We start from the raw sequence: 140,904 nt of genomic DNA, 5'->3' as shown, positions 1-140,904 counted from the left end.
GTTGCTGAAGACAGTTTACTGTCTAAAGTCATACACCATGGCAAGACTGAGCACAGAAACAAGACACAAGGTAGTTATACTGCATCAGCAAGGTCTCTCCCAGGCAGAAATTTCAAGGCAGACAGGGGTTTCCAGATGTGCTGTTCAAGCTCTTTTGAAGAAGCACAAAGAAACGGGCAACGTTGAGGACCGTAGACGCAGTGGTCGGCCAAGAAAACTTACTGCAGCAGATGAAAGACACATCATGCTTACTTCCCTTCGCAATCGGAAGATGTCCAGCAGTGCCATCTGCTCAGAATTGGCAGAAAACAGTGGGACCCTGGTACACCCAACTACTGTCCGGAGAAGTCTGGTCAGAAGTGGCCTTCATGGAAGACTTGTGGCCAAAAAGCCATACCTCCGACGTGAAAACAAGGCCAAGCGACTCAACTATGCACGAAAACACAGGAACTGGGGTGCAGAGAAATGGCAGCAGGTGTTCTGGACTGATGAGTCAAAATTTGAAATATCTGGCTGTAGCAGAAGGCAGTTTGTTCGCCGAAGGGCTGGAGAGCGGTACACGAATGAGTGTCTGCAGGCAACAGTGAAGCATGGTGGAGGTTCCTTGCAAGTTTGGAGCTGCATTTCTGCAAATGGAGTTGGGGATTTGGTCAGAATTAATGGTCTCCTCAATGCTGAGAAGAACAGGCAGATACTATCCATCATGCAGTACCATCAGGGAGGCATCTGATTGGCCCCAAATTTATTCTGCAGCATGACAACGACCCCAAACTTACAGCGAAAGTCATTAAGAACTATCTTCAGCGTAAAGAAGAACAAGGAGTCCTGGAAGTGATGGTATGGCCCCCACAGAGCCCTGATTTCAACATCATCGAGTCTGTCTGGGATTACATGAAGAGAGAGAAGCAACTGAGTCTGCCTAAATCCACAGAAGAACTGTGGTTAGTTCTCCAAGATGTTTGGGCCAACCTACCTGCCGAGTTCCTTCAAAAACTGTGTGCAAGTGTACGTAGAAGAATTGATGCTGTTTTGAAGGCAAAGGGTGGTAACACCAAATATTGATTTGATGTACTTCTGTTCACTCACTTTGTGTGTGCGTATGTGTATTTGTATGTATATAAAATTCTTGCCTTTATAAATTAAGGCCAGGTGATTAACTTCAGAATAAAGGACTCTCATTTTTACCAAATACCTGAAGGTAATTACGGAAGAACGCAGTATTGTCCTCTTTACATGCCAATGAAGAAAAATAAAAAATTATATAAATCAGGGCTCGACACCAACGGTTGCCAGGGGCAACTTGAAAATGGAGCAAGAAGAAATTATTTGCACGAGCCGGGCAACCACAATTTCGTTCATTATCAGATCAAAACATGTCTAAATTCTGTTTTTATATTTAGACTGACTTCTACTGCTCTTCCATCGCTCCCCACGTGGATGACCGGATAATCTGAATCAATAGACGTGCACGACGCTACCGGAAACACAACATTCTCACCGCTATCTGTATAATCTGTCCGTTCGCCCCAGTATAACCGCGTACGTAAAAAAAAAAAAAAAAATTGAAAAGAAATATTCCCCTTCCAGAAAAAATGAAGGAAACAACAATCGATCAACAAGAGGACTGTATCCCCTCGACATCACCGGTCTCTGCTGCGCCACAGGCTCCAGATGAAAGTGATGCAGTGGAGAGGTCTCGTCGGCCAGACTATGAAAATCCAAACAGATGCAACGTATATCAGTGACTGGAAGTGATGCTGTATATCACAACGAAATGTTCAATGTATGTTGGCCTGGATACGAGTGTTTGCTTGGTAAATAAATAATGCATTAAGAAAATGGCGATGTTTATTTTATTTTTTCCGGCAACCTAAATTTCACTCCGTGCAACTTGAACTTTTTGTCAAATTTCAAATCCGTGCAACTTGGATTTTTTTAATATATATATAGATATATATTAAAATAAAAACTGTCCTTTCCTGTGCTTGAACCAAACCCATGCTTTAAGGAAGTGTAAATATAAACCACACCTAAAACATTATGGTTCAGAATAGCAAGCCATTTTTTTCAATAACTTTTACCAACAGAAAAATTGAGGTTTGATAAAGAAAAGTGTCACTACATGATGCAGTATTTTGCCACATTTCTATCTGTACCATGAAACTTGTCTGTAACTCGAATCAATCTCGTACAATATGAAACCGGGGCTGCAGTTGCAGACGTAACCAAAAAGCAGTCCTAATTTGAAACCATAATGAGCTCAGAATTCAAGAAGTGTTTCATGGTAAAGAAAACGTGGCATTAGCAAGCACTGTTCAAGAAAGAGTACCCTTCCGTACACTTAATAAAGAATTAGTACAGTACACTAGACAGAGACCCATGACGAGTTGGGAATATGCAGAGAACCAATGCCATGGGCTCAAAAAAACATCTTCACTGTTTTCCTAAACCCGTATCAGGCATGTATGAGTTAAGCACAAGAAAAATGTGGAATCATTGTATCATGTAAATCCAGTCATTTCTTAGAATACTGTACAGTATTTGTAATTCATTAAACGGATACGCGTGCCACATTCTGGCACTACATCGGCTTTAAATAACTTGTATTGTAAAGAAAGATTTTGACTAAACCGAACTCACAAATACTGTATTACAATCAGACAGCGCTGTGTTGATGTGGCTGAGTGTACTATCAGTATAGTAGCACAAAACGCATAGCACCGCTTTGATCATATTCGTCAGGGATTTTACAACAAGTGAACAACCACACTTCCTTAACATATTCCAGCCTCAGGAGAACATTGCTCCCCCTGTATGAGCTGTGACAAGGCCGAAAACATTCACACATTCCTCACACTTACAGAAGTCTTGCTTTACTGACACGTTCCTCAAACTTTATAATACTGTCAAAATAGTAATTTATTAACACAGCCACTGAACCAGACTAGGAAACCAAATTCCATGCATTCGGAAACGTGTTTATAAAAGTGTTATACTCATACCTACAGTTGAAGTTTTTAAACGCCTGCAAATGTGAAATTAATTAATTAATTTATGTAGCTCCAAATAGCAACACACCACAAATCGCTCGAACCCAGTCCAGCTGAGTTCTCGGTTCATTTTTGTTTTGTTTTGTTTTGACAGTTTTGTTTCTAAAATGAAACGTATTAAAGTTGTGTTACCAGAAACCTCTTCATCCTGCTGGATCTCTGCTTACGTGCCTCTGTGTTGTTTTCGCTATCGAGTCGGTTATATCACAGCTCTCTGTTTACACTTCCCCCAGTTTTGTTTTAAAAATACCTCTCACTGTTCTCTGCACAAGCAGCCATCTTGGATGTGGAAAGTTGACCGGAGGGGGCCTTGCCGTCACACCATTCTTAAAGAGACAGTACGTTATTTTTTTAATGTAGACTGTTGCTATCTGTTTTTTTTGTTTTTTTTGTAATTTGTTTTAAAATATATTAGGAACTTACATATATGAATACATTTTAAACTATTAAGGAGGCAGTGTGGTCCAGTGGTTAAAGTCCAGGGCTTGTATCCAGAAGGTCACTGATTCAAATCCCACCTCTGCTACTGACTGACTCACAGTGTGACCCTGAGCTAATCACTTCACGTTCTTGCCCTCCATCCTGGGGATGAGATGTTAAATCAATGTCCTGTTGTAAGTGACTCTGGATATAATGCACACTTCACAGCCTGCCTCTGTAAAGCACTTTGTGAAGGTGGTCCACTATGAAAAGCACTACATAAAAATAAGTATATTATTACAAAACATTACAATAATCTGTCAACCATTGATTGTATTCATTTTACTTGTATGAAGTACATTATAATAGCAGCACAACAGCTTGTTTAGGTACCCAAGTACTGCATCTAAAGTATTAGTAACTACCACACTTAGTTTGTCCAATTTCTGTGTATATTTGCACCTTTCCCACTTTTGAATTGTGACCATCCTGCTAACAACAACTTGCAGCTGTATAGAGCCCCAAACTTTGGAATGAGCTACCAGCTGATGTGAGAGAAGCCGAGATTCTGTCTGTTTTTAAAACAAGACTAAAAACATATTTGTTTGAGATGGTATTTTTATAATATGTATATATCAGTATTTTATCTGCATTATATATATATATATATATATATATATATATATATATATATATATATATATATATATATATATAGTTACTGTGCTTACATTTTATATTTCTTAAACTTTTTTCAGACGTTTGGTTTCTTTTATATAAATTTGACTATTTGTCATGTAAAATGCTTTGAGATACACTTGTATGAAGGGCGCTATATAAATTAACTTTGATTTGATTTGATTACAGTCATGTTGAAATCCAGACAGACCACAACACACAATGATACGGGAGGATGTGAGCGATGCCAGGTATGGAAAACAGCTGCTGCACCACTCCACATCTGATCAAACATAGAGTACTGTAGCGCCTGATGATCTTCTCTTGTATTTCTTACAACAGAACAGCAGGTTACCTGTTCCTTGTGTGAAAACCAGCTCTACTGGCTTCGTCAGAGGCTTCCCAGCCCCGGTCCTGAGCACCCCATGTCTCTTCAAAACCAGCTCTACTGGCTTTGTCAGAGCATTCCCAGCCCCGGTCCTGAGCACCCCATGTCTCTTCAAAACCAGCTCTACTGGTTTCGTCAGAGCCTTCCCAACCCCGGTCCTGAGCACCCCATGTCTCTTCAAAACCAGCTCTACTGGCTTCGTCAGAGGCTTCCCAGCCCCGGTCCTGAGCACCCCATGTCTCTTCAAAACAAGCTCTACTGGCTTCGTCAGAGGCTTCCCAGACCCGGTCCTGAGCACCCCATGTCTCTTCAAAACAAGCTCTACTGGCTTCGTCAGAGGCTTCCCAGCCCCGGTCCTGAGCACCCCATGTCTCTTCAAAATCAGCTCTACTGGCTTTGTCAGAGACGTCCCAGCCCTGGTCCTGGGGATCCCATGTGTCAGATTACAAATTAGCTGTAACATTTTATATGAAACTTAAAATCTGTAACTTTTTAGGAGCCAGAAACAATTAAAAAGGTCTAATTAAACAACTTATTAGTTCAATTATAAAGGTTTATCTGGTCATCAGCATTTCACACACACAAAGCACGTACATACACAAGGTTCTCATCATGGTTTAATAATTGCAAAGTACAGAAAAGAGTCAAAATATTTGAATAAAATCATGAGTTTATTACATTATATCCAGGTGCAATAATGTCTTTTTTACATGCCCTTTACAATTGTATTTACAGACTTCATTGAACATAGATTTATCGGCACGTGATTTGAACAGGAGGAGGGTGGGTGTTTCGACCTGGCTCGTAGGATTCTCCAGACAAGCTCAAAGCAGGTAAAGACATACTTCTGAGAACAACGATAGTAAAATGACATTTGAACCCACTTACTCTTTAAACTTTATTGAATGTGTTTCAGTAACACAGTCAGAAACAGGTTTGATCCTCCACAACCTTACAAACTAGGAGGTGTTATAAATATATTAATATATTATATTATATATATATGTATATATATATATATATATATAATATATATATATATATATATATATATATATATATATATATATATATATATATATATACACATATATATATATAAACACATAACAATTTACTCAGCAAAAACTGAGTGTAAAATGATGTAAAATGTTAGCCAAAAGTGGATCTAATTCAAATTGGAGAGTACCCAAGTATGTCCATTAAACACAGATTAGATGGTTCATGACAGCACGTGGGTTTCGTTGGGTTATGCACCCAGAGTAAGCCGATCACAATCTGTGAACAGCAGGCGAGTGCTGAACCTTGCTGTGCCCTGAGGAGGTGAAACATGCCAGGTAAACAGACACGAGTCACCAGGGTTACAATATATGCAGATAAGACGCCACTGTGGCTCCACCAGAGAATTAGCAACGTGTGCTAAACACAGAGGAGCTGGAGTCAACATGGCAAACACAGGGAAGCAGTTTCATACACTTCTATTCTGTGGCAAACACACTCTCTGGATTCAGATTAATCCACCATCTCTTAAAAGCACAACAAGAAACCTAAACACGTACAGGGAGATTACATTTCCTACATTCACTGTTTAAATTAGGAACAGTCCCATACTTGTTACATACCAATTGTACCATAATCATTCAATATTCCCCACACAGTCAAATTGATGTGTGTCCTATTAAAAATAATGCATTAAAAACTAACACAAAAAATAAAACCTAACTTAGGCATGGTAATAAAGTAACTACTGTTAAGAGTGCCGTTAACATTTGTGTTGATCCCTTTCTATAGAATGATCCTATTAAAATAAATATATTGTGCTTCTCATATACAGACCAGAGCAGCTATCTTTGTGGAAAAGGTAACCCCCCTCCCCTCCAACATCACGCCAAGCTACTGCAGATGCAGGTTAACCCTTACAACCCTCTCCTCTCAATTTATTTTTCCTTTGCAAGCCAGCCTCAAAAGCCATCATTTTCACACACGATTGAAATCTGTTGCCAGACTAATCTATAATATAATATTGTGTTTGGCACAAGGAATAGTGTTTCACATTAAGAGAGCTTTCCGCTATATTAAAATAGACAGAGATCATTAGTTACTATTGCTACTATAATTAACCCTTCCACTTGATTTGATTTGCACAGTACTGTTCATACCTGACCCATGCCTGACTCGTAGATCTCATGGGCAGTATGCAGTAAAACTGCTTGCTGGCTGATTAGAGGCTGAACAGCCTATCTGGCATCTTATTCAAATCAGACAGGTCATGGGAGAGGCCAAATGTTATGGCAGCTGGTCCCCCAACTGTATGGTAAACAGAAGGCATGTCTCAGTTACACACCATCAATGACGTATTCATTGATTAACAATAATAAATTCTACATACACATTTTCAATATGCTTTCGACCAGCTAACACGCACATTGAGTTAGCCACCCCAGTTAACAGCTCATTTTAAGATGAGTCCCAGACCTGTCGCCCAGTGCAATGTCAGAAATGATACTGAACATTGCTGATCACTCCTGATCGAGTCCTTGCCCAGCCTGAGATGTTCTTTTCTTGGAGGCACCTCACAGGCTCTGTCTCGCTGGCTTGGCAGCTCATTGCGCCTGTTGCTGCTTCTATCCTTGTCTTCGCTGATATCAGAAACGGTTGTGTTGTCTTGCGAAGGCAGCGCTTCCCCCGATAGACAGGGAGGCTGCGTGTCTTTCTTATTTCAGAGTTCTCCCCTGACGTTATGTAAGCCCTCGTCAGGTTTGTGACAACTCGTTCCAGGACAGTGCTGCTGGCTCTGGGGCTCGTGGCAGCATTGATTTGTGCCGCTCTCCACGGCTGAATCAGCATTTCCAAGAGTATTTGCGCCTTTCATCTGTTTGATGTGTCCTTCCAGCTTTTCAGCATTGTGAGCCAGCATGTAGCTGACCTTCCTCTGATGTGCCAAAGCCTCCTCCTTGTCATTGAGCTGGAACACAATGATCACAGCAGGCATTAGAGCGACATACTGAACAATTACACTTGAACAATAATCACTCCAACCCTGTGAACAAAGGGAAGCAGGTAATTATGCCAAGACCCCCGCTGAATGAGACACCTCTGCCTGCCATAAAACTGATTTTATCAGTTTTTAAATTAGGAACACTAGACTAAGCAACTTGTTCTAGTAATTAAAAACAATATCTTCATACTCCCCATAGATCGTAATGAAATGAGTTGTTACAGTTGCATCCGAGAATGAAAGGGATTTATAATATCAAGTTTCAGGGTTCTAATCTTCCATCTAGTCTTCCATCGCTGAAAGCTCAAGACTCTTCCATATAACTAGAAGATCAATGCAGAGACACTGCAAGCATCATCCAATTCAGCACAGTAAGAAGTACCTCTCTTTGCTTGTTATATATTTGCAGTCACTGAAAAGATTGTATTTTTTTACTGAAACAGGTTTGTGTTCAGTAAAGCACAGCGCTATTTAGTTAACAATTAACAGTAAATAATTGCCTGCTACACTAACATTAGAGGCCACCTCTTCGGCAGGGCACAGTGCCAAGAAGCTGACAGACATACAAACCAGATCCAACAGCATTCGCAGGATCTCCACGGGGTCATCCAGCGCCTCCAGCTTTCCACAGTCTGCACTGGAACCCAGTATCCCCTTCAGCTTCTGCCCCACGGTGAGAGTGCCCGCTGTCAAACAATAGAGTACTGTTACATTGACTCTTCTAACAGCACAGACCTGGACACAGGGCTAGGAAAGAGAACTCACTCCACCTGCAGAGCACTCCACTGGTATAAGAGAACTCCACTCAGCCCTGCAGAGTACTCCACTGGTATAAGAAAAGAGAACTCCACTCACACCTGCAGAGTGCTCCACTGCTATAAGAGAACTCCACTCACACCTGCAGAGCGCTCCACTGGTATAAAAGAACTCCACTCACACCTGCAGAGCACTCCACTGGTATAAGAGAACTCCACTCACACCTGCAGAGCGCTCCACTGGTATAAGAGAACTCCACTCACACCTGCAGAGCGCTCCACTGGTATAAGAGAACTCCACTCACACCTGCAGAGCGCTCCACTGGTATAAGAGAACTCCACTCACACCTGCAGAGCTCCACTGGTATAAGAGAACTCCACTGGTATAAGAGAACTCCACTCACACCTGCAGAGCGCTCCACTGGTATAAGAGAACTCCACTCACACCTGCAGAGCGCTCCACTGGTATAAGAGAACTCCACTCACACCTGCAGAGCGCTCCACTGGTATAAGAGAACTCCACTCACACCTGCAGAGCGCTCCACTGGTATAAGAGAACTCCACTCACCCCTGCAGAGCGCTCCACTGGTATAAGAGAACTCCACTCACACCTGCAGAGCACTCCACTGGTATAAGAAAAGAGATCTCCACTCACACCTGCAGAGCACTCCACTGGTATAAGAGAACTCCACTCAGCCCTGCAGAGCGCTCCACTGCTATAAGAGAAGAGAACTCCACTCACACCTGCAGAACGCTCCACTGGTATAAGAAAAGAGATCTCCACTCACACCTGCAGAGCGCTCCACTGGTATAAGAGAACTCCACTCACACCTGCAGAGCACTCCACTGGTATAAGAGAACTCCACTCACCCCTGCAGAGCGCTCCACTGCTATAAGAGAAGAGAACTCCACTCACACCTGCAGAGCGCTCCACTGGTATAAGAAAAGAGAACTCCACTCACACCTGCAGAGCACTCCACTGGTATAAGAAAAGAGAACTCCACTCACACCTGCAGAGCGCTCCACTGGTATAAGAAAAGAGAACTCCACTCACACCTGCAGAGCACTCCACTGGTATAAGAAAAGAGAACTCCACTCACACCTGCAGAGCGCTCCACTGGTATAAGAAAAGAGAACTCCACTCACACCTGCAGAGCGCTCCACTGGTATAAGAGAAGAGAACTCCACTCACACCTGCAGAGCGCTCCACTGCTATAAGAAAAGAGAACTCCACTCACACCTGCAGAGCACTCCACTGGTATAAGAGAAGAGAACTCCACTCACACCTGCAGAGCACTCCACTGGTATAAGAGAAGAGAACTCCACTCACACCTGCAGAGCGCTCCACTGGTATAAGAGAAGAGAACTCCACTCACACCTGCAGAGCACTCCACTGGTATAAGAGAACTCCACTCACACCTGCAGAACGCTCCACTGCTATAAGAGAAGAGAACTCCACTCACACCTACAAAGCGCTCCACTGGTGGTCAACTCTGTCTAAGAGAACACTTTGCTTGCTTCCCGAAGACTGTTCTCTTAGCCGGAGACTACTGTATACCTTTGATTAGGACAGACATGTCATTTTTAGAATACTGTATTTACATTTCCAGAACCTTCCAATACCAATCGCTTGACAAAGTACTAGGTATTTTACATTATAATTCAATAATACAGAGCATTAATAAAACATGTCGAATGTTCAAATAGCGATACATTTAAAAAACTATCCAATTCATTACATTGCTTCCAGTAAGATTCCTCAAGCTGATTGTGGGGAAGCAAAATTAAATATTATGGACATATTCAAAGTATCCTTTAATAACAAAGGCATGTGTCCATGCTTGGCCATCTCCCAGTCACTACATGAGAACACAACGGTCACTCCCATTGAGTGTTTACCTTCGCCATTGACCTTCTTTGCTCTTGAGGTTTCCTTCCTGAGGAAGGGGTCTGCCTCCATCAGTCGCAGAGTCTGGTCAGTGCGGCGCTTCAGCTGCTGCTCGAAAGCAATTCGGAATGCGTCCGCCATCACAAAGGCTTCCTCTTTCCACTTCCTCTGTGTGTCGAGCTGAGAGAGAGAGAGAGAGACAGACAGACAGACAGACACAGAGAGAGAGAGAGAGAGAGAGAGACACAGACAGACAGAGAGAGAGAGAGAAAGAGGGAGGACAACCATGTGGTAAACATGTTCTCCCCTTTAATGCTTAATTGGTTTGAGCAAACTGAGATTCTAAATAAACAGCTGATTATTGCTGGGCATTCACTTCAAAATGAGATCCTTTATGCTCTACACTTTTTTAAGATACCCCCCCCCCCCCCCCCCCCCCCCAGAGGCAATTTAATCATTGAAAAATAATCACATTATAAAGTCATTGTATATCCTTGTGCAATAAACAGTTCTTACTACTTTAATTAGGAATCCTAGTCTGCAACTAATTAAATCTTAAAGTGGTGGAGAAAATCAGAACAACCCCTGAAGACAACCGAGCTGCAGCTTCTTGTTTTTCTTATTTTCTGCATGCAGGATTTAAAGCTAGGTAGCCTCTGGTCATGCTGCTTTATCAGAGACTCACAGCTACACAGGTACGGCCTGGTCTGCACTTGGCTGACAGATCTGCAGGTACCTGAAGCTCTTAACAGCCCAGGCTCATGGCCTCCTGGAGGCTCAGTTGGACGTACCTCTTGTTTGAGCTGCAGGACCTGCGTGCGGCTGGCGGCTGCTGATTTGGCGCAAGGACAGGGCTCCCCTCCACTGACACTGCAGCTGCATGCTCCTAGCACAGCCAGCTAGGGAGGAAAGCAGACTTCATTTACAAAGCATGGAAACACAACAAAGGAAGCATGTCCATCTGCAGTCTACAACACAAACTGCAAACTGACATTATACAAAACTATTGCTTTTTGTTGCACAATTCCTGTTTATAAAGGAATTTACCAGCCTCTGACATTACAATATATGTATAGCCCTTGTGCTCAGCCTATTTATTATTTTTTTTTGTATGGTCAGAGATTACAAATCAGCGCAAGTTGGAGAGACTGGGTTCTCCCGGCCCTCAATCCTAACTGGGGCTGTCAGAGTTCCTGTTTAAATTGAATTGATATTGATCTGCTGCTGATGGAAATGAACGAGTCTGGTCTCGGATCGTTTGAGTCAGCCCCAGTGGCAGGTGCAGAAGTGGCTGGAGTCTCTAATGAGACACATGTTCCTGTTTCTTACTGACCTCTAAAGCTGTTCCCTCTCTAACACTGCTGCTGCTCGGAGGCAAGGACTCTTGAAATATCTTCTGCTCCTTCACACTGAGCATGGCAAGAAGCTCCCGGTGCTGCTGATTCAGATCTGCAATTCAAAGCAAAATAACCTCTGAGCATTCAGCTTTCATTTTATATACACAATTTACACTTACAATATATTAAAAACATCCTTCGGAATAAAATAATGAAGTCCGATGTTTCTGTTTTTACTCCCTGAGCTAAAAGAGCTTGAGAAAGTCATGCTGAATATCCAGTAAGTATCAGGAACTGGATTCAGCTAGGAGGTGTCAGAGTGTGTGTGTGTGTGCGTGCGTGTGTGTATGTATGTGTGTGGATTTACAGTGTGTAAGAACGTACTAAACAGAGATAGGAGTGTTCCAGTGTGTGTGTGTGTCTACAGTGTGTAAGAACATATTAAACAGAGACAAGAAAGTTTACAAACGAAATTCGGCCCATCTTGCTTGTTTGGTTGTTAGTAGCTTATTGATCCCAGAATCTCATCAAGCAGCTTCTTGAAGGATCCCAGGGTGTCAGCTTCAGTAACATTACTGGGAGTTGATTCCAGACCCTCACAATTCTCTGTGTAAAAAAGTGCCTCCTATTTTCTGTTCTGAACGCCCCTTTGTCTAAAATCCATTTGTGACCCCTTGTCCTTGTTTCTTTTTTCAGGTCAAAAAAAGTCCAGTGGGTCAACATTGTCAATACCTTTTAGAATTTGAATGCTTGAATCAGGTCGCCATGTAGTTCTTTGTTCAAGACTGAATAGATTCAATTATTTTACCATGTCTGCATATGACATACCTTTTAAACCCAGAATAATCCTGGTCACTCTTCTCTGCGCTCTTTCTAGAGCAGCAATATCCTTTTTGTAGTGAGGTGACCAGAACTTAACACAATATTCTAGATGAGGTCTTACTAATGCATTGTAAAGTTTTAACATTACTTCCCCTGATTTAAATTCAACACAATATATCCAAGCATCTTGTTGACCTTTTTTTTACAGCTTCCCCACATTGTCTAGACGAAGATATTTCTGAGTCAATATAAACTCCTAGGTCTTTTTCATAGATTCCTTCTTCAATTTCAGTATCTCCAATATGATATTTATAACAGGACAGGGGTGTTGAGAGGTACGGAGTAAAATGAACCAAACAAACAAGTCTAAACCTCAGCCATAAACGAAGAAACCCTGTTTTACACTCACAATGTTAACAGTGTCTACTGAGAAAGAAAGAGTAATAATAGAAAATTCTCCCCCACTGCACTAATCTTCTCCTGGCATTGCCAAAATACACACACACGACTTTTTCCCCTCAGTATTTAAGAAATAAGTAACTAAATGTGATGGAAAACTATACTTCAGACTCTTTACTTAATGTGCCCCCATGTGAGAGTGTATATTTCTGCTACCTATACAAGTACAGATCTGTCATACATAACCAACCCAACTAGCCAGATCTATTCATTCAGTTTCAATCAAAAGTCTGTTTTTCTGTATAAAATACAGCTTGATACTCCTGATAAGTAGCCAATGACTAAAAGGAATCTCAGCATCACAATGTAGCAACAACAGGAACGAAACAACCAATACAAGAAAGGTATGGAAAAGAAAGGTTCTCAGTGGAGCAGGTTGTCATCTTGTCTCCAGGACTGTTCGAGACTGGATCCTGTGAACTGGAACATTTCGATGCAGTTTACTTAAAGGAAATGTTGAGAGGTATAACTGAGTTTCTTCAGGGGATCCTTATTGGTGCACCAGCAATGACATCAGAGGACAAAACTGCAGGTCACTGCAAAGGGTATTATGCACAGTAAAGAAAACTGGTGTATTGAGATGCAAGAGAGATATATAACGATTTTAATATTCAAAATGGCAGGTAAGAGACTAAATATTACATCCCAGAAAAGGTGAAACGTGCGCAAAACAAAAGGTAGGCAAAAGTAAACTTCCATACCTCAGCATTTACTTGAAATAGGGTTTTCTGATTAACTTACAAGAATTTTCTAACTTCAGCTCCTGCAGCTGGCTTGCATTCACCTCCAGGGCCCCTCTTAGGGTCTCACTTTCACTGCACACCCTATCAAAAACAAACCCACACACAGGAATGCCATGACTACAGGACAACATGTTCTCTGAAGTTAGACAGAGATAACTATAGGGAAAAAATCTAAACTCAACAAAACACAGATTCACTTAGGATGATTGAAAAAAACAACCAAATGAAAGAGGAAGGGCAACAAACAATTCAAATATGACATGAAGCGACAGGTGCATGTCAATTCTAAATGCTACATGCTGGTGTTTTAAAACAGAAAGCTGTAATGTCATTATGTTAAGCGACTGCTACAGCTGTACCTGATTGCACAGCACTGGAACAACAACAAATGCATAATTTATCTGTTATAAATATTAACATGAAGGGCGGAAAAGAGTCACAGGAAGCTGTTGCTATGAAGTACAAATGCTTGTCTCGTGTGATCTGCTTACTGTAGCCTGGAACTGTTGAATCTGAAACGATTACATCCACATATACGAGTGTACAAAACTAATCAGTCATGGGAATGACTAAATGGGGCAAAGCCATGGGAATCTCCGTTATACAAACACAAATAAAAGAGTAGATTGTAAGGCTGAGCGTGAGTCTATAAGGAGGTCAGTACATCACAAACCTCTGGTATTTCTCCTTCCAGGACTGCTCGATGTTCTTGAACTGCACTTGGTTGAATGCAATTTCCCACTGCAGCGCATTTACTTCCTGCAAACAGAAGAAGGAAAATGTAAAACAGCAAATTAATATGTTGGAATCAAAGAGTGGCAGTGTTTAGGGTTTGCAGGGTGATCAGGATTACTAAGGAAAGATTGTACACTGTTGTTCATGCTGCCCTGGAAACGAGCAGTCAATGACTCAAATGCATTCTCAGATGCAAGGCCTAGTGGCGGCAGCAGCTTTGCAATAAAACTGGCAGGAAAGGGTTAATTTTTCTTTTATGGAGAGCGGGTGTCAGCGAGCTACTGGCCACTGGAGGACAAAGGCCAGCCCTGCAGGTGTCTGCCTAAGTTCACTAGGCGCCTGGCCGGTAGGGTCAGCTATAGCACGTTGAGCAGAAACAGTCCCTGCCAGTTTTGCCTCCCGAACCTGCTGGAGCCTGACAGCCGATATTGTATCCCTCCGGAATCACCAGCAGAGACTGGTGACTTCACACAGCCAGGATGCAAACCTGCACTCACCTGACTAAGACACCCTGCACACACACGCCCTGCTTTTACCAGGTTAGCCTCTCGGGGACCCCCCCCCCCCCCCCATGGTCGAACTTGACTTGAATCACAAAATACACAGGTGTAGCGAATAGGAAGCCGACATCCCAGAGTTTAATATGGCAAGTTAAATGAACAGAACCAAGCTTTTGTTCAATCTTCCTTAATTATATTGTTGGCTTGTTACAGAAGAGAAAAATAAATAAATCAGGGGCCAGTTCCTCAAGAATGCAAGCAGCAGGAAATGCGTTAGTCAGAGGAAAACCAAAAAAGTAACAAAAATAAGAGATACCTTTTCTAAGACCTTATTTCTTTCTTCGCTTTTCTGAATCAGGGTTTTAGTGTGTGTGGTAGCTTTGTCAAACACAGCCTATTGCAGGAGAATCAAAAATAAAAAGCAAATCACATATTTTTACAGAGTATAACACGAATCTGAATTAGGAAAATAAGAATCTATGTAATGCAATTAAGAGTATTCCTATATGTTTTCCGGAATTAGTTTTGCGTGACTGGAAATCGGAATGTCTTCTCAATTCCTGGGTGCATGTGTAACGGACAGTGTCGTGGGATCCTCTGCGGTTCTGGATTCTGATAAAAGCTCTACAGTCACATCTGCAGACGAGCCTGCCTCTTTAGCAAAGCGGGTAAGACGCTTGCTTTAGAAGTGTGGTCTCCGGTTGGTGCCCTGCCTCCATCGTTACTCTATTGAAAGTACTACTGAAATGACAAAGGCATGGACAGAGATCTGGATGCTGTACCCGGCTCTGCAGTATCTTCAAGGCTTCGTATTTTCCTTCAAGCTGCCGTTGGGTCACTTCAAGTTCACGCCTCAGGATCTCTGCCTCCTGCCAGAGACAACAGTCATTCATCTTTCATTAGCAACTGACCTAACTCGTACCAGGAGTCATGCAACAGGCAACACCTAAAGGGAAACTACAGAAGCACTACAGATCTACATTTTCATAATATTTCATTTCCTACCTGTTTAATACCCTATTGGTTGTATTGCTGTTTCTGTTTAGGTCGATAGTGCCTTCTGAAAGGTCACTTGCAAAATCTGAAAAAATGGAAAACTCAACAAAAAACTTGAACTCATGTAAGAGCGCTTCATGAAAATCTATTCAGCCAGGTTTTGTTTTGCATGCTTGTTAGCAGGTCCTAAGTAAAGTACAGTGCATTACAGTGCAGTGCGCAAACAGATAAACCATACATACAGATTTATGTATTATACTGCGATTGCAAATCTGAGCTGGGGGACATGTAGAAACTGTTTATTTACTTTCAACAAATCAAGAAAATCAATTGAAAGTGCATTCTTGTGCAAGAGTGATTGTTAAGAGCTCTAAACAGAACAGACCATTGTTCCAAGATTATCAAAACTAGCATCATTACTAGACTATGGGGCTGTCTTTACTTTGCTTCTGTCTGTAAAAAACATGCAGGGGTTATTCTGACCTTAAAATCCCTTACAAGCAGCGTCTTACTGTTCTTCAGATTAATGCATAGCACACAGCTTTTTATTCCTGTTTAATATAATGGCTGTAGTTTACACTCTCGGGATTCTGTTGATTCAGCTCTTCCAAGGGTTCGGCCATGTTTGGGAGAATTACAGAACTCCAGAAGATGTGGAATTGTTTCCATCATAGTAGAAGATGGAATTATCTTTCCTCCTCTGGTTTTAAAGATGGGATTGGGGAATTGTTTAGAAGCTCCTGCCAATGCTTCTCCTTCAGTCCACATTAACAAACACATACATGGATTATTTCTTCTGCTATTGTCCTTTTATTGTTTACCAGGACCACTCCATGGGTAAATGGTTAAATAAATAAAATAAATACATTTCTCTTAGTTTACAAAGACTATGTTTTTAAGATGTTATGTGAACGAGTTGAATTACCTCTGCAACCTCCTGGAGCCTCTGCTTCAGCTCTTCATTGGACAGATCACACATCACATCTGGGGAAACTAAACAAGCATGTCAGTCACACACACGGCTGTAAACCAGAGCTACCAATGTCATGATAATCAACGTGACCTTCATGAACAAGATGCAAGTCATTGTGACAAAAAGACAAGATTCTTGGTGGTAAACCTCCCTCCCGACTTGTGAGGGCGCTAAGTAACAAGAACAGAATACTCTGGACTACTTGACCTGACACTTCGTTCCGAGGGTTAAAAAGAAGTCGCCCATGTAGAAAAATGACGGAGCTTCGGTACACTAACTCATTGACCCGGAAGATAAATAATGTGTCAGCCGCGGCTGCAATCGTTTACCAAGGGGTCATGAGTGACGGTATAAATAGGGGTCGAAGCGATGTTTATCTGTTCCTTCGATTGGTTTAAAAGCATTTTGAACTGTAAGGACAGTGAGAGATCCCGTGTGTAATAAAAACGTTTGTGTGAGTGTTTTTGTTTGTAATTATCTTGTGTTACATATTACTAGACAGCTAAACACGATTCCAGAGCTGTGGCCAGAGACCCGCACAAACCCAGAACAGCACTGCACTCGTATCACAATAAACTGTGTTTGCACCACTAGCACTAATTCACGCACTAACGGACTTGTGTATGTGTTTGTGTTTTGTGTGGGTGTACAATAAAAACAGGACTATTACTTGCGGGACAAACCTGGGGATTATAATTTAAGTAACACACGCTGCTGTATTACTTACCTCCATTATTATTTACTGTTTGTTTCCCCGTCAGGCACTGAACAAAACAAATAAAACAAACCTTTGCACCTGGATTGCAATTGCCTGTTTGTTCCGAATCACCTGCACACTATTAACCACTTTTCCACAGTCATGCATACAAGAGACAGGCAGGTAGACAAGTTCCTCCAGATATTGCCAGATTCTTATCACAAACGTTGTAGCCAGATGCTATCACATTTGGATACATAAAAGTAACCCTTTAAACATACACTCAAAGACAGACCGACCGACAGACAGGCATCTCCTGATATCCCACAGATTTCGGTCAAAACTAAGTTTCATCACAATCTCTTGAGAAGGCTCTTCAAACACGCTTTTCTCTCCAGGCAATTCAGATGGCCAATATGTGAACAGATGTGCTTCAAGACAAATCTAGATACAGTATGCGAACCCTTTATAATTATTTTTTCACGAGATCTTCTGGCTGGGCATATGCAGGTAAACAAACTTAAAAGGCGTTAGTCCCAAGTTTATCCCAGCTATGCAAAATGAAGTCATTTGCATGGTGTTGCTGGATTTGTGTTCCCCCCGGGTGAATTGTGCTGGGTTTACTCATTTCAAGACCTGTCAAGGCAATTGCAAAAACACATTTTGTTCCAATGATTGTTGATTACCTGGTAACCAGGAAGCTGGACGTGGACCAGCAGCCATGGCCACCAGAAGCAAATGCCTTCACTGCTACACAGGCTCCTTTGCAGGAGTGTTTATTAACCTTGTAGCCTCAACAGAATCCATACCAGCATCACCCCACCCAATGCCCATTACATTAGCTTTCCACCAGCTTTGTCCTCTATTCACATTGATTTTAGCAATGTCAATTATTAGGAAAGACATATCTTAGGGTTTTGTTTTTTAAATAAAACAAAATGAAAGATGTTGCAGATGCTTTTCCATTAGACCCCACTACAAACAAATAGAAGAGGCGTCCTTACCCTCACTGTTCAGTCTCCAGCGTCCTGGACGCTTGTCCAGCGACAGACTCTTTTGAAACACAGTGTGCAGGGCGCTGTAAGCCGTCCACTTGAAAGAAACGCTGCTGTTGCTGGAGCCCCTCCTCAGGCGCGCAGCGGGAGCCAGGCCGAGGCCGTCAGGATTCTGGGGTTTCTCACCTTTCTCGTAAATCCCACCAGGCTTCCTGCCCAGCCCATACCCCAGGTCTCCACCAGTCATGTCATCCTCCCTGTCCTCCTCCTCCTGCCTCTGAGGGTCCTGCTGGCCGCTCTGCATCCTCGCCTGGACTCGCCAGCACTTTGAATGTATCGTCAGTGGCCTGAGTACAAGGGGAAATTATCTTGAATAGTTTAATTACAGACATGTCATTAAATTACATTACAGTACAATTACAGTACAGACATTTTATTTTTCAGCAGTTGTAGTATATTTTTACATACACTATATAATTTTATAGTATACTCTCAAATACTACAGTAATGATAAAATTACCATTCTTTATTGCATGTGTGAGAAACACTGAACTTCAAAAGTATTAATATGCTGCTCTCTAGTTTAACTTGTTTGGGTGTTATTTTTAGCACGCATACACTGTAATTATAATAATTAGAGCAAAGTTATAGATAAGGGGGTGCACTGCAAGATGCACCATTCTATTGTAATTCTTGATATGTATTTTTTGTATAAAACTGTAAGTTGCAGAGTAAGGGCATCTGCTAAGAAATAATTGAAGAAGAAGAAAGTTCAGTGGTACTGAATTGTGATACAGTATCTGTATTTGGTTTAATGGCACTAAACAGTTCCGTTTAAAACTGTCCTCCTGGCATTCTTTGCTGTATTTCAGTAAAGAGAAGGAAGAAGAGGGATCAGCACCAGGAGGGTATATTAAGGTCTTGTGTACGTGTTTGTCACGCTATTTAATCCAAAGCCCCTCTATACTCCCTTTACTATCAGTAGATACAGTCATTCACTCTTTCGGTTACTGACGGTTTAGAGTGGTTTTTAAATGTTTTAAAGCTTTATTAACAAAAAGGTATAATATACAACAACATGACTAATACAAAATACACATTTTATAACAAAACTACAGACTGTTCCATTTCATGTTCAATAATAATAATAATAAAGGTTTCTGGCCCATTGCTTTCATTTTATACGAAAATACGAAAGTATATGAGTCCTATCATAAGGAATACATTGCATTGTTCCTCCAAATATCAGCAAATAACGTTTCAATATCTTTCCAAAGAATGTGTGAGAAAACACAGCCATTGCTTGTTTAACAGATTTCTCTTTAGTTTTACGTTAATATGTAGAGTTGTATTACAGGAGTGGTCACCAAAATACAGAGAATTCCTCCTATAAAGAATACTACGAGAACCTTACAGCTGGTTTCACAAACACTGATAAGCAATTGCATTTCTTTAATCAAAGGAACGGTAATGCTTTACCCCATTCAGAGGTGTTCAAAGCTGGCCCTTCCAACGCTGCTCTACAGTGTTCAACTGAACTCATTAAAACTCCATCCAGACCCTAAAGTACTTCATTATATAATGTTGCCTGTTAAACATGGAGTGGAATCGCCCTCCGTGAACGTCAATGAACACCCTGTCCAAGAGTAATTGCTAATCCGGATCTTTGAAACCAGCTGGAAAGGTGCCATACTAATTGGAGATGTTATTTGTGGGTAAAGAGCGTTACGTATCTTTTTCATCTTGAGTTGTAATACGATTGTGAATATTTACAGTGTGTATTTATGTATTACTCTTGTACTTGTCCTCCGTATAAGGCTGTTTGCTCTCTGCGTGCCTCGATAAGCGTCTAACCCGCCAGTTCCAGGATATCCCATTCTCACGCACGGATGTTCCACCTCTTTTTCCTTTGTATTGTTGAAGAAGTTATAAAAGACGTACATGAACAACGAATTGAGGTTTTATGTTTACAGTACTTACCCTTATGCAAAAATAGCCACTATAGGCTACATTAATTTGGAAATTGCATTATGTGGAATCCATTATTACAGTATCAAACGCATTAAAATGCTAAAAACTAAAAGATAATGTAATGAGCAAAGAAGAGTTTACAATTGTTTCTATTGATCGTCATCCTACGAATGATGACTATTACTGTAATTACAGCACTTTCAAGATACAGAACAGAATCTGCGTGCCTTAACATTTCAGTGCCCATTCTTAAATTAAAAATACAGCGAAAGAACACATGTGTCTGACAACACAAATATGAAAGAAAAACAACACTAGCTTATTCACTGGTATCAGTTTAAAGTAAAACAAAGCAGACGCACATTTTAACTTCTACAATAAGCTTTAGATTTGAAAGCTGCTCTTCATTAAAGCCACTCGACGGCTTCACCTGCTGCTACCTGTCGAGCAGGTGTGTTCATCCACTTACCTAGCTGTTCTGTCACAGTGGCAAGTCACCAGTTTAGTAGCGTTCCAATTCTATATGCTTTTAAACTACTCAGTCTTGGGAGGCCTAATTAAAACAAACTACTTGATCACTATTAAAGCAATTTTCAGAAGCAGAGTAATTCGTTTGTACATTTCTGTTTTAAAACGATAGGCGTATCTTTTTTCAAGTAACCAGACGTGTTCTAGCCACTGCGCAAATGCGCACATAGAGCACGATGGGAAGTGTAGTCTTTAGTGTTGTGGCTTGTGCATTATTCCCTTTCTCTCAACAACATTCACCGCGACCCTAGGATTAAGCGGTTACATACCACATCTTAATTGATCATTTTCAATGTATTTTAAACTAATGTCAGCTTTCAAAATTTGATATATTTCTTAACAGTTCATAAATTAATGCAGTTTGTTGATATAACAATGTGTCAATGTCACTGGTGTTACTGCACGGAGGATTGATGTTCTGGTAACAAGAATGCCACAACCTAAATATTCATCATTTCAACATGCCTACTTGTAACATTATTTAAAGGACAACATGTTAAGGACATACTTATGCAAGTTTGATTAAACTATTCAATTACTGTTTATATTAGAGGAAAAATGGGCCAGCTCAAATCGATAAATAGCATGCAATGCAATTTTACACTTACTTTAAAAAAAAAAAAAAAGCAATAATTACAAAAATCTTCTTTTAGAACTGTTAGAAGACATTCCTTTCCTAAACATGCTGAGAAAAAAAATAACAAATAAGATCGCGGTTAACCCATATTTGCATTTTAGGTATGAGTAATACCACTGACAAAAGAGCAGCTTAACCACTATTTGATTAAAAATATTAAAATAACTTAAACTAAAATTAGTTGTATAAGAAAGATAAGATGTTCACAATTGCATTACACAAAACTTTTCATTAATGAATGGTGAGTTTCATTTCCAAGAAATTTTCAGATCCAAAAGCCACCGCATTTGTTGAATGACCCACTAGTGTTGTAAATCAAACCCTGACGCTGGCATCGTGCAAATTCTAATGACTATTATCGATCATTATCGAGTTAAAATGACAGTAACAGTTTAAAGAAACAATAAGTCCTTATGTATAGAAAAACAAAGTCAAATAAATACTGATGTTTTAAGACACGTTTGATAACTACATTGACATTTAAATATAGCACTCTCCAATTTCCAGAATTCCTGCTGTCACTTACCTTGTTTTGTGTAAAATCTGACAAATTTCCACTTTAAACATAACGGTAAATTAGGGGAAAAAAAGCTACATTAACATTATGGCCTATTCACATGGAAATAATTCAATCTCTGATTGTTTTAGTTTTTTTGAATTTGTTGCTAGTTACAATTTATGAATTACGTGGCCCAGTGTGTGCCACCGCTGCAGAGATGCATTTCAATTTTTATGTGGTCATATGTTAATCAAAATGTTACATTACTTTGCATAGCCACTTAGATTTGCATTATCTTCAGTGAATAACTACATAATTTTTCCAAACAGTACCGAGGTAGCCGACCCTTTACTGCAACGGAACTTTCGACAGCAACAACTCCGGTTGATCATTTTATTTTGCGTCTCCAAACTTGAATAGGTATAATCTCTCTTTCACACACGTAACAAGGGTCAACCAGCCTTGTGTTCCTCCACCGGGCTCTGTTTACATACACCCCTCTATAGAGTAGACCTCATCGGTGCGTAGGCCCACCCACCTCAGTGAGTTGGGCATCCACAACAAACAACAGTGTGTTCTCCCAGTGTGTTTCTACCGTGTTTTTAGCTGCCCCCCCACAGTGCTCAGTGCACTCAATATATGCGGTGTTCGGTGCACGGTGAAGACGCAGTCAGTGCAGAACGCTACACCGTAATGATGAGCAAGGCCAGGTTTCATGCCTGCACATCCTGCAGGGCCAAAATCCCTCAGGAGGACAGGCATACCCTGTGTGCCCGGTGCTTGGGCGTCCAGCACGCCACCTTGGCCCTCGAGAGAGAGGTGGCCTGTAGCATCTGTCCAGCTTTTCAGCCCTGGTTGAAGGAAAACCGGTTGAAAGGGCCACGAGGGTGAGTTCCGCGTCCCCTGCATCTGGACAGTAGGTGACTCTCAGAGCTCCAGAGCCCATCCTCCACGGACTGTCCCAGGATCCCCTGCTGGACATTCCCCATGCACAGGCCCCCCGTACTTGCTCCCCAGCTCTGCAAGCGAGACGGGTGAAGCGATCTAAACAGGCCAGGGACATAATGGACCTGAAGGGTCAGATGACCCAGGTCCTGGAGCTCCTGTCTAAACAGACACTGCGACTCCAATGCTGCCCCAAGTACTGTATCCTCCCTCCCCCAGGGGAGATCAGGGTGACTGGAAAGTGGTATCCCAGCTTGTACATGAGGACACACTCTCTATAGTGGCCTCATGGGATGGGGCCCCCTTCTCCTTTGGCATGGAGGTAGGAGGGAAGCCAGAGCCCCCTGCCGAAGCAGAACCCGGCTTCGAGGTTGCCTCGGAAGCCAACGTACCACCACGGTCTAGCTCAACCTCAGCACTTATGAGGCGCGCTGCAGCATTCTTGCAAGTCCTCTGGACGCCAGTGGCAGAACCACGTCAGTCCATATTCCGGACATAGGTGACGGCTTCTCGCCCACAAAAACTCCCAGCCTTCCCAGATTTCATGGAGGAGGTACGCTCAGCTCCAAGTGTGCTGAGGCAGGCTGCACAGCTGCCTCCTTGGAAGGTGCAGAGAAACTGGGCCTGGCGGGGTTTCCCCCAGTAGACTCCACCATCACAGTCTTGGTCAAGGTTCCGCCGGTGTGCACTAACCAGCAATGCAGGGTGATGGAGACACACCTCAAGAGGGCGTAAGCAGCAGAAGCACAGGTAACCCGCCTGGCAAACACGGCAGGTATACTGACAACCTACATGGACACCGTACTGCATGAGACCCCGTTTCCAGAGCCTGTGGCCACGGAGTTACGCCTCATGTCGACCACACTGCTCCAGATCATTGGTCTCCGGGGCAAGTCCTTGGAAGGAGCCTGGCTAGTTTGGTTGTGGCTCGTAGACAGCTGTGGATGTCGCAAGCAAGGGTTCCCGACATGGATAAGGCTGCGGTCCTAGATGCGTCAATATCCCCGAGACATAGTTTTGGGTCAGCCGTGGAAGAGATTCTGCAGCGATCCCGGCAGGTGGCCGAGTTACTCCCTCCCCGCGCTTCTGCGTGGGGCAGGTCGAACTGCTGACAAGCTCCTCTGACATGGACTGTCACCAGGACAGTTCCGGTTCCTACGGCGCTGCTGGGTGACCTGAGGCACCGCCTACAGGGCACAACTACAGCGAACAACCAGGCCCTCCCAAGAGTCAGATGGAACGCAGGTCGTGGCCAGCCCACACACCAGCGTCCCAGGAGGCAGTTCCAGGGCCACTGCCCTAGACAGCCACCCCAAACTGCCCCACCACAACCTCAGCAGGGCCCCTGAAGACTTGTAGCCTCAGACCCCCTTTTCGACACACCAGCTGTATTACTGGTGCACTTGCACCTCGGATATGGACCTGGGCACCGTGTGCATTTGGGAATGTTTTGGGAAGACGCAGGTTGATCTCTTTGCCTCGGCAGAGACGACACCCTGCCCCCTGTGGTACTCCCTCCACCAGTTAGGCGGTCCACTCGGCATAGCCCACGAATGGCCCAGAGGGCTGCTGTACACATTCCGCCAATCCTGTTACTCCCAGCCTTTTTCAAAAAAGTCTGGTTAGAGAAGACGTCAGTTCTTCTAGTGGCCCCCAGTAGCCCAGGAGAATCTGGTTCTCGACCCTGTGCCACCTCTTACATGGCCAGACCTGGGAGATCCCGCTTTGCCTGGAGAGGCATTCTTTGGCATCCGGAACTGGGCAGGTTCCAGCTATGGGTCTGGACCCTGAAAGGAACCACTTGTTAGTCCTAGGACTATCAGATGCAGTTGTGGGTACGTTGCAGAAAGCTAGGGCAGAGTCCAATAGGTCGTTGTACACCTACAAGTGGAAGTATTTTCACAATTGGTGTCTGAATAAGAATCATGACCCAATCTCTTGCTCCATACCAGTTATCTTACAGTTTCTGCAAGAACTGCTTGATGCTGGTGCGTCACTTTCCACTTTGAAGGTGTATTTAGTGGCTATTTCTGCGTGCAATGCGCCCGTGAGATTCTGGGATCAATAAACTACTAACAACCAAAACGAGCAAGATGGGCCGAATGGCCTCCTCTCGTTTCTTATGTTCTTAATACCCTTTTTAGGGTCGTCATTCAAAAAATGGGGGCCACGCCAATGGTGTCTGTTTATCTGTCCCTATTTGGAGATATGGCAAAGCAGCATTGAATCAATCAATCAATCCGCAAAACACCACTGGAATCCCTCTCAATAACAAACCTGTGCTAAATGGAAGATGTTCAATTAAATAAAGTTGTAAAATGCAATTAAGTTGTACAGGAATGTCAGTCTCACAAGCAAAACAACAATAACAAAAATACAAGAGGTTGGTTTTCTTTAAAGAACTAGCATCACCAAGCATTAACAGAATCCATGCAAAGTTTAATCACTCTTTAGTATTGAACGCTAAAGAGTGAATATCTATTTATTTGTTTGTCTCATTTTGGAATCAACCTTTCATTTATTCAGATCCAACGACAGAATGACTGGGTGATGAATCCTACTGCACTAAAGTATGCAGTGTTGCTACGCAAATGTAGAGCTTGAAATAATTCCAAGAAATGCGCTGTTTATTCAGGTTTAAGCAGCAATCCTCACTCGGTGGAATAATCACAACACTGTACAGATACTTGCTTTTTATTTGGATTTTCAATTATAACACCAATTCACTTCACTGACTTTGGCCAAACAGCAACTAATTTATAATTAGACTATGGTTTTACAGTGCTGCTTTAACAGTTCTGTTAACTTTTACATTAAATTATCATACATAAACTAGCTGCTAGTTTTTTGTTTTTTTTAAAGAAGTGCATTGTATACTCAGGGATGTGTTCATAAAGGCATGGGTTTTAGCAATGTGATTTTTTTAAAGAAGTGCATTGTATACTCAGGGATGTGTTCATAAAGGCATGGGTTTTAGCGATGTGATTTTTTTTGTTTTTTTTAAAGAAGTGCATTGTATACTCAGGGATGTGTTCATAAAGGCATGGGTTTTAGCGATGTGATTTTTTTGTTTTTTTTAAAGAAGTGCATTGTATACTCAGGGATGTGTTCATAAAGGCATGGGTTTTAGCGATGTGATTTTTTTGTTTTTTTTAAAGAAGTGCATTGTATACTCAGGGATGTGTTCATAAAGGCATGGGTTTTAGCGATGTGATTTTTTTTGTTTTTTTTAAAGAAGTGCATTGTATACTCAGGGATGTGTTCATAAAGGCATGGGTTTTAGCGATGTGATTTTTTTTGTTTTTTTTAAAGAAGTGCATTGTATACTCAGGGATGTGTTCATAAAGGCATGGGTTTTAGCGATGTGATTTTTTTTGTTTTTTTTAAAGAAGTGCATTGTATACTCAGGGATGTGTTCATAAAGGCATGGGTTTTAGCGATGTGATTTTTTTTGTTTTTTTTAAAGAAGTGCATTGTATACTCAGGGATGTGTTCATAAAGGCATGGGTTTTAGCGATGTGATTTTTTTTGTTTTTTTTAAAGAAGTGCATTGTATACTCAGGGATGTGTTCATAAAGGCATGGGTTTTAGCAATGTGATTTTTTTGTTTTTTTTAATCAATTACTTTTTTTTTTTTTTTGCAGAGGACTAAATAATTGTAACTAATGAATACAGACTATAACAATGTCCAACACTTCAGGTTTGTTTTTGCTAACATGCCACATAGAAATTACAACGTAACTTTGTCCAAATGTACATTTTGTGTACGTACACACTACACAGAAATAAAAAAAATGCAGAAACAAGTGCTCCAGAGACACAAAAAGAAACAACAAAAATATAAATATAAAACAAACAAACACAACTGGTGAGATTTACAGCACTTTGGATAAGATGAGCTGTAGAAAACACTGCTGCACATCTCTGGCTGTGAATAACACACCTTTAGTTTAACTTAAAGGTTTCACAGCTTCTGTAGTTATCTGCTCTTTTGCTACCATAGCAGTCATACAAATCCATCATCCTCTCAACAAGGCAGGAAAAAAAGAGCAGCAGCTTCATAAATAGGAAGTCAAAATGTGTGCCTAATTCCAAAGTAAAGCAGTTTCAGCTGCGGGGCGCACTGGGTTTCTTCAGTCACTGTCGTAATCCTCAATCACAATCTCCTCTTCCTTCATGATGGCTTGTGCTGCAGTGGGTTGCGGCTGGCTCCCAGGAAGGTCCCCTCCAGCAGTCTGACTGGAAGGAAGGGAGCCACCATCTGACTGGAGGCCTTCGTCTGGGCCAGGAGCTTGGGACTGCTCTCCTTTAGGTTTTGCATAGGTGGAAACGGCAGGGTCATCTTCATCACCGTCCAGGTCTACTACTGGATCCTTATCTGTCAGAGCTTCAAGCTTCAACCTGGAAAAGGAGAGTGCTCTTCAATATCAATTTACAGGATCTCCCAAAAGTCATGCACTTTTACAGGCTGTCTCACTTTCTGTATGTAATGTGTTTAAGCATTCTGGAACAAACTAACATCATTTTGATGTGCGATGCAGATTTCACATACTAAATTTACATAACATATGATATTACCTTTAATGCCTGACTTGAGACATCCTGAATTCTCGATTACAGTCAGCCCCTGACAGTGAAAGGAGACCACATTTCTTGAGAACTGGTTCCCCCAATTCAGAAATGGAAATGTGTTAAAACCTGGAATGGGTGAAATTGCTATGCAAAAGGAGTCTTATTTCCATCCCTGCCAATCACAGGATGAGAACAGTCTTATACCATTTGTTGTCCTGCATGTTAGCTTTGGAACCAAACTTCATTGTTACTGCTGTAGTTTTATAACCCCCAAAGCTAGACATACCTTCTAGGATATTTCTTCAGAGGAAGCCTGCCAACATCCTGGATAAATGCAATCTGAGCTGATTTTAAAAAAAAAAAAATGTGTGTTTTAATAGCAAATTCTCAAAATGAATATCTTAGAAGTTTGAACTTTAAACTCTTCTGGATTATGTTACATCGAAAGTGTAATATACATCGGTGTTGTTGCATATTTGTCTAGAAGAATGCTCTGTCTACTAGATCTTCTTTTTAAATATAATTTTCACAGCACTATGTAAAAGTGTTTTTTAATAAGAAATGGACAAATACAGAAAGCAATGTGGAGGAAAAGAGAGACATCTGAATGATATTATTCTCTGCCAAATTAAAACTGATCAGACCTGATTAAAAAAACATTGAACAGCACTGAAGTACATTCTACATACCTTGATTCCTCATTGGATTTGTCAGTAGAGCAAGATAGGGCAAGAGCTGAGTCTGAAGGCATGCCGGAGGCATACAGAAACTGATAAACAGAGACTTTGCTACAAGGCAGTTTTCCCGGTACTGTAACAGAAAAAAAAGCAGATTAACACAATATCTGAAAAGGTTATTAATGAGAATTCATACTTTCCAGTTCTGCAGGTCAAAGCCTTTAGTTTTAACTACAGCTCAGGAAGCAACTGCAACTCGATCCGTTTAGCTCTTACTGCTATTCAGCATCAAGCTTTTAGAGGAGCATATGTAGTGAAGAAAATACAAAATAAACATTAGCCGTGCTTTGAAATATGTACAGCCAGTGTATTCTTGTAGTGATCATCAAATGACATTAAAAAGGGTAAATATAAAGCAGTATAACTGTACTGTACCTGTAATACAGTACAGCAGTATTACAAACCAATGTTTTCACATAAAGCAGACGAGACTGGCAGTTACTTTGCGTTCTTTACACATATGAACAGCGTTTGCACCTTTCTGTTTATAAGAAGACATTGTGGTTTGTGTAAAGGCTTAAATCCCACTCCTGTCTGGCTGCTGGCAAAGGCTCTGGCTTTGTTGGAATGGATCATCCCTCTAGCTGCGACCGAGGCGCTGTACTCTCGGAGTGCAGATCGAGACTGGAACAGAAACAATGCATTTTGATTAGCGGAGCCCTTCCCAGGCAAACAACAGGTGCAGCCAGCAATGGGACAGAACACAAGCCTCTGTTCATTCTGGCAATTACTCAGATAATCCTTTTGTTTACAAGCCTGGAGCGGAGCATGGCTGTTTGTGGAAAGTCTGTTAAATTGTTAATGTTACAATAAACAAGTATTCACAAGCATTCGTTGAAAGACTAGAATGGCTACAGTGATAATGTTTGCTTTGGTCTGATATCCAACATGGCTGTTTTACCTCCAACCAAACCAAATTTTAGAAATGAAGAACACCCTCGATAAAAGACCAAACCAGAAATACACTTTTCATAAACGCAAGTCAGCCTGCAAGTAGTTTCTTGTTCATTTTAGAAAAGCAATTGCTGTTTTCGTTTTTCTTTCAGAATGTTGAAGATTTGAAAAGAAAATAGCTTTGAGAATTTAGCTGTCTCTGGCAAGTCCCTATTTAGTATCACTGCCTAAACATTTGATAAAACTCAAAATTTAAACGTACAAATAAAGGACTGACATGTCTCAATTTAGCACTATTTTAAATTGTAAACATCATTTTGAATGATCTGAAAAACAAAAAGTACTTCTTATTTTTGCAAACAAACACATTTCAGGCAGTGTTTTATGAATATTCTAACATTTAGTCCCAATGCTAATTTGATACAATTAAAAAAAGTCATGTCTCTCAATCAGTACTATGGTACAGCAAGGAAGAGCAGCTCTTACACTCCACTCTGCGGTGAGGAAGTCAGCGTCAGAGAGGTATTCACTGGCTCGCACCACATCCTCAATGTTACTGAAGAACTCAAGGTAGTTCTGGTGCAGGTACATGTTGAACAGCTCTCCTGACATGTGGCATTTCTCCGTAACCACCTACACAGGGGTACAGACACTTTAAATGGTACATTTTATGTCTTTTTCTTGTAGACTTTAATCAGGTCTAACTGAATTCTTGGTGGGTTTCTTGTTCACAGCGTGTGCGTAAAATGTGTTTGGGTTTGATGGTGTGATTGGATTGTTTCCATCTGGACATTATTTGTAATTGAATTTCCATACTGTTAGTGAAGCAATCATGTTTCAAGTTAACAGCCTGTATTGCAGGAAAATTGACCTCTCCATAGTAAATGCATTACCATGGCAATTTGCCTGCAGTGGAAAATTGACCCAGTATCCTTGTTTGGTAATCTAACTGTCTGAAGACTGACTGTTCAGTTTTATAAGACTAAAGAGCTGTGTAGGCGATAACCTACTGAAGGTTTTTTTTTTTATAGATCTAAAACAGCCGAACAACCCACCTCTGGGTCCACCAGCAGTGTGTCTCTCTCATGCTCTGACAGATGGTCTGGTAGGTGAGGAAGCTCAGGCTCGGTGCGGGGCTCCCCTGTTGGTGTCATTACATACACGCAAACATGTAGAAATCATCGGTTCACCATGTACACACAGGTTAGGAATGTCAAATCAGCTGGTTCAATGTGCTCTACAAAAACACGCAGGCTAAAACAAATTGTAAGAATGCACTTATGAAGATATTTAGCAAGTTTAAACAGAAACTAGCCCCATGATTATAACAGCTTTTAAAATGTACTACCAACTACTAGGAACTCACTTCCTTCACAAATGAAGGTCTTAAGGGATTTTAAAATATTTGGCTTGGTTGAAACGTAATCAGATATGCAATCATTCATTTATTCAGGATGTATTTGAATTTGTATTGTGTATACTGCATACTGATATTATATAAATTGTACTGTAAACTGATTATGTACGCTGCTTACTGTTATTCATTTTTAATAGGTAACCTATAACTTTAATGTTGTATATATTGTTTTACTCAGATATTCAGTAGAGGGTTATTGCTGTAGTCTAGAGTAGAAGTATTATGGAGATTTATTACAGTTGTCATCAGTGTCTGCCTGGGGACTGTCAATGAAAATAAGTCTACTGGCTACATTGAAAATGCAATGCATCTTGTGTCATGTAAGTGACATTTATGTTATAATTGTATGCGTCCCTGATAAATAAATACAATAAAAAAACAAACAATAACTGTGATACAGATAACTGTTGGGTATGGCTATTTATGCATGTTAGAGTTAAATATTCGTAGAAAGCCAGTATAGTTTTTGTTATCTAGTAGTTTTTATTAGTAGCCAGTAATATTAATATTATTCATAGGGTTGTAAAAGTTGGATGGATTACTGTTCCAAGATCCCCTCTATTTTTGAACAGATACTTACAGTATCATAATACTAATGATTTTTTCTAATAGTAGTTTTTTTGCCAACGTCCACCAGCAATGATTATTTACTGCCAATGACTATTTATTGCTTTCAATCTACCTGGTGATTGATAATGGTTTACAAAATATTAACATGTAAATTGGAGTTCTGTTGCTGTATTTTTTTTTGTATGTTGTGGTACTGTACACAGTACGTGTTTAAGTTACTGGTGTAAAGTATTATTTAATAATAACTATGTCCTGTGCTGCTGTACTAAACTAGTCAGCTTGGATATCCAGACTAACAGCAAACACATCTTATTTAAGATTAGAAACAGACAACTTTACTTACGTTTGAAGTGCAATATTTTTCCCAATGCTCGGAACAGGAAGAGGGAGACGTCCTTTCCACCTATGGCTTGCAGCCCCTCCTGTCTCTCAGAGGTCTTTGACGACTTGTCTTTATTTCTCCCTCGGGTAGATGTTTTACTTGCTTTAGATGAGGCCTTTCCTTTCTTGCTGCTCATTAAGCTGTTTTCCACAGCATAATCTACTATGCACAGAGTAGAATTATTAATAGTTTCATTACAATGAAAGGAACACACAAAAAACACTATATATACACACATTTGAGAGACGCAAACAAAGTCTATACACTGAAGGGCTGGACATAAGAACCCAATTGCACTAGTTTGATCCATATCTGGTTTTACTATGAGTTTAATAAAACACACCTGAGCGTGTTACCTATACACTGAGTCTAAGCATGCACACATTAAAACCTGGCATGGTCGAAACTGCTATGCAATAGGAGTCTTATTTCCACCCCTGTACTGCACTAGGTTAGTTTTATTAAAAGACTGGGCCACAGACGAGAATAGCTATTTTAACGTTAAACAAGTGATACAGCAGCATCTGCAGCCCACCACAAACCCAAGTGATACAGCAGCATCTGCAGCCCACCACAAACCCAAGTGATACAGCAGCATCTGCAGCCCACCACAAACCCAAGTGATACAGCAGCATCTGCAGCCCACCACAAACCCAAGTGATACAGCAGCACCTGCAGCCCACCACAAACCCAAGTGATACAGCAGCACCTGCAGCCCACCACAAACCCAAGTGATACAGCAGCATCTGCAGCCCACCACAAACCCAAGTGATACAGCAGCACCTGCAGCCCACCACAAACCCAAGTGATACAGCAGCACCTGCAGCCCACCACAAACCCAAGTGATACAGCAGCACCTGCAGCCCACCACAAACCCAAGTGATACAGCAGCACCTGCAGCCCACCACAAACCCAAGTGATACAGCAGCACCTGCAGCCCATCACAAACCCAAGTGATACAGCAGCACCTGCAGCCCACCACAAACCCAAGTGATACAGCAGCACCTGCAGCCCACCACAAACCCAAGTGATACAGCAGCACCTGCAGCCCACCACAAACCCAAGTGATACAGCAGCACCTGCAGCCCACCACAAACCCAAGTGATACAGCAGCACCTGCAGCCCACCACAAACCCAAGTGATACAGCAGCACCTGCAGCCCACCACAAACCCAAGTGATACAGCAGCACCTGCAGCCCACCACAAACCCAAGTGATACAGCAGCACCTGCAGCCCACCACAAACCCAAGTGATACAGCAGCATCTGCAGCCCACCACAAACCCAAGTGATACAGCAGCACCTGCAGCCCATACAGCAGCACCTGCAGCCCACCACAAACCCAAGTGATACAGCAGCATCTGCAGCCCACCACAAACCCAAGCACCTGATACAGCAGCATCTGCAGCCCACCACAAACCCAAGTGATACAGCAGCACCTGCAGCCCACCACAAACCCAAGTGATACAGCAGCACCTGCAGCCCACCACAAACCCAAGTGATACAGCAGCACCACAAACCCAAGTGATACAGCAGCAGCCCACCACAAACCCAAGTGATACAGCAGCATCTGCAGCCCACCACAAACCCAAGTGATACAGCAGCATCTGCAGCCCACCACAAACCCAAGTGATACAGCAGCATCTGCAGCCCACCACAAACCCAAGTGATACAGCAGCACCTGCAGCCCATCACAAACCCAAGTGATACAGCAGCATCTGCAGCCCACCACAAACCCAAGTGATACAGCAGCATCGCAGCCCATCACAAACCCAAGTGATTACCTTTTAAAGAAGAAAACTGCAGGCTGTTTATTGCACTTCTGATGTCTCCAGAGCTTCCAGAACACAGCCGATCCAGAGAATCTTTGTCAGGAACCGATACCTTTCCTCCACTCTGAAATCAAAAATAGAAGCTAATAATGGGGTGCTACTTAACCTATAATTGATCTTAATTAGTCATACAACGCAAAAATGTCAAAACACATATGAAAAGCCATTAGCAGATTTTTTCTCAAAAATAACAATGCCCTAAAAGCTCACACAATGAAATGAATAGTTATATCTATGCTCATCTATTTATTCCCCTACACAAGCATATGCATACATGCATATGCATATGTTGCAACAAGCTTCATTTTCTACATAACATTTACTTTGTATAATATGTGTATGTGTTTAAAAACACATTACAATTATTAGTTTGTAAAACCTCTGCTTTGCATAAACTAGTAAGTTGTCTCAATTTTTATAGATCAGTCCTACAACTACTATGATTAATATTATTTGTTAGTGAAAAGGACACAAACCTTACACTGAGTGAAGGTCTGTTTTCTCTTTGGTATACCAATATATTGTTATTTAATCTTAATTATCTCATAATGTTATAACAGTAATCTGATATGTCGTGGTAGAATATATTTTGATGAATGCTGAATTACTGTTTACCACACTTTTAGTTATACTATGTGTTGCATATCAATTTGAATAAAAACACACATATATCAAAATGAAATCATTATTACCATTATTATCATTAGAACCAATTATCATGTTAATACAAATTCAACGCAAATACATACATGCATACGCAGACCCAGCTCACCAGTGGGTGATGTACTTACCCTGCTTGTCTCCTGAGCTGCTATTCGACTTAATACCTTCATCATACTGGTAGGAGCCACAGGGTTAAAACTGAAAAGGAATACAAAGAAACCAAACACACCATTAACTGACAAAGTGAAATAAAAAGGACTCATTCAAGTCCAGAATGCATGTGTATTTGTGTGCACAATGTACACTGCCCTTACCTTATATTACTAATGTTTAGCTCCTCCTGTATGTCTTTTGGAAATAGTAACCATTGGTTGCTGTCTCCACTGAGACTGTCGGAGATGATGAAGATCAGTGGACATCTACCAGTCCGAATGAATCTCCTAATAACCAATACAAACAGTCTTTCTGTTAACATCGCTGCAAGCATTTGCAATTGTGATGGCAATTTTGTTAAAGAGCAACCAAAAATAAATGACAATCAAGAGATGAGAATTAAAAGAGCGCCAAGAAGCAGTGGTAACCAAATGAACATGAAAATATTTACACAACAAAATTGTTTACAACTGGATCAATAAAATCGAGAGTGTGTGCTCCCGCTATATGAGCTTCAGATAACAACCCTGACTGCTATGAAAACCATAAGATAATTTACAAATGAGAATACAAGTAACAGTTCCTGACAATACATCCTGAATATCATGCTAATGTTTCTGCACACCAGAACAAACAGTCCTTCTGATTGCAAATATTTACAAAAGGGAAGGAAATAGTGAAATGATGATTTAAAGTTACTTAGCCCTATAAGTTTATTAACAGATAGTAGGAGATTTTAAATTATATATAAAAATTAAAAAAAAACAGCAGCAAGACTACACACAATATGCAGCTGTCTTAACTTACTTCAATGAGGATTACTTTCTTGTTGGTGTCCTTGGCCTCCCCGAACATCTGCAGTTTGTTATATTTGTTTGCTCTTAATAGAAACTCTTGAAAAACTGCAGACTGTGATTCACTAGTGAAGCTTCTGAAACGTGACTCTTTTGACAGAAAGAAAAACAAGATGGATAAAGCAAAAACTAGATATAGATGGGAAAACGTAGAAGTGCATGCATGCCACAATTGTTTGTTCAGGTCTGTACCACTTACCGGGGTCAAAGACGTTTTTATAATCATCCTTGTTAAATTCGGACAGCGAAGTTGGGTTTGACCACTCCTGAATTTGAACACCCAGCTCTTTTGTTAACACCTGCACTGTGGCGGTCTTTCCACAACCAGAAGGTCCGGTCATCAGCAGAATCGAGCCACCCTTTACAAAGAAACAGCATCAGGGGAGTTACAGGCAATATTGCTTTTTTCGTAGCAATTATTGTATGGTTCAGCATATTATAACAATGTTTTATCACACAAGCAAGGGTGGTGGCTCATTCATCGTGCTACAAGTTTGAGGATCATCACTCAGCTTCCTGCATCTGTTAATGTCCTGTTTGTCAGATTCGTTTTGTTTTTCCGAAAGATTATTATGCCACTGTCAACCCGGTCTATGGCATTTGGAACTACATGAACACAGGTTTCAACAGTATAATATACCTTTTTAGGTTGTCTTTGTTGAATTTCTATTGACAACCAGTTTTCTACTTCTTCAATCTTCTTTTTGTGTACTGCCAGCTCAGCCTGTAAAATATAAAAAGACAATAATTAACAAAACAATAAGCCAGTGGTAGAAAAAAAATTACATGTGTATCGTTTGCACATCCATACTGTAAAAAGTATGTTACATTCTGCTGAAAACTATTTTTCAAGTGTTCCGTGTAGAATTTCCAGGTTTCATTTTTAAACATTTTATAGATCAAGAAAGATTCAGGTGATTCAAGAAAAAATATCAGTCCTGCCGCCCCCGGGATAGAGGAATACAAAGAAGCCCATCACTGCACAGCACAGGGGTGGCTAGTCTGGGTCCTGGAGAGGCGCAGGGTCTTCTGGTTTTAGTTCCACCCAGGTTCTCAATTATTTCATTGTACCAATGATTTTCTTAATTAGTCAACAATAACATGTTTCCTAGGTCTTTGGCCATTGACGATTTAAAGACACCCAGAAAACCTGCAGGACTCTCCAGGACTAGGATTGGCTACCCCTGGCATAGCAGTTTGAACCATTCCAGCTTTTACAATTAGCTTAATCAGGCACAACCGAGTTTGGTACCCTCTGTACACCATGACTAATTAAAGTGCGTAAAAAAAAAACAGCAATAAATACAATTCTATAGAATTTGGGATCTTCTGTCTATCCCTGAATTTTTTCATTCTTCAATGTTACAGCTACTTGGATTAGGTTACCTCATTTAGTATTAAATTAATTGTAGTGATTTCCAACTGAGGGGTGTACTCAATAGATCTAAACAGCAGTGAATTTAAATACCATTAAAACAGAACCCTTCCTGGTATTTAACTTTTTTTTCAGACCGAAATGCTAATACAATATTTAACAGATGAAAGGCTCTCATGAACCGTTAGATATTGGATTTTTTATAACCTTGGTATTCCAAAGGCTGTTTTAAATATTTAAGCACTTAGATCTGCCGTTGTTTAAATCAAATCCTGGCAGATTTATGTTTCCTTCTGTACCCTTGTAAAATCCATGCTTCCCCCCTGCAATGGTCAGTACACGAGAGTAGAATGGATTGGAAATGTATGTATGGTGATGTGTACCTGTGACTCCGGCTTGTATTTATCCACCCAGGGCACATCTTGATCTAGCTCGAGGTATTCCTTGGTAAAGTGACCTGGCTGCTCACAGAATGGTGCTTTTGTCCTCTTCTTTGCCTGAAGTGTTCTGCTGGCGTCTAAAGTGGAAGACCGATCATTTCCCTTTGGTTCTCCAGAGTTAGTCCTCTTTTTTGAAGTGAGTGATTTCAAGCTGGCACCTCCAAATAAGTCATCAAATGAAGGCTGTACCCAGTTTGTTAACTAAAGTAAAGACAGATTTGTATCAATTAGCTTTACCAGTAGTGCTACTTCGCACTTATCTACTGACGCTTTATAAAAGTTTGTAAACTAGAATACTTATTTTGAAAACAAACTATTGTACTGTTTAAACATAAGTGAAACCATAAGCTGAATACAAACAGTAAATTTTAAATTTACAATAATTTAACAGACCACAGAACTACTGTATCCCTAGTAACGAACTACTGTAATGCATGCTGGAGATTAACTTTTTTCCTTTCTTTTATATATGTGCCATGTGACTTTTTTTACAACAATTCCCTGTGATTTCACTGTAAACAACTCATAAACTTATTATACCACTAACAACAACTAACAATCCAGCGGTACAAAAGTTTGATACACAGCGAGGGTCGTTATCCCTAAAACAGTTACAATAGCTGTGTCAAGAGAAAGGTTTTTTGTTGGGTTTTTTTTGTTTTTGTTTTTTTTAATTTCCAATATCACCTTGCATAATTTTAATTCAGCAACTCACCTTACCAGAAGCTACCTGTCTGCTGAGAGAACTTTTGGACATTATCAGCTTTGTTGAGTCCCATCAGCAATACACGTTCTCAGCAAACCAAATACAAGCTGAAGTTTTACTGTGAAAAACACAGAGAGAGAGAACTGAAAACAGAGACAACCTCTGAACAATGTCACAGTCTGATATTTCAATTCATAGCACATCTGTCCCTCGACTGCGTTGTTCATATCCCTCTTGTCAAGAGGTGGACTGACCTTGACATCGCTCAAAAAGATCTGTTGTTGAGATCCCAAACATTTGCAAATCTGATCATTACAAAGATAGAGTTAAGTTATCTATTAAATACATTTCTAAACAAATGCACACATAAAATCTGCACCACCGTGATGCGAGGAAAACCAAAATGACAAATGATAACGTTTAGGAAAAAAATATATATACTTTGCTATATATAAAATGAGAGACTACTGTATAAAAAAGCAGTATGTACATACAGTATGCATTAGAATCTCACAAGACCGTACTGAGATAGTAAAGCAAATGTGTTTCTGCGTTATTTACACACGCTATCGTTAGCCTGATTTCTGTAGAACACTACTCTAGATACAACAACATTAACAATTGCACATTTACAACCTCGCCCTGTGAACAAAAACAAGAAACAGATACGTAAACAATCCATGTCACAATCTGACAGCGGGTTGATCAAACATCAGACATAAGAATATTTATTTATTTATTCTGTTTTGTTTTACTTACCGGCGACATCTACCGGCAAGTTATTAAGGAGTACAAATGAATGTGTTTAACTCTTCGGTTTCATTTTTTCTTTTTAAATAAAGCTTTATACATATATACATTGGAACTGGGTTTATCAACCGTTAAATATGTTTTGTGAAAACAGCTAAATTTGTTTTGTGAAAACAGCCGGTTTTAATGTTGTGAAAGTTGTAGATATGACACTACATTGTCACTACTTACATGTCGCGTCCACCACAGCTTACTACATATTTGGGGCGTTATTCCTTCAACCAGAAATTGTTATTGACGTTCGAAAAGTCGTGTTATTTCTGTTTTTATAAAAAGCTGTAACGACAACAACACCCAAGTTTAAAAAATAAAAATGATCTTTCCCTTTAACGCCGAGGACCTCTGTGAAAGGAGGACAACTAGTGATGAAGTCATCATGGGACACACATCACTGCCTGTACAAAACTAGTGCAACTGTACAGATTAATATAGAGAGGCGTATTTAGATTGTATTTTTGGTGTCTCAAGATCGGCATGATTGATATTTGACTCAAATCTTTTTTTTTTTTTCCCTCGTTGAAGCGAGCAGTTGACGTGCACGGCGTGTTGAAGCCCCTGCGCGCTGCACTTCGTGTTCACGTGTGGCTCCAATGAAGATGTTAAAGAGACCGAATATACTTTTAACCGGTGAGTGATGCTGCCAGTGTGCAGAGAGTGAATGCAAGCACAGTACCTGATTAGTAAATATCCGGCTGTAGAAAAACTGAACTTCTCTTACTTCCAGCATTCGGTAATGAACTGAGAACGCGGCAGCAGTGTGGCTTGCGTGCATTTTTATTTATTTATTTATTTATTTATTTATTTATACAACGTGACTCGATAGATTCTGAAGTTCTTCACTTTTCTGTCTTCAAAATATGTGCAGAATGATTTACTATTAATGTTTCCGTATCACCTAATTTAACCGCATTGGGCGCACATAATCCAGACCGAGCTCTCGCTGAGTACGTAGTTCTGTCGGATTTCGAATAAGCATTACAACACGAAAGAAGTGTTGATACCACAGACATGCTTGTTGTGGACCTCAAATGCAGTATTAGGTGTTTTGTTGATTATAGTGTTTATTGATCCATTTCCTTTTTACAGTGGACAACACATTGCTGTATAAAGAGGATAGAAACGTATACATTGCTGTGTCCTGCATGCTATATTGTGTACAATAACTTGCTTTTATTTCCCAAAGGGATACCTAGTGGGGTGGCAATCCAGTTGGATGACTGATCATTTATAAACCAGATATTAGGGATGTTAACCAGAGTGTAATGGTGACCAAAGAGATGGTGTCTGGTGCTTGACCCCATGAACTCCCTTCCATTATACCCTGGCCAGGACATTTCAATGGGGTGATAATAAGCAGAGTGGTAATATACGCGTGTGACTGTATCTGAAACTCACAAAGTTTGTGTTACTGTTAATATTAGCACTAGTTTTACACCAAAAAACCTAAACAAAACCCCTAAACTACTACTGTGGATGGATGTGAGCATTTGTATTTGAAGCCCGCTGAGGAGTGACACACGTGTTGAGGGCAGTAAGCTTGCGTTCTGCATTGCTAAAATGAAAACTTCCAGTGAGGAATATAAACAGAGTGGCCTGCCCTCTTTGTGGTGCTGTGCACAGCAAGGCCATTCAACTGAAGTAGGCCGGTGATCTGACAGAGTGTAACCTTGGGTTAACACAGTAACCATATTGACATTTCTGTGGTTTCCAGGTACCCCCGGTGTGGGGAAAACCACACTGGGTAAAGAGCTGGCACAGAGAACGGGACTGACATACATAAACGTGGGGGACCTGGCACAGGAAAGTGAGTAACCAGTACGCACATTAATTTACACTATGGGGGGCATGGATTACACAGCTGTTTTGAACGGACACAGTGCCTCTCCATCACATGGGGTTTCTGCCTCATCACCCATAAAGGGAATACACTCGTCCTTAGAAACGTGCCAAGTCTGTAATGTGCTCCTGTTTTTAAAAAGGAGAAAACACTTCATTTTACAAAACTAGATTACATGTTTTAAATAAAGGTCTTTGAAACAACTTACAAATATGCTTGATAACTTTTTATTTAAACTGCTTCAGTGAGATTCTAAACAGTATTTTGTTTACACGTGAGGTGTAGTACAGGTCTATATTCAGTAGTATTGATAGAAGCGTAACACAAACTACATTGATAAAAGACTTCTTGTCAGATTGTTTGTCTGATTTATATATTTTAATTGGCAAGTTTGTTTCAAGGAGCATGATTAAACATGCATGTGTTTGAGTAAATCTGCTGCTTTTACTTGAACTGCTCGGCTCTTATAAACAGAAACCGAGCCGTGTTTATTCACTCAGTAAAGACCAGTCTATGGTTATACATGTGCCCCCTGAATGCAGACTGTTATTCTTATGTGTGTATATGTTTGTCTAGGTGAGTTGTATGATGGATTTGACGAAGAGTACCAATGCCCTATATTGGATGAAGATAGGGTGAGTATATCATATAAAGACATCATTTCAGAATTCCATTTCTTGAAGTGTTATAATTAAATAATGACATGTCGTCTGTATGAGCTGGTTTGTTTTGGGGAGCTGGAGAATCAGGCTGCTCTTTCTGTTTGTGCTGCACAAGCCGATTATTCAGTTATTCAGATTGAGCTGCCTGCAGAAATCAGGTGCTGATGGTCAAGTGAGGGGCATTGGTGTTTATTGGGCTAATTTACCATTCCAAGTGAAGAAGCAGCTGATTTTCTTAGACTGTGTGGAGAACAGCAATCCACACCAATCCAAGCAGCTGTTTCTTCACTTGTTCACTCTGAATGGTAAATTTAACCCAATAAACACCAATAATCGTCACGTGACTGCCGGCACCTGGTCTCTGCAGAGAGCTCAATAATCATATTTTTATTATATTTGATTTATTTGTATTTATTTTGTACACTGAGGAATGTGTGGTAAACAGGAATAAAGACTGTCATTCATTAAGGCATGAAGAATTAATATGAAAAAGATCAGTGTATTAGATGTGCATGCTACTGTATGTTTTAATGTTTGCTTGATTTGAAACTGTGCTGGTTTCCAGGTAGTTGATGAGCTGGAAGACAAGATGGGCGAGGGGGGCATGATTGTCGATTACCACGGCTGTGACTTCTTTCCGGAGCGCTGGTTTCACATCGTGTTTGTGCTCCGCACTGAAAACTCAGCCCTTTACAACAGGCTAGAGAGCAGGTGAGCACAACCCAGGGCTGTTGACTTGAAGCGTTTGTGTACACACTCTCTGCATTACTATGTAGACGTATTGCTCTCTATTAATAAACGTCATTCAAGAAATTACTTGTCCATGTGGGCACTTGCTGTACATTCTGTTACAAAACATTTTCAGAATGAATCTTGCCCAATATGGTCAGCTGATTTTAGCAACCAGTGCCCTCTGCTGGTCAGTAACCTAAACTGCAGCTTTGTCTGATTTTTTTTTGTTTTTTATACTGATGTCTTTTTTTTATGCAGCTGAGCTGCAATCATCAAACTATACACAAGACGTTTGTTAGTGACTTTCATTAAAAAGTAGGTTTAGGGATCCTCATTCAAAATATGCTTGCACTGATCATCTGTTAAATAACTGTGTGTGTGCACGTTTTGTTTTTTTATTTAAGGGGCTACAAAGGGAAGAAGCTTCAGGACAATATCCAGTGTGAGATTTTCCAGACCATTTACGAAGAGGCCATGGAGTCCTACAAAGAGGAGATCGTGCACCAGTTGCCTAGCAACAACCCGGAGGACCTGGAGAGGAACATGGAGCAGATTCTGCAGTGGATAGAGCAGTGGATGAAGGATAACAACTGAACTGGAGCTGCTGTCCCAGAGAGGCCTTGGCGTCGCACCGTCACCCAACGGCGCACCCTTGTCTTGCGTTGCAGGAGGTGCTGTCATCTGTTTCACAGACCCTGATTAGCAGTAATGCTGAAGCTCTTCAGGGCCTGTGAAGCCTGCCATTGTCGTTCTGTTAATATAGCAAGCACACTACACAAAATATTATCTTGAAAGCTTACCCCAGGGTCACACTTGATTTTAAGGGTTTATTTACTGTTAACAACAACCTTGATACAAGGTTCATGAATGTTTAGTAACCTATTTCTAAAGTAATTGAAAGTAGTTAGAAAGTCCGGTATGTCATTGGAATTGGGTTCAGTTGGTTGAAAACAGTTTGAGAGACAGGAGAGAGCGGGTTTTGTATTATTACAGACTTTAAAGACTCAGGAAGTCTTTTACTCAGTGTGTGCTTCTCTTAGTGTTTCTAAATGTACCATTATTGAGTCTTTTATACTTTTAGAAGCAACTAAAAAAAACTTTAATGACAAACATTTACAGTTATGGAAGATTTAGGAAACTTGTTGTTCATGTAAAACAGTGCCTCTAAAAGGTGTGACATGCCCAAACAGTCACTTTAAACTTGGATTCATATCTATCCCTTTTGGGGCAAGAATTATCTTGGGGTTTTATTTTGGTTTGATTTAGTTTTTTTTGCATTTAAAAAAATATATATTTTATAGTATTTAAAACCAAATTATTTTGACTTTTTTTATATATCAAGATAATATTTTGTGCATGTTGTGTTACTTTAATGTAAACCACTATCTTTGCATTAGACTCTTATTCAAATATAGACTGCATCTTGTATAATATAAATTATTTCCATGAAATACTAGTTTCAGATAAAAAGAAAAGAAACACATCTACTGCGTACAGATGTGTATGGTTCGACTTCACGCAATTTAATTTGATAATTCCTCAAATTTAACAATGTGTACTGCCTGTGTATTAGAATGCATTGTATTATAAAAATTGTGGGGAACTTTTTTGGAAATGCAGTAAAAAGAAACATGAATGTCAGTGCCTTTTGTGGTTTATTTTTATACAAAACAATGGCCAGCAGAGAAGATAATCTTGGACTACCTACTGTTGCTTTGGAAATTCAGATCGATTGGAGTTTGTGAAACCAGTCCTGTCGTGCAGAAAAAGTACACATAATGGAAAGTGCTGTCGTCTGTCAAGGTGCACAGGTGAATAAACACAGAATGTGCAGGTGGGGCTTTTCTTTGTGATCTTTACCCCACTCAGACCCCCTTGCTAATTACAGTGGAGCACCTTTAGAACACTATAGGGAAGAGACTGTATCTTTCACTTCCACATCATAACAAGAAAACAAACCTAGTGGAATTGCCTAATGGAGCAAAAGGGGAGCCAAGACCATACTGTCTTATAACTGGCTCTGTGGTATAAAAGGGTCTCCTTATAATGAGGAGCAGAGCCTGTATAACAAGAATCTTGGATTCATAGCTATTTTCACTGCCAGCCATCCCAAAACACTATACAAAAGAAACACCTAAAAGATAATGAAAAAATAATAAAAATACAGCAAATCTAATGAATAAAGAAGCCTTTAGTCTAGATTGAAATGCATGTTTGCAGTTGGACAGTAAAGGATCATAGAATCTGAGAGCTCCCTTTGAATGCACAGGTATAGCGAGTAAACCAAGCTCTGTGGAGTGAAGTGAGCTCATGGGTTTAAAGGACCATCATCTCACTGGACCTGACTCACCCATTACTCATTGAATATGTTGCTATCCCTGAATATATCTTTATTGTCTGTTCTTCCAATGCTGGCAAATGATTTTAACTTGCAAGCCCTGGTGTTGTGCTCAGAGGTGTATTGCATGCTGAGGTAGCTCTGATTAACGATTTCCAAACAGGAAATAGGGCAGTTACTTCTGGAACAGCGGACACTACAAGTGGCCCACAGAAATCCACAGAATTCTTGAAAAACAGTAAGTTTACTGCACCATGTTTACTTTTCTTTCACAGCTGAAAAAAGGATTTTGTCTGAACTTCCTGAAATAAATACTTTTTTCAGTCATTTAAATCTTTTGTGTATATAAAAAACTTTACTCTGCTTCAAATGTGTTCCTGCTTGTTAGAACAGTAAGCAGGTAGGTTTCCACTGTGTGTACATCATTCTCCAGTAGACGTTTCCACTGTCTCAACCCTGTCTGTACATCATTCTCCAGTAGAGGTTTCCACTGTCTCAACCCTGTCTGTACGTCATTCTCCAGTAGAGGTTTCCACTGTCTCAACCCTGTCTGTACGTCATTCTCCAGTAGAGGTTTCCACTGTCTCAACCCTGTCTGTACGTCATTCTCCAGTAGAGGTTTCCACTGTCTCAACCCTGTCTGTACGTCATTCTCCAGTAGAGGTTTCCACTGTCTCAACCCTGTCTGTACGTCATTCTCCAGTAGAGGTTTCCACTGTCTCAACCCTGTCTGTACGTCATTCTCCAGTAGAGGTTTCCACTGTCTCAACCCTGTCTGTACGTCATTCTCCAGTAGAGGTTTCCACTGTCTCAACCCTGTCTGTACATCATTCTCCAGTAGAGGTTTCCACTGTCTCAACCCTGTACATCTCTCAACCTTGTCTGTCTGTACGTCATTCTCCAGTAGAGGTTTCCACTGTCTCAACCCTGTCTGTACGTCATTCTCCAGTAGAGGTTTCCACTGTCTCAACTCTGTCTGTACATCCTTCTCCAGTAGAGGTTTCCACTGTCTCAACCCTGTCTGTACATCATTCCCTATGAGCAGGCTGATTCGCTGATTTCAACTTTCTAGCTTTTCTTAATGACCTTAATGGAAAGCATATGTGTATTTCATCTCCTATCTGTTCAACATTCTTGTATGTGTGTTTCTTATGATTCTCTGTTGCTGGATCTGCTTAGATCATTACTTGACAGGCAGACTAACTAACTTTCAACACAGGGCCTGCATTTGAGAAGACTGAAGTGAGGTGATTTTACAAAGGGGAGTGCATCTGTAATGTCTGCTGTCTCTGCGATGTACCCAGCTGTGAACTAGTAAATTGAAAATGGGGGGGGGGGTAACAATGGTTGAAAAAGAGACACTTTCAAATGTATAATTTTATATTTATAATGTTAGTGTTCAAATTATGAGCCTGGCTCAAAAGGGGAGCATGTGATTCGCACAGGCTCGCACGGTGGGAGTGACGCCCGCACGGGGAGTGTGTGGCTCTCATGGGGAATGTAATGCCCGCACGGGGAGTGTGACACCTGCATGGGGAGTGTATGGCTCGCACTGGGATTGTGACGCCTGCATGGGGAGTGTGTGGCTCGCACAGGGAGTGTGTGACTCACACGGGGAGAGTGTGGCTCGCACAGGGAGTGTGACATCTGCATGGTGAGTGTGTGGCTCACACAGGGAGTGTGTGGCTCGCACGGGGAGTGTGACGCCCCCATGGGAAGTGTGTGGCTCGCACGGGGAGTCTGACGCCCCCATGGGGAGTGTGTGGCTCACACGGGGAGTGCGTGGCTCGAAAGGGGAGTGTGACGCCTGCACGGGGAGAGTGTGGCTCGCACAGGGAGTTTTTGGCTCGCACTGGGATTGTGATGCCCGCACGGGGAGTGTTTAGCTCGCACGAGGAGTGTGTGGTTCACATGGGGAAAGTGTGGCTCGCACTGGGAGTGTGACGCCCACACAAGGAGTGTGTGGTTGCCCCTACTGTCACACACACATGTACATGTTTTATGACCCATGCTGGTCGATGGTGTGTGGGAAAATCACATGGTACCCCATAAAAAAAGATTAGCAGCACCCATTTCCATGGGGTGCAATCATCATATCACATGGTCGTGGTATAGAAGGAGCTGTTCTATTTGCTGGCACTGACACTTACCATGCCATGAACTGCCCCAGTGCAACACAGTGTGACTGGTGAAGCATCTTACCATGGTGTGGCAGGGTGAAAGCCCTGCCAGTGCACAGGTGTGGGAAATAGTGGGTGGCAGGGAGGGGGTTAAATTCCTCCCCGCAAAAACATGTAAGAAATGTGGCTGTGACTACGAATTGAATAAATGATTAATGATTAATTAGGCTCCATCCACGGGTGTATAAAAAGGGTGATCAGAGGTGTTAGTTTGGAATTAGTGTTGAGAATGTTAATGTTGGTGTTAGTGGGCGAAGGTATGTGTGCTGTGTAAATATGTATGTAGATAATTATCGTTTATGTGTATGGAATTTATGTAGCCATGTTTGTTGTGAAAGCAGCACTTTAAACTTGCATGTTGTGTCTCTGTCTCGCTTCCAAGCAGTAACAGCCTTGCAGTGACGCTGCCCTGTCACATGTGGTTTCAATCATTGGCTGCAGGCTAGAAAAATAAAAACTAGTTTCCTTTGCTGTTGTTCCATATTATTAAAAGTGGTACATTTTGTACATTTGAAGTTCTTAATGCATAACTTTCTTTGTAACAAAGGTCTGCTGTACCAGCTAGTGGAGTTTATAGCTATAGGGGCAGATTGTAGAGTACCCTGATCAAAATGGGGATGCAGTGTTATAAAACAGAGAGGCAGGGCTCTAGAAAGAAGCTTCTTTACCGACTGTGCCTGTCCTGTACACTGTATTTGCATGCATTCCATGCAGATCCTTATCGTCACGTCTAGCACAGTCACGCTGAAAAAATATAGTGCTGTGTATTTACTTTTTAAGTAGGCAGCACATGACATACAATCTTATTTGATGCTTTATTTTTAAACTTCACATGCACAGTACAAATGGAACAAAGTTTCAAAGAGCAAGGAGAAAGGGTCACCTCCTAAACTTGACCTTATGTTGCAGCAGTAGTCAAGCTAGTCCTAATTGTGTATTGTACTCATTTTGTGTATCAAGCCTTTTTATGACTCAACCCTCCTATTCATGTGAAATGTTTTTCATCTGCTTCAGGAAATAGCTTTGAGTATTCTACATCCGCGGTAACCTGTAGCACATTCCAGAAATCAACCAATTATTTCATACAATGGAACAAAAGACTTCATGCCTGAGTGATGAAAGTTTTTTTATTTGCGCACAAGCGTTTTTACAGGATATATAACAATAAGCGACGGTAACTGGGGGGGGGGGGGGTATATACATACACAGTAACGGAATCGCACAACAATCATTTTAACTGTTGGGTTGTCAGCTCTACAGCACACATTTCCTTTCAGCATTTTACAGTATCTGATAATTCCCCTGGATTACATCAACTACATGTGGATAGATGGCCGATGCATTCCTGGGTGATCTCTCAGAGCAGGAATAAAATGAAAGTAGCTGCTGCTTATCCTGGCGAGGTATAGTTAATGAGATCAATGCCTCAATCTGTTCTATGTTTATAGGTATGCATGTGGGCTACCTACAGTAATACTGTACACGTGACTGTATTATTATTTTATTTAAAATATGTCCCAAGACTTTGTTTGGGGTTACAAAAATATCAAATTCACATTTATTAAAAAAAAGGTTTTGTTTTGCCTTTTTTACAATGAGTTTGAGATTAACACAAGTGTGTACCTCAGTCAGGTGCTCCACGCATGTCAAATTGGTGATAACAATTGCAATGTATCTCCTTTTACCAGCTGAAGAGCTAATAACAGTGCATCAGCATACACCCCATACTAATAACAGTGCATCAGCATACACCCCATACTAATAACAGTGCATCACCATACACCCCATACTAATAACAGTGCATCACCATACACCCCATACTAATAACAGTGCATCACCATACACCCCATACTAATAACAGTGCATCACCATACACCCCATACTAATAACAGTGCATCACCATACACCCCATACTAATAACAGTGCATCACCATACACCCCATACTAATAACAGTGCATCACCATACACCCCATACTAATAACAGTGCATCACCATACACCCCATACTAATAACAGTGCATCACCATACACCACATACTAATAACAGTGCATCACCATACACCACATACTAATAACAGTGCATCACCATACACCCCATACTAATAACAGTGCATCACCATACACCCCATACTAATAACAGTGCATCACCATACACCCCATACTAATAACAGTGCATCACCATACACCCCATACTAATAACAGTGCATCACCATACACCCCATACTAATAACAGTGCATCACCATACACCCCATACTAATAACAGTGCATCACCATACACCACATACTAATAACAGTGCATCACCATACACCACATACTAATAACAGTGCATCACCATACACCCCATACTAATAACAGTGCATCACCATACACCCCATACTAATAACAGTGCATCACCATACACCCCATACTAATAACAGTGCATCACCATACACCCCATACTAATAACAGTGCATCACCATACACCCCATACTAATAACAGTGCATCACCATACACCCCATACTAATAACAGTGCATCACCATACACCCCATACTAATAACAGTGCATCACCATACACCCCATACTAATAACAGTGCATCACCATACACCCCATACTAATAACAGTGCATCACCATACACCCCATACTAATAACAGTGCATCACCATACACCCCATACTAATAACAGTGCATCACCATACACCCCATACTAATAACAGTGCATCACCATACACCCCATACTAATAACAGTGCATCACCATACACCCCATACTAATAACAGTGCATCACCATACACCCCATACTAATAACAGTGCATCACCATACACCCCATACTAATAACAGTGCATCACCATACACCCCATACTAATAACAGTGCATCACCATACACCCCATACTAATAACAGTGCATCACCATACACCCCATACTAATAACAGTGCATCACCATACACCCCATACTAATAACAGTGCATCAGCATACACCACATACTAATAACAGTGCATCACCATACACCCCATACTAATAACAGTGCATCACCATACACCCCATACTAATAACAGTGCATCACCATACACCCCATACTAATAACAGTGCATCACCATACACCCACATACTAATAACAGTGCATCACCATACACCACATACTAATAACAGTGCATCACCATACACCCCATACTAATAACAGTGCATCAGCATACACCCCATACTAATAACAGTGCATCACCATACACCCACATACTTACCTCTCAACTACAGACATTCATGTTCGAACAGTATGGCTTGTGTTTTTTGTCCAGGGCTTGTCTTTCCATTCAATTTAATGCACTGAGATGCCAACTTGTTACATCATGGAGAAGCCCATTTCTGGGTTAGGCAAAGGGCCAGATTTGAAACAATATGCCCCCCTTTTTTTCTTGTGTTTGTATAGTTCTCAGAGTTGTTTTTTTTAAAGGAAGCTAAGGAAGGAAACAAAATAAACACCCTGTTTGTTAATGTTCTTATTTATTTAATTATTGATTTAGGGCGTATATATATTTTATTTATGTTAAACGAATCAGGAGGAATCTCATTGAAACGACAGAGTAATGACCAAAAAAGCTGACAAAAAACGAGTACAAAAACATTTAACAAATAAGAGAACTATATATATATACACAAAAAAAAAAACCTTTGTCCTGTTTTGAACGAGGTCCATTGTATCCCCCGTTACATAATTCCATTAATTTGATAGTTTGTGTTTTACGACACTTCTTGTTATATTCAGTTCTGCATGCATAGTACATTTCTAAGTGTATCACTCCTTAAAAAAACAAAACACATGGAACCTTGATTGGAATGTCAGCAGGTTAACCTACAACCCACTGTTAAAATACCCGGTATGTACTGAAACTCGGTGTTTATTTATTTGAATCAATAGTGCCAGTGGTGTAAACGGGCGCATAGAAATGGTTAATTTCGAAGCACCCGGATAAGTATCTGATATAGCATTTGCCCGGGATTACTCAATTCCAGTTTTACTACCCTGCAGCAGCAGCATCGCTGGCTCCGCGCTCTTGGCTGGCCAGGTGTGTTTACCTGTGAGACATCTGCCGACGTCATTCTCGGGGGGGGGGGGAGGATGGGTGTGTCACGTGATCGATTCCCAGGCGGTTGTGTCGCTCGCCATGTTTTGGGTGATACAGGGAAAGGGAAGACAATTTAACAAACAGGTAAGAAACACCATTTCAACAACTTTTAACCTGCCTGGCGATGAGTACTGCAGCATAATTTTAATGGGGAGTACAGACTTCATTAGATTTATACAGGGTTATTAATATTGATTTCATGAAACTTTGTTTTTTTGTTTAAAAAAGAAAAACCCTGTAACGACACTGGTTAGTTGTTTTCAGGGGAATTTACCGTAATTAGAGTTTAGTTTAGTGTGTAGGTCAGTTAAGATGTTGTTGGTACGGTTACGAACAAACAATGAGAATGAGGTTTTAGCTTTCGTTTCAAGAAAGCGTTTTAAGTGTGTGTAAATATATTTTTGATTTAACGTAAGTAGGGTGTATAATACCGTGACCAACACTGCAGGTGAACGTGAACTGAACCGCGGCGGTTATATCAATATTTGTTTATATTGTTATATGTTGGTCTGACACTGTTGCTGAAGCCCGAGGCCAAACCAAATCAGTGCCATTCGGATCCGAAGAGAAAATAATAACTTTATGTTCAAAATCAGGAGCTTCACACAGAACTGTGTTAGTGGTTTTGTTTCGGGGGGCACTGATTTGGTTTGGCCTCGATATGCTACACTGAACTAAACAAACGAAGGCACGGATAAAGCAGGTTTTTCTGTAAAGCGCTGCAATTTGATGAATCAAGTTATTTGGTACAGTAGCACGTAAGCAACAAAAAAAAAAGTGCCGGGTATGATAAACATTTTGAAAATATGAACAATTCAAGGCTGTTATCGTATGGCCCGCCCACCAGAGGAAAAAAATACATTTCTTTGACATACATTTGCAATCATGTATATTAATTTATTGTATGGAAATGCAAATCTGTTAGTACATTAACATGTTCAAGTCCAGATTTCCGATTTCAAATAACGTTATGTTAAAACGTTCCCATTGTAAGATTTGGGTATTTTAATGCCTGAGTACATTGAAGTTCCACTATATAGAAGTTATACACATCCAAACACAGCAAGTACAAGCAATCGGGAAGCAATGTGATTTACAAATGCAGTCGATAAAGCACCTAATGAGTGCAGATGCTGTAAGTAAACACATTCGAATATGAGAAGGCATTATTTAAATGCAGAAACCAGATTATCTGAGTGCTATTTAAGTATTTCCAGTAACCAGCTTGATTTAAAGACTAAATGTAAGGTTCTAGAGAACTTCTAAACACCTTGGCACTAGCTATAACCTGCCTTGACTTAGCTGCTTATAGTTTTACTCTAAAGAACACCTATTGAAAAAATTAAGTAGATTTGATTTCAAGCCACATTAAAGCACCTCATGGGTTCTCTTAAGGTACATTACACTGGTCATTTCAAAGAAAACAGGCCTTGATGACCATTATAAAGCAGGAACTCCTCTTGCATACCAGTTTCACCTATTCCAGGTTATAATACAAGCTTGATTAGACAAAGTGCATAGATAACAAACTCAGGAGTGTCTTGAACATAGTAAAACCAGGAATGGGGCACACATCTATGCAATGGGAGACTTATTCCCATCCCTGTAAAGTGCACTCCAAGTGCTGTCGTATTCATGGTTTCAGTTTGCATGGGGAAGTAAGCTTGAATAGCAGCAGATCACACAATAGCACTGCTGTGTCTGTGAATATGAATGACAGGTTTCACCATTGTCTCTCTCTTGCAGGTGCTTGGCCCCTTGGTGAGAGAAAGCTTGGACATTTCCAGCAAGGCCATGTAAGTCTTGCAGAGTTGCTGCGTGCTTACGAGGTATTTAAGTGAAACTATTTTTTTTAACACTAACCCACTAATCACAATGATAAGCAAATTATGCTAATAGTGTGATACTAACAAAAAGAAGAGGTTGCATGATTTTATTGTTTTGAGCCTTTCTGATCATTCTAAATCACTCCAGTGTAAGTGCTGCTTTGAAATATGATCCTGATGTTTAATTATAATTAAATTCACTTAATTCATCAGTACAAAAAATTCACTTAATGCACCAGTAGAAAAATACAGTAATAACGTTTAAGTACAAAAATGTTGGTTAGCCATGGTCAGCTTATTGATTTCTTGCCATCAGTCTTTCATCACAATTTTACATTTGCTGTGTAAGTCAAATAGCAAAAGTAACAGCTGATCAAAACTAAAATAAAATAATTGCTGTTTGGGATTATTTTGTGCATTATGTGCTGCAGCTGTTGTTTGTTTAGAAATACTAAAATTCAGAGGCAGTCATTTCTAAATGGGGTTGAGTGTTGAATAGTTATGGAAGTTGGTAGGTAAGTGTGCCTGATCTCTGTGATTTGAATCTTGAATTTGAAACGATTTCTTTAGCCAGTAACCCATTCATCCCTAAGGGAATACACAGCTACAATAAACCGGCCTTCCCAGGTAGAGAACAGCTATTTTCAGAACAAAAAGCTTTACTATGTCATGCTAGTTTCTTTGGGTTGATTCTAGCATTATAAACCGACCAGTTTATCTCGGCTGCATTCAAACCCCTTTGATAAGCCGAGAGGGTTTAGCAAATCTGAATTCCTTTCTGCTCTTATTCTGTCATTGAAGCGAAGATGTAATGTCTGGTGTGGCCATCCCCTTCACCACAACATATAATTAGGGCGTCTGATTTTCAGGTTGTACCCGATTTGTCCCCCCAAATGCTTTTTTCTGCATTTGGGTTAAACTTGAAAACTCCCCAAATAGGCACATGCTGTATATGAATAAACACACGCACGGTTGTCTGTGATTCAAATGCAACAGAGCAGAACTGGTGCCGATGACGATAAGCTGATTTACCTATTAGAAAAATATGGCTTCTTACTGTAATTATATATATATATATATATATATATATATATATATATATTATATATATATATATACACACACACACACACACACACACACACACACACATATATATATATATAAAATGTACTGTAATATTTTTTTTCCTAAATTACAGCAATATAGCTTTAAGGTTTTAGCTTTTTTTTGCACACTTTTCTTCCCAGTTATTTGTTTTATGAGTGTGTGTTTAAGCCAAGAGCGTTTAGATGTAACAGTCGATCATTTCTCTTTATAAAACAGCATGGAGTAAAGTTGTTTAGTTTTCTTGTTTGTTCTGTGTGCAATTATACCTGCAACCCCACTACAAAATAAAACTTGATTGGAACAGGGACATGTTTGCAAAGCTTTTACTCCAGCATCTAATTATCTTGTGTTTTATTTTTTGAGAGGAGAAAAATCCATGTTACAAAATGAGAAACAAGCAGCTTGAGTGCTGAAGAGGCATTGAATTGTTCTGCTTGGTTGTTTTACAATTTTTTTTTTTTTTAAATCATCAGTCTTTTCTCCTTTTAAAAAAAACAGAAGTAAAGACCGGAGGAAGTGCTTTGAACCTCGCCCCTTTGTTCCTAGCGGGACCTGGTCCAGATTCCTACATAACATTGTACTGGAGGGGTGTAATTGATGTGCTTAGAAGCTGAATTGGAATTGCTTGCTTTCCCAAAACTGCCAAGTCATTTCCTGCAGGGCGGTAGTTACAGATAAAGTTATTTAAATAAAAGTTTTTGATAGCCTTTGTCACTTTCCCTAGGACTTACTGTATTTAAACACTTCAATGCAGGTCGGATTTTCAGTTGAGAGATGTCATACTTTAATAACAAGGTCTAAATCCATATAGGCCTTGTGGGTTATATGGTGGATGAGACTGCTGGATTCTTGCTTTACTTTATCACATACTGCAGCTGGCAGATGATCTGATGTTAACCCTTCATGAGTCACTTGCGTGGACTGCCGTACCAAAGCAACAAACGCATACACAGTTTGCAGGGTCTCTCAGAATGTGATGAAATCACCAGGGCATGTCAAATAGTACACCATACTTTAATCCTCAGGATCGTATTTTCACTGAACCTGAGAATATATTCTAAAAAGGCTAATATCTTGTCAATGGGGCACATGTCTGCACAATGTAGAATGACATCGGGGAGGATGACTCTGTGTAAACTGTAAGGCATCTATCTCTTGCAGTACAATGGACAGAGGTTGCATTCTGACATTGTGTATAACACTCCCTGTACACCACTCCTGAGCAAACAAATTCCTTCGGGTTAGTTCTTTTCTTTCCTTTAGTTTCACCAGGAAAAATGAATAACGTCTCCTCAATTTAGTTCCCTAGTCTGGGGGAGTTGTGTGGAGAGGAGAGGGGTAAGGGGATGAAAAAAACATCTTAGTATTTCTTTTAAAGTGGCGGAGGTGACCAGTTTAATCTTGTACACCCAATTCTCTTGTATTGGGTCACACTGGGTGAGATTGTAAAATAGTGTAAGTTTATTGAAAACGTGGAATTATTGGCAATTGTGTACCATTTTGTTTTCCGTAATTAACCATTTAAACTTGCATACAGCCTTAATGGGTTTTTTGTTTCCAGATGAGGTAAAAACAAATGTTGTCCCTTCCTATTCCCCCCCTACAGGGCAGAGAATATTTCAGATGTCGTCTGGAGGAAGTTCTTCAGTCCGATTCGATCGGATCCGGGGCCCTCGATATGATGAAGTTTCAGTGGACCCCCCTGTTCCAGTGGACTCAAGAAGGTCTTTGGATGAGCTGAGGGGCAGCGATTTGGCCCGGAGCGCTGACCCCCTTCCTCCGCCTGCGCTACCCATTCACCCCCCAGTCGGCCCTGAATTTTACCACAGTGAGAACGACGAGCCGGTCGAAGCCATAGAACTGAAACCTGTGAGGCGGTTCATCCCGGACTCTGTGAAGAACTTCTTCCGGGGCAGCCGCAGCGAGCCGCAGCTCGACATGTCTGCCGCAGACTCGGACAGCCCCGCCAGCCGTGGGAAAGAGTGCTCCCCTCCAGCCTCCCCCTCCCTTGACACCCGCAAGATGAAGACCTCGGCCGCCAGCTCCTACCGGGATCCCTACGGGGCCTCAGGGAGCAGCTACAACTCCCGCCTGCCCATGCTCCCGCATGACCCCTACGATTCCCTGGACAGGAGGACACACCACACGGCTATGACCTACAGCGAGAGGGTGGAGGAATACCACATGAAATACTCGTACATGAAGTCCTGGCCTGGCCTGCTGCGAATCCTGGCTGTCTTTGAGTTGCTGCTCGGCGCGGCTGTCTTTGCCTGCGTCTGCGCCTACATTCACAAGGACAACGAGTGGTTCAACATGTTCGGGTACCGGCAGCCTTACGATTACGGGGGGAGCAGCGCGTATGGGGGGTACTACTACAGTGGGCCCAAAACTCCCTTTGTCTTGGTGGTGGCCGGGCTGGCCTGGCTGGTGACAGTGATCCTTCTGGTTCTTGGCATGACCATGTACTACCGCACCATTCTCCTGGACTCCCACTGGTGGCCCCTGACGGAGTTCGGCCTGAACATTGCCCTCTTCATTTTGTACCTGGCCGCCGCGATCGTCTATGTGAACGACACGAATCGAGGAGGGCTCTGCTCCTACCCGCTGTTTAACAACGGCATCAATGGAGCCTTCTGCCGAGTGGAAGGGGGGCAGACGGCAGGGATGATCTTTCTGTTTGTCACCGTGTTGATGTACCTCATCAGTGCTATCGTCTGCCTGAAGCTGTGGAGACATGAGACTGCAAGGAGGTACAAGCAGCATAGGGAACATGAGGTAAGCGAAACGCGTATGGTGTTAAACAACACCTCAGTGACCTGTTTGGCGGTGCTGTGTGCTACCATGAAATAGATAAAGTGAGTTGGGAGGCACCATCTGGTACCCGGGGAGACCTGTATTGAAATGTTTATATAAGGTTTGTGAATCAGACCTAAAAGGTTACGCAGAGCAGTCTGCATTTATAGAGGTAGGAAACATTGAGACTTTTAGTGCGTTTAGACTAACAATTCGGATCTGTACTGGCTCTGAGTCGATCCGATTAAAAGATTCTTATCATTTGAGCCACCCGTTCAACAAGCCTGTCGTTTGTTTCCGCTCATTAAGATTTCATTTTGGAGCAAAATGTTGAAAACTTGCCTATCGGACGTTTTAAAGAAACTGGTGTTATTGTATAGGCTACATTTCCACATCAGTCTGACAATGCTTTCAATGATGCAGTTAAAAAATAAAGCCTTTCAGAAACCGAAACGTCCTTTAAGGGGCGAATCCAGTCCTTTAAGAGCTTTTGGTCCTGATAGTAATGTTTATACGTGTATTCACATCCAGGGTTACCAGATTTCTATCGCAGGACCCTTTTAGGATGGCTGGACCTGGGACGGCTGCGTTTACACTACAGAAAAGATTGAAGCCGTCTCAGAGATGGCTTAACATTGAGTAGTGTAAACGGAGTATAAGTAATAAAGCACTGAATGTGAAGGCATTCAGGTAAAACCTGCAATAAAGACTACCTGTCTTCAGAACAGTCAATGCTCTCCACTAATGTACACCTGCTGTAGAAAGCAACCTGCTGCAGAAGAGCCCTGACTTGTCACCAGTGACGGGACCTGTTATTGATCCTGTCTGTATGTTTGTTTTATATTTTTAGATGAAAACATCAGAACCAGCTGGACCTAAATTGACGGTAACTGTTTTGCTTTGTTCAAATTTGTACCTCCTTGATTGAAATGTATGGATCTATTTACCTGTGTACTATATATAATTAAGTGTTTGAATTAACCCAGGGAGTACACATTTCTAAACATGGTTTAAATTAGTACAAGTGTTAAATACATTGGGAAATGGTGCTGAAAGACACCGATACCAGACTGTTCAATTGTGTAATAATATGTTCTAAGTTTCTCTAAACACAGTCCAATGAGGAGTTGTTATATTTTGGATAAATGACTACTAAATGTATAATAACTTCACTAGCACATTTCACCTGGTAAAAAGTGTTTGGTTAAGCACAAAAATATGCTGAAATCGTAAGGTGAGAGTATTAATTTCTGCCGTCAACTGTCGCAAAGCATGCTGTCAGTTTAAAAAGTCGCCATCTCTGCTGTACTAGTTCTGTAGTGATTTTCTGAAGGACAGGTTGTTCAAGTTCATATTGCAGGTTATTTATTTTACCCGTGGTCTGTAGGACATGCCCCCAGAGTCAACGCTTATTTAAGTGCTGACTGTGTTCAGGACAGATTCAAGTATATTTTATGTTTTTGCGTTCCAGGCACTGCTGTTTACTAAATATTAGCATTTTCTGTTTGAAAACCGCATCGCTGTAGATGAACACCATTCATTGTCACACTTCACTTTTAGCCCTAGAAGTTTGCTTATTGCTTCTCCGTACAGAAGAAGATATCATTATAATTCAAAGGCCCAGGGCGGAGGTTTCAGGCAATATTTGTTTGAAAACAAAAAAGCAGAAAAACACAACATGTTCCCTGGCAGCAGGACTTCCTTGTTGATCTCGAGTTCCTGATACTGAATTTTCCAGACTAACCACCTCCTCTTAGTCTTGTGGTTGGCCTTTACCCTGCTGTCAGCAGTGTCAGAGCACAAAAACAATACTGATAAGTTTTTACAATATTCTTTCAAAATGTAAACAAATCTTTGAATATTCTTTAATTTTGAATTGTCTTGAAAATGAAAGTCTAATTTGTAGTGTGTTACAGTAAAACAATGCTATGGAGTACTCTGATCATATCGCCCATTAAAGGAGTGAGAGGAACACTCTTCTGCACAGTAGAATGGTGGTGTTTATTTGTATATGAATCAGCCTCCGGGGGGGGGGGGGAAATGACAATGTATTCATTCCTAGTGTATAAAATATTAAGCGGTCTTTTTCATTTTAAACAACCTCCATCAACAAAGTCCTTAAATGTATAACCCTGATTTTTGCACTGACTTCAGTTCACGTTTTTATTGAATGTAGTAATATGAATTAAGGGGGGGTCAATAAGAAACCAGCAGGTTTCATATCGTGATGTGAAGTGTTAGAGCTGTCTCTTGTAGAGGCCCATTCATCTGGACAGTTGATCCTTTAGAATTTGTGCTAGCGCTTTATCAACTTTACAAGGCTGTGCCCTAGTCCAAATATGAATAGCCTAATGCACTTCTTCCTCAACTGATTGTTACTTGCCATTACAAGATAGCAGCCGTGTATTATTGTTAAGCAAACAAGATTGCATTGTTCGCGTGTGTTTGCTGCCATTTCAGCCAATAACTCAACAAAAAAGCAAATAAAATCTCTCAGGAGCCTAAACCTTGTTTGATATACGTTATCACTGTTTATATTTTACTGTGAGAATTCTGGCAAGCACGATGGGCTTTAAGTCTACGGGTCATATTCATAAAGCATTGCTTGTAAAAAGACAAACAAACTGCAAAGTTTACAGAACTAGCAAAGAATAGCTCAGGTGCACATAGGAGTTCCGTAATGACTATCTGGACTCATTTATATGAAGCATTTTAATATGAGCGTTTGTGACAAATAAGGTTTAAACATAACATGGTGTCAAAGGCTGGAACCATTAAAAAAGTATCGCACACGTTTCTAGTTTCAGTGCAGCAACACATTATTCAAGTTATAACAAGTTTGTTGAAATGTTTGCTTTGGTTCCTCTGTGGTAATGCATGATCCTGGCCAGAGGGGGTGTACAGTAGAGGAGGTTATCAGATGTACGTCTGGTGATCCTGTCCTGTCATAACAATCATGCAGTTGCAAAGCTTGGCATGGGTATTCATTCGTTCTTGATGGGATCAGAGTCTTGGCCATGGTACCTACCTATGAATGCGGTCAGGCTTGAGAGTGGTGATGTTATGAATCTGTTTATCTTTTTTTTTTTTAACCTATATCTTCAGATGTGCTTATTGACTTGATCATCTGAGCTTTATCAAACTGTGCACAGGCTTATGTTAGAATACATTATTCAACATACTATTCATTTCCCAGCATAGGGGAAAAGCATTAAAAATCATCTGTTTTTTTCATATTAATATGTTTATCATTTTGTGGGGGGTATGTACGTAACCTGGTAGATGTTTATCCTTTGGAGGTTTGCAGGTTGCTTTTTAGATCATTTCCCTGTCATGAATGATAAACAAAAATCCTAAAACCCAAATAGTTTACTAAACGGTAAACAGTGTTTTGAAATAAATACCAAAAAAAATCAGTATAAATACAGTGTGATTAGAAAGTAAGTTTACCACATCAATGCACCAGAAAGGTTAAAATGTTTATTCAGCAGGGAGCTGTGGTAGGAGACGGCAGGACAGGAGCACCTGCAGTAATTCGCAAGGAGTTCAGACCAGTGGACATGAAACCAGGGGTTTTAAGCGGGCACATTCCTGCAGGACACATTCCTAACCCTGTAGTCGTGCCAGACTATGTTGTGTAAGTACTGCAGATACTAATCTTGCACTGTTGCGTATAGACGAGGCACGCTTACTGTAAAACACATGCTGTTATGCTCTCAGATGATTTTACTGTCAATTTAGGGTTACTTTTGAAAGTAAACAATTGCTGGCAAAATCAATGGTTCTGCTTTATTGTGAATAATAATAATGAAAAAGTGGAATATTTAATGTCATGTTAACCACTTCAAATTATATTTTTAATTTTAACTTGTAAAGCCTAGGAGTTCTGCTTTGAACAGTGCCAACCATACTTGTGTCCCAACAGTAAGTACCCTAACATCAAGACTGATGACGAGCGAGACCGCTACAAAGCCGTGTTCAATGACCAGCACTCGGAATATAAAGAGCTTCATGCTGAAGTCCAGGCAGTCCTGAAGAAGTTCACTGAAATGGATTCAGTGATGAAGAAACTGCCACGTTTCCCAGAAAACCAGATGGTTTGTGCAAGAAACAGACCCAGTTCAGTAGGGGTGGAATTATCCACTTATGTCACGAGATATATATATATATATATATATATATATATATATATATATATATATATATATATATATATACACACACACACACACACACACACACACACACACACACACACACACACACACAGTGGCTTGCAAAAGTATTCAGACCCTTGACCAATTCTCTCATATTACTGAATTACAAATGGTACATTGAAATTTCATTCTGTTTGATATTTTATTTTTAAACACTGAAACTCAAAATCAATTATTGTAAGGTGACATTGGTTTTATGTTGGGAAATATTTTTAAGAAAAATAAAAAACTGAAATATCTTGCTTGCATAAGTATTCAACCCCCACACATTAATATTTGGTAGAGCCATCTTTCGCTGCAATAACAGCTTTAAGTCTTTTGGGGTAAGTATGTACCAGCTTTGCACACAGTGTCGGAGTGTGCAAAGCTGGTACATACTTACCCCAAAAGACTTAAAACTTAAACTTTGTGTCGGAGTGATTGTGGCCCATTCTTCTTGGCAGATTTGCTCCAGGTTGTTCAGGTTGGTTGTACGATGCTTGTGGACCGCAGTTTTCAAATAGTGCCGCAGATTCTCAATGGGATTGAGATCAGGACTTTGAATGGGCCACTGTAGGACATTCACCTTTTTGTTCTTGAGCCACTCCAATGTTGCTTTGGCCTTGTGCTTGGGATCATTGTCCTGCTGAAAGGTGAATTTCCTCCCAAGCTTCAGTTTTTTAGCGGACTGAAGCAGATTCTCTTGCAGTATTTTCCTGTATTTTGCTCCATCCATTCTTCCTTCAATTGTAACAAGATGCCCTGTCCCTGCTGATGAGAAGCATCCCCACAGCATGATGCTGCCACCACCATACTTCACTGTAGGGATGGTGTGTCTTGAGGCATGGGCAGTACTTTCTGGCAAACTCCAGACGTGCTTTCAGATGGTGCTTTTTGAGTAACGGCTTCTTTCTTGCCACCCTCCCATACAGGCCGGTGTTATGCAGAGCTCTTGATATGGTTGACTGCACCATTACTCCACTCCCAGCCACTGAACTCTGTAGCTCCTTCAAAGTGATTGTTGGCCTCTGTGGCTTCTCTCACAAGTCTCCTTGTTTGAGTGCTGAGTTTTGAGGGACAGCCTTTTCTTGGCAGTGCCTGGGTGGTGTGATGCAGCTTCCAATTCCTGATTATTGATCCAACTGTGCTCACTGGGATATCATTTTGTACCTTTTCCCTAATCTATGCATTTGTATTACTTTATCTCTAACTTCTGTAGAATGCTCTTTGGTCTTAATTTTCCTTCAGATTCACAGCCTTACCAATGATCCTTCAACAGTGGGGTTTTTATCCAGAAAATTTGACCACAACTTTAATGGTTCACAGATGGAGGCCAATGGTAAGGTAATTGTGTCCTCGTTAGGGCAATTTCTTTCATCGGTGCAAACTGGGAGCTTCCACAGCACAGGGGTTGAATACTTATGCAAGCAAGATATTTCGGTTTTTTATTTTTCTTAAAAATATTTCCCAAGATAAAACCAATGTCACCTTACAATAATTGATTCTGAGTTTCAGTGCTTAAAAAATAAAATATCAAACAGAATGAAATTTCAATGTACCATTTGTAATTCAGTAATATGAGAGAATTGGTCAGGGGTCTGAATACTTTTGCAAGCCACTGTATATACACACACACACAGACATTTGATGGTCCCTATGGGCTATGATCATTTAACAGTGGACTTATAAGATAACAAATTAAACGAGATAGGGAGAGTACGTTTTCTCACCAGCTGTAAAACACATGCACTCTTCATTCAAGAACTGTTTAGTGACGTATGTGAGCGATGCACACCTCTATTACGATGCGACATATCATTTAAAGAATCAGGATTCATCGATACATGTTTAACGCAGAGAGCAGTGTGAAGAAAGCACTGAACATCCTGCACTGCTTTTTTTAAATGTATGTTACTGTAGTAAGTTATTGGCTTGGAAGTGGCATACATTACTTTTAATTGTGCATGACATTTCTATTTAATATGAAAATATATATATTATATATTATATATATATAATGTAGATGGTATTTCATCCATAACTGTACAACACTCAACAGTGCTGATTTTTGAAATACTAAAAGAAACACATTTTAATTTACTAAGTTTTAGTATTTCTAAATTAAGAAGGTATGAAATATAGAAGAAACTTTTCACTATATATTTCTGGGTTCACCCCCTTTGAAATTCCTGCCCTCTTGCAGTGAGTGTGACTCCAGTCGAGGCTGGCTTGCCTCCAGGTGCTACATGCTAAAACATGCTGTTTGTTCTCCTAGGTACAAGTTGCTTGTTTCTAAATTAAATTGTATTGCCGTCTTCAAGCAACATCTAATAAACACTGTCTTCATTTTAGGAGCATGACCGGATATGTAAAATTTTTGGGGAATATGAGAAGAAAAAGAATGTAAGTTTGGAGGGCAGATTTTAGCTTTTTAAAAGAGAGTTCAAAGCTGTTTGTTTTTGTGCTTGCACAGTGTGTAATGCTGAGATCTAAACCAATGCAGGGCTGTTATACTAGATTGAGCACTTTAAAAGTCAGTGTTCATAGATTAAATGCAATGTGTGTATGCATCAAACTTTATTCTAGACTGTTGAGGAAACCAGCATTTCTACGATTCAGAACTAACTTTTAAAAAGTTTTTTTTTTTTTTCTAAACTCTTTTAAAGAAGGTGCTATGAATGTTTGTTCATCTGAGAGTGTAATTGCATACAGGTATGTATTGCTGTAATCACTGTGTGGTGGTGTTGTGTTTTGCAGGACCCTGCATTCTTGGAGAAAAAGGAACGCTGTGAATACCTGAAGAGTAAGCTCTCCCACATCAAGCAGAAGATCCAGGAGTACGACAAAGTGATGGGCTGGAACGATGGCTACAGTACATAACTTGAACTTGAGGGGGGAGCCCATCATTTGATTATTTAGTCTGAGAATGTGGTGTCACTGCAATTTTATACAAAGGTGTTCGCTCACTATTTTCTTTTTTACTTGTGTAATTTCTATTAAGTACTTTTGCTGTAAACCCATGTGCAGGACATTCATGCAGAAAACCAAAACATGTTTTAAATTGTCTCCAAAGCTCATTGAGGGTTAAAAAAAAAAAAAAAGTACTGGGCTGGTTTCACAGATACTGATTAGCCTTCAGCTTGCACCCCTCAATGATGCCCGACGTACAGTTGTGCTGGATTACGTCTAATTGGGATTTGTAAAACCAGAAGAATATGTTATGCACAGTGTTGTCTTCAGGAAAAACCATGTAAGATTTGTGTTGATTTAAGGAAAATATTAAATGTTCTGTGTCCAGCATTTCACATAGATTTTATTTTATTTTTTGGTCTAAGCCTGGTAAAATGTCTTTATAGGAAATTAATGAAAAAGCCCTTAACTGTGGAAAAATACATGGATCCTTTTATACGTTCCTGATAAGGTGACTTTGTCCAAAAACAATGTGAAGAATTCTGAATGTATGCTTTCACTGATCGTCTTTTATCCATTCCTAGGAGGTAAAATGACGTTATTACAATGCATTGAGTGTGGAGTTCTTGTAAACCTGTGATACTCAACCAAGAGAAACCTTTTTGAGAATGAAAATGTAACAGGTATCTGGCCTTCTGTTCTCCTGGAAAATGTTAATAAGTACTACTAATTTCTTAATTTCTTTCTTATATATACACACACACACACACACACCTGAACAGTATGTGTTTATGTAGTAGAACAAATGCAATTGCTTTGTAGAAATGCGTGATGATTTTTCCTTTGTCTGTTAAATCTATGTTGTGTTTCTAGTTTATTGTGTTTGTTTCTTTATGTGATTAAAAACTGAGTGTGTTGTGTCCTTGTGTAAAGCATGTGTTTTCACCAGTCACTGGAATAGTGCATGAGGCCTTAAACTGGTAGTTACAGCACTGTAATGAAGTCGTTTGTAATCGAATAACAGCTGTTTACGATGTGCAGTTATTTCTAATAAAATACCTGTCTTTTTATTTGAAAGCTGCATTTACTATTAAAACTCTTTCAGAATGGGACTCTGATATTGTACAGGATTACAGGTTGTGTTTATGGACAGATTGCTACAAATGAAAGATCAGTAACTTGGGGAGACACATTTGACAAAGGGGGTTTTACCAGGAGGGTTTCAATTAAACGACTTGTTCTACAGTCTGCTACCTGAGGAGACAGTGCTTCTCATACTGACACCCTACATTGTATTTTGAGAAATCAAAAGGGTTATTCTTAAAACCCTGAAGCACATTTCAAACAAAACATTCAGAAATGTGTGAAAAAAATCTGTTGGAAACTTCCTTTGAACTGTCTTGGAAGGGGCTTTTCCACAACGTGATTAACATCTTGACTAGTCTGTTACACTTCAGTTGATACCTATTTCAATCTGATACTAGGTGAATTTACTGACGTACAGAACCTCTTTTTCCTTGTACTTTTTTTAAAATTTATTTGATTAAATACTGTAATTATATTGGAGTTCAAACAAAGGTTTTGAAATATACTTTAAACTAGCACTAGCAATATTATTATTGTCTTTTTTTTGGCTTGAAGATCCTTTAGTTCTTTGTTTTAATTCAGAACATACCAATTTTATCCGGTTAAATAGCGATTTTGCTGGTATCTAACCACGGTGCAGTAGGGCCGCCCTATCGTGGCGTACATCGGTTAATACAGACAGGCGCATCACACACAGGCGGAGGGCGGGCCGAACCGGGATACCGATACCGCGGTGCAAAGCGTGATTACATCGCACCTACCACCCCTGCTGCTGCCATGCCCAGTTCTCGCTACAGGTACACCCTGTGAGCGCAATTAAAACGGTGTGGTGTTGTAACAAGATGTAGAAGTAACTGTTATTCTTTTTGCATTGTTTGTCATATCTGCATATTCTAAAAAAATAAATAAATAGTCAACAAAAGAAAATGGGACGGGGCAGTAACACTGCTGGTGCTGATAGCTGTAAGATTGTGTACGTCGTCTGACGCCGTTGTAACGAACTAACTGAAGCTCACATGGCCTTCCTAAATAAGTAAATAATAAAATAAATCATAATAACATAGTGGCGATGTCGAAAGAAGCAGCAGATACGCAAATAGCTAACGACCTTGACAACACATTTGAACTGTTGCCGCCCATCCACCCAGAACTCGTTAAATCAGCCGGGTTTCACCAGCTAAGGGGAACAAAACAAGCACCTGTTGGGTTGAAGTAAACAAATAGATAAATAAAACATCAATAACTGGAAACACCTGTTGAAATATGAAGGATAAGCCGTCCTAGCCTAGGTTCTGTAAATGCACGTTAGTAATATAAATATGAAGGAATGAAGACTCATTCAGACATACCAGGGCTGAAGAAAGGGAAATGGGTATTATAATTAAGAACTTGTGTGTGCAGCTACACTCGCAGCAGCGACATCAGATGCATTCGTGCAGTAAAAATATCATACGGGTAGTGCTTTCGATTAAAAAAAAAAAAGTTTAATGATTTTGGTGTTATATTATTAGTACCCACAGGAGAAATAACTATTTAAAACATACACAATTTGGTCTATCTCTTTGTCGTTTATAATGTAAATACGGGTCCTATACTTAGCTTTTAGCGCGCCTCAGTAACAACTTGTGGAATAACCTGTTGGGATAGCTCTTCACGGTTTACTTGATGCGGAGCTAGTCGGGGAGCGATTATCCCTGCAGCCAATGAAGGAGCGCAGCGGGCTAACAAACCTGTTTAGCGTCTCACTGGGGCAGTAATGTGAACCCTGGGTCCGCCCTGTTCAGACCTCCGTCACATCGCTGCAAGGTGTGCCGTCTCTTTATTACATTACTCATTATCATAGGTTACAAGTTTCGAGTGAGGCAGTAAACAGCAGTCACGGGTGCTGAAACTGAAGCACAGCGCATCAGCTAACCGAACCCTGTAAGTGTATACAATCATGTATTTATATACAAGATTTGATAGTTAATTTAAGATGAATAATCAATCGTAGGTACTTGTTAACAGGTGAGGAAGAAGTAACGAGTCGCATTTAAATTTTGCAGGTAAGGTTAGAATAGCTCTTTCCAAAACGGAGATGCATCAACACTAGCTTGATTTCGTGTTGCATATTGATCCATTGTACGTGCATTCAACACCAGCTTGATACCTGGTTACGTATTGACCCATTGTTCCTGCCTGGTTAAGTGGTTAGCTTGTCTAGTTGTTTTGGTACTAGTCGACAGGGATAGAGGCGCGTCCCTTTGTTCGGCTGCGCTGGGAATGGTATGGAGTTTGTGATCCTGTGATGTAGTGGTTGAGGGGAGTCTCGGAAGAATGCGTTTATTAAGATTACCAGCGAAAGCCTTTCTTTTTCAGGTGACTTCACACAGTTAGGTAAAGTCGGGTTGCTGTGAAAGATTTAGGTAAGTTAAAATGTTGACCAGTTTGACTACGCATGACTAGTAGTAGGCCTACTTATTCAGATTTATAACAACATAAATTATTGCTTTTTCTGGTGTAAAACATCAATTTTTCTATGTAGTAGAATATGTGCCATACACATTATCTTGTTTCACATGATATTATATATTATTATTATTATTATTATTATTATTATTATGTTTTTTAATTCCAGTTCATTTTCTTCATAGCAAAGTTACATTTCTTTGGACATTAATATTGTAACATCCTGCCTGGTGATGTAGGTACAAACTGAACGGCATTTCTGTGTTATTTTAAAACAGAACTATCAGCACATTTCAGAATTACTATTAATTTTACCTCCATATAGGGCTACGGTACAATGCAATCAAACATATTAAAGACCAACTGTATGGCAGGATTGCCTGTAATGGACATTATCTGCTATTCTGCGTGTTCCACACAGACCGCTTAAGGCTTCAGTGATTACAGATATCTACTAGAGAAAAAAGGTTGTGAGCAGGAGGAGACCTGGAAGCAAATGTGGTTCAGGATTTAAACAAAGAGTTTATAAGTAGACTCCCCAGTTTGAATAATAGTAAAATGAGGAATAATTTTTAGTGTTATGAGACCATTACTTACTTTTCTTATTTAAGGAAAAAACAGTCCTGAGGCTTTTGTACCTGAGCTGGTGGCTCCAAGGAAACCGGTTTCGACCGGTATAGGCCATTCCTGTGTGCATCAGGTAACCCCAGCCAGGGAAGTCAAAGCAAAATATTAGGAAATTTATTAACAAAGGTAATGCAAATAAGGCAGATAAGTGTGCTGTGACTTAAGCATCGCCCCAATCGGAGTAAAAGGGGTTCATTGTATGTAACAGGAACACAAAAAGTTGGGTTACTGTCACAGAAGAGCCCCTGTTCTAGGTACCAGCTTCACCCACAGTAAAAGGTGGAATGGCTGGGGCAGGTTTTATTTGTAGGGTACAGGATGCAAATAGCTTGCTCATTCTCTTTATTTATTTATTTATTTATTTATTTAAACACATATTTGTATATAGCAGGGTTAGAAACTCACACTAGCCCTGCACCCAGTCCTGAGTTTCAAACTAACTCATTAAGGTACATGGGACATGTGTGTCCCACAAATAAAAATTATGCTAACTTTTTTTTTTATTTTTGCAATGAGGTGCATGAAACAGGGTTGTAACTGTACTGACAGGTTGGATCTGGTCGTGCAAATTGTTAGTTTCCTCCTCGTGATACTTGAGTCCCTCTGTTTCTTCTCTAATTTTAAGAGGAAACAGTTTGAACAACCACTCAGTTCCTTGTGTACCTTTAGAGGTTAACCCTATATTAAGTATATTTGACATGATTAGGAGGCTGATTGTTTGTGCAGTCAGTCCGGCGATGGAAATAAGACTTATATTGCATAGCAGTTTCATCCATTCCAGGATTTACTATGATTTTGATTATCCACAGTGTATAGGTAACAAGCTCAGGTGTGTCTTCCTAACTTATAATAAAACCAGGAATGGATCAAGCAGCTATGCAGTGGGAATCTCATTTCCACCTCTGCATTATTACAGTTAAACAACTTGTTCCTCATCTATTGCTGCTTAAGAACAATCTTAATAATAAATCTACAGACTCAGGTGAGGCTTATTGAGGCTGTGATGATCATATTGCCCACCCCTTATGTGAAGACATTCCCCCAAAATAGAGGTGAACGTGTTTAAATCAACTAGCCTGCCATGTGTTTCTTGTGCGTTTCTACTTCAGTGTGGCCTGCCGTGCGAATTTAAGATTAGAAATTGAGTGAAGCATTGAAAACTTGCCTATTGGTACCGTCTACTTGTCCGACTCCTCTCATAAATCACGCCTGTTTCTTTAAATTTCCTCTTCCAAAGTCTCCTAGAGGTGTTATTGTATACACTTTCACATCAGTGTGACAACTCTTATATGTAAACAAAAGCAAAACTTATTCGTTTTAATAGCTGTAAAGAAACATCTGCGTCTTTCAACTGAAACTCTCAGAACTCCAGTTTATTCACCATATGCTAACAACGGATAACGGTGCTATCGATGATACCTTTAAATAGCCAAATTTAAGCCTTTCATAAATCAATCACACTTAAAAAAATCTTTTTAAAAAAGAGCAAAGCTGGCTTGAGTGGCTAGTGTGAACGGTGTTGAAGTTATGTGCTGATCAGGCTTATCTTGCTGAAATGCAGACACCCTCTGTTGTCCCTCTTACTTAGACAGTTGATTACTTTGCTGGCACACCCATTGCAACTACTATTAAGCCTAAAACAAATACAGAAAGTGTATTTATTTATCAGAGACAATCGCTACCTCTGACTTATCAAATTCTTGAAGACCTATTTTTTCATTGATTTATTCAGTATAAACATTTGTTCATTTGAGCAGTAATAAGCACTCGGGTTTCAGATACTTGGGGAAACTGTATTACTATACAGAGTTTCCCTGCCCGGGACTAGTCCCTGAGAGGACTGGGAATTGGAAACCACAAGCGATCTGCATTTTTAGCGTATGTGATATAGTCAGATAGATATGCTGCAGAATCCAATATTGAACCTGTTTTCTGGATTTTAGGAACTGCAGAACTGAGCTATTGAAGAAATCGGGAACGTGTTTTCAGTCGAGGGGAACCAGCTGAAGTTTTTGGGAACCACAATGTCTTCAAAACCATATGGAAGCCCTCCGCCCTATCATCCCGGGAGTGGATAGTAAGTAGCTTTTTATTTTATACAACATCCTGGTTCTTATATGTGAACATCGACAGCATGACTAGGTGCGCCCAAACCCTCCTTCTGTGTGAAGAAGTGTCTCCTTCCCTGTGTCCTGAGTTTTTAACCAAAGTCACTTTTAATTACTGATTTGTTAGCCTTGTAGATTCAATGTTTCATGTTTCTAAATCGGAGAGTTAAATCAAGACAGCTTGAAACAAATTGAATTATTCCAGGTTCCATGTGCACCTGGGTGTAGCGCTGTCTTCCAGTGAGAACACACAGTGACAATTACCAAAGCAAAGTTATGAGTTTGCTCATCCCAGTCCGGTATCTGTTACACAGAAGTTGCTGCAGGCAGATAGCAGGAACATACAATCTGTTCTAAAAATAAGGGAACATGATTGAACACATCTACAGAGTAATTTTTGTACTTGCCATGTAATCTAGAGGTATGGGTAATTCTGATTAATGCACATTGACTAGTCAAAATTGAATTTGCAATTGAGCTCATTGAAATAATCTATACTGAAGGATCGCTACCTGTGCAGCAGGTATAAGATTCCTACTTGATGCCTGACACTTTAAAATCCTGCTGTATATGCAGAAAAGTGGGTTTCATGTTTCAGGTAGGGACCTGAAACCCATAGCACAGTAAGTGAATCTTCAGTGTGGTGGCAGCAGTGTTAAATGGACTTCACCAGGCTAAAAGTGAAAATGAAAAGTACAACTTAATATTTCTACCATGTCATAGCAATGGGGTGCTCCAAATCTGTATATATTTTTTTAAATTATAAATAAATACTTCTGTGTAGTATTTTGGCCAGCAAGAATGAATAACAATTCATCCATAACTTTTAACACCCAGTAATATGAAACAGACCCTGATTTAGCACTAATCCTAATGTTACTTTAGGTAAGGCTGTCCAAGATTGATCATTATTTATTCAAAACTTGGTCAAAACATTTCTCTAAACTTATTGCTAAATGTATTTTCGCTCAATCGTTGTATTGACCTGAAAAACATCTTTTTGCAGCAACCCGTCAAACTATGCACCGAGCAGAGGCATATACGGCGAGCCTATGGGTTCCCAGCCTGCATTCTCCTACTATCCAGAGGACGAGAAGGAACAGAATTTCTACAAGTGGAATTCCCCGCCAGGAATCATCAAGATCCTCTCTGTAATCATCGTCGTCCTGTGTGTCGGCATCTTTGCCTGCATAGCTTCCACACTGGCTTGGGACACAGACATGACCAACGTGGGGGGCATGGGCATGGGTATGGGCACAGGAATTGGGGGGTACGGCGGTTACGGGAGTGGCTTCGGCTCGGGCTCCTCATCTTACGGCGGCTACAGCGGGGCAGGATTGGGCGTCGGAGGCAACTACACCAACCCCCGCACAGCCAAGGGCTTCATGATTGCCATGGCCGCCATTTGCTTTGTCGCAATGCTGGCGGTCTTCATCATCACCGTCTCCAGGTCGAACATAGGCAGGTCGCGCAAGTTCTACCTGGCTGTGATCATCTTCTGCACCGTCCTTGCCGTCATGATGTTCATCGCCACCATCGTCTACCTCATTGGGGTGAACCCCACTGCACAGGCTGCCGGCTCTGCGTTCTACAACCAAGTGGTCATGCTGTGCGCGCAGTTCCAGAACCCACAGCAATCAGGGATCTTCATCAACCAGTATCTGTACCACTACTGCGTCGTGGAACCACAAGAGGTTGGTAGATTGCAGTTTATTTGACGTTATTTCAAAGAACCAACAACTCTGTTACAGAGCTCTCCAATAGTGGTAAAATTAGAAATAATAAAAAAAAAAAAACTCAATAAATTCAATGTTGAGCGCTTGAACGCTATCATTTTGAGTTTCTTTTAGTTTTTCTGAATTACTTCAAAGATGGCCCGAAGCTGGTTGCTCAAGCTGATTTCACTTTTAATATAGTGTTCCCAAAGCATTGTCACGACCTGTTTAGAACTGGGAGAACCTGCTTTCAGAGTTGTTGGAAGAACTAGCTGTCCATGGTGTGTGGGTTCAGTATTTAGTTTAAAATGTAATATAAGTTGTTGTATCCTTCCAAGCCGGATCAGGATCCTCTTTCCAGACCAGGGTGAATTGAGTCAGTAGAATTGGAGGCAGTGGTCTGGTGGGTAAAGACAAGGGCTTGTAACCAGCAGGTCCCTGGTTCAAATCCTGACTCCCTCTCTGTGTGACCTTGAGCAAGTCACTGAACCTCCTTGTGCTCTTTTGGGTGTTGTAAGTGACTCTGCAGCTGATGCATAGTTCACACACCCTGGTGTCTGGAAGTCACCTTGGATAAAGGCGTCTGCTAAATAAACTAGTAGTAATAGAATGCCACGTTCTAATTAATTGACACAAGGTCCCTAGTTGATGCCGATGAGCTGAAATGACCTCTATAGGAAATAACATGTTTAAGGAAGAACAGACATTGCTGTAGTTTTTAACTATTAAGCATCATATTGTTTAACTAACTGTTAAAATAGAAGCTGATACAAACCCTGTTTAATTGTCTTTGTAGGGGTTTTAGTTGTTGCTCCGTGGGTGTTGCTGTGATGGTGTTTATAAACCAACGTGTCGTTTGTACAGTGTTTGTTTAACCCTGAGTTGTTCTGTTTCTTTCAAGGCAATTGCCATTGTGTTTGGCGTGATCGTCACTGTGGCATTGGCCATTATCATTTTCTTTGCTGTGAAAACACGCGGCAAGATAAATAAATATGGGAAAATGAACATCAACTGGGAAAAGGAGCATGTTCCAGTAGAAGGAACAGCCAATGTCGAGGATTGGGTAAGTCACATTATTACTTGTGCATCTCTTACAATAAACCTTGGTGGCTCTAATCTGTTACATACTCTACTGACGAATATTTGATTAAGTGCTTGTAAAATGTGTGTTATTTTTTTACACTATTCTGATCTGATAAAAGCTGTGAATATTTGAAGCATTAGATTTGCCTGTTATTAGCAAGTGTGCACAAAGTGTTTGTTTATTCTGTAACTGGTATTAGTTGTAGCAGCAGGAGGGTTTTCCAAGTGGTGGTAAATGCAGTGCACTCACATGTGCCCTGTGAATAATCCCACATCCGTTAATGCTGGGGCTGAAACGTGGTTTGAGGTAGCAGCCGGATCACTAAACATGACTGGCTCGGAGATGATGAAAGGCCAGGTTCATTGCATATAATGACATGACAGTCTTTGCAAGGAATGCGGTGACAGTTTCTGGGTGTGGCCTGGACAGTTTCACCTACCACTATGTTCTATAGTGAACAATGTGTCAATCATTGTTTCCAATGTATGCAAGTACCCTATTACAACAGTAACTTAGTAAAAGAGAAAAAACAAATCAGACTATAGCATTGACTGGCCAGTGATACTGTGTTTCTTATTATTATTATTATTATTATTATTATTATTATTATTATTATTATTATTATTATTATTATTATTTTTCTGTTGGTCCTTTCTGCTGCTGTTTTAATATAGTTTAGATTAACCCCGTTGCATTTAGGTAAAAATCACGTTGAATTCGGTAAAACTCAAATAATTGAAACAGCTGATGTTTATCTAGACAAGCCCCATGGCTGTTGGGTGTAACAAACACCTGCAATAATAATGTCTCTGCAGATTGTGTATGGATTAGAAATCCGAGTCTCGGCAATCAGTTTTGTTAAGAGGAACATCACAATTGTTCAGCTCTACATTAACCCCTTGAATGCCATCCTCCTTTATAATATTTCATTTTAAGGTCTGAGCCAATTGATCTGTTTTATTTTTGCTGAATGACTAATTGTCACAGCTGATCGCTGTCCTCCCGTCTGTTCAGGGCGCTTGTTTCCGTACAGAGCTGAGGTTTTCAATGTATACAAAGCAAGACCGTGTGCAGAGTGGTTATGGATAGAAATCATTTCAGAATGCCACGACCAAGCATGTTGAGTGCAAGCACATGTATTATGTTAGCTTTTTAACTTTTTTAAATAGCTACATTCCAAATTATTCTTACTTACACCTGGTAAAGCCATCTGTCAATCAGATTTGACAGCCAATGAAAACTGTAAATAATGAGACGAAACCAATGACTGAACAGTGTATTCGTATAAATGTGGTTTTATTTAGCATGCTGTGTGTTGGCATTCTCCGATAAGCGGTATGATTTTTAATTCATCATATTTCCTTAAAATAGATTCTCGCTTATCGAAGTAGGTTTTTTTTTTTTTTTTTTTTTTTTTTTTTTAATTTCAAAATCCCGCCTAGGCGGAAACACGCGGTGCTGTGCTAGTGTTGAACAGACAGGAGAGAGTGCGATTGAATACCTTGACCGATGACCAGGCCCTTCATAAGTTAAATAAAACAATCAAGGTTAATTTAAGAAAAATTATTTGAGTAGAATCGTGACTCATGGTAACTTTATAATCTCAGCCATGGCGGGGGATGTATGTTCCAGGTATAACTGTACGCCTTTCCTTGAAATTAATGAGTTTATGTAATATCCACAGACACATTTGTTTTGTAATGCATTAGTGACTCGTTTCAGTTGCTTTACTGCCTTGCACCAGCCTAACTGGTGATGCTGTCGGCCGGGTGCTTCAGTTTCCTGCCTGCTGGTGAGCCTTTGGAAAACAGGAACACGCTTCAGCTGGGTAGAGCACTGCCGGTGCTGTGCCAGGTCGGGTCCAAAGAAGAATGGTGGCTTATTTAGTAAGAACACGTCCAGTCGTGCAATCATGCGAATTCACCTGTGTGTGCTGAGAATATTTTATCCTCCATCTTCGCCAAAAACTGTCACCTTTTCATTTTGAATCGGTACGTGAACATGGAAGAACAGGTTTCAGAAAACATGTTACTTTTTTTTAAAATGAGGGTAAATATCCTATGAAGTAAGCTAATTGTTACATGAATATGGAATAACCCTAATTGTTGAAAAGATCAACAAAGAGGTTTAAGAAGATAGGCTGACAATTTCTCTTTGGAAGACAGCAAAGTACAGTGTTGAAAATGTTGTTACAGAACTCGCCAGATTAGTCTTTAGTTTTTCTTTTAACAGTTTGACACCTTAATTTTATAAGTTATGCTTATCATGTTTCATAAATAGAGTTGGTAATCCGTATTGGAATAGTATTATTTCGCATATGATGATCTCCACATAGTCATAAACATACCAGTAATGAGATATCGCGGTTGTCGTTGGTTACAACAATAGTAAAATTCACAATTCAATTATAATGTAAACAAACTAAAAGTAGTTATTTAAAATTACCACGGTGTACGAAAATAAAAAAAAAAATCCTAAAAAGCAAGGTTTAAAAACCCAGCGTTTGAGCGGAAGCGATACTGAATAGACATCGTCGATTTGGAGGTAAACTATAATTTAGAAGAGAAAGGTAGCGTCTACACAAACCATCCAATAAAATCATTGAAATAACATGAACATTAACTTACTGGACTAATTAAAAAAAGAGGGTTTTAAATGTTTTTAGGATTTGTCTTACATTTTGAGTAATGTGAATATATAATATATATATAAAAATTATTCCAAAAACAAAGAACGCAACACAATTAAAATATTAGATCAATATGATGGTTACACAATCTGTTGCATTTGGTTTCTTCAGTTGTAATCTTCAATGAGACACAATTGCGCTGGCGACACTATTTGGCAGGGAGATGTATTTAACACTAATAGTGCCAAATACTGCGATGTGACACTATTTGGCATAACACCTGTGTACTATGTCTTTTAACCAAAAACTATACTGAACATATGTTGTGAACCTGCTGATTTTTTTTAAAAAGAAAAGTAATAATGTCAATAGTTTTCAACCCGGAAGATAAGTTTTAAGGGCTGAAAAGTGTGCACAAGTTGTTTTGCAAGCTAGAGATTATTGGAACAAGTTCAGGCAAAGGCAGTTATTATAATTTATTTATTTCCTTTTGAATAAATTACAATGTCTATAAATATATTGTATTTCTTTATTTACTGAGTTGGTGATCTGGAGATATCAAATTTGCGAAGTCATCTGAGGTTTGGTGTTGAATTTTTCTGCAAAGAATGACAAACATAGGCTTATTAATAAAGTATACTAGACACACCCTAGTCTCTAAGCTGCCTTGGATAAAGGAGTCTGCTAAATAAACAAATAATATATAATCATGGTAATTAAAACAAAAAAATATATATATATATATATATATATATATATATATATATATATATATATATATATATATATATATATATATATATAATGGGTGTGTATAATAAATAAATACCTTAAATATATTGACAGAGTTTGATGTAAAAATATAAAATCTCCATCCACTGCCTCCCCCTTATTTAGAAAGCGGTAAAGGTAAAAAGAAATCAAGGCAATACTTGCCTTGATTTTTACATCAAACTTCTGTTGTCATTCACCCCCGCCCCCATGCTAGGTTGCTAGGTTTAAGAGTTTCTAAGACAACTCAAAACTACTCGCAAACCCTGGCATCAAATGTCAGAGTTGTTTATTTCCGGTTTGGTAACTTTCTTGGCTGTGATATTACAGTGCCCAAAGGTTTACAGAGTTGTGGTTCAGGTGCGTTTGTAATTCTGAGGTTCACAGATTGCTGATTAGAGAAATGGAAAGGCACAAAGGGACGAGGAAGGAGTGGCTTTCTATTACTGGAAGCAGGTTAAGGGCCTCTGGGAATCTGACACCTGAACCCAACCCCCTCCCCTGGGTAACGCCCCTTTCCTGTAGGCCCTCTCTCTGTTATACACACATACATTATACAAGATTACATGAGCCCCCTGGACCTGCACAAATCTACCTCCTCATTGCTTTATAAACAAGACTTCGCTAGGTGTGGTTCTGAAAAACGGGCCCTTCTGATGTATCAACCGAGCTGCGTTTGCAGCACTCCGACAATGTCTCGGACTGTTGACAGTGCAAAGAGAAAAATCTTCCAATCTTTGTATAGACACTGCTTGAATTGCATTCAGTGACAAAAATGAGCACGTTAATATAACATCATTTTATAAATGACTGTGTCAAGAAGGTGTTGCGCAAACGAAACCCAAACCAATGGGAAACGATACGCGTTATTGTTTAAAAGCCAAATGAAAATCGAAGAATATTCAAATATTGTTCTACGTGTTTGTCCCAGCGCTCATTATGTAGTATTTTACAAAAGGATAGTAGCCAATGTAAACCTTATAGGGTAGGGTCTTTACACAATACAGTACTGCTGGTAAAACTACACCAAACAACTTGTGCACATACACTTTAATGAGTAGCTGTCGCTTCATGTATGTATGTATGTGTGTATTTATTTTTTAACACCATGGAGTAGTTTGTATGTCCAGGTGGATTGAATTGATAATTGGAAGTAATGATTGTTCTCCACACAGGTAAACAACGTGACAGGAGAGCCGGGTGATCTGGTGTCCGACTATCCAGAGAAATTCAACGGCTCAATGTGCATGGTGGATGAGGAGCCCAGCAGAGTCCAGTCCCCTCCGTGAGTGCACTGTCTCGCTTTCACTGCAAAATAACAACGGCAAAATAATAAACCTGCACATGAGCCAGAGGTTAACATGGCGCCGAGTGAAAAGCATACCAGAGGTACAAGCTGAGCGCTTGCTTGCTTGCTCGCTCGCTCGCTCACTGTCAAGTCACAGGCCGTAAGAGGTGTTTAAACGCTTGCTCAGGATCCTTGGCTGCTTTGCCTGTTGAGACATGCTGTATGCTATGGATTAAAGCAGTGCTTTTCACCAGAATCTGTGTCTGTTGATATAAAATGCGCTCAGCTTTTCGGGATTATGTGCTTCGTCCGCCGGCACGTTAACATTGTTGTTCAGAATCGGGGGTTAATTGATTTGCTGGAGTGACCTGTCAGATTTACATGTACTCTTTTTATTTATAATATATACACTCTGAACACACTTAAACTTAGGGGAGACGTTCAGGAGGACATAAAGATGTTTTGCTCTCCTGTAGGTGGATCGTTCATGCACTGGGCTTGCAATGTATCCAGATGACTTTTAATAATCAAGAAGCTCACACAGACTCATTCGATTGGAAGTTTTAATGAATCAGAGTAGTATTAGTATCCCTTTTGGTTTATTAAATACTTACAAATGGATTGAGTAGTTACAGACTGTGTTGAACCCTAACTGACAGTCAGTCTGGGAGGTCTTCAAACATGGATCACATCAGCTTGTAGTTAGCAAGTTCAGTGACACTTGACTAGGGTTTTACCTTGAGTTTTTACTTTGCATCTTATGTCAGAAGTCTTAATTAAATCTCAAACATTAATCTGCTGTGACAGTTTGTGTCCTTCAAGTGAATGACATTTTCAAAACAATTGATAACTCCTTCTATAACATTAATTAGCCATCATCCCATAGTCCACACCTCCTGCATCTCCAAAATGTGTAAGGAGAAATTTGAACTGATATGTTTTTTGAACACAGCATGCACGTGAGTACAGTGCAAGTGTAGAAGAATACAGATGGAAAGATGTGTTTAATATGTAACTCCTACTTTGGTTTAATTATTCCAGCCTGGGTTTAAATGTATATTCCCCTTTGAACATCAAAAGACATCCTCCTTAGTAAATTGGCTTTATTACATTTAACAATTAATGACAACATATTGGATAAAGGCCGGTAGATGGTTCATTTCAAAAGTCTGCAATTATATGTTCTATTATTTTCATTTAAATCCAGTCTATCAAGAGCATAGTCAAAATATAACAGTCCCATTGTAGCTTCAATGCTTTAAACTAAACTTGACCTCTCTCTGTTTTTACAAAAATCCTGTTCAGGCAAGTTCCGAACCACCTGCTTCTCTGTCGTACATGGTCCTATGGCTCCCCCTCACTGGTTTTCACCAGGTCTTCATTAATTTCTATGATTTAATGAAGCCATATATAGTTCACCACTGACTCCCCTTTCCTGTACTAGGAGGTATTTCTTATGTAAACAATGACTTACTATAGAAACCTTGCATTTCAAAACCCCCAAACATTAAAACTTGCATTAGTTGCCAAAAAGTTATTTCATTCAATTACCATCCGCCTGGTACTGCAAGCAAGGAAGCAAAGGTTACCAAGATTAATTACCTTCTCTTTGGCAAGCCTACTATATACCTGACACAGACTGATATCGTTATGCTTTGACTGAAGTTAATTTCTGCACTATATTCTCCGTTTCAAACTCTTACTGTTCTTGTTATAATAAAACATTTACACTTCTATTCTGCTTGAATTATTCTAGAATATCTGTGTTTAGCTTAAAGACTTCAGATCGAGCTTACTACTTTTTTCTAAATCAGAAACTTGATGCTCATGTCTGCCTTTCTGCTCAAGGTTATAAGCCTGGACACCAGTAGCTCAAAGAAGGACAAGTTTAGCTCATTTCACAGGTAATTTTTGTTCAGTGTGACCCCAACCTAGCTCCTGTTTTACTCAGACTTAGATACAATCATTGTTACTGTTCTAACAGAATAAACAGGAATATATAATGCTCTAACATAACTATAGGTTAATTACAGAATATGTTATAACCCCCTGTATGCACAGTGTGTTTTAACAATTTGTTTAGTATTTCTGCTGGCTTTATAGTCTTTAAAACACAGCACAGTTATTACAACATTTTAACACACGTGCAGTTTCACAAATGTTCAGTTTGCTTCCCAAAGATCAGCCTGCTTCCAGTAGTTGTCAGAGTCTTGGGTCAGATTCTGCTCTCATTGAGTCTGTCAAAGCCACCACAGGTGTGTCTTTAAAAGCCTGATACCTGCAAAAACTTCAGTCTTGTTAGAAGAGCTTCCATCTCTACATTCCCATCATCAGTGGGAAAACTTTGTATAAATTAAGCTGTTTCTATCAAAGAGCCACCTATCTCTGCAGCATACACCTTTCACTCACCCTGTACAAGGGGAGTCTGATTGTAGATTCATTCATGACAGAGCTAACAGCCTAATAACATCTCAGCATGGTGTTTATGATGGCACGGTTTTAATGTACAGTATGGTATTGGTAACCATCAGGTGTATACTTTGAGAGCGGGAATACTGTGAGTCAGTCCCAGGTTGAAAGATAGTGTTGGGGCCGTGAGCCAGAATTACTGGAAGGCTTTTCTTCAGGGGAGGGCGCTCTTCCTCCAAACACATTGCAGGTGTTTTCTGTTGTTGCGTAGCCCATCTTCCTGCATGACGTGAAGTCTGCAGTTTCACTGGAAACTGAATATTTAGATTTGGAAGCCTCCCAGTGACTTTCCCTTAATGGAAGTTTATCACGTGTTCTGAATGGATTTATGTGTTGTTTTCTCAACAGTCCTAAAGTGTTGGTTCCTCTGAGCAATCCGCCCCCCAAAGTGTACAGCAGCAGCTCTGAGGACCCGTCGACTCAGAGGAAGCCTCCCAAGAAGAGGAGACCGGGTCGGGCCAGGAAAGCAGACACACAGGGCTACGACACTGACTACACCACCGGAGGGGAGTCCGGGGAGGAGCTGGACAACGACGACCTTGAAAGGTAATGATGCTGCTACAGCAGGGACACCTACCACTGCAGATCACAATCCGTGAAACGCTTGAAGAAAACAAGTGTTTCACTCAACAAGGGGGAAGTGTCTCAATATCTTCATTCCTCATTCTGACTGAGGACCTGCTCCACCCAACGAATCCATAGAAATGTAACACTTTGATCTCGACGATCATCCCCTTTTTTTCTTGTAAAATGGCACTTGCAATTAGCTTGGGCAGTGGAGCTGCAGGTTTATAAAGGAACAATATGTCAAGGTAGTACCATTTGTGCTGCATTGAAAATCATGTAACCCCAAGAACCAAAGTGCAGCATTCGTTTAAATCGTGAATCTATTACTGTGACTGACAAATCCTTAACTGCAGTTGGCTAGCTTCTCATTAGAGACTGATGCTGATGTCTGGTTGGTTGCAGTGAGTACCCCCCAATCAGGGGAGACCAGCAGAGGCAGGAGTACAAGCGCGAGTTTGACGCTGACCTGCAGGAATACAAGAAGCTGCAGGCGGAGATGGACGAAATCAACAAGGACCTGTCTCGACTGGACAGAGAGCTGGACGAGCTGCAGGAAGGGACGCAGGAGTACGAGGTGAGCATCTCCCAACTGAAGGAAAGCTAAAGGCTCGTAGTTCACACTTAGGGGATAACCAGCATTCAGGGATGGAGAGCACAAAGGAATCCAGGGCTACTTTATGTTAGAAGTTTTGTCCAGTCTTTATCAAATATGCATGTAATATATTAATGTTGGCATTCATGTTTACAGAGTGGTAACTAAACTAATATATATATATATATATATATATATATATATATTGTGTTTTTTGTTAATTCTGTTAGATCAATAATTATTTTTATTACTTTCTTTCCCAGTCTGTTGCTGATGAATTTTACTTATTAAAGGACAAAAAGAGAGTAAGTATTTCTGAATATAAATAAAAAGTAAAGAAATAAAAGATCTTCAATTACGAGTGTGTTTCATTTATTTCTGTAAACCGATCTGTAACCTTTTCTGTTAGTCCTGTACATTATATCCTGTATTTTACTGCAGTTGATAGAAGTGTGCACAGGTAAATGCATTAGGATAATGCTAAACTAATAGCAATTTCATAAAAAATAAATACCTATTTAGACATTTACTTGATGCAAAAACAAACGGCACATGTATTAATATTAACTAATATATTCTTTTATTTCAGTCTGCCGACTATCGGAAGAAAAAACAGCGCTGCAAATACCTGAAAGCAAAACTGTCTCACATCAAGAAGGTGGTCGCTGATTACGACCGATCATGAACACCCCAATGTACAGTGTGCCAACACAGCCTCTGATACCAGCATTGAATCTGTGAGGAGGAGGAGAAAACACACGGGCCATTCAACTGAGTGCTCGTGATTTGTATGTGATTTTTATATGCGGTTTTAATTAAATAAATAAAATATTTGGAGAAAGAGGATCAGTAAAATGCTTTATTGCTTGCCTTGTTTCTAGCCTGTCCTAATTAACGTTAAGTGTGATCTGTTAAAAAGAACAGACAACTGTTTTTTGTCAAATCACATCATTGAATGTTTTAGCTGTCTAGATAACAGAGAGGGTTAAGGTTATATAGACTTTTACAACCTTAACTTTGTGTTCTGTTATAATGCAGTGTGTAGCTTACTGGCTAGTGTCTTTGGTTATGAGTGTTTTTTTTTATTTTTATTTTTTTATAGGGTGCACATTATTGCAGGTTAACTATTTTTTTTTTTTTTTTATATTTGGTTACTGACCATTGATTGAACCTACAGTCGTCAGCCTCCACAGTCTGCTTTGTCTGTCATGGTTTTTTCACTGAAATAAGGGTCGTTTTGCCACGTTTAGTGCTAGCAGTAGTTTGTAAAGACATTTTTATTCTGAAATAACTGGAATTGAACACATTTTGAAAAGTTTTGTAAATACAAATGTACGATTTGATATTTTTGATTTATATTTTTTAAAATATCAATTTTTGAATTGCCTTTTATTTGTGTACTTTTTTTTTTAATTCATTGGTGGTGTTCATCTGTTTTTTATGCCATCTTTGTATAGAGCAAATAATAGTTATTTTAAAAAATAAAGAATGGGTGAACAGGGATTGGTCAAATTACAGCTGTTGCAGTCTTCAAGGAATCCTATTGTAGACATTAAATTGCCTGTAAGGTACAGTTTTCAGCAAATGTTTTAGCATTATATATGAAATGTCATTAAATGTGTAAGTTCAAATCTGTTCCATGTGTCCCTTTTCTTTTTATTACAGCGATTTTGTATTTTGGTTTGTAGTTACAAGTTAAAATAGTTGTTTGTGCATCATTAATTGATGGCCCTGCGGACTGGATTTTCCCATAACCCTTATTGTTTTGTGTTTTATAATGCCCCACAAAATGGCTCAGTTTGAGGAACATGAAAAGAAATGTCAGATTTATGACAAAAGGAAAAGGTTAAACAGGAACAGTCACAGAAAGTGTGACTAGAATTTCTGTGCTTGTTTTTTTCACTTTTATTACAGCATTTAGGAAATAGGGTCTGTATTCCTTGAATATTTTTATTGTGGACCGATAGCAGTGCCGACCCCAAGACCAACCTGGACGTCTGCAGCCCCGATCGCTCCTGAAATGTACGTGTAACACCTCACTCTTAACATACCTTCTTTTTGGCCCATTTGTCATAATGCATTACCATCTAATTTGCATACATCAGTCTGGGTTGGTTAATAAATACTTGAACCATAGTGCATTGACTTTAATAGCTATCGCCAACTGTTGGCAGAACCCACAACAGTCACATGACAGTGTTCTGGCGAGAACACAAACTGATCTGTGTTTGATTCATACTATTGTAAATGCTTCTATTGTACAGCGAGTTCATGTTTACATTTCCCTGCTGCTTTAAACAGTAAGTAGTTGCCTTTTCCCTTACTGTTTGTAAGAAATAATGAAACTGCTGAACAATATTAGTGATGTCAAATATATATGTTTATTGGTATAGCTCAGAATAGGACAATAGTATTGAACAGAGTCACATCACTGAGCTACAGTGAGAGTGATAGAACTGAGCACCAGGCAATGCATTCCCTTCAGTTTTGTAGATTCCAAACACACCCTTTTAATGATGTCATTTATGACCCCCTCCTTTCTATACCTGTACTCTGGCAAGTTTCCAAGCCTCACAGACATTCCTTTACTCCACCAAGGCCCCTCACATTTCTTTGCATCTGTTATCTCTGAGATTCTCCCATCCCCCCCATGCAACCAGCACAGGACCCTTCTCTCCTTACATCCCTGAGCTCAAAAACCTGACATACCACTCACAGCTTTGTTGTTCAATTTGTAACAGAAAATACCATATTCTAAAAGAATAATCTGTTCTGATATAGAGACTATTACACAATTTCTTACAATTTTAATGTTTGCTGTTATTTAGACTGTTCAAGTCTCTTCTAACCTTCCTTTATTATGCAGCTATGCCCAACGGTTTTGCATGGCCCAATAGAATGAACGACACTTGCTTCATAAAGCTGAATGAAATTTGCTGAATATTGTTACATTAACATGCTGAATTAAATACTTCTTTGCAGTTTTCCATATGCTTAATGAAAAGCTGACATGAATGTTAGCCCTGTGATTAGTCTGGCTGCTCTGTGCTGTAGTCTCTACAAGGGCCCAATTTTTTTTTTGGTTTTATTTCTTGGACACCAATTGAACACGGTGTGGTCCGGCCAGTACATTATACAGCCAGCTCAGCGTCCTTTGATTTGAACTGTACACTTCTGAGTCTACAACCAAGCATTCTGTCTGCCTTTTGTGTTGCTTCCCTGCACGGTCTGGTTGCAGACAGAGGTGAGTCTATTACAACACCAAGGTCTTTTTTAAGACCGTCCTATGCTAGTTCTCGTTCCAGTGCGGTATTTGAATCCTATGTCTTCTTCAGTATATTGTCTTGCGTTTATGCCGATGTGTGTGGTGTAGGTATATAGGGATGAGTGAGTCCTCACTCTGCCTGACTACATCATCACTTATAAATATGGTCTCTGACACGTTGTTGGAGCCTTTGTCAGGATTTTTACATTCATGCCACCCATATGGGGCACAATGAAAGAGATACTGAAGATAATATCGTGTAATACTCGAAGTATATTCAGTTTTTAACATGTTCGACCCGTGGTCATCGCCAAAAACCCTGCAGTTTCTAATATATCCAGCAGGTGGTGCAGAAGTGCGTGTTATTTCGGTAAACACAATACTGCGTTTTAAGCTAGAATTACCCGTGACGAGGAGATGTTTCCAAATGTAATTTTGCATTCCCTAATAACAGCAATGCCGAGCATGATTTCAGAGGGGTAGAAAGCAGTTAGTGTATTCGAATTGATCATGTAAATCAGAAAACTGTATTAAAAAAAATACAGAAAGTCCTGCAGGCGGAACATTTATGCACATTCGTTTGTTTCCTTGTTGCTTCAGGATCAGTTTTGCAGAACCCTCATTGCTTCTTGTACAGGTGAGCGAAAAACTGTTCTTCATGCACTTTGCAAATTATATATATATATATATATATATATATATATATATATATATATATATATATACACACACACACACACTTTTATCAGTGCTATTTGTGTTACAGTCACATATAGTATTCATTGGAAGTTGGTTTACAGTATCTCGAAGAAAAAGCTACTCTTCCTAAACTTTACGGCTAGTAGGATCAAGACACACAGCATAGCCATAATATTAATACAACCATGAAGTATTGATTGAGGTGTTTGTGCAATGTTAATAATAGACTGGTATTTAAGCAAACAGATGGGATGATACAATCTGCACGTGTTAATACCGGGGAACTAGTCTAATGTCCGAACTGCGTCAGAAATGATGTGCAAACAAAGATACATACCCGGTGATGATGATGATGATGGGAGGGATTGTGTTTATGTCAGTAACTCATACTCCCGTTTATTCTTTGGGGATACAACACGGTTTGTTATGCGCCGCATTATAGATTTGTGGCCCAGAATGTACGACTGTGATTATATAGTTGGATAAATTAGCGTGTGTGTGAGAGAGAGAGAGAGAGAGAGAGAGAGTGTACACACAAACACACACGGTTGTATCAGAATTAGGAAGCAGGCGAGCACACCGTTAGTAGACTATACCACAGTTATACTGGAGATGATTGTTTTTGTCCATGATGTGATTTAAACACATTCTCTGCTGCCTCCTTCTACAAAGGGAGTACATCAACGCATTTCTATCTTCTGCTGTCGTTTATGTTTTAATAAAGTCAGTTATCAGATGAGAAAACAAAGCAGTATTTGTGCATTAATGTCTTTTTGTTTCTCTATGTTTTCTTTATAAAAACAGTTTTTGGTACTGGATGAGTAACGTCTCAGTTGAACCCAGGTGCTTCTCTCTCTCTTCAGTTCATAAAGAATCTGGTTGCTAATAGAATCAGGGAACTAAAATGGATGAAGAACCCGAACGAGCCAAACGCTGGGAAGGAGGCTATGAGAGGACCTGGTAAGCTCTGAGGCAGAAGTACATTCCAGTTTAATGGGCTTTTGAAAAGGGGGCCTTCCTTCATAGGAATCCGTTTCAGATTTGTACTGTCACAGAAACAGCTGATTTTATTACTACCAGTACAGACGCAACACAAATTCTATCCCTGTCTCTCTAAACTGATTAAATATAGCGTAGATAACTGTCTTTCTTCAGACCTGCGTTCTATTGGAAACAGTTCTGTGGTGGTTCTTACTGGCAGTAGACCTTCTACAGTAAAACCTGTCTAATCCAGCATTGCTTGAGACTGGAATATCGTGCCAGATTATACAGTGTGTTGCTTTCAGAGGTGCTGTAAAATCTAATACTGTACCCAAAATAAAAGTATATAAGAAAACTGTATGAACACTTAAACCACAGTGAAAGTACTGTCCAGGTACACCCTGTAACTCCAGTATTGTAATCATGTAATGAGTTGGAGCTGGACCGCAGTCACATTTCCATTGATTTTTAGGCTGACCGGATTTGTAAATCATGCCAGACTACAGAATAGACAGGCTCTGGGTTGCAGAGGGGATCAAACCATTAATTTGAATAGGGATTTTGTCGGGACTCAGATATGATGTTGAATTACACAGTGATGTAAAGGGGTTGGATAGACAGGTTTTACTTGCCTGGAATGACACATTCAGTGAACAGGCTGCTGTCAGCAGATTGTCCTGGATACTAACTCTTGCTTGTTCAGACCCTACCCTTTGTGTTTTTACAGGGAAATCCTTAAAGAAGATGAATCCGGATCCCTCAAGGCAACTGTGGAAAATATTCTGTTCAAGGCGAAGAGAAAACGGTAATAATAAATCAAAGTAAAGTTAACACGAGGGTTACTTCAGCTCAAACGGAACACATTCTGGGAAGGGGCTCAGTCAAAGAGGGGGCAGCATGAAACATTGTTACATTCTTAAAAAAACACTGGCATTAAAACATCTCGAAATGCTTTTAATAATAAAGGAATGATGATGATTATTATACTGCATGTTTTTGGTAGATCCTGCTGTTACATCAGCATACAGAAGAGGGTTTCAAATGTCTGCACTGACTGTTCATCATGAGATTATCAGCAATGGTAGAAACGTGGGGCTGCACTGCAGTGGTGCTGTTGAAGTCAATATTGGGGTATTTCAAGTTTGATTATTTCACAGTTTGATAGTGTAGGTCTCCAGAAATCTTGCACAATACAAGGTGCTGTGGTATTGTATTGCTGCTGGGAGAATGTTTGTTTGTTTTCCCCTCCAGACCCATTACTCCCCCACTCAGAATGCATGTACTCGATATGAGAATTGAATGGAAGAAAAGAAAAGTTGCATCAGTGCTTTCATTTCCACGTTTCTGCAGAAGCTGCACACATTGAAGAAATTGTGACTCAATTTGACGTTTTATGAGAGAGAGCACTAAAAACACAACCATGATCATTTTTACCATCATTTCAGTTTCTGCAAACGTGCGTAGAAAGTGATGCATGTACAGGGACCAGGTTATGCTTTCTCATTAAATGTTATGAGAATGTTTCCTTTCTAGAACCCACTGACACAGCTTTTGCACTTGATTTATGTAAAGACTAAAACAAAAAATAAATAAAAACAAACAAGAGTTTTATGAACTTGGAAGAATTATTTTTGTTAAAGCTTTGTGAATAAATAATAATAATAATAATAATAATAATAAACTTTATTTGTTGAGCACCTTTCATCCCAAGAGGTTCAAGGTGCTTCACACAGACTTACAAAAAGCAGTAGTTACAAAAAATATTATAAAAAGAATAAGAAAATAAGACAATGTAATATAAAAATATAGTTAAAATTACATATATATGTATATGTATATCCAGTGGATAAATTTATAAAAATAGGTCTTAAGCCTTGATTTAAAAATAGCCACTGTGGTTGAACTTCTAAGATGATTAGGCTGAGAATAGGGTGTTAAAGGTTAAGGTAAAGTTGGTGTTTATTGATACATTTTCAATATGCTTATTTCAGAGAGTTCCCAGTTGTTTCATTCAGTGAATCCTCTATTTTTTCTCTGCAGAGTGTTTGAGCCCCATGGACAGGTTAGGCTTGGGATGGTGAGTGCTTCACTGTTTTGCAAACATATTTTTTGATATCGGACTCATTGGTTTCAAACGCATACCCTCATTTTACTGTGTGCCGTTGTTTAAATGTTGTGCAGATGCGTCACCTGTATGTGGTGATGGATACTTCAAGGACAATGGAAGACCAGGACTTGAAGCCCAACAGACTTACAAGCACACTAAAGGTGGGGTATGACTTGCTGCGGGCCATATCTTCCAATGTCATGATGTGTTTATATGAATATTTATTTAGAGATTTTCATGGCTTTTATACTCCCTGCACTCCAGAGTGGTAATGTCATTACTCGAGGAGACACTGGGACCTTCATCAAATACAAGGGTAATACAATGGACCAAAACCGGTGCTTTAAAGACCCTCCTTTCTGTGAATGAGTACCGGAATTGTTTGCCAGGGTTATTTTTCTACTCGGAGCGTGGTTTGTATAGCCTGTAAAGACTTGCTGTTACATTGTTGTTGTAGTTTCTAATGCTGGACTGTTTAAAAGTTATGGACACACAGTAATATGATCAGTGTTTCCTTCTTCATAGTACTGTATATGGTGTGATTGGGGTTGAGAAAAAGTACTTGCTTACTAATACTGCATTGTAATCCTGGAATTTCAAATAAGATCTGATTAGTTTACTGGTATTTCCTAGGATTTTCCTCTTGGGTTAAATTTGTGAAGAACCCTGTTTTCCCTGTAAGGTTTCAGCCTGGTTACTGAATCTGTATTTTTTCAACAGCTCTTGGAATATTTTGTGGAAGAGTATTTTGATCAGAACCCAATCAGCCAGGTAAGCACTTGGTATTGTCTTCAGTGCAGCATTCTGATGCACTTTTACACTAGATGTGTGCAAAGAGCGGCTTATCATCCCATTGTAATGAACTTGCTGTGGAAATTCTTTAGCAAGTTATTGAGAGTAGCAGATGGCATCTGTGTGCTTGTCAGACTTCACATTTTTCCAGGCATGTGGTGGGTGCAGGCCTGCATCTTCATGTTCCTGTGACTGTCTCTCTCAGTTTGTATTGACTTTCATGACGGCATCTGTGTCATGGATATACTTGCTTCTTTCTTTGTTCAGTTGGGAATCATTACCACAAAGAACAAAAGGGCAGAAAAGCTGACAGACCTTTCTGGTGAGTTACATTTCTAAACAAACACAAAACTAAAAGCTTGTTCAATTATTATTATTGTTTTTTGTATGGTAGTTTCTTTGCCTTCATTTTTTTGTGACATGTAGATTTTGAGTTCCATGATCTTATGATGTAACAGTGGATACTTTTTAAGTAACATTTATTTTCATACTTCACGGAGCATTCAACTTAAATGAATTCCACATCTCCTATGAAAAGAGAAAAGGACAAGAAACACACCTGCATGTGTTGGTGTTTATCAGAGATGTTTTGGGATGCTGTCCCCTGATTAGGCATGTAAGCTTGTGATAATGTCTAGCATTTTATTAAATGTAATATTTGCAGGAAACCCAAAGAAGCATGTAGCTGACTTGAAGAAAGCTAAAGATACCATTTGTGCTGGAGAACCGTCCCTCTATAATTCACTCAGTCTAGCCGTGCAAACTCTGAGGTGAGTGAAGGCAGCAAACTAACTGCCTCCCTGGTTCATTCCTTCATGCTGAAACTTCATAGCAGGTGTGACAGACACTAACATTGTAGAACACCAGGAATGCTTGTATAAATACATTTTGACAATGACGGTAATGCATTATTGTGTGAGGGATATTGTATGCACACGTGAACCTGTGTTTTGAAAGTCTTGTAACTAAAGTATATAATAGTTTTCTTTCCTTGCATATTCAGACACATGCCGGGCCATGCTAGCAGGGAAGTGCTGGTGATATTTAGCAGTCTCACAACCTGTGATCCAGCCAACGTTTATGAATTGATAAAGGTAGGTAAAGAATATCTGTTATATAGTGATGTGATCCAGACAATGTTCAATACAGTGCTGTTTTTAAGCCTGCTTTTATTTTGCATGCGTGCATTTTATTATTAACCTCTGCTTTGCCTGGAATGCATGTCCTCCCATTTCCTGGGTGTCAGTTTAATATAGATCCATGGCTTGTCCAATTCTGATGAAACTTTCTTCAGTCTGCTGGGGGTGTGGATGCTGTCTGTCTGATGTCACACTTACAGCTTTACCCAAACGTTTTGCATCACCCTACAGACCCTGTATAGTTAACAAACGAATAATGTCACACTAACGTACTGCGTTGTAGTTTTCTATATACTTAACGAAAAACTGACAAAAAAGACATTTCGAAATCTGACATGAAATACTGTACTACTGTTATGGCTTCCAGTAGACTTTTGCAATATCATTTTGTAATTTTTTTGATTACATGATGTTAAATAAAAGACCTAATTTTATTTTATTTATATTTCTAATTTTTTAAATTATATTTCAGTCATAAAATTCTAGGTTATGCAAAACTTTTGGCCGAAGCTGCAGATTTTTGTGTTTTTTTAGAGAGCTGTGTGCGGTAGCATCTTGTATTTCCAGCCAGCTGTAACTGGTGAATTGTTTCCTCACCCTCCAGAGTCTGAAGGCTCTTAAAATCCGCGTGTCAGTGATTGGTCTGTCTGCTGAAGTGCGGGTGTGCACTGTCCTGACTCGGGAGACTGGCGGTATGCACTGTATTTAATTCTGTCTGTTGTGTGTCTGACTTTAAACACTTGACCATCGTAGTTATAAAAACAAATGAAGTCATACGTTTGTTGGAAACTTTCTGGTTAGTGCTGCCAGAGAAACCCTGGTGCAGTACTGTGTTCTATGATATTGAACACTTCTTTTTATTTTCTGTCTGGACAGGAACATACCATGTCATTTTAGATGAAAGCCACTTCAAGGAGCTGCTACAGTATCACGTCAAGCCCCATCCTGCCAGCTCCAGCTCGGAGTGCTCCCTCATTCGAATGGGTGGGTTGCTCTTCCCCTTGCCTTTGTATGGTGTTAGGGTTAGGGTTGCACTAATATAATCTTTGGTTAAGTGTTACAGAACCCCTTAGAGTTCACAGGAAATGCATTGCTTTGTCTTGTTGTATCCCGTGATGTCTGTATCGCAGTCATGTTTTGCTGTTGTCTTTTTATTCACATATCATACTCTGGAACGCTTGGCATTGTTGCAGGGGGGAGGGGATAGGCGGGGATGTGATCTGGATGCACTGCAGTTCTTAGAAGACATTTCTTTTTCTATTGGAGAAAAAAATATAATGCTGCAATACAGACAACACAGAACACAGCAGAGGTAACTTCATGTGTTTCTTGTAAATGTAGGCGCGATTAGCCAACGTTTATATTGGTTAGTCCCAGCGCCTTTTATAGATGTTCATGGTTATCCATTAGCACTGAACGTTTAAATATGAAATGTTTATTAGCTAGTTAATTATCCTTTTAGTAATTCTTTAAAATATTTTAAGGTTTTCCTCAGCATACAATTGCATCCACATGTGATCAAGACTGCAAACCATCTTTCAGCATGGCGTAAGTATAGTTATTTGGAATAGGTCATTCAATATTACTTTTCATTTCATGTGTTACATTTCATAAACTGCCTCAACAGTATAGCACGAAAACAACAACAATCACGTAAGTCCTGTTCGATGTGCATTTAAAATACAAAGCCTCCACTCATGCAGAATGATATGTTGTGTTTAATGAAGTCCCTCTCTGATTCGAGTTGAGATCTCCCTCGCTGCAGTGAATGAGGCAGATCAGTTTGGGGTGACTCTGGACTCTGCTGTGCCAGCCCTCTTGTTTTAACACCTCTCTCTTCACAGGCACCTGGACAGCAGTGGCAGTGGGCCAAGCCTGACACTGGGAGGGTATTACTGCCCTCAGTGCAGAGCTAAATACACCGAACTGCCCGTGGAGTGTAAAGTCTGCGGTGAGTTGGGTTGGGTTGCAGGACGAGTGGCAATTGGAACTCTCCCACTGTGAATGACATTCATTGATTATTGCATTGATTCACCAGGGATGGAAATAAGACTCCACCTGCATAGCAGTTTCACCCATTCCAGGTTTTACTATGAGCTTGATTAGCCACATTATATACTGTAGGTAACAAGGTCAGGTGTGTCTTAATAAAACCAGGAATGGATCAAACATGCTGTGCAATGGGAGTCTTATTTCCATCTGTTATTCACTGATATAAGCTTACTGATGGTAGGGATAGTGCTCATGTTCTAAAACTATCAAGAAACCACTTTGTTGTTTTAAATGAAGATTCTGAGATGCAGACGGGCGTAAGTGTTGCAAGCAAACTGGACGTTGCTGTCGTTGTGTGTGGAAATTGCAGGTAACTTCCACAGACGCACTTTACAGATAGTTTGGTGAGATCGGTTACAGTTATTTTTAAATTGGGAAGCAGTATTGCATGCCTGTAGAATTTACCTTTTTTTTTTTTTTAACGATTAGCTATCTGAGCACAGACTTATTGTTCCATTTTACATTCTTCACCCTTCCATTTCTGCCCTTGCAGCAGCCCTGCATGTGTTTATTCTCATGGTATAATAACACACAGTTAAACAGGTTCAATAAAATCTATTCCAGGTGACCTCTTGATCCCCTGAAATCGTGCAAGGAATTATCCCACTTCATCAATACCTGTCATTGTAGTTGTAATTTGAATGCGCTCTTCATTTTTTTTTAAAGGTCTTACGTTGGTGTCTGCCCCTCACCTGGCGCGCTCCTTCCATCACCTTTTCCCGTTAGAGCCTTTCACAGAAACACCTTTACAAGACTACCAAGGACAAAAGTATGTTTCCTGCCGCTTTTATATCTGCCTTATTTTTCCTAAACTGTATATAAGTAATGTGGCACCACCAGCCAGACCTTGTTGGTAACATTGTTGGGATCTGGGTTCATTTCATCAGGATGCCCTTCTGTAGGCTTAGGACACGTGCCAGGAAACTCATTTTAAAATGCAGGTGTTGGATTCAAATGACTGTCGTTGCAAGATACAGACATTGAAGTATTCTGTGCTTGGTCATGGTAATAAGTTGGCGTTGGTATACAAGGTGATTGGCACTAGCAGTTTAATTAAAATGGGTATTGTTTTTGTTTCGATAGGTTTTGTCAAGGGTGCCAGGGAGAACTCAAAGACCAGAATGTAAGTTATTTGTTTCTTTTCCACAAGCATGTAATGGAATGGGTTGGATGTTAGGTTGGTCAGCCAGTTTACGCAAATGTGTGCTGCACTTTGCAGTTTTTTCAAATGTGTTGTCTAACCCTATGTATTATGTATCATAAGTTTTGTAGTATAATGCAGATATGAGTTCTGCCTCCTGTACCTATTTACACACAGCAGGGACGCAAATAAGACTCCAATTACATAGCAGTTTGATCCATTCCTGGTTCTACTATGAGTTTAGTAAGACACTCCTGAGTTTGTTACCTATATACTGTGACTAATCAAGCTCCTAATAAAACCTGGAATGGATGAAACTGCTGTCCAGTAGTAGTCTCATTTCCATCCCTGCACAGTATAATGTAACACAACACTGCTATTGTTCTTGTTGTTGAGTAGTATTCCTATCCCACACGGGTACAGATTGGAGATGTAGGTCACGGTGTCCTGACTTTTTCCTGATCGTTATGGTGGACGGTGCACATCACCAGTAGTCATTTTTCAAAGGGACAAGCTGTATTCAGGAGCCATAGTTACAGTAAGCCTCATAACAAGAAAGCACTTTGGAAGCCATGTCCTTCCTGCATTGTAACCAGGGAGCAGTGTAGGCAGCAAGATGTGCTTTGAGGAGACTTCTGTGCACCTCATGGCTTTCTGCTTTGTTCTCTCCAGGTGTACATGTGCACGTCCTGCCAGAGTGTGTTCTGTGTGGAGTGTGATCTCTTCATTCACGAATCCTTACACTGCTGCCCCTCCTGTATACACAACCAGCCCAGCCCTCCAGGCGTCTGAATCGTCATTTTTCAGCTGGACCCCGGCATAAGCCAGTGAAAATCCCGTTGCCATGATGATACATCATCATCATAGTATTAATTATGGACAAGTACGTACGCAGGACCAAAGTAAACCCATAAGCACTGGAGAGAATGCAAGCCAGCTAGCAAAAATAGGCAATGGCTTATGCTTGTTGTGTTTTTAGGGTCCTCCCTCCAAAATCTGGACTCTTCTGTACTGTTTGTCTTTCTGTCACTCACTACACGATACTGCCTTCATTTATAAATGTTTTCCAAACCTTTACCACAGTCTCCCAGCCACCTGATAGAGACCTTTCAGATTGTGTTTGGGTATAATCCAATTAAACCGCTGATTTTATACCAAGGTTACATGTGTCCCTTGTTTTTAAGTATCTGAGATGAGAATGGTTCACATTTACCCAGTGTCTAGAACAGACACCCTGTCCTAATACATGCAGCATTAACGAATACAAACCAGCATCAGATGGGTTGTCATGATTGTTTTATTTAACAGTTGTTCCTGATCAGACACATCAACAAAAAGCTCACCCCTCCTTTCTCTTCTGTCGTGGTACAGCACACACGTCATCATTCACATTTCACAAGAGTGTTCAGAGTTTTACAAAATGAAAAGCAACCGGGACTCTGCCGGGTCAAGAATACATTTGCCTGTGCATGTGAACTTTAATGTTTTTTGCTTGCTTTTCAAGCAGTATACTGTTAATGTGAAAAGCATTTCAGATTATGTGCTACCTCATCTTAGCAACTGCAGTGAAATCACTGCGAAATACATGATCTGTACTATCCTCCGCAAAAGCTATCATTTAAGTTTCTTTAAGTAATAGAAAAACAACCTGGCCAATGAAAGAACTAATCCTGCCAGTGTTAATCCATAACATACAAGGCTGATTTATAAACAATGAACCATGTGAAAGAAATGGCAAAGCAAGCATGTTTGAAGTGAGATCCAGCAATGCTTTGATTCCAGGTGGCTGCTGCAGGACGTGGTCCAGAATGCCGGGTGTGATGTTTGCACCGGTTCTGGTCTGCTTGCTAGACGATAGCCCAAGCTCAAATTACACACTACAATAGCCAACTGCATTATACCGAAAACGCTCAGGACGCACTGATTCTAACCAATGGGAAAGTAGCATTTCTCAAGTGTCAGAAAATCTATAAATCACACCAACACCTAGCCTCTGTAAGTCGTCTTGGATAAAGGTGTCTGCTAAATAAACAAATAATAATGATAATAATAATATCAACCCTCAGCAGAATATCTGTTCAGTGGTACTGAGGTCACAGTACAGGTTCAAGGCATTCCAAGTCTTGTTTTAAATACAGTCTGCAGATGGCCATACCTTCTAAATTATAACAGTAATAGCACTGAAAAACATTTTGGCTGAGTTTGGCTGTTCATATGGAAGTGATGCTGATTCAGTACTTGCTAGAGGTGTTGCTATCCACGAATATTGAGTTAAGCGTCTGTGATTGGCTCGCAATAACTGTAGGTTACAAGGTATATATTATGCTTACTGGCTCTGTGTAGTCAGAACATTGCTCAGTTTCCTAACACCTGCGTGTGTTGAGTGTGTTCTCAGGTTTGCAAGCCTTGAGTAACACACTTTGTTCGATTCAACCTTGTTTGTCTCACTGAGTCTCTTTCAGAAGTTGAGTGAAAAACTTCTACCACACGAGACAGTCTTACACTTTCTAGTGCAGTCCATTAAGAGAAGCCATCTTCCCAAAAATAGAAAACCTCAGCAAAACAATTCCCAAACCTGCCAGAACTTGAAAAACTCCCGTCCTCTTAGGAGAGGGAACAGCCTGAGGGACAGTGGGTGACACTGAGGCTCCTCACACAGGGAGCAGGAGGGAGGAAAACAAGAAGACATAAATAAAAAAATACATGTTATAGAAAAAATATATATATATTTATAATATATATATATATATATATATATATATATATATATATATATATTATTATTGTTGTTGTTGTGATTTGTTTGAAGTATACTGTGTTGTTTTTGTTTTATTTACATGTTTTAAATGTTAATTGTAACGATAGAATTTATCCATCGTTGCTTTGGCAATACTTGTAATAATTAGTCATGCCAATAAAGCACTTGAAATTGAATTGAAAGATTCGTGCTTTTGAGGAAATACAATTCATCAAGTCGGCCAGGGTGTCCTCGGCTCACAGCGCACCAGCAACCCCTGTAGACTGGCTGGGCGCCTGCGGGCTTCCCTGTAAACTGCTTGTCCTGCGAGGATGTAGCTCTGGGTGGCTGCTTGGAGGGCCTGCAGAGCGAAAAGAAGCGGTCGGCTGACAGCACACATTTCGGAGGACGTGTGTGTTCGTCTTCACCGCTCACGAGTCAGCACAGGGGTGGTAGCGGTGAGTTGGTCTTAAAAATACAAGTGGACATTTCAAATTGGGAGAAAAGCGTGGCAAAATCAATTACTAAAAAAAACAAAGAAAAAAGAAAGTGCTGTTAGGGTTTCCGTTAGACTGGTTACTGTTTTTTCTTGTTAATTGGAAAGTGTGTATGCAATTAATTAAATAATTCATAAAATCCTGTTCTATCAGATCCTGAAGTAAACACATTTATTGGACACTGCGTTGGCCCTGTTTGCACTGATAGAACATGAGATTGAATTTTACAGACGGGTTTCATGGTGTAGATGGAAACATTGCATTATACAAAACCCTAAAGTGCAGCCCCACACTGATGTTTTAGTAAACCATGAGCAGCCTTTGTGGTTTTCCTGTTTCCTAAAAAAAGACTGGCTATGATAAGCCTGCACTGGTCCTATGCTCACAACTTTCTTGAGGGCTGTCATGCCGCACTCACACACAGCTGCTTCTAACAGAATGGCTCACTGCTGCATTGGGATTCCTCTCATATTGCTCTACCTCCCTGCCTCAGCCTTCAGTAAGTAGGATTGTGTTCTTCGTATTCTGATAGAACATAGTGGACATGGTGCTGTAAGCTGTAGGGTTGTAGCAATACAGTCCTCTCACGATACGATACGTATCACAATATGCAGGTCGTGCTACCATATATATCATGATACATGGAATTGTTCTGTCTGACTGCTTGTATGATGCTTAATAAGATGAAAGGGTCATTTTGCTTTTGGTCTTGTATCACGATACAAATGATGCATACTTCTATTACGATACGATATATCCTGTAAAGAAAGCATCATGATTGATCGATACATGATGAATCATTACACCCCTAGTGAGATACAAGCTGAAATCCATTAGACAAGAGTGCTTGTATCTCACATAGCACCCAAACTATATTTCATATGCTGTATCGTTACAAAAGAATAATTTAACAGTATAGCTCATTTTAACGGGACATCATTCCCATCTGATACAACCTGTCAATGTGGTGTCAATGTGGCAGGTCTTTAGTAACACTTTGTTGGACAATAGTTTTATGTGCTAATACTTTACGATATAGTCATGGCTGCTGTTTTGATTGCAAAATAATTGTTTCCAGCTGGCACTGTGGAGAATTATGCATATGATACTATAAGCTCATTACATACTGCCATACAGAAATAACAAAGAAACATATAGATATACCATACATAGTTTTTTTTTTTTTCTGAAGCATTTAATTGAATATTGAAAAGACTGAAGGAATAGTGAATATGAAATAAACTGCCCTACACTGAATACTTGAGAACTTTTAAACTTAACACTAAACCTTGAGCTCTCAAAACACTTAACACAAGGCAGTGAAATGAGATGCAGCCTCATCACTGGAATTACAGTCTCTGAAATGAAGTCCAATTTAACATCTTCATGTTCACAATCCATACCTGTCCCACTTTAGCAGTGAAGATTAAAAATGTTTACTTCATCGACGAGGTGAAGGGTGTCAATCTGACTGTCCCTAAAGAGAGTGGGGGAACAAGATGGGTCTGGGAGTGGACCCCGCATCACGGCAGATCTGGGAGGGTGCAGATAGCACAAGTAAAGCTGGGAGACGCTGATTATTCCTGGAACTGGACTTCAGAGATAAACTGCAGCCACTTTGAAGCAGGTGCCCATGGAAACATGTTCATCAAACCTGTGTTTGAAAATGCAGGACTTTTTACTTTCAGACAAATCAAACCGAATGGCAAAGTCCTGGCAAAGTTTGAAGTGTATGCTTTTAAATGTAAGTATATTATACAGCTGACAACAGGGTAACATTTCTTGTAATGCTTTATTTTCACTTAATTTACATAGCTTAAGAGATATATAGATGAAGTCTTTAAACTTGTCTCTATACCTGTTATTGATCTGCTGTCATGATAAATAAACAGAGCCGTGTCCAGACAGATTACAAAATGAACTGTGAAAGTCACCTTGTTCCCTTAGTCCTTCACTTCATGTGCAGTTACTACTGTTTCAGGGACAGTGAGTTGCTTGATGTTTTGACAGTATGAGATATTGTGGTTTTACTGATAGGTTCATTGCATACAGACTTGAATTACAGCACTTGTAAGCTTTGTATTCTCATTTGAAGGAGTGGCTGAATATTAACAGGAAACATTGAAAAAGAAGGTTCACTCTCATTTAAATGTTGGATCCAGTAAATGGTTTAAACTGAGATCAACCAGCATATAGTTTTAGTCATATATTTTTCCCAGATGATGTGTTATATGTGGTAAAAAGTCCTATTGCTGTGTTTTATATCGTGTAGATGTCTGTGTATCAGGCAGTATTGTGTGCTGTACTTGTAGATTTGGTGCGACGAGGTTAAAAGCTCCCTTTTGCATTAAGAGGGTGTGCATGGTGACAGGTTGGCACCCAGCCGCCCTGTTAAATGACAATTACAATGTTGGATTGCTTGTTTCGTTGCAGTTTTTCCATTTTTCTGGGACCCAGTTAAAGTTGGGACAGATGTCACTCGGGTGTGCACGATTTCGAGAGTGAAGGAGTCTATGAAAGTCCAGTGGAAACACAATGAGGAGCCGACTCGCGCCACCCAGTTTAATTTCAATACCACCACCACATTCCTGATGATCCAGAACGTGCAGGAGCTCAGTGCAGGGCAATACTCGTGCAGCTTGCAAACAAACCAAACAGTCCTCTACAGCGTTTACAATACAATACGACTTGAAACAGGTGAGTGTCTTCATCACATATATACACTGCACACTTTACATGGGCTATGTTTACAATGCACAGTTGGCATCCCTTTGTAACATGACGACAGTTTCGATTTACCTGTATTTTTAAGCAGGTTTACAACAAACTTGTCTGAGGTGGGCGTCATTGTATTTTAATTGAGGTTAGGCTATGCTAAAATGGAAGAGTTTAATGAAAGTTCAAATGAAAATATATTTGGGGCATACAGTTAACCATGTAGCCAAGCAAAATAGCACAACTCTTTTAAAAATCCCAGGTAGCCTATCATTTGTGGTAGAGACACAATGAGTTTTTTTTAAGGGCAGTTGCTTCTTATCCTGCACACCATACAAATTTTCTAAAATTGGTACTTCTAGCATAGACCTAGACACTTGCATACAGTTACAGTTTTAAAAAAAAAAACATATTTCACAATGTTATACTTCTTAACTGTTAGATAACTCAGATATTTTTAATTGCATACCATAACATAGATTCACATTCCATATTCGGGTTTGGGTCATAGCGCTTTTTATCAGTGCTGCATTATAACAGAAGATAACGCATTTTAGGTTGCTAGAAGTCATTGTAAGCATAGCCATTGTATAGAGATTCATTACTGATTGGGCTGGGTTTTTCACTTCGGTGTCCGTCATAGATCTTCATTTACCAGTGATTGAAAAGGGACGTTTTTTGGTAGAGTAGTAAGAATGTTAAATAATGTTGTCTTAGTATAAACTATAGAGAATGAAGCCGGCTCAAGTTAGATCCAAGTTCGTTTTTTGAAAAACAAACAAACCAGTTTGTTTTTACTTTTTCAGTTTTTGAATAACTAGAAACAAAGGTGTTTTTTTTTTTTTTTTTTTTCAATTTTTGAATAACGAAACACGAAGTGGTTATTTTTTCGTTTTTCAGTTTCTGAATAAAGGAAAACAGTAGTTTATTTTCAGGTTTTTCTTTCAACTCTCAAATAATGGAAAAACAAACTGGTTACAAATTAAGTCACAAATCCCATTGGGGTGGGTAAGGTATTTAAGAACTCCACTTGTGACTGAGGGACCGGGAGAGACTGAGTGAGACAGAGCCTGGTGCACAACTATGTTTCTAGCTTGTTTTTAAATACTAACAATAAACACTTAGAATAATTGCAACTTATCTGCGGTGATTCTTGTTTCCGCCCCCACATTATCATCTCTTGACATGCTGTGAAAACTTGGCACAGAGTTGCCGGATATCGCTGGTTTGACAGCAACTGGAATGCACTTACCTGAATATAAAACACAGCAGCCTCGGTTGGGGTTGATGGCATTTATTATTATTATTATTATTATTATTATTATTATTATTATTATTATTATTATTATTATTATTAGTAGTAGTAGTCCTATTTTAAGGCCCATTTTAATGGGACTACCCTCTTTGGTCTTTGGACAGCTGGAAAGAAATTCAAATTAGCACCCTTAGGGGTCCTAAAAAGGATCGGCCTTAAACTAATTCAACAAAAACCGGTCAAAAAGACTGCAAATTAAATATTCAAAACAAAAGGGGAGGTGGTACAGAGCACGCCCCCTAGAGTCCACTGGTCGACAAACGATGCCATGTCGCCAGCAGACTCCACGTGGGCGTGCTCTAAATGAATCCGGGACCGGAGGAGGGCCCTGAACATGGCCCCGCAGTCAAAGAGACCTTCCCCGCTCATCTTCCGCTTCCTGGTCTTGTAAATGGCCAGTTTAGCAAGAGCCAGGAGCAGATTGACGAGGAGGTCTCTCTTTTTGCTGGAGCCACGAACAGGGTGCCCGAAAATGAGGAGGGTGGGTGAAAAGTGCAGCCAGAACTGCAGCAAGAGGTTCTTCAGCAGCAGGAAGAACGGCTGCAGCCTGGTGCATAAAAAAGAAATATGAGCCACCGACTCGGACTGACCGCAGAAAGGGCATGCAGCGTCCGAGTTGGTAAAGTGACGCAGGATCTCTCCTGAAGCGAGCGCTCCGTGCAGGACCCTCCATCCCAGGTCCCCAGCTCCCCTGGAGACCAGCGGGGAGTACAGGGCCTCCCACTGGGGACCGCCGCCCTCCGGTGGTCGGAGGGTCTCCCGCCAAGCGGTGTCTCGGTGGGAGACGAGGGCGGGGAAGTGGAGGGTGTGGAGCGTCATCGCGTACAGGGTCCTCCTTGACGCCGATGGCAAGGGGGTCGAGGAGAACTGCGAGATCCTGCTCAGGTTGTTCTCGAGGGGAGGCCGAGGGGGGGCTCGGGCCTTGGGTTCGATCAGCAGGACTGGACAAAATAAAGCATACACTATTAACATTACACACATGTCTTTTCCAACACTTAGGCAAATATGATGTCAGAGAGTGATAGAGAAAATACACACGTGGATATTAAACAAGTATCCGAGAACGTGCGAATATAGCATCGTTACGGCACGTTTTTACAAACATCCGTGTGCTTTTCAGCTGCCCAGCCTACGCACTACACCTTGTACAGGGAATCTGCAAACCAAAGCAAAGTGCAACTCTACTGCAACATGCGAACAAGTTACAGCACAGTGGAGTGGTCCTGGAAATCTCAGGGCTCCGACAGTGCCGCCCGCCGCATAGCGTCTGCCACCAGAAACCAACCCGCCGAAATCTCTCCGTCGACTCACTTCACTGGGAGAGTGGCACGGATGGACGGAGTTTCTAGACAGAGCTTTGCTCTTCACATCGCTCCCGTCACCTTTCAAGATGCTGGGATATTCTTCTGTGATGCTGATTCTCGAGAATATATGAGTATAACGCTTATAACATTGGAGGGTAAGATTTTGTCATACTTGTTCTTTCACGCTACTTACAGTATTCAGCATTATAGGAATTTAAATAATACCGAACATTTGGGGAAAGTTTTCCAGTAGACGCAATTTGATGTGCTTTTTTCCTTCACCACGGAGTTCTGCTTAGGTACTCATTGTTTTATGAAAATGCAGTTTCCTTCTGATTTCACATATTGATTCTGCTCTTGTGCACTTTTTAATGATGAAGCTCTGCAAAGTGTCTAAGATGTTTATTTATTTGCATTGCACCAGCATGGGTAAGTTGTGATGGTGAAATTAAAAAAAAAAAAAAAAAAAAAAAAAAAAAAAAAGCCCTATCAAAGCCTTGTAGGTGCTTTTCTAATATATTTTCACATTGTTCAGTGCTGGTTTATCTAGCCGACATAGAGTCCTGATCTTTGGTACCCGCACAGAACAAGCCACAGTGAACACAGGGACTCAATAAACAAGTGTATTTCATGTATCTAATTAACATACACCACTAAATGAATGAGATGCAGTCTCACACACACAGCTTTAGCTGCTCATAGTGCACATGTGCACATGTGGGCATCACCAGCGCCCCTATAGGTCATTTTGTTATTGCATCATGGTGTTCTTCATGGCTTGTTCTGTGGCAATCATAACATTCAGCACTGATAAACCACAGCATGTGTGGATATTCCTCAAGCCAAGCGATTTCATCCCAAACATATATGAGAATCTGGTTTTGTTCTTCAGTCTCAGTGGAGCCCTCTGGTGGACTGACTGTGGGCGAGGAGGTGAGCCTTACCTGCACTGTCTCAGAGGTCTATGAGAGCTTTCGGCTGGCGTGGCTGAAGGATTATGGCCGGACCATGCTGATTTCTAAACAGGAGACCCTGACCCCTTCAGGCACTGTCCGGAGCCTGACCCTGGTCATACCCAGTGTCCAAACCCATCATCGGAAATGGGCGTGTGCTGTGTTCCAGGGAAACATTCCCAGGGCCTTTTTACCACTCCGCCTGGAAGCCAAAGGTATTGAAGCATGTGTAAGAGTTGAATGTGCTGAGGTCAGGATTGAGGTGTGCTTGTTCACTGAGCTGTTGGGGGTAGCTCTCGTGACCAGACTGTCCCTCAAATTTGCTCTGCATTCCCTTGAAAAAAATTGCAGTTCTACTTAACAGTTCTGACTGCATAATCAAAATCTGCGTAGGCCCTTCAGAATGTTCTTTAAAACCCAGAGGAGTCTTTTCAGAAGCAGCTGTTGCCAGGAGAGTCAGGTAAGCATGGTCAGTAACGATCAAAGCAGAAACAGCCGTAGAAAGCCACGCAGAATGCACATCTTAAACAGGTATTAAGCAACAAATCATTTCCTTATTAAATATTAGGGGACTGTAAATACATAAAGTATGCCTTCAAGGCCTGCTGACTTGTGTTTGTTTGACTTGCAGAGAGACACATTTCTGTTGGCTTTCTTGGATCGGTGGTCTGTGCTGGGCTTTTCTTCCTGATTTCTGTAGCTGCATTGGTGTTTTTAATGCGAAGGAAATGCACACGGGGTATGTTTCAATAGACGTAGTACTGGTGCTTTATTAAACTGTATGGCACACATAATTGCCTGGGGTTACCTCTCTTATTACATCTAGTGTATGACACATTACATTACTGTCCTAGCAAAAACACTGAGCCCAAGTGTACTGCAAACCTTGTGGGTGACACTTGCACGCATGTATCCTAGTATTTGCATTGTGATATCAAAATAATGGTGGCGTTGTATCATCACAGCAGTGAAGAGAATGTCCTAGAAATGACCAGAGGGGTGTAAAATGAGCTTTAAGAGGAAAGGCTGCTCACGTATTACTGCTTTTTATTTACAGCACAGACTTGTCTGAGAAAAGAGCAAACATCCATCAGTACCGCTGAGAAGAACAACGGCAACAAGACAAGTGGTAAATATTTGAAGGATAGTATGTGGACTTGCATACATGTGAAACCAAATGATATTTGTGTGATGTGACCAAGCTTTGAAATATTCCAGTATTCATTGTACTAAAAAGCCATTACAACACCTGACCAACAGGGGGAGTGATTAGCAATTCTATATTACAGAAATAACACACACCCGTTTAATTTCAAACTATTCAATTGTACAGATACGTGTACACATTACGCATGGGGATTCATCTTTTTTTGTAATAAATACAATATATGCAAATATATAACAAAGTGCCTCATATTCTAAGCTGCAGCTTTTAAAAACTCTACAATGTACCTGGCAGCTTTGAATGTAAAAACTTGTCATGTCATGAAACTTGATATTAACGTTATTTAGCTTAGTTACTGAGAATGTCAGATTTTGTGGATATTTGGAGGGGTCTTTCTGTCTGTCTGTGTGTCTGACTGTGTGTGTCTGACTGTCTGTGTGTCGCCTGTTTGTCTGTTCATCCACCTGTCTGTCTGTCTGTCTGTCTGTGTGTCTGTCTGTGAGTGTCTGACTGTCTGTCTGTTCATCCACCTGTCTGTCTGTGTGTCTGACTGTGTGTGTGTGACTGTCTGTCTATTCATCCACCTGTCTGTCTGTGTCTGACTGTCTGTCTGTCTGTGTGTCTGTCTGTTCATCTTCTTGTCTGTCAGTGTGTCTGTCTGTTCATTCCCCTGTCTGTCTGTCTGTGTGTGTCTGTCTGTCTGTTCATCCCCCTGACTGTCTGTGTGTCTGTCTGTCTGTGTCTGTCTGTCTGTCTGTCTGTTCATCCCCCTGACTGTCTGTCTGTTCATCACCCTGACTCTGTCTGTGTGTCAGACTGTCTGTTCATCCACCTGACTGTCTGTCTGTGTGTCTGTCTGTTCATCCCTCTGTCTGTCTGTCTGTCTGTCTGTCTGTCTGTGTGTCTGACTGTCTGTTCATCCCCTTGTCTGTCTGCCTGTCTGTCTGTCTGTCTGTTCATCCCCGACTGTCTGTGTGTGTGTGTGTGTGTGTGTGTGTGTGTGTGTGTGTGTGTGTCTGTCTGTCCATCCACCTGTCTGTCTGTGTGTCTGTTCATCTTCTTGTTGTCTGTCTGTCTGTCTGTCTGTGTGTCTGTCTGTTCATCCCCCTGTCTGTCTGTGTGTGTCTGTCTGTCTGTTCATCCCCCTGTCTGTCTGCGTGTGTCTGTCTGTCTGTTCATCCCCCTGACTGTCTGTGTGTTTGTCTGTGTCTGTCTGTCTGTCTGTCTGTCTGTCTGTCTGTTCATCCCCCTGACTGTCTTTCTGTGTGTCTGTCTGTTCATCCCCTTGTCTGTCTGTCTGTTCATCCCCGACTGTCTGTGTGTGTCTGTCTGTTCATCCTCCTGACTGTCTGTCTGTCTGTCTGTCTGTGTGTGTCTGTCTGTCTGTTCATCCCACTGACTGTTTGTCTGTGTGTCTGTCTGTCTGTTCTGTCTGTTCATCCCCCTGACTGCCTGTCTGTTCATCCCCCTGACTGTCTGTCACACTTACAGTTTTGCCTGTATCTGCTGGGTTATAGAAAAGCTCAGTTCAGTCTCTTCCTTTGCTGTATAAATAGAATTGTACACACATGTCAAGCTTTGATATGGAAAAACTGCAAATGTCATGTCATAATCGAGTCTCGTTGAATAGCTGTTCTTCCATTTCAAGCTCAGTAGTGTGTGTTATCTTCTGTTTCTCTCATAGCTGTTGGCCCTTCACTCATCTTTAATGAGTCTGCTTTTGATGAGTCTGCTCTGGATTCTTGTTGACTTCTTTAAAGCCCTGTATAGTGTTGCCAGTCATTTCTTATTACACTTAATTAGTCAGGTTGCCAATCATTTCTCTGTTTACAAGGAATACCTCCTACAAAGCTCTCTTCAGAAGTCTCAAGGTGTTTGTTCATCATTTTGTAAAGTTAACATGATTCCTTTAAACAAATAGGAGTTCATTGAGAGTGGAGAGAATGCTTTGAAAACATGGCCCAGTGTGTGTTATTAATAAGATGAATGATATATAACACATTTGAGATCTGCGTAGGGAAATGAATTTCAAAACGTACTGGTATCACATTGCATCAAGAGTGAGTATGTCTGAAAAAGGGCTTTAACAACAGTGTAGAGTGTTGATATAACAACATAGTACCTAACCTCTCATTATTTCTCTAATATTTAGATCTGCACATTTACGACAATGTGGAAAATATCTATGAAAACTGTTGAGAAGACAGAACACACGATTTTGCATTGGACTGTTTATTTTATTTTTTTATTTGGTTGCTTAATAAATGTTTGTGTTTTTTTGCCGATTCTGTGAAGCGTAACATTATAGAATTGTAATAAAATAGAATTGTGACACAAGGGGTTTGTTCACTTGTGAGGCATGCAAGTATAGGATTGAATTACTGTGTTAACAGACAGCTGGACTCACCAGCCACAATGTATCAGTACAGACAGGAACTGACATTGCTTAGTTCAATACCAGGGAATGGCTGTGGCAAAGCAGCCATGTCAGAGTCCAGCAACAGCATGTTAGTTTCGGTTTGATTTCCTGGCTTTTAGATACTCTGTTTGTTTTTGATGAGTTGTGTAAATCGTGTGTAACTGATGGAGCCCGATTATTGAGTTTGCAATGCCAGGCTTGAAAACCTTTAACAAAATGTGATCTTGCTCAGCTCTAATATTTATATAATGCACACTCAAATAGCATCTTTAACCAATTCACCCAATAAGTGCCATTGTCTTCGTTTGAGAACAGGCCACTTTGTAGGTATTTTTTTTAGCATTTTCATTTTAATTCTCTCTTTAACTATATTGTTATGATAACTTACTCTAATTTTGTTAACTGCAAAAGTTAAGTCTAAATGTAATGTGAAGTAGGATTTTAGGTCAACCAAATGTTGAGAGTGCATAAGTACATATAAACAGTTGTTGACTTGTTGACAGTTGCAATAGAAACGGGGTTTAGCACTAGTTTAGCACTAACAGAAAGCCTAGCTTAACCACAGGCTGTCTGTATAGAGCAGAACAGGATGCTTTAACTAATCCCACAAACTGTCTAATTGACATCAACACAACTTCAGAGACAGAGAAGAATCTGCTAGGACAGCTCGGCCCTGCAGCCGGTGAAGAGCAGCCCTTTGCAGCAGAATGGTACCAATCAACGGATGGTAACTGGGACTTCACGCCTATGCGGCACAACTTATCCAATAATGGAAAGGAAATGGAAATATAATTGTAAAGAGGTATAAAAGGAGTTGTAACCTGTGGATCGGAGAGCTTACCTTTACTGAGAGCAGAGAAGTGAAATCTCCCGCGCTCGTTATTAAAGGCTTTCCTTCCTACTGAGACACGCACTGGTGTGACCTCTTTCCATTCCTACATCATAATGTATCAAATTACAACATTTCAAATACATTTTTATTTGGTATTTAATCTTGTAACTTGTCTTCTTCACAGAGTTTTTAAGCATCATTCCAGCTTTGCTGACTGTTTTCTTAGGTGAGTCTCCCAAATTCCAATGTATACGCAGGTTCTCTCTGGGAAGAGTACGAGCCTTTTCTGAAGAGTCAGTGACAGTGCAGTTGGCTTTGTTCCATCAAAGAAAACAATAAATCAAATTAGGCAGTTAGACATAGAGGAGGTGGTGCCTAAAGGGGTCTTTAAAAACAACACTGTTTAACTAGCTTCAGTTCACCTCAACTTGGATTCTTGGTAGATTACTTACAGCTTGTCTGGGGTATCTGCATCCCCAAATCACTGAATTGAGCAGTATTTGAAACAAACACTCTTTACAAAAGATGGCATCAAGCAGACCTTTGGCATGTCACCACCAGGCTGTTGAGATGGCCATCGTCACTCTCTGCACTCTAGAAGAGCCTTTACTGCAGTCGTTTTGGGACTACCTGCATACCAATTGCCACGACACCTTGAGATCTCCTCTCTGCCCCGTCATCCTCTCCGTGTCCACCTACTTCATCCTGTTTGCGCTCTATACAGTTCTGGATGTCTTAGCTCAGAGGTGGCATTGCATTAACAAGAACAGAATCCACCCAGAGAAGCTAGTAACCTGGAAGAAGATCTGGACCACATGGGTGTTTATGATGTTCGGTGTCTGGATCTCCATGGATGATCACTACGGCTATGACTTCCCTTGGTCCCTGCATAACCTCGTCCCATTCAGCCTGTGAGGAGGTGCTCTCAAACACGATTTGCACCATCAGAAGCTCACCACTAGCTTTGCACCTTTCTCTTCACACTGGGACCAGTTCAGATGCTTTTACTGCTTGATCAAAAAAGTGAGAATGAATCCCATTGGTCCATTAGATTTTAAACTTGATAATTATGATGTCATTTTTTAACATGGCGTTGTGTTTAACATGGTGTTATGTTTAACATGCTTTACTTTACATTGCTTCTCCATACTACCATGCTTGCAGTGGGCATTTAAGTTGACGTGTTTCAAATTTGCCATTAATTACCGTTTTAGTGTTAGTTGATTGATCTTATGTTTGCTGTTAAAAAGGAGAGGAAGGAGCCTACTGAAAGCCTACTTTGGAGATTTGCAATTTAGTTTTTCAACTTCAGAATTCAGCACTACATGGCAATGCCTAGAAGCTGGAATAATGGCAGGATGTGCCATTTCTCCACTGGCTTTTACCATGGCAATGGAAGTAATTATAAGGGCATTAAAATGGGTAGTGGGAGGAGAGAGCTTGGCTTCTGGAATGCGACTACCACCAATTCGAGCATACATGGATGACATGACAACAAAGACTATGATAGTAGCCTGCGCTAATCGGTTATTGGGCAAATTAACCAATAACATTGAATGGGCACATTTGCAATTCAAGCCTACCAGAGCATCTCTATAATTAAAGGTAAAGTAGTAGATAAAAGGTTCTACATTAATGGCGAGGCAATACCAACAGTGTCCGAGAAGCCAGTGAAAAGTCTAGGGAGATGGTATGACTAGGATCTAAAAGACACAGTTTGTGTGGGAGAATTTAGATAACAAGCAGTGGAAGGGTTGAAGATCATAGACAGTAGCGCTTTATCGGGCAAACTCAAACTGGTGCTTTCAGTTTGGTCTACTGACAAGACTGCTGTGTCCACAGACTGTGTATGAGGTTTCCTTGACAACAGTTGAGAAGCTGGAAGCTTTAATCAGTTCATAATTAAGGAAATGGCTGGGAGTTCCACGCTGCTTCAGCAGTGGGACTTTATGGTAAAGGAATACTGCAGCTACCAATCTCTGCTCTAACCGAGGAGTTTAAGTGCGCCAAAGTCCGACTGGAAATGACATTAGTAGATTCACGTGACAAATGCATAAGGGAGGCAACACCTGTGTTGAAAACTGGAAGAAAATGGATGGCAAAGAAAGCCGTGGAAGATGCTAAGGCTGTCCTTCGAATCAGAGATATTATGGGGCAAGTTCAGCATGGAAAAGAAGGTCTTGGTCTCAGTTCAGCTCCTCTTACATGGTACAAGGCAACCCCGGCACAACGGAGGAAGCTGGTAGTGAACGAGGTGCAAAAGCAGGAGGAGAGGATCAGGTGTGTAAAGGCAGTTTCCCAGGCCAAGCAGGGAGAATGGATGAGATGGGAGAGTGTGAAACAATGCAAGATCAGCTGGCAAGACCTATGGACAATGGAACAGATGAAAACAGATGCACTTTTCCGTAGGGCAAGGGTATATACTATTTCAAATTGGGGATGTGGAACACAATAGAACCAAACACAAATATTATCAGTGGACTAGATTCCCAAATGTGCTAGGTGTAACAGATTGTACACATGTTGCATTATCCCCAGATTCAAGGAATGCAAACATCATCATTCTTTAACTGTGCAAGTTTTATATGATGCTCAATGTATTATCATAGATGTAGTTGCTAAGTGCCTTGGCTCATGCCATTACTCATTTATCGTGGAGAACAGTGCCTTGTTCAGAAAATTCAAACGGGCTTATAAGTGGAGTCTGGCTAATTTTAAAATATATTACATGTATAATTAGCATATGACCATTCGAAAACATATGTAACAACGCATATTCTTGTTTAACATTTTTATAATGATTTTTCACAAACATAAACATTTTTCTTTCCTGAAGTGTCGTGATCACAACTACCCCTACTTCATCCTATCTGCTGTAACCAGGGGAACTGAGAACGCCTCAAGGGGGAGCGTTGTTCTGGATAAGCATGTACAGGCCAGCTAAAGTAATACTTTTTTGCTGGTATTTAAGAAATACTAATAGCTTTATTGAGCACTGTAATCCTGGAGCTGTATGTATATCATTATTAACCTGAAGTTCAGCTGTTGAAAAAACATGTCAGCATGTTGTATCTTCTGAGGCTGGCTAATGAGTAAACTCTAATCAGGTGCGTGTCCTGCAAGGTCCCTATCAGGCGATGTTTATGGCATTCATAAAGCCCGCACTGGTGCTTTGCAGTGATTGTAGCACCTGCTGGTTCAGTCTGTGAGTTGGGGGGAGATCCGGAGCACAATGTTGAAGAAGATCCTGCTGTTTGGAGTTTTGGGGGCAGCGATCCTGACTGTGGGCATCCTCGTGGGGCATTTTGGGATATCGCAGGACTCATCTCCAACATGGGTGAAAGAGATGTCCCGGGATGTGGACGAGTCCCTGATTGAGCAGTTCATCAAGGAGGTGGACAACAAGAACATTGAGCAGAACCTGAAGTAGGTAAACACTTTCAGCTGCACAGGCTGGGCAAGCAAACTGGAAAACTCAAAATGGAAAGAAAATACATATTTTAATATATAGTCTGTGTAGTTCATACATTTAAAATATATAGCATGACAATATATATGTTTTCAATATATTGAAAAAGTATTTTCTTTCCATATGGGCTCAGTGGGCTACCAGGACTGATTTCACACGATCAGTCATTGCATTGTGCAAGATCTTTTGGGAGTCTAATTTCCATCCCTGATCATGTACTATATATTCGTTTTTGTATAAATAATGTATATATTCATATGATTGCAGTAAGAATAAAGGCTTCTTAAACTACTGATAATCCCTGTTGCTTACACTCTGCTTCTCTCTAGCTAGTAGTTCTCCCATACTTCATATCTGCTCTTATCTGTATTATGATATTCTGTAATGTGATATAATGTGATAACCAGTACTGTGATATTTTGCAACAATTGTAAGTGGCCTTGGATAAGGGTGCCTGCTAAGGAAGGAAGAAATAAATAAATAAATAAATAATACCAGCTTCTTCCCCTGTCTTTTTATAAATGCAATGAAATACTATGATAAGACACCACAAAGGGACCGCTGTATGTTTGGTCTCCAGAGGTGAACATGCTGAACGACCCTCTTTAACACCTGGTAAACCCCCCCCCTCCCAGGACTCTGGCGTCGGAGCCCCACATGGCCACCACTCCTGGGGATGAGAAGCTGGTGAAGTTCATGCTGGATCGATGGAAGGACCCCAACACTGGGCTGGATGACGCATGGAGACAGACCTACAAGGTGTTCCTGTCCTTCCCTGATAAGAACACGCCAAACAGCTTCACAGTAGGTAAGAGATCATAAGACCCTCATCTCACCTGCTTCCATTGTGCAGTGTTGCATGATCCTACATCGTCTTCTCTCAAGGGAAGTGTAAGTATTGAATGAAACTCAAGAAACGTTTCAACTGAAAGTATTTTTTAATATCTTTGAAGTTCAAATGTTTCAAAAGTTCAAGATCTGTTTCCATGAAAAGAGAAAATGTTGTTGGAATAACCCTTATTGTTGGTATTTTGTTAATGTTTTTTTGTATAAATACATTCTTTAAATAAGTTCAAGCTTAGTGACTAGCGCTCAGTTACATCAATGATGTATAGAGTCCGATACGTTTATTTTTGTTTCTGAAGTTTCGCCAAACAACACAATCCAGTACACCAGCAGGCTCAAAGAGAAGGCCTACACAGACGATCAAAATGACCCAGCGGTGGTGCAGCCCTACGCTGCGTACGCACCAGCAGGGCACCCAAAGGTGAGTGTGTCCAGCACTGATCACACAGCACCTCGCTAAGACCACCAACCACTCTCACTGAAGACCATTGTAGTGTGCACCCTTTTCTTGGAAATGAATTATTTGCATGATTTAGACAGTTTTCTTAAATATGTATATTTATTTATTTTTGTTGTTTTTTTAAAAGCTTAGCAGAGAAACAAAGGTCAGACAGTTTGTATGTAGAATGGTATTTATTACTTCAGTACTACATCAAAATCACAGAAAGAGAAAAACAAGAGTTGTTGTCAATGCCAAGTTTCACAATGTTTACCTTAATCCAGGAGCAGCAGGTTGAGTAAGTATAATTCCAACCTGGTTTCCTGAGATCAAGTTCCTTTTATAAAACAGAGATGGAACAAAAAGTATTGCTCCCCCCATCAGATATGGGTAGATAAGGGTATTATTCAGGTTATCATGATCATGAAATTATATGACAAAGGTGACCTGACAACTGGGGTTCATAAGAGACGAGAAGGAGAAGTAAAGATTAACTTCCTTATGCTGTAAATGATCATTTAAAGTAAAACCAATAATTCCTGGTTGTGTCTGTCTGCCCCGCGCATTGAGTGCGGCTTTCCTATGCTTGATTGATTTATATGTATATTTTTTAGGGAAAGCTTGTTTATGCAAACCAGGGGAAAGTCAGTGATTATGAATTCCTGAACAAGACCATTGATCTGAGCGGTACCATTGCGATCGTGAGGTACGGCGGGGCTGGCCGAGCCGATAAGGTAAGCCGCAGCCCTGAGCTCGCTGATGTACCAAGTGCTGACTGAATACTGTGCACATGTTTAGGGCTTAGAAACACCTGTGATACTGTCAAGAATTGGGCAGGGCAAACTCTTCTCCGAGATGAATGAGTCAGTAGAGAAAGAATTATATTTATTCACAACTCGCATTTAAGCCCCAGATCTACTAATATACACAATACTTACAGATGTTTACAATTTGCATGTGACAGCGGACACCTCACTCAGTCACGTGCTGTTAAATGGACAAGCTAGAGTAGAATACCCTCCAGGCTCTACAGTATAATCTCAACATGTGTGTTGCGTGTCTGAAGGCGATAAACGGAGCCAAGTTCGGAGTTGCTGGGGTGCTCGTTTACACAGACCCCGCGGATATTAACGATGGAAAGATGTCAGACGCTACTGAGACCTACCCCCACTCCTGGTACCTGCCCCCATCGGGGGCGGAGAGGGGCTCTTTCAATGGCTACTTCGGAGACCTGCTTACCCCGTACTATGCTGCTAAAGGTAACCGTGGCTCTTAACAGGAAGCACAAATGATTATGAAGAAATATAATGGCTATGGAGATATGCTGCAGGATATTGCATGGCTGCTCAGACTAAAAGCAGTGAGGCATCATCATCCCTCTGACTCGTATCTCTTGCTTTCCAGAACACACATACAGAATTCCAGAGAGTGACATCACAGGAATACCACCTATCGCGACTCAGCCAATCGGATTTGAAGATGCTTATGCTCTGATCTGGTTAGTACACCTCTACAGTAGTAGCTCCAGCTGTATGGTTGACGGACGGGTTCCTCAATGTTCTGATGGCAGCGTATCCTAACTGGTTTGGGGCCGAATGAGAGACTTCCAAGTGACTCCATCTGCACTATGAAGCACTAACTTAAAGACATGTGATCGTATAGTAAGGAAGATGAGTGGCATGCCTATTTAAAAGTGGTTTCACATCTAGGGTGTTTGGTAACTAGAAGACATTGCTCAGTATGAGTAACCCTGTTGCTGTTTGATTTAGTAAACTGGATGGTGAAGAGGCCCCAGCAATGTGGCAAGGATCCTTTAACTGCACATACAAACTGGGCCCTGGATTCAGCAGCACCAGTGCGTTTGCAAACAGGTACCCTTTCCTGTCTCATCCACATTTCTACCCCTCCAGAGTTTCAATATGCACAGTAGTGTCTAATTCTGATGACATCATGGAACCTACAGCATTCCCAAAATGTGCAATATTCACAAAAAACTATTTACTGTTATTATTAATACACCTTTATATATTGAGTCTGTTCATGTTAATATACTGTAGCGATCTCGGTTAACGCAGGCAGACGCATCATACAGAGCAAGGCAATCCAACACAGGAATATTGACTGTTCTTGTTAATTTACCTTTATGTATTGACTCTGTTCTTGTTACTATACCTTTATGCCTTCTGTATAATGTGCATTGATTCCCAAAAAACCGTGATGGGGGTGTTATTATTGCTCTTCTGCAGTGATGTTCAAGTGAATGTTTACAACAAAGAAGAGATGAAAGACTCGGCCAATGTGATGGGGGTGATTCGGGGGAGCGTGGAGCCAGGTCAGGGGTCCTTTATACACACCACACACACACACTCACAACATGCACACACATGCATACCACACACACAACATGCATGCACATGCATACCACACACACAACATGCACGCCTGTGCATACCACACACCCGCAACATGCATGCACATGCATACAAGCACTCATTAATGTGAGGTACTGCATGTCTGCCAATGTAATAATCTGTGATAACGATTAAAACAAAAGCTATACACAGAAGACTCCTCACCAAGCCACACATACAAAAAAAAAACATTCAAGTATACTCTTTATTCTCACTCCACATATTGCACGGCTGCTCAGACTAAAAGCAACTGGTGTGATTGTTATTTTAGCTACTGCGCTGAGCACAGCTGCAATGTGACGTTAAACTGGGCCACAGCTGCAGCTGAACCGATTCTGGTGAAATGAATCAAAGTGCTTTTTTAAACACGGCTCTTCTTCCTCAGACCGGTACGTTATCTACGGCAATCACAGAGACAGCTGGGTGCACGGAGCCATCGACCCGAGCAGTGGCACTGCGGTCATGCTGGAGATCACACGGGTCCTGGGGAAAATGCTGAAGGAAGGTACAGGACTCTCTTAATCGAAGGCTAACCAGAGCCTTGAAAAATGTGCCTCTTTTTAATTTAGCTACACATTTGAAAATATATATTTTGATATACATGCCCCATATTTTCATGTGAAAAAGCCTGAGGCTGAAACAAAAACAGGTCCCTTTATTGATGTGCATTGGTGCTGAGACTGACATACGTAGCGCTAACCTTTCAACACGGCCCTGTCTCTTACCAGGGAAGTGGAGGCCACGCAGGTCCATCATTTTTGGGAGCTGGGGTGCAGAAGAGTTTGGCTTGATCGGCTCAACAGAATATGCTGAGGTAACAATTCATTAACTGCCCTTTTGTTTTTCATTTGAGCAATAAACAAAACTCCAGCCTTTTGGTTGGAAAACTGACATTTGTTTGACTGCGTTTAGCCATTTTAGACTGTATGTTTAATCCAACTCTCCTGATGATCCAGTTGTGCTGATGCAATGATTCTCAGCTCTTCTTGTACGGCACCTTCACTTTAAATGCTCCTAGTTTGACTATACTGTATCACTGCAGGAATACTACAGCATGCTGAGGGACAGGACCATCGCCTATATCAATGTGGATATCTCTGTTTTTGGTAAGAAACTTGATTTGAATGCAATGCTGCAAATGCTATATTTCTATTTCTGTCATTTGGACACTAAACTAGTCAACTAGTGATGCCATTTCCTGTTCTGTTCTGAGATAGAGAAGACAGGCGTATGTGCCAGTTTCGCCTCATAATACGGAGCCAGAGTATTTGAACCCTGTGTTTGTCATGTTTTTAGTGGTCCTGGTTGTTGTGTCCTGGTTCATATTAATCTCTTTGCTTCCCTCCCGCAGCAAACGCCACTCTGAGAGGCCAAGGATCCCCCGCAGCCCAGAGTGTCATCTTCACAGCAGCCAAGCAGGTAGCAGCAGCAGCAGGGAGAAGCAGATGTGCTGGACGGTTACAGGGCAGGCTGAGGAGCCGTCTTTAGCTCTGCCAGGGACAGATGGCAACCATGACTGTTCAACTGCTCTTGTGTGTACAGGTACAAAGGGTGGAGCTAATTAAACAATTCCTATATTGTCTTACTCCAGGTGAAGACTCCTGGTTCCCAGACCACCTCCGTTTATGACAACTGGATCCGGTATTCCAATCGCAGCAGCCCCAGCTATGGGGTCATTCCCAGGTGAGCAACCAACCAAAGCATGGCACTGGCTGGAAAGCTTGTCAGTCATCAGGGGAAGGAAGCTGGTTGGTTAATAGCAGTAAAGGGTGGGGACAGTTTCACTCTCCAGGTGAAATGGCCTAAGTGCAAGTTTTCTATAACCTTGTATTGTGCAGGATATCATTGTCATCGTAAATACCTTTGATAGAACAAGTGTTTCAATGTATTGAATTGGTTTATTGGCTGCAGTGTAGCACCTTTAAGACACTTCTGTATGGCTGCAATAAATCTGAACAATGAAACATGTTTTACATTTGTACTGTGAGGTGCGTTTTTAAGCAGGTGCACCAGACAGGTCTTAAACAGACAGACTGGCAGGTTGCAGCATTGATGAGCTGCTGTGTCTGAGCTTCACTGACGCAGTTTTGCATTGCTTCTCTATTCTCCAGTCTTGGATATTTGACTGGGGCTGGCAGTGACTACGCTCCCTTCATGCACTACCTGGGAATCACCTCCATGGACATTGCCTACACCTACGACAGGGTAATGCACTCACCTCCACTGCTCTTCTGGGCTGTCGTTGCATTTCACATGCATGCTTTAACAGGTTGGGAGTTAAAGAGAAGCTTTTTTAAAATCAAGGATGTTTTCTTACATCACAATTATTTTTGTAAAAACATGTAAATATGTATTTAAAAAAAAAAAAATTGAAGTATATTAAAAATGTAATAATATGATAAAATAGGATTTTACCCCAAGTTTCCTGTGTCTGTGTATAATTAAATACATTATTTTATGTCTAAATATATCCAGAGTTTTACTGGAAAGCAGTATAATAATAATAATAATAATAATAATAATAATAATAATAATAATAATACTCAGAACCGTGATCCTCTATGGGTGAACGAGCAGTTCTCAATATTGTTTAATATTAAAATATAGGATTTCTTTCCCCTTGTAGAGTAAAACCAAAGCCCGAATCTATCCTGCCTATCACACTGCCTATGACACCTTCGACTACACTTCCAAGTACATAGACCCAGGTATGCGAAAGACTTCACATTTCAATTACTATGACTCTGTATTTAAAATAAACTATGGCTATTTTCATGTTTATAATCTCCAGTATTACTGTAAAATAAAATGTTTTGAATTACTTTTTTTTATTTTAGTTGTGAATAGCATTTAGTCTTATCCAGGACCCCCCCTGGATTACAACTAGCATTAAGAGCAACTGCAGTTGGTCTGATCAATGTACACCCCCCTGGGATTAGCACCCCAGGAATATTAGAGCATTTTACAGCACTGTGAAATCACCTGAATTGCGTCAATCGCCTACTTTTAGGGATAATTCCAGGATATCAAACTGTGTAGGTGGTTGATGCAACCCAGGTGGATTCTGTGGCGCTGTAAAATCTCGGTAGGGTAGAGCTTGATCAAAACCACGCCTAAATCACTCAAACCTCTTCTGCAGTGTCTGAGTGAGGTTTTGGCTTTACCTCAAGTGTAATTCCGATCCGCTGTGTTTGATTGCGCTCACCAGGTTTCACGAGTCACCAGACCGTGGCGCGCACCGCTGGCAATGTGCTGCTGCGGCTGGCAGACAGCCTGGTTATCCCATTCAACACCAGCGACTACGCTGAGGCGGTAGAGCAGTACTACAACACTGCCGCAGAGAACTTCAGAGACAAGATGAACGTCGCAGGCATCTCACTGGGTAAGGGAGGCTGTGGGTTACTGGCACGGTGTTTCCTCCACTCTTCAATGAAGACAGGTCTAGTGCTAATGTTACCAAAAGAGAAAACTCAAGAGAGAGAGAGACTAAAAGACCGTCAGTTATATTGCTTAGTTGCTTGGTTCTAGTTTGGCTGTAATGAATAGGAGTTGAGACTGTTGTGTATGACATTTATCGAAACTGTTCTATCATTGCAGCCATATCTCTACTTTCCAAGCCACTTCTGAGATACATATTGTTCCTTAAGCAGCTGTCCTCTGCTGCTTTCATTAGCTATAGCTTTCATTTCCAGGCTGCTTAATGATATAACCTCATCTTCTTTTCTTCAGAACCATTAAGCGCAGCTGTAAAAAGGTTCCATGAAGCCACCTCCTTTCTGAACCAACAAATCCACAACTTGGACATGGCCAAAGAAACGTGAGGGCTTTAAATGTGATTTTTACATGATTATTGTGTGTACTTTTGATTTATGCATTCATGCAAGTCCTGGATTCGGATTGGACAGGTAAAATATTCCTGAAGTCTCCGTAAGCAAATCTTAGAAAATGTGAAATTCACGTGATAAATGGAGCAAGAATAGTTTTTAAATCATTGATAATGTGTTCGTAAAATATTTTGCCTGTTTATAACATGTACATTTCCATAGCTGACAAAAAGTTAATTTGATTGGATTTCAAGACTTTTCCTTTAGAGTATTGTTATCAAATTACTGTTCCGTTTTAGTATTATGAGATTCTACTGCCATAGAAGACAATATAAGATTCTAGTGCCATAGAAGACAATATAAGATTCTAGTGCCATAGAAGACAATATAAGATTCTAGTGCCATAGAAGACAATATAAGATTCTAGTGCCATAGAAGGCTTCACCTTTAAACAGAGCAACAGTGAAACCTGTTGGCCATACATTGGGTATATGCTGTCATTTTTTTATGGACAAAAAGACAAGGTTCAGCTTGGTTACACAAGAATAACAAAGACAATATTGGATGAAGCACTGGTAGCCCATATTATAAAATTACTTAAAAAGAAATGTTGAGAGAAAAAAAAAACTACTTTAATTTGCTCAAATAATTATTTCTTTTGGTCAGTGAATTCAAGCAGTCTGAAAAACATTGTGTGGTTTCCCAATTAGGCCTAATTTGGATTCTCTTATCTAATGCTAATGTTACTTGTGGTTTAGTGCTAATCAAGGTCTGTGAAACTTTTGTGGGTTTTGTGGCATTTTTCGACAGCTGGCAGGTGTGGGCCAGAGCTGATGTCGTCAGTTTGTAAATCTGTTTTCTCTTTGCCCTCCCAGTCCTCTGAAGATTCGCCAGATTAATGACCAGCTGATGTTCCTGGACAGGGCTTTCCTTGACCCCATGGCCTTCCCAGACAAATACCACTATCGGTAATGTGGCACGTGCTTTACTCATTGAACCTGCAAAGAGGCAGTGAACTAAACTAAGACCTGCCTGGAATAAAGACCAGGGCTGGCTCGCGAGGGTCAGACTGTAGCACCAGCTTTACACTGCTTCCAGATAACACTGTCTGGGCATCCTATGCTAATGATCTCCCACGAGCTGCTAGGAACCGGATGAGCATTGTTGGGCCAAGTGGTCTTCTTGTGTGGTTGGTAAACAGTGTTCTGTACAATGGCAATGCAATGGCTCTGTGTAACGGATATGGCACCAAAGTGGTAACATGTGAGCTAAAGACTTTCTAACCTATAAAAAATAACAATAATTTAACATTTTTGGGACTGTTCCTTGTAACACACTAATTTTTTTTGACAGTACGTTATCTATTAAGACTAAAAGCAGATTTAAAAACAGAGAGATGCAGTTTTTATAAGTTACCAACACACAAAATAGCAGGGATGATGCAATAACCAGTCATGTGAGCAACAGCACAGGAGCTTGTTCTACAGTACATATATTTGTGTGTTTGTTCACTTTCGTTTGCATGGTTCTTTGCAGACATGTGATCTGGACCTCCCGGTCTTCGGGTGTGGCCACTTTCCCTGGCCTGGCCGATGCCTTTGCAAAGGCAGACAAAAGCAGGTTAAACAGCGACTGGGAGCAGGTCAAGAAGCACCTGACAATAGTCATCCAGGCCATAGAGGGCGCTGCGTCCACATTGGAAGCTGCGATAGAAGCATCTGGTCAGTGACCTTGATGAGATAAAATGCTAACTGAGAAACAGACCACTATTAAAACATGTTTCCTTTAAATATTTCAATAAAACTCTGGTTTGTATTTGACAAAAAAATGGTGTAGCAAGCAGTTTCTTTTATGAGACCATAGCTTTTGTTCTTGGTGTCGCAGATAACAAAACTTGCACAGTGGATTGAAATAAGATAGACAGAGCGTCGCGGACAGCATCGTGTGATGCACCGTCACCACGAATTCTAACCCTGTCGCTGAGAGCAGGTTCAAATTTCTAGAACTGCTTGTGCAAACTGCTCCGGCTCTTTTCTACAGTGGTTCAGAGACTCACTTGGAGAATGTAGCCCTTGCGGTAGTAGCCCTAAAGCAGTATTAACTAAAAATGTAAGCAATTTTTTAAACTTGATACAGCTGCGCTTAAAACTATCAGTGGTTCCAACTCACTTCTAAGAGGAGGGAGCAGCTTGGTGTTTAGAATGGGGTTAAAACGGCTACTAATTTGACTGAATAGTTGAGGTAAAACAAAAGTCGGCACGTTAAAAAATAAATAAATAAATAAACGTATTTGATGTCTGGTGCAGTTTTTCTATTTGCATTGTAAAGCAGTTTAGTTTTAGTGGTATGTTATGAATTCTAGAATGGGATCTCAGAACAGATGTATAAAATAGCAAACCAGACGCAACACAACTGATTTGTACAGACGCTCTGGTGCTGGATTGACAACTGCCTATCAGAGGCACAACACAACGAGGGACGGCAATTGTCAATTTGTCATTGGAAGATGCATCTCTTTAATCCCCATCTTTCTTGTACAGTTTCTCAAACTGTATTTATCTTTCATATATTTCTACCCATCTACCTAAAATATACTTTGTTTAGTATTTTCCTTTAGAGAGCTCAGATAATTCATTAAAAAGGCTTAGTTTGCTTTTGTGATAGCATCACTGTGCTGAAGTGTACATATTCTTAGAAAACGGGGAAACATTCTTCCGTTTCGTTTACAAGCCTTTATTTCAATTGAAATAATCAATTACAAATGGCTAAAAGCACTAGATCGAATCAGACCATATAAAAACCAGTGAGAATTAGAATTGTTGGTTGTCACATGCTATCCTTCACCAAATCAACATTCGAGTTTATTCATTTTCTTTATTGTTGTCTTCAGAGTTTTGGACTACAGCAAGTGAATGATAATGCAAGCTGTCCTAGCTGATCAAACTCAGTTTCTGTTCAGGCCAATACACTTCCTGACCCAACAGAATCCAATAAAAAAGAGGCATCAACTGTACTGTGCCAGCAAGTCCCCGTCCCCCAATATAAATAAATAAAACCGTAAAAGAATGAGACAAATAAAAACCTGCTGTACGCCCTGCTCAAAGAGCTTCCATCAACACTCTGCTGAGAGCAGTTGTGTGTCTGTTCCCAGCTGAATCAGCAAATCACATGCTTTTTCTATATTACCCCCCAGGCCTTATGGAAGTTATACAGTGCTTTACTTCCAACCATGGAGCTGTGCAAACTGCCAAAGGAAAGCAAGTTCAAAACACACTCATCATGCACACACTCCAGGAATGTCTTTCCCAAGTGGCATGATGTCCCAGCATGTTTTTTTTTTTTTTTTTTTTTTTTTTTTTGAGTTCCCAGCGCTCCTCAGAACAGCAGCAGGCTGCCCCTCTCCGGTTCCTGGTCCAGTGCCTTGGGCCAAGGCTACCTGGAGTGATCTGGGATAAGCCGTTTAAACCAGTCACTCACTGCAGAGTCCACACGCATCACAAGCGCCAGCCCCAACAACAAACACACACTGGTCACGGCAAAGCCAGAGGCTTCAAAGATAAACCTTGACGAAGAGGAAACAATAAGAGTAAAGCATTAGAGAAGTGTGCATATTCTCCACCATGCTGTAACTACAAACTGAGACACCGCCATATACCTCGATTCTGACACTCTAAAAATCTTGCCAAGAAGAATGTCCTTACCAAGTTCCATTACAAGTGGTTAAATGGTTCTCTATATGCGAGATAAACACTAACGCCCACCACCATTATATCCCAGGCATCAATAATATGCATTCCACTACAGGCTACAGTAGAACAGTCAATGTGGCTTATTAATAAGATGAGAAAAAGCCAAGCCACAACTCCCTGGATATGAGGATATTTACCAATATATTCCCTTCCATCCCATGCCCCTTGAACCTGGGTAGAAGCCCATACCCACTTCCAGATACTCACTTTGGTGCAAAAATCTTCCAAACCATCAGATGTCTCCTCAGAATCGCTGCTGCACACACAGAGGCCAAGAGCTGAAAAAGAAAAAAACTAAACTTCAACTTAAAGCTATTTCATAAATGAAGTTAACTTCTGTATGGTAATCCAAGATCAGTCCTAAATCAGGGTGAAACCAGCCATCTCAATTTTAACATATCAGGAACTTTTTTTAAAAACAATCAAAAAAGCCGTGATGAGAAGCCCTCCATTAGAATGCTGTTCTTTTTTATACACAACACAATGAATATGTGCGAGACATGCATGTGTATATGGAAGAGACACAGTACAAACCCTTACTGTACTCCTGCTACTGTGAATACACAACTGCAGCCCCTCTATTTCACATGTAGATCTGTGACAAAGATTAACACTTGAAAACAACTCTATTAACAATCCTATTAAACAAGACTACTCGTTACAAGACTCCTAATCTGTAGTCTAATTAACTTTTACCTTTCTTTGGTTTATCTTAATTTCTCCCCATTTATTTTTGTTCTATTTTTCCCCACCAAAACTTAATGCATCTTTACTTTTACCTTTCTTTGTCTACTTTTACCTTTGTTTCGTCTTCATTCATTTCAAAACTATTTTAATGGGCAATGCCCACATGACTTGACAACCCATAAACTCTAAAAGTGACCCATTCCCACCAGAGCAGAGCCACGGACCCCACCCCCTGTCCAGGCACTCGCCTGAGCTCCGTGTATGAAGAGGTATCGAGCCCCGAGCTGCAGCAGAGCAGTGGAGAACCTGTCTGGGTCCTCTCTCAGCCTCATCTCCATCACAGCCTCCTCTCCGTCCTCCCCCTCTCCCGCTCTCCTCCCTCGCTTGCCTGCCTTCGTCGACTCGCAGACCAGGGGCCACAACAGCAGCAGGGGGCAGCTCACTGCGGCCGGAGAGGACAGGCAGATGCACAACATTTATATTCATTACATTAGGGAATTGAAAAGTATGTTTATAAATGCTCGTGGCTACCTCTAAATCGTTCCGAATGTGTTTCTCGCTCACTCTTTGCTGCGTCAGGTGTAGAGTCTTAGAGTGCAGGTTGATATTAGCGTATAGAATCCGTTGACACGTGTTGTGGTTTCAATATTCATTGTCTTGTCATTGACAATCTCAGTGAGAGTCTACACGCTTGGCAGAGTTAGAAGTGCAGTTTCTAGTAATATTTTCTAATGGGGACATGACTTATAATATAGAATTAGATGTGATCCTGAAGTGATCCAGCCATCTGAATGTTTCTATCAAATGGAAATGACTTTACCTTAAAATTAGCTATACTGTTTTAACTATTCTTATTTAAATACATACTATAAAACAATACATGAAGTAAGCTTGCTGGTGACAAGCTCGTGCAGCCACCTCAAAGCACTATACAATGATGCATTTTTCTTTCACAATCAAAGCTGTGAAGTGAATGCCCTTGCTCAATGTGTAAAACCTCTGAATGGTGTCACAGTGTACCTGCGAAGAGGATCTGTGAGGAGAATGTGTTGAGTGTGACCAAAAGCGCAGGGGCCAGGTGCCCAGCGTGGACCTCACTTAACCCCACAAAGGCAGAGTTCCACTGGATCGAGGGGAAGGTGGGCAGGTGACCCGTAGAGTAGAAGAACTGGGTGGCTGCCAAGCCCCACATCAGCACCGCAGACCAGGACACAGAGAAACATCCTGCAGAGACACAGCAGAGGAAAACACAAGGAGATGAAACACCATAGTGCCCATGACATGAGCACCGCAGACACGGACACAGAGACACATCCTGCAGAGACACAGCAGAGGAAAACACAAGGAGATGAAACACCACAGTGCCCATGACATCAGCACTCAACAATCAGGAAGATCTCAATTTCTAAAGCACTTTAATACCCTGATAGATTCACTGTACAGTGCTTTGAGCAAATCAGGAAAAAACATGGTCTTTTGTGATTTTGATGCATGAGCCTTATTAGCTACACATTAATAAATTCCACTGTTTAAAAGCATATGTTCTTCTGTTGATTACTGAGCTGTGTGCTGTAAACATTGTGCAGTTAATTAATCTACTTATATCTCAAGCCATGAAATGCCTGTACAATTGAATTTAACACTGATAAGCAATGAAAGAGGGTCACATTTTTATTGTGGTAAAGAGATCCTGCTATTAATTTAATATCGCAATATGGGGAACACTGCAGCTATGGCTGCACTCCCCCCCTCTCACCTGCACAGCTCCCCAGAGTGGAGAGGGAGGTGGCTGCAGAGTGCATGTGCAGGACGGCACAGGCTTGCAGGAGCAGCAGCATGAAGGATAGCATCAGTCCCTCAGGGTGCAGCATTGCCAGAACCAGCCCGAGCAGAGCCAACACCAGGAGCAGGGGGGCCGAGTACACCGTGCCCAGACCGTAAGCCTCCACCGTGGGCTGGCCATCGTCCTCCCTCCCCACGCCCTCTCTCTCCCCAGCCCTCAGCGACTTCCTCATGCGCTGGTAGATGTGCGGGATGAGGTGCTGGAGCTCTGCCTGCAGACTCACCCCAGTGCTCGCCCGGTAAGTTGGGGGCAGCAGGCTGGGCGCCAGCTCCTTCCTGGTTTTCAGGAATACCGTAAGGGGGTCCCAGCAGACGACCGCCACCCCCAGTCCAAACAGGACGTACACAGCCCTCGGGAAGACCAGCAAGGCCAGCTTGACCACCTCCTGCAGGTTCCCAAAGCCCTCGGCCGGCGCAGAGCTCATGGCCCAGTAGAGGCAGACAAACGTGGCCACTAAGGGTAGGCCGCAGCGGGCCATGAGGACAGCTGGGCTCCTGCTGTTCATGTTGCCGTAGTGGCGCATCCACCTGCGGACCAGACAGACCCAGGCAATGACGGAGGAGACAGAGAGCAGGTAGCGAAAGTTCCGCAGTTGGATGTCACGCAAGCCCGAGAGGGGAGTCAGGAAAGCAGACGGCTCGCAGTCTCCTTGCTCGTCTCGGCAGCCGTGGAAAGAGTGGGAGGCGTAGAGGGAAGCCACCAGGAAGCCCGTGCAGCCCAGGAGGGTCAGGCTCTCTTTCTTGTAGGAGGAGAAAGCTGCCGGGGTAGAGGGCTGTGGCGGAAGACACTGGGGAGAGAACTTCTGGGCTTCGAACGGCAGCATCAGCCGACCGGCCCAGTTCAGCTGGACAGGGATGTAAATGGCCAGGGTGCTGAGCAAGAAAGTGACCACCCGACCCTCCGCCACCACATAGCTGTCCGAAAAGAGGGAGGCACATCTGAGGAAGAAGATCGTCAGCGGAACGGAGGGCCACGTCAGAGCTGGTCTCCGTTCAGCGGCATCAGCGGTGGCGTTGAGTAAATCCGAGGGCTTGTGCGCAAAGACCCTGGTGACTTTCCTTCTGCTGAAATTCCAAAAGAAAGACAGCTGAGACACGAGAGCCGCCATGCCGAGTGAGGAGAGCACCTCCACTTCGCTCCCTGTGATGAACTGCCAGAGAGAAACCCCGCCGCCTGCCACCGTGCCAGAGACTACAGGGATCCACAGCAGCCTCCTGTACGAAGCACCAACAACGTCGGCAAAGTCAGAGGTGATGAAACACAGGGCACAGGCGGCCACCAGGACAGCGATGCCAGCCGCCATGCGTAGTGGGTGGAACCGTGCCCAGGAGGCCTGGCATGTCTCCCTGACCTGGTTCAGGTACTGCTGGAAGGTGGCAATGAGTGCCTGGACCCTGGAGGAGTGCTCTGGTCCACCTGCAAGTGGACCTCCAAACAAGGCCTTGTACTCTGTGGCAGCCAACAGGAACATGTCCTTCAGGTGGGCCAGTATCACGGGAGAAAGGTCCTTGTTTGCCAGCGAGTAGGTGTCCAGGTAACGGTTTACCTAGGATATAAAAAAAAAATTAAAAAAACAAAGTTTTACACAATGTTTTATTGATATCTGTTAATTCAGCAGTTGTTATTAATCGCTGTAAAGTTTGAGGATCCAGTGTTATTATTAATGCATCTATACTAAAATGAAAGATTTGGGCTTGAAGTGGAGAAACTGCTTCACAATGATAATACCTGATTAGCATTGATCCAGAGTGCCTCAGCCTGTCGGCGCTCCTGTGAACTCTGGTCCTCTGGGGATCCTAGTGCAAACAGCTCCACCATCACTTTCCCAATGTTGCTGTAGGGAATGGGAATACCGAGCAGCTGGGCCAGCGTGGGGACCAGGTCGATCTGGGGCACAACCTCTTGGAGAGCCTGGAAAGTGGAGAAAATGACCGGTTAACACAGGGAAGAGAGAGGCTGGGAAGAGCATAGTCTGTAACAATCAGTGGTAGGGCAGGCATTTTTACACCCCCAAAGTCATGACTCAGCTGCATCACTGCTGATTATGTCCTGGAACTGTGTGTAAAGTGTTTTCATGGCTTAAAAAGAGAAAGTGCTGTGTATTACAGACTGTGCCATACTGTACCTCTGTACAAAACACAGGCTACATCACAGCAAACAGAAAGAAAGTAAATAAAAGCAGTTCAGTCATTATTATACTGCACTGGAGAATGGCCTGCAGGCACACAGCAGCAGCGCCGCCTCACCTTCTCCTGTCCCGCAGTGAAGAGCGCGCTGGGGCTGAAGAGGAAGAGGGCCGCGTCAGTCTCTTTCTGGCTGTCCCCACCGTGGTCCCCTGTGTCCGTCATGCCGTGGTCCCCCAGAACCACCAGCAGGGTGTCATTCTGGAGCCGCTCGATCACAGACCTGCACAGCAACAAGCAGGACTCCTTCACTACTGCACAGTGCAGGGAGCACACTCAAACATGATTCATTCACTACTGCACAGTGCAGGGGGCTCACTCAAACATGATTCATTCACTACTGCACAGTGCAGGGGGCACACTCAAACATGATTCATTCACTACTGCACAGTGCAGGGGGCACACTCAAACATGATTCATTCACTACTGCACAGTGCAGGGGGCTCACTCAAACATGATTCATTCACTACTGCACAGTGCAGGGGGCTCACTCAAACATGATTCATTCACTACTGCACAGTGCAGGGGGCTCACTCAAACAAGACTCCTTCACTACTGCACAGTGCAGAGAGCTCACTCAAAAACGGTTCCTCCAGCACAGCCAGCACAGGCGGGATAACCCAGGGTTCTCCCTAGACACATGATACCTCCATACCACATGGAAGTAACAGTGCTTTATAATGCTCTCGTCAGGAGCCAGTTAAAAGGCTATGCTTTTTGACCTGTTATAAAATACACTTATCCTTCATCCAAGAACAACTTGATGAAATACAATGAGCTATATTGTGCTTTTGGTCTCATATCACAATACAAACGCAGTCTGTTTTTACACTGCTAATTAGGCTGTGGTCCAGTTACTTAACTTGTACCCTGTACTGGGAGCCAGTCCAGTAGATTACCGGTTAAGGACTCAAGGAGGTTTTGTGACCTTGTTCAATATCAAGCTGGATACAGTCTGGTAGAGGGCAGGAAAGCCCAGCAAACAAACTAATCCGTTTCATCTGATATTGCTGTAGTCTTTCTGATCCATGCTGCTCTATTGCAGAATGTTAGAAGACTGACTTTTAAACAGTCTTGATTTAGTGCTGTGTGCTGGCTGGGAATGCAGCATATCCAGTAGAAAAAAAAGCCTTTACCTGACAACCTGGTCCATCTGGGTGAGCTTATCAGCCATGGCTTGGTGGTCAGGGCCGTAGCGATGCCCACAGTGATCCACCCCCAGGAAGTGAGCGATGACCACATCCCAGTCACTGCTTTCCACTGTAGGGACACAACAACTCAGCAATGCCAAGCACCCAGCTACTCAGCAATGCCCAGCACCCAGCTACTCAGCAATGCGCAGCACCCAGCTACTCAGCAATGCCCAGCACCCAGCTACTCAGCAATGCCCAGCACCCAGCTACTCAGCAATGCCAAGCACCCAGCTACTCAGCAATGCCAAGCACCCAGCTACTCAGCAATGCCAAGCACCCAGCTACTCAGCAATGCCAAGCACCCAGCTACTCAGCAATGCCAAGCACCCAGCTACTCAGCAATGCCCAGCACCCAGCTACTCAGCAATGCCAAGCACCCAGCTACTCAGCAATGCCAAGCACCCAGCTACTCAGCAATGCCAAGCACCCAGCTACTCAGCAATGCCAAGCACCCAGCTACTCAGCAATGCCAAGCACCCAGCTACTCAGCAATGCCCAGCACCCAGCTACTCAGCAATGCCCAGCACCCAGCTACTCAGCAATGCCCAGCACCCAGCTACTCAGCAATGCCCAGCACCCAGCTACTCAGCAATGCCAAGAACCCAGCTACTCAGCAATGCCCAGCACCCAGCTACTCATGCACTGTAGAGTTTATCAAGGTCATCAAGCAAAAGTGTGCACAAGGTAGCAGTGCAAAATCTAAGGGCCATATGCTGCATGAGCTACTAAATTTCATAGTAGTAACAAAAGTGCTACAAAATTCTGGTATCTCCACTAAGGATGGTATCTTATACAGCCCTAAAAAACTAAGAACATTTCAAATACAATCGGATTCTGAAAACACATCCCTTTAGTAGGAGCAAATGGTGTGCTACAAAGGGATGAGCCTGGATTGGCCAAGCGGTCTCTTCTCGCTCCCAAGCTTGTCTTATGTTCTCATGCACATGCTCCTGTGAAAGAGTTCCTCATTCATGCTGCTCAATAAATGTTTCCTGCTAGTTCTGTAACATTGTCCATTTGATTTTCCTTTTACACACATTGATCGTTTCAACTTACCTTAAGTGCTACATAAACTGCTTCAACCAAATCTGCCACAATTTCCAGCCCTAAGTCGAGTTGCTTCTTGCTAGTTTTGAAACACTGTTCTTTCACCCAAAACATTTTACAAACTGCAGTTTAAAGTAAAGACCTTGATAAATGTTGTCCCAATTTGTAGTGTTTTTATAACTTTAATAAAACTGACAACTTCTAATTAGTGTTGAATTTACAAACATCCGGGGGTCTCTCCAAAAACAATCATTTCAAAACCAATCTTATTTCGCATGAAGTGGTAACTATAACTATCCCACCTCCTCTAAGCACAGTGCAGTGGGGGCACTCTGCCCTGCCCTGCCCTGCCCTGCCCTCTCCTGCACTCACCAGTGCTGTAGAGATGCTGCAAGATGCCATTGTCCACAGTGTGCAGGTCCTTCACTATGAAGGAGGGGAACGGCAGGGATTGGTGGAACTGGTTCGGGAAAAGGTTCTCCCAGGTGTCATCACCCATGAACACAACCCGCTTCCCTACAGGAGAGAAGAGCATGGAGAGAGGGCAGAGACAAACGAGTCACACTCACTCAATACACAGAGAAGAGCATGGAGAGAGGGCAGAGGCAAACGAGTCACACTCACTCAATACACAGAGAAGAGCATGGAGAGAGGGCAGAGGCAAACGAGTCACACTCACTCAATACACAGAGAAGAGCATGGAGAGAGGGCAGAGGCAAACGAGTCACACTCACTCAATACACAGAGAAGAGCATGGAGAGAGGGCAGAGGCAAACGAGTCACACTCACTCAATACACAGAGAAGAGCATGGAGAGAGGGCAGAGGCAAACGAGTCACACTCACTCATTAACAAGAAAACAAGAGCCACTGAAGCCCAACCACTAATTTGTTGCCCTGCAAAATGGGATCAACCCAGTCTTTGGTTTGGTGGAGGACAGAGTTAGACTCTCTACCCAGGGAGCGTGAGTATTTTCAAACAATATGCCTACACTATAGAGCTCAATCACAAAATGTGTTAGAAACTCAAAATCTATTCAATTCTTCAAAAAGCTTATGTATTGTTAGAGTAGGCTTGTCTATTTTACACACATACCGCGTATTGCCGTGATACAATTTAAGAGTTTACATTGGATGTTTTTGCTGTTATTTGCACCTCTTATTTTTATTACACACTCTAAAAAATAAACTATTGCATTTTAGTGCAGGCACACAGCAAGCTCTCCATAACACCTGTCATGTGCAAACCTGGAGCAGGCATTGCAATGCTAATGAAAACTTAGCATCTGAGACCAGGTGGGCAGCACTACTCACCATTCTGCCTAAGCTGGTGGATCAGGTTGTCTTCCTGGATGGCGTTGGTGCCGAAGTTGCTGCACACGTCCACGAAGGTGGGCAGCGAGCCGGTGGTAAAGCCTTTGATCCGCTGCATCGTGGTGGTTGGTGGGTCAGCCCTAAAGGGGTACAGCCTGGCATGAGCTGGCCGAGACGCCACAACCTCACTCAACACCCTCAGCTTGTTCTGAAAGGGTCGGGGGTCCTTGATCTCAGGGTCAAAGCGTGCAAAGTCATACTGCAAGGCGTCAATGATCAGGATCACTGCCCTCTTGAACCGCGGCTCGCTCCAGCAGAAGTGTTCCGTGTGCGAGCTGTCGTGCTTGCAGAAGGGCTCGTCTTTGCAGGAGCTGTTACGGTTCACTTCTACTTTCACTAGAAGAAAACCGCTTAGAAAAATCCAGGTGCCCACATAAAACAGCAAGCAGATCCAGAGGAGGAGAGCCAACACAGGAACCCTTTTCATCCTGGAACAAAAAGAACCAATCAGGCTACTGCTTTCTTTACAAAACCTTAACCTCGCTACTGCAGGAACTAGTACTAACATGCACACATGCTAGGGCTACGTCTGTCTCCATTGTGTTTTCCCTTAAAACAGTCAGTAGGCTATATATTCAGTTATATCAAAACATCATGCTAATCAAAACTATGTGAACTGCATTTCAAGCCGCGCCAGTGCAAGCTGGCGGTGTTCATGTTTTGATCATTCTCTTCTGATAGATATCCTCAAACACCTAGAAAGCCTAGAAGCTGTACTTTTGTACTTTTCTTCTTACATGAAATCTTCACTCACTCTCTCTCCGTGTGTCGTTACTGTTGTTGAAGTTCAGCAGACTGACCTTGCAAACGTCCCCCTTCAAACACGCTCCCTCCAACGCCCTTGTCACATCTGACATGAAGGTCCTGCCGCACCTTGACAGCACTCAGGCAGCACTAAAGACAAATGGACAACAGTACGCAGGAACCCTCCCCACTCTCATTCAAACAGACTCATTTAAACACGCACACACACACACAACGTACACCGCTGGCTGTTTCCAGGAAGTAGTGACAGAGAATCACACACCACAGCAATCACGTTCAGCTCCGCTGCTGCCATCTAGTGCCGTGGTTGTGTTCACTACAATATCAGCTTCAGCCATAATTACAATAACAGCATTACAAAATTACAATTTTTAAATCAACAATATTTTAAAAGCAGGTTATTTTTTGTTGTTGTTGTTGTCATGTAATGTGCTTCGCATGTTTTCAATGCACAACACAGATGCCGTAGTAGTTCTGTATGTGTTCTGCATTCCCGGTAGGTGCTGTACAGCAGTACTTCAGGGCATGGGTTTGTCAGCTATCAGAAGCTATAGCGAGGCAGATCAGGTCTGGCAACTTGCTGAAGCCTCGGTAGAGGTAGCGTAATAACATCATACTAATCCCCAGCGCGACTGCCTGAGCTCTCTATTAGAACCGGACTATCTGACTGGATCTGGCATCAGCCTGCTGTGGGGGCACGCCCCCTGCTATACACTGGGACCCTTCACTACTCTGGAAGCCAAAAAAATTGCGTCGTTTATTGAACCATCCCAACCGGCTGTTAGGTACAGGCCCTCATAACGTGGCCAGGCAGTGTAAACTGGGTGCTATGCGTGAAATCGCAAACCAAGTTACTGTTTGCCTATCTGTGTACAGGTATTATTGATGTCAACAATGGCAGTACCCTGAGGGAAAGTCCAGCAGTGAGCTGCACTAGTGTAGCTGGTCAGAGCTGCTTTAAGCTGGTTCAGGAGAAGGTCCTTTAAAGATCAATTAATAATGTTAACACCCTCATTGTTAAATATAGGTATGGCGTGCTTGTGTCTCCCTCCCTCTTCACATTGAGAGATTACAGAGATAACATAATGGAGCACTTATAATAAATGTATTTCCATTCCATCTTAATACACTTCAACCGTACTAAAAATAACACATAGTGCAACTGTTACTGTATAAAATCGAATGGGTATTATGCTCTCAATAACACATTGTGCTGCTGTTATTGTATAAAATTGAATGGGGAATATGCTCTCAAAAGCACATTTTTCCACTTCAGTTTTCTAGTGACTTCAGTCTTTAAAATGAGTTATGTACATTTACATTCCTAAAATGTGTTGATTGTGACAAATACTTTTTTAAAAAAAGCGTTGTATCAATTGAATACCCCCCTAGGTGTCCCACTTAAACCACGTCTCTCCTTCCACATTAACATCTGGGACACACATTAGGAAGCTGTTGTGTTGTGTGGTGGTGCAAAAAGGGCTTTTGTCTTGCCACCTCCAGGGGTCAGAGTGGCTAGAAGAGTGAATTCCTTCGTCTTAGTCTACGTATATGCTAATTTTTACAGAAAACTTACCAAGTTGAAATTGTACTGTGGTAGAATGGGCCCTTCTCTATCTATGATATTACTGATGCATTTGCAATTGGAAGATTAAAGCCATACACATTGAGGCAAGGAAATTCTAGAGCAGCGCACCATGTACAGCAAGTCTGAGGAAGCATTTATATATGATGTAGGAAAACATGGACACCAGAACACTGTGGAAGTGCATGACAAAATGAAAGGAGGGGGAGGAAGCAATCAAGAACGAGTAACTCAATCAAGAACGAGTAATTCAATTCAAACTTGGTATATTACAGTTTTACATAATCCAGAGAGAACATTGATCGGTTTAATTAAAAAGTTACGTAAGAAATATTTTTGTACATTTTCATAACACAGGGATGGATAACTAAAGCTTTATAAATACAGCAAGATGTATCATTGAACTGCACAAGCAAGTTTGAAAGAGACAATTTATCTGCCTGGGCCCCACTCAATCAGCATACTAGCTGGAAAAATATCTGACACTATAGGTTAAATAGAAAAGAAAAAAAAAAACAGCCAAAATGTGGATTAACACACTGAATTGTGTACTGAAGTGAGCCAGGTTCATATTGAAACTGTAATTAGTATTTTACTTTGACTTAATGTAAAACTTCCCACAAACATTCCATACATTTCAGAGGTGGCGAGTCTTAAATTAATATTTCGGTCTTGATTTAAGCCAAAGACCGGACTTTTAACAGCCACACGGAGCCGCAGTATTGCACCAAACACACACCTTGGGAAGAGCACATTTGCAGGGGGCTAGCATCTGTGAACTGAATAAACAGACAGCTCAGTTCAGAAGATTAACAGTGTCTTTGCACCCTCTACAGTATATGAGATTGACATGTTTGAGAAAATGAGTATGGGGCTATAAGAATGTAAATAATAAAATATCTTCAAAATACCATTAACGGACTTTCTTTTAAATTGCTCCCTTTCACCTATTGTGTAAAGCAGGTCACATCACAACAATAAGCGACTCAACACTTGAGGTTAACATGCAAGGTGAATTTAGAGGAAAGCCCTGGTATTTGGAAACTGCTGGACACCAGTGTGTAAATACATCTTTTAAATGGTGTCTCCTCTATGTGGATAGTCATACACCCAGTGGGGCTTTACTTATTCCAAATTCCAGGGCCTCCGAGAGGGACAAAGGGAACCGAGCGGCTCCCCTTCTTGATGCCATACTGCTGCTGATCTGTGGTTTTGAAAAACAAAAGATCTCCTGTGTGCTCCCAGCTCCAACCACACTTCCCCCGGAAAACAAAAATAAAACAAAATGATCCCAATACAGTCTCCTTAACCTCTTGCAAAGACACTTCAAGAACTGAAATGAGAACAACCCTAGGCTGTGTTGCTGTCTCTCGTGCTAGTTCTGCATTAACTGTACTGCGGTGGCTGGGGATTGTTTTCTACTGGTTCCTCCAAAGCCGCTCTCTTGGCTGTCTGAGCTTCTGTTTCTCTGATCTCTGAGGCGTTCACGGTTTGTTTCGCCAAGGTGCTGTATATACCCATAGCCTAAAAGGGAAACAAGGAACAATGATCAGAAATTCATCTTTTGATACAAGAAATTACCCGCAGCACCTCGGTCTTGTGTTGAGTTTCACCATTACAAAGAAGTATAAATTAAATATGTAAACCATTTGGGGATTTTTATATGATACAGCTCTTTGAGAATGCATGTTCATTTGTAGACGGGAGCTTTATTTGGACAGTGCTCGGGAGCCAAATCTTCCAAATTTAGACCGTTCAATCAACTGAGCAATTACCCGGAACAGCCCAGGAGAACTGAAGGCCACCACACACACTCTCATCCCAGCTGCAAGCCAATCAGAGCTGGGGGGGGGGCTCTTCAGATGAGGGTCTGCAGGTTAACAGCTTTACCTTCAGCTGCTGCCTCCCAGCACAGGGAAAAGCAATGCTGTTCAGCCTGCATGCTGCTCTTTAAATGCAGAGTTATGCTCTGCTTTGTGATGGGTCTGGAATGGATCACACCTACCTGGGTGACCATACTGCTAATGTCCCCAGTGTTGGACGGGAGAAGGATGGTGTTGGATTCCTTCGCTAGGTTGGAGAATGCTGCCACATACTGCTCCGCTATGCTGAGAGAGGCTGCAGCGTTCCCATTCTGCAATCAAACACAACAGGCATATTCACAGAATAACAAGAAATGACAACAAACTGTTTTTTTGTTTTTGTTTGAAATAGCGTGAGTCCCACCCCCAGATATCCTACCTGTCGTGTAAGGGCGTCCGACAGCAACTTAATAGCTTTTGCTTTTGCTTCTGCTTTTGCTAAAACAGCATTGGCCTCACCTGGTAAACGCAATGAAAAACAAGTTAGAAGACAAGGAATTGAGGCGCTGCACACTGAAGCCTATCAGAGTAGCACTGTTCACTGAACCGGTGGTAATTATTGAGGAAGGATCACGTATACCTCCAGGTCATTAAACACCCTGGCTTTCAGGCTCGTCACACAGAATCAGTACTGTCCTGGCTACTACATGCCATTGCTTCGTCAAAGCCCTGGGATTTATTTATTGGTGTGCGTGTTTTTTTCTTTTACCAGCAGCCCTGTTGATCTGCTCAGCCTTCTGTCCCTCAGAAGCCAGGATCTGAGATTGTTTCTGCCCCTCGGCTACGTTGATGGCAGCTTCCCTGGATCCCTCGGACTCCAACACAGTGGCTCGCTTCTTCCTCTCTGCCTCCACCTGGGGTCATCGCAAAAACTTGTGTAAGTTATATATGTTCATGGTTTAAAACTCGCACCAGCCCTGCACATCTTGGATTTTCATCTGGAGTTATTGCTTGGCTATATATTGCTTAACAGAGGCACACCCACACAAAACACACACACTAACAACAGCCAACTCACTTGCATATGCATGGACTCTTTGACCCTGGGAGGGACATGGATGTCTTTGATCTCGTATCTCAGGCACCGGATCCCCCACTCATCTGCTGCCTGGTTTATTGAGGTTACGATGTTGGCATTCAGGCACTCTCTTTCCTGCACAGGAAGATTACATCAGTCTTTAAAATTAGCCACCTGCAGATGTACCACTGCTATAGCACTGACCGGTTAGGTCTTCTGAGATATACGGCTTGATACCAGGAAGTCCTGGGTTCTAATCTCCGCACAGCCACTGACTAACAGCGTGTGAATCTAAGCAACACACTTAACCTCCTTGTGCTCTGTCATTCAGATGCAACGTAAAACCAAGGTCTTATTATGAGTGACTCTGCAGCAGCAGTTATTGATGCATAGTCTCCTAGTCTCTGTAAGCCGCTTTGGATAAAAGAGTTTGCTAAATGACCAATTAATAACGTACGGTACAGTGTTCCCTCGTTATTTCACAATAACTTAGTTCACAGATTCAGTTCATTTGTGGTTAAACCATGGTAACAGTAAATTGAACATATGCTATCATTTATTTATGTGCAAGTCAGATAGTGAAATAAAGGAAAACTGCAGATTTCTCTTTTTTACAAACATCACCCTTACCCGAAAAACTTTATCAAGGGTTAGCTTTCCTAGCTCTGAGCGCATATTGGTTTGAGCCAGCTGTGTCACAGCATATTCTGGGTCTTCAACACCGTAGCTAGCCTGGGGGTGGGGAAGTGAGAGACAATAAAATCAGTTTGCATTAAATCATTAATAACCATTTACTGTGATCCTCCCATTAAGTCAGAATGTGTGCGAGTGAGCATGCAGGTGTGCCCAAATTGGTCACATATGCAACAAAAAAAGCTGTTGGTGCGATCATTAATTTTATTTTAGGAGCACATGTGCAGCTAACAAGGTTCGATTTAAAGGCTTGTCCATTTTCCCAGGACAGTCAAAAATGTGAATGGACAAGTGCTTCCACCAACATATTCTCTGGTCTTGGTAAATATATTTGAACAGCGTCTTGTATAATGAAAGCTGATGCTTCCTCTTGTATTGGTGTGTGCTGGTGTTCTGTCATTTTGAAAAGCGTCTTGTATGATGAAAACTGATGCTCCCTCCTGTAGTGGTGTTCTGTCACTTCCTATACTGTGCATGCTCACCAACATTTTTTTTTCAGTTTAGTGCAGACAGAAATATCAACCCAGCTTAGATCGCTTTCATTTATACAAAGCGAGTAAGTATTCATGAAGTACGAACATAATATCATAACGATTTAAATGACGAGAAGTATCCGTGTAGTATGAAGAGATAGCAATAGGGTTAGGGCGACTGTACATCCAAGCAGTTTTATTTTGGTGTGGGATGAATCGTAATAGTTCAGCATGTTTTACTTGTATTCAGGTTGCCTGAAATTCAAGTCAAGTGACATGAATACAAATATTTACTGCAGACGTTTCGTTGCTTTTTTCATGCAGACAATTCAAGTGGAAACTAGGGATGCGTTGATCATTGGATCGGGATTGACGCAAACTAATAAAAAATACCATAATCTGTAATTAGCATTACTATCATCAACCCTTGAAAGCTCTGTCTCAAATCTGTGATGTTATACTTCCGTTCAGCAGGAGGGTCACAGTTTTCATCTCCAATCCACGCTATACACATTGCCACCCCTCAAATCTGTGATGTTATACTTCACAGTTTTCATCTCCAATCCACGCTATACACATTGCCACCCCTCAAATCTGTGATGTTATACTTCAGTTTAGCAGGAGGATCACAGTTTTCATCTCCAATCCACGCTATACACATTGCCACCCCTCAAATCTGTGATGTCATACTTCAGTTCAGCGGAAGGGTCACAGTTTTCATCTCCAATCCACGCTATACACATTGCCACCCCTCAAATCTGTGATGTCATACTTCAGTTCAGCGGAAGGGTCACAGTTTTCATCTCCAATCCACGCTATACACATTGCCACCCCTCAAATCTGTGATGTCATACTTCAGTTCAGCGGAAGGGTCACAGTTTTCATCTCCACTCCACGCTATACACCTTGCCACCCCTCAAATCTGTGATGTCATACTTCAGTTCAGCGGAAGGGTCACAGTTTTCATCTCCACTCCACGCTATACAACGCGCCACCCCGTGCTGGTTAGTCTCCCCATCAATTGCAATTCTGTTCATTCAGTTCATCATCTGCGTTTCTTGGACCTTTGTTTCGGGTACTGGTGGAATAAACAGGCCAGCCTACACGTGATACTGCAGGGTTTTCAACCGGGGTAAAAAAATGTTAGCTTCGAGTCCTGACATCTAACATCATCTTCTTTAATCACCACTTGTTTTTTATGCAACAAGAGGAAAAGGAAAAGTGTGTCTTTACCTTAAAAGGGTCCATTATTCGTAGATACAGCACCCCATCTATTTGTAGTGTCACGTTATCTGAAAACATTAACAAACAACAAACATTAAAGTCTTCTGTTTTGCATTAGCGGGTTTTAGCCCAGCTTTTCAACAATACACCCAAACAAATACAGTATTATATTGCTTTGTGCACCAGTGGAACATTAGGCACTATGCAGGGATGGAAATAAGAGTCCTCTTGAAGTTTAAGAAATAAAAGCTGCTCTGGCCAGTTTAAAATCCAGTGTGGACTCACATCATGTTCTTGATAAGAGTCTCGCTGTGTGTAAAATGTGTAACGCTTGAATCAAGTATTCAGGAAATACAACCAAACTGAATGTCCACTGACATCACATCATCGCCGTCACAGTTACAGACGGTGTCAGATTGTGAAGATATGATAGGAACTCGCTATGCACAAGCTACATCAAGTATTCAGGAAATACAACCAAACTGAATGTCCACTGACATCACATCATCGCCGTCACAGTTACAGACGGTGTCAGATTGTGAAGATATGATAGGAACTCGCTATGCACAAGCTACATTAGAAAAATTAAATCGTTCAGAACTATCTGCCACAAGCATTACCAGAACCAACTCACTGCAATTTAAACTTATTTTTACTGAAAAATAAACTGTAACATGTAATCAGAAGAGCTGTGTGTGTTACATGCTGTCAGATCAGGACTTGATTAACACTGAGCATGGGAGCTGCAGCATGTTATTTCCCATGTTACAACTTCACACAATTAGCAGTGCCATCGCCAATTCCATACACACACTTGCAAAATATTTCAAATCTAAGCATGCCGAGTTCATTGCAGTCACCAGCTGCAGAGATTAACCGTTCAGCAGAATGCGAGTACAGACAGTTATTGTTTTAGTATCACTGTAGTGTCTCAACAAGTTGTTGTATTTTAAGCAGTTGAATATAGTAGCAAATAACTTGCTCCTAAAGTGGCACCAGCAATTGAATTTGGCAACCATTTTCTGTTTGGCCTGGAGCCCTTGGCTCCTGAGATAAACTGTGTCTAGAGTCCCAATTTGTAATTTAGTTTTCAATAAGTTTCGTTTAAAGAATAAACAGGAAACAAAAGCAAAACAGGCTGGGAGACGTATCTGACCAAAAGTGCTTTACCAGTGTTATTGCAAACATGTGCACAAGCAAATGAGACAATTCTGTGATTTTTATGTTTCATGCTGAATTCACTGTATCGTGACACGTATCGTGAGTCTCTTATCGCGATACGTATCATATCGTTAAGACACTGCCGATACCCAGCCCTGCTCAGGTGTGTTATTAATCTCATAGTAAAACCCAAAACAGATCCAACTGCTATGCAATTGGAGTCTCATTTCCTACCCTGGTGCTAGGAATACTTATTAGAATAAAAAGGGTACACATGAAACTTAATCCCTAACATCCACCAATTCCTCAATTCATTATCCATTACCTACCTAGGGACACGGCAGACTGCTCTGGAACGTCAATTACAATTTCCTTAAGGCTCTGCACATACCGGATTTTATCTAACACTGGAATAAGGATGTTTAAACCCTAAAACAGGAAAGAGAAAGAGCTCCATTAAAACAGGATTAAAAACAAGAGTGCTTAACTGAACTGTGGTACTGGAAGTGTTTTTAAAGGGTTGTATGAATGAAAGCTCCCGAGACTACTGTAAGAAATCAACAAGTGTTTAGAACTGTTCATGAATATCAAATGATGTTTACTCCATCAGGCCTGACTTTAGCAGCTGGACTGACAGACCTTGATTAGCACTCATCACGGCTGTAAGCACTGCAAAGTAGAGCAGCAGTGGAGATAATCACAGTGTGGGTAACCAGCCGGAAGAAAGTCTTTACAGAACTCTGACCATAGTCTTTGGGACCACTGTGTTAAACCTGGGATATTTACAAAAGCCACATTAAACCAAGAATTATTCAACTGTCCTACAACCTGACAGATTATAGGTGGCAAGGTAAAAAAAACACTTATAAGCAATAAGATATAAATCTGCATAAATGGGAACAACCACATTTTTTTTTTCCTTTAGTCAGAAATCTGGTTCATCGCATTCTTCCAAATGTGTGTTTACTGTTGGCTGTAAAGTTATCCCTTGCAGGACTCACAGGCTCCAGTATCCTGTGAAAGCGCCCCATCCTCTCCACCACCCAGGCCTCTTGTTGTGGGACAAACAGGATCATAGTGTTCATGGGATTGCTGGATACCCATCGCTGCTGGGCTGGGGCCATCCACTCCACTGGCACCCCCTGTCTGGAGTGCTGCAAACAAACAGGGGGGGAGTGAACACACACCAGCATGGGGGGGGGTCAAATGTGAAACCATCTGAAACACTGGTTCCCAGGCTATGTTAGTGGAGCATCTGCTACAGGGTAAAGCATACCAAAAACTTATTCTGAAACTGTCTAGTTATGTTTTCAATGCATTGCCTCAATTAAGTATTTATTCTTTAACTATTGGCATTTCCAACTGTACTGTATTTTTAATTAAAAAAAAAAAGTTGTACTTTTTTGACGTGAATTAGCTTTGGGAAGCCACGCACTCCCTTTACTGCAAGTTCTCATCCAGGAACTTCTAAACCAGGCTATTTACTGGTCTTAAAGGAATGAGCTTTGAAGACTGAATCTATTTACCCTACAACAAAGAAGAATCAGGGGGAGCATGTTTGAAGTCTTTACAAGGTTAAAATGAGTTGATATAGTTAACCCTAACCAATGGGTTACCTAGTCATGTGTTGAGGCAGAATCATTTAGATCTTTTAAGACCCAATTTGACAACGTTTTGAGATCAACCAACCACTAAGAACCTTAGTTTTGATTGGCCTCCTCTCGTTTGTACATGTTCTAATACATACATACATAAAGAAATCAGATTTATTTTCCAGTGCTCTCACAGGGTCTAATGTGAGACTTTAAACAGTCTGTAACTGCAGGGATTGCTCTCTGTACAGCAGGCCTACATGACCAGAATACAATACAAACTGCAAAAGAAGAAACCTGGAAGGGGGATTTGAAGACAATAGTTGACAGACACTGGTCTCAAGAATAAATAAGTTCATGAACACTGGAATGAACTGCTATGCAGAGGCTTCAATACTCCCACCTTCCATCAGCAATCCAAGTAGGGATTGCACAATCACTCAAGCTTCAGGAGCTAGGAGAATCAATGCATGAAACTGCATGAACCTTGCATCACTGTGCACAGTGACACTGCGAATGACGCCACTTTACTGTGGGGGTATGTAGTAAAAAAAAAAAAAAAAAGAAAGAAAATAAGGAAACCCAACAACAGCAACTAAAGGGTCGATTTCGACAATGCTTTTGGTTTTCATTTGCATCAACCTCCACCCATGGTTTTCCCTGGATTATTCCTAGAAAAACACAGTGGATGCGAATCAGTGGCATATGATGTTATAATTCAGTAATAATCTGAAGGTATCGTCATAATTATTTCTGCGTAGTATCAGAAATGTAAAGAAATACAAAAACTTGATTTATGTCATTTAACGTTTGCCGTTCACTTTTCTCCCGTGTACAAGATTTATTTTAAAGGCGGCAAAATATGG

At 41.0% G+C, this 140,904-nt stretch overlaps 11 protein-coding genes across 21 annotated transcripts in view; 6 read left to right on the top strand and 5 right to left on the bottom strand.

The window, feature by feature from the left end:
- LOC121312779 (zinc finger FYVE domain-containing protein 16-like) overlaps nucleotides 1-3,344 on the bottom strand; it is a 26,691-nt gene extending 23,347 nt beyond the window's left edge. Inside the window, exon 1 of the mRNA XM_041244535.1 lies at nucleotides 3,183-3,344. The gene's annotated coding sequence lies outside the window, so the exon portion shown is untranslated. The remainder of the gene's footprint in view (nucleotides 1-3,182) is intronic.
- A 2,283-nt stretch (nucleotides 3,345-5,627) lies between these two features.
- Nucleotides 5,628-21,074, bottom strand: LOC121312767 (coiled-coil domain-containing protein 125-like). 2 transcript variants are annotated; one of them, XM_041244512.1, is made up of 12 exons: nucleotides 20,875-21,074; nucleotides 18,444-18,781; nucleotides 16,695-16,762; nucleotides 15,556-15,642; nucleotides 15,090-15,167; nucleotides 14,212-14,297; nucleotides 13,537-13,619; nucleotides 11,511-11,626; nucleotides 10,969-11,076; nucleotides 10,189-10,357; nucleotides 8,105-8,220; nucleotides 5,628-7,501 (listed from the first exon to the last, which is right to left on the bottom strand). In XM_041244512.1, exons 2-12 carry the CDS (start codon nucleotides 18,736-18,738, stop codon nucleotides 7,256-7,258), a joined length of 1,452 nt encoding a protein of 483 aa, XP_041100446.1. In that variant the 5' UTR covers nucleotides 18,739-18,781; nucleotides 20,875-21,074; the 3' UTR covers nucleotides 5,628-7,255. The 2 variants fall into 2 exon arrangements, with proteins under 2 accessions (XP_041100446.1, XP_041100454.1); XM_041244520.1 differs by having other exon boundaries at nucleotides 7,408-7,501; nucleotides 8,101-8,220.
- Nucleotides 21,075-25,557: 4,483 nt separating this feature from the next.
- On the bottom strand, nucleotides 25,558-38,780 carry LOC121312763 (cell cycle checkpoint protein RAD17-like). Its single transcript, XM_041244499.1, has 16 exons — nucleotides 38,589-38,780; nucleotides 37,617-37,725; nucleotides 36,845-37,102; nucleotides 35,727-35,810; nucleotides 35,286-35,445; nucleotides 35,039-35,176; nucleotides 34,394-34,586; nucleotides 34,208-34,277; nucleotides 33,369-33,480; nucleotides 31,548-31,745; nucleotides 30,273-30,358; nucleotides 29,704-29,850; nucleotides 28,801-28,947; nucleotides 28,276-28,396; nucleotides 27,873-27,930; nucleotides 25,558-27,415 (listed from the first exon to the last, which is right to left on the bottom strand). Exons 2-16 carry the CDS (start codon nucleotides 37,656-37,658, stop codon nucleotides 27,148-27,150), a joined length of 2,082 nt encoding a protein of 693 aa, XP_041100433.1. The 5' UTR covers nucleotides 37,659-37,725; nucleotides 38,589-38,780; the 3' UTR covers nucleotides 25,558-27,147.
- Nucleotides 38,781-38,938: 158 nt separating this feature from the next.
- Nucleotides 38,939-43,284, top strand: LOC121312752 (adenylate kinase isoenzyme 6-like). Its single transcript, XM_041244485.1, has 5 exons — nucleotides 38,939-39,044; nucleotides 40,129-40,221; nucleotides 40,831-40,889; nucleotides 41,482-41,627; nucleotides 42,053-43,284. The coding sequence occupies exons 1-5, from the start codon at nucleotides 39,008-39,010 to the stop codon at nucleotides 42,240-42,242; spliced, it is 525 nt and encodes a 174-aa protein (XP_041100419.1). The 5' UTR covers nucleotides 38,939-39,007; the 3' UTR covers nucleotides 42,243-43,284.
- A 6,987-nt stretch (nucleotides 43,285-50,271) lies between these two features.
- LOC121312725 (MARVEL domain-containing protein 2-like) lies at nucleotides 50,272-64,176 on the top strand. Of its 5 annotated transcripts, none has more exons than XM_041244451.1 (8): nucleotides 50,272-50,354; nucleotides 52,017-52,066; nucleotides 54,813-55,981; nucleotides 56,850-56,885; nucleotides 59,488-59,636; nucleotides 59,925-60,096; nucleotides 62,548-62,598; nucleotides 62,953-64,176. In XM_041244451.1, the coding sequence occupies exons 3-8, from the start codon at nucleotides 54,830-54,832 to the stop codon at nucleotides 63,073-63,075; spliced, it is 1,683 nt and encodes a 560-aa protein (XP_041100385.1). In that variant the 5' UTR covers nucleotides 50,272-50,354; nucleotides 52,017-52,066; nucleotides 54,813-54,829; the 3' UTR covers nucleotides 63,076-64,176. The 5 variants fall into 5 exon arrangements, with proteins under 5 accessions (XP_041100385.1, XP_041100376.1, XP_041100400.1 ...); XM_041244442.1 differs by having other exon boundaries at nucleotides 52,017-52,099; XM_041244458.1 differs by having other exon boundaries at nucleotides 50,277-50,354; nucleotides 52,017-52,099; nucleotides 59,491-59,636.
- A 1,835-nt stretch (nucleotides 64,177-66,011) lies between these two features.
- LOC121312716 (occludin-like) lies at nucleotides 66,012-81,799 on the top strand. Of its 2 annotated transcripts, XM_041244429.1 has the most exons (10): nucleotides 66,018-66,114; nucleotides 66,550-66,596; nucleotides 69,210-69,343; nucleotides 70,381-71,068; nucleotides 71,991-72,152; nucleotides 76,749-76,858; nucleotides 79,679-79,876; nucleotides 80,300-80,471; nucleotides 80,753-80,794; nucleotides 81,079-81,799. In XM_041244429.1, the coding sequence occupies exons 3-10, from the start codon at nucleotides 69,291-69,293 to the stop codon at nucleotides 81,172-81,174; spliced, it is 1,521 nt and encodes a 506-aa protein (XP_041100363.1). In that variant the 5' UTR covers nucleotides 66,018-66,114; nucleotides 66,550-66,596; nucleotides 69,210-69,290; the 3' UTR covers nucleotides 81,175-81,799. The 2 variants fall into 2 exon arrangements, with proteins under 2 accessions (XP_041100353.1, XP_041100363.1); XM_041244419.1 differs by lacking the exon at nucleotides 66,550-66,596 and having other exon boundaries at nucleotides 66,012-66,114.
- Nucleotides 81,800-84,241: 2,442 nt separating this feature from the next.
- LOC121312703 (general transcription factor IIH subunit 2-like) lies at nucleotides 84,242-93,823 on the top strand. Of its 2 annotated transcripts, none has more exons than XM_041244408.1 (16): nucleotides 84,242-84,391; nucleotides 85,317-85,413; nucleotides 86,162-86,239; nucleotides 87,475-87,511; nucleotides 87,616-87,702; nucleotides 88,262-88,312; nucleotides 88,601-88,655; nucleotides 88,998-89,103; nucleotides 89,337-89,427; nucleotides 90,077-90,164; nucleotides 90,349-90,456; nucleotides 90,957-91,020; nucleotides 91,317-91,423; nucleotides 92,191-92,293; nucleotides 92,608-92,647; nucleotides 93,338-93,823. In XM_041244408.1, exons 2-16 carry the CDS (start codon nucleotides 85,358-85,360, stop codon nucleotides 93,455-93,457), a joined length of 1,191 nt encoding a protein of 396 aa, XP_041100342.1. In that variant the 5' UTR covers nucleotides 84,242-84,391; nucleotides 85,317-85,357; the 3' UTR covers nucleotides 93,458-93,823. The 2 variants fall into 2 exon arrangements, with proteins under 2 accessions (XP_041100342.1, XP_041100332.1); XM_041244398.1 differs by having other exon boundaries at nucleotides 85,258-85,413.
- Nucleotides 93,824-96,282: 2,459 nt separating this feature from the next.
- LOC121312695 lies at nucleotides 96,283-106,685 on the top strand. Its single transcript, XM_041244386.1, has 8 exons — nucleotides 96,283-96,398; nucleotides 97,317-97,643; nucleotides 98,333-98,596; nucleotides 101,050-101,388; nucleotides 102,126-102,401; nucleotides 102,818-102,925; nucleotides 103,244-103,315; nucleotides 105,504-106,685. Exons 1-8 carry the CDS (start codon nucleotides 96,305-96,307, stop codon nucleotides 105,548-105,550), a joined length of 1,527 nt encoding a protein of 508 aa, XP_041100320.1. The 5' UTR covers nucleotides 96,283-96,304; the 3' UTR covers nucleotides 105,551-106,685.
- Nucleotides 106,686-109,075: 2,390 nt separating this feature from the next.
- On the top strand, nucleotides 109,076-120,173 carry LOC121312646 (aminopeptidase NAALADL1-like). 2 transcript variants are annotated; one of them, XM_041244361.1, is made up of 19 exons: nucleotides 109,076-110,028; nucleotides 110,707-110,879; nucleotides 111,217-111,338; nucleotides 111,971-112,090; nucleotides 112,423-112,615; nucleotides 112,761-112,854; nucleotides 113,126-113,227; nucleotides 113,603-113,688; nucleotides 114,153-114,272; nucleotides 114,496-114,581; nucleotides 114,810-114,873; nucleotides 115,119-115,186; nucleotides 115,359-115,450; nucleotides 115,879-115,972; nucleotides 116,394-116,475; nucleotides 116,976-117,149; nucleotides 117,497-117,584; nucleotides 118,467-118,559; nucleotides 119,128-120,173. In XM_041244361.1, exons 1-19 carry the CDS (start codon nucleotides 109,835-109,837, stop codon nucleotides 119,318-119,320), a joined length of 2,238 nt encoding a protein of 745 aa, XP_041100295.1. In that variant the 5' UTR covers nucleotides 109,076-109,834; the 3' UTR covers nucleotides 119,321-120,173. The 2 variants fall into 2 exon arrangements, with proteins under 2 accessions (XP_041100295.1, XP_041100307.1); XM_041244373.1 differs by having other exon boundaries at nucleotides 109,962-110,032.
- Nucleotides 120,174-120,351: 178 nt separating this feature from the next.
- LOC121312354 (GPI ethanolamine phosphate transferase 3-like) lies at nucleotides 120,352-130,651 on the bottom strand. 3 transcript variants are annotated; one of them, XM_041244230.1, is made up of 11 exons: nucleotides 130,403-130,651; nucleotides 129,606-130,093; nucleotides 128,666-128,809; nucleotides 127,190-127,313; nucleotides 126,117-126,276; nucleotides 125,599-125,781; nucleotides 123,784-125,416; nucleotides 123,048-123,251; nucleotides 122,276-122,469; nucleotides 121,548-121,618; nucleotides 120,352-121,153 (listed from the first exon to the last, which is right to left on the bottom strand). In XM_041244230.1, coding segments are annotated over exons 1-11 (3,333 nt in total). In that variant the 5' UTR covers nucleotides 130,405-130,651; the 3' UTR covers nucleotides 120,352-121,023. The 3 variants fall into 3 exon arrangements, with proteins under 3 accessions (XP_041100164.1, XP_041100204.1, XP_041100227.1); XM_041244270.1 differs by having other exon boundaries at nucleotides 130,420-130,651; XM_041244293.1 differs by having other exon boundaries at nucleotides 130,466-130,651.
- Nucleotides 130,652-132,264: 1,613 nt separating this feature from the next.
- LOC121312225 (stomatin-like protein 2, mitochondrial) overlaps nucleotides 132,265-140,904 on the bottom strand; it is a 9,490-nt gene continuing 850 nt past the window's right edge. Inside the window, exons 2-10 of the mRNA XM_041244192.1 lie at nucleotides 139,448-139,600; nucleotides 138,776-138,875; nucleotides 137,295-137,353; nucleotides 135,526-135,627; nucleotides 134,896-135,030; nucleotides 134,587-134,731; nucleotides 134,257-134,336; nucleotides 134,021-134,149; nucleotides 132,265-133,539 (exon numbers count right to left, since the gene is read on the bottom strand). Of these exons, the coding sequence (XP_041100126.1) occupies nucleotides 133,402-133,539; nucleotides 134,021-134,149; nucleotides 134,257-134,336; nucleotides 134,587-134,731; nucleotides 134,896-135,030; nucleotides 135,526-135,627; nucleotides 137,295-137,353; nucleotides 138,776-138,875; nucleotides 139,448-139,600 (1,041 nt within the window). The 3' untranslated portion in view covers nucleotides 132,265-133,401. The remainder of the gene's footprint in view (nucleotides 133,540-134,020; nucleotides 134,150-134,256; nucleotides 134,337-134,586; nucleotides 134,732-134,895; nucleotides 135,031-135,525; nucleotides 135,628-137,294; nucleotides 137,354-138,775; nucleotides 138,876-139,447; nucleotides 139,601-140,904) is intronic.

This window comes from Polyodon spathula, chromosome 1 (assembly GCF_017654505.1).
Source record: "Polyodon spathula isolate WHYD16114869_AA chromosome 1, ASM1765450v1, whole genome shotgun sequence".
Classification (NCBI taxonomy): Eukaryota; Metazoa; Chordata; class Actinopteri; order Acipenseriformes; family Polyodontidae; genus Polyodon; species Polyodon spathula.
The sequence above is the reverse complement of the archived record's forward strand: the minus strand, read 5'-3'. Positions and strand labels throughout refer to the sequence as shown.

What these genes read in the sequence shown, in the direction of transcription:
- LOC121312767 (XM_041244512.1), bottom strand. Translation starts at nt 18,738, where the DNA reads ATGCAGAGCGGCCAGCAGGACCCTCAGAGGCAGGAGGAGGAGGACAGG. An exon ending in TGAAGATACTGCAGAGCCGG is followed by an intron (nt 15,168 to 15,555) that starts GTACAGCATCCA and finishes CTCCTGCAATAG; the next exon opens with GCTGTGTTTGACAAAGCTAC. An exon ending in TCCTGCAGCTCAAACAAGAG is followed by an intron (nt 10,358 to 10,968) that starts GTACGTCCAACT and finishes TCTCTCTCTCAG; the next exon opens with CTCGACACACAGAGGAAGTG.
- LOC121312763 (XM_041244499.1), bottom strand. Translation starts at nt 37,658, where the DNA reads ATGTCCAAAAGTTCTCTCAGCAGACAGGTAGCTTCTGGTAAG. An exon ending in GCAGTTTTCTTCTTTAAAAG is followed by an intron (nt 31,746 to 33,368) that starts GTAATCACTTGG and finishes TGTGCATAGTAG; the next exon opens with ATTATGCTGTGGAAAACAGC. An exon ending in AAAAATATTGCACTTCAAAC is followed by an intron (nt 30,359 to 31,547) that starts GTAAGTAAAGTT and finishes TGACACCAACAG; the next exon opens with GGGAGCCCCGCACCGAGCCT.
- LOC121312752 (XM_041244485.1), top strand. Translation starts at nt 39,008, where the DNA reads ATGAAGATGTTAAAGAGACCGAATATACTTTTAACCG. An exon ending in ACCGAATATACTTTTAACCG is followed by an intron (nt 39,045 to 40,128) that starts GTGAGTGATGCT and finishes TGTGGTTTCCAG; the next exon opens with GTACCCCCGGTGTGGGGAAA. An exon ending in GGGGGACCTGGCACAGGAAA is followed by an intron (nt 40,222 to 40,830) that starts GTGAGTAACCAG and finishes ATGTTTGTCTAG; the next exon opens with GTGAGTTGTATGATGGATTT.
- LOC121312725 (XM_041244451.1), top strand. Translation starts at nt 54,830, where the DNA reads ATGTCGTCTGGAGGAAGTTCTTCAGTCCGATTCGATCGGATCCGGGGC. An exon ending in GTCGTGCCAGACTATGTTGT is followed by an intron (nt 59,637 to 59,924) that starts GTAAGTACTGCA and finishes GTGTCCCAACAG; the next exon opens with TAAGTACCCTAACATCAAGA. An exon ending in AATATGAGAAGAAAAAGAAT is followed by an intron (nt 62,599 to 62,952) that starts GTAAGTTTGGAG and finishes TGTGTTTTGCAG; the next exon opens with GACCCTGCATTCTTGGAGAA.
- LOC121312716 (XM_041244419.1), top strand. Translation starts at nt 69,291, where the DNA reads ATGTCTTCAAAACCATATGGAAGCCCTCCGCCCTATCATCCCGGGAGT. An exon ending in CAGCCAATGTCGAGGATTGG is followed by an intron (nt 72,153 to 76,748) that starts GTAAGTCACATT and finishes TTCTCCACACAG; the next exon opens with GTAAACAACGTGACAGGAGA. An exon ending in GACAACGACGACCTTGAAAG is followed by an intron (nt 79,877 to 80,299) that starts GTAATGATGCTG and finishes GGTTGGTTGCAG; the next exon opens with TGAGTACCCCCCAATCAGGG.
- LOC121312703 (XM_041244408.1), top strand. Translation starts at nt 85,358, where the DNA reads ATGGATGAAGAACCCGAACGAGCCAAACGCTGGGAAGGAGGCTATGAG. An exon ending in TTCAAGGCGAAGAGAAAACG is followed by an intron (nt 86,240 to 87,474) that starts GTAATAATAAAT and finishes TTTTCTCTGCAG; the next exon opens with AGTGTTTGAGCCCCATGGAC. An exon ending in CTAGCCGTGCAAACTCTGAG is followed by an intron (nt 89,104 to 89,336) that starts GTGAGTGAAGGC and finishes TTGCATATTCAG; the next exon opens with ACACATGCCGGGCCATGCTA.
- LOC121312695 (XM_041244386.1), top strand. Translation starts at nt 96,305, where the DNA reads ATGCCGCACTCACACACAGCTGCTTCTAACAGAATGGCTCACTGCTGC. An exon ending in TACAATACGACTTGAAACAG is followed by an intron (nt 98,597 to 101,049) that starts GTGAGTGTCTTC and finishes TGTGCTTTTCAG; the next exon opens with CTGCCCAGCCTACGCACTAC. An exon ending in GCGAAGGAAATGCACACGGG is followed by an intron (nt 102,926 to 103,243) that starts GTATGTTTCAAT and finishes TTTTATTTACAG; the next exon opens with CACAGACTTGTCTGAGAAAA.
- LOC121312646 (XM_041244361.1), top strand. Translation starts at nt 109,835, where the DNA reads ATGTTGAAGAAGATCCTGCTGTTTGGAGTTTTGGGGGCAGCGATCCTG. An exon ending in GCCAAACAGCTTCACAGTAG is followed by an intron (nt 110,880 to 111,216) that starts GTAAGAGATCAT and finishes TTGTTTCTGAAG; the next exon opens with TTTCGCCAAACAACACAATC. An exon ending in AGCTATGGGGTCATTCCCAG is followed by an intron (nt 115,451 to 115,878) that starts GTGAGCAACCAA and finishes TCTATTCTCCAG; the next exon opens with TCTTGGATATTTGACTGGGG.
- LOC121312354 (XM_041244230.1), bottom strand. An exon ending in TCACTGCGGGACAGGAGAAG is followed by an intron (nt 125,782 to 126,116) that starts GTGAGGCGGCGC and finishes TCCACTTTCCAG; the next exon opens with GCTCTCCAAGAGGTTGTGCC. An exon ending in CACTCTGGGGAGCTGTGCAG is followed by an intron (nt 123,252 to 123,783) that starts GTGAGAGGGGGG and finishes GTGTCTCTGCAG; the next exon opens with GATGTTTCTCTGTGTCCTGG.